This window comes from Carcharodon carcharias, chromosome 3, assembly GCF_017639515.1.
Source record: "Carcharodon carcharias isolate sCarCar2 chromosome 3, sCarCar2.pri, whole genome shotgun sequence".
Taxonomy (NCBI): domain Eukaryota; kingdom Metazoa; phylum Chordata; class Chondrichthyes; order Lamniformes; family Lamnidae; genus Carcharodon; species Carcharodon carcharias.
In genome coordinates this window covers 81,925,787-82,069,965 of record NC_054469.1, presented here as the reverse complement: position 1 = coordinate 82,069,965, position 144,179 = coordinate 81,925,787, and the positions used below count along the sequence as shown (strand labels likewise).

Genomic DNA, 144,179 nt, shown 5'->3' with positions numbered 1-144,179 from the left:
TGCTGCTTCACCTGAAAGGAGTGTTTGGGCCCCTGGACGGTGAGAAGGGAGGAGGTAAAGAGGCAGGTGTTGCACCTTCTGCGATTGCATGGCAAGGTGCCATAGGAGGGGTATGAGATGTTGGGGGTGATGGAGGAGTGGACCAGGGTGTCCCGGAGGGAATGGTCCCTATGGAATGCTGACAGGAGGTGGCGGGGGGTGAGGGTGTGAAGGGAAGATGCGCTTGGTGGTGTCATCATGCTAGATTTGGCGGAAATGCCGGAGGATGATCCTTTGAATGTGGACACGGTTGAGGGCCCTGTCAACCACTGTGGGTGGGAAACCTCAGTTAAGGAACAAGGAAGACATGTCAGAAGCATCATTTTGGACAGTGGCATCATCAGAACAGATGCGACAGAAGCGAAGGAACTGAGAGAATGGGATTGAGTCCTTAAAGGAAGCAGGGTGTGAGGAGCTGTAGTCGAGGTAGCTGTGGGAGTCGGTGGACTTGTAATTCTCTTGTGGTCCTCTGGGAGTCAGGCCCACCACCTCCAGGATGAGTACAGAGCAGATGGCTGGGCGGAAGGCCTGCTTCTGTGCTCCAGCACTGTGTCAAGGATTTTTTAAAAAAAGCAATAAAGCAAAAAACCCTCCATCCCTCACTGTCTCACCCCACCAACACACTCCCCATGCCCTATCCTTGCCAACCCATCTCACCTTATGCCCCTCCACCCACCCCCATGTTCCTTCATACCTTCCATGCCAACCTATGCCCCTCTACCTACCCCATGGTCTTTTATAGCCCCTATGCCAACTTATGCAACCTATGTCCCCACTGATCACCATTTGTCCATACACCTACCATGCTAATTCACCCAATATCCACCATAGGCAAATCTCAGCACCATGCTATGATTAAAGTTCTAAGTGTCTATTGCAGAATTAATTAAAAAAAAAACACTCATTCATAAAAACCCATTCACTACATTTACATTCCTTCAACTGCATCCTAATAAAAACAAACATTTCATTCTAGTGTTTAGTCCCTTATAAAAACAAACATTGGAATTCATAGTCCCACTTCAAAGACTCTATAACCACCTGGAGCTGTCAAGCAAACTGAAATGGAAGGCACCCTACTGTGCTAATGGAAAATTATTCATTCGATCAGCCAGCACCAATCCACTATAGGTAACCCTCAGTCTTATGTCAACAGACAGAGTGAAATAGCAAGCTATAATATTTTTAAACACTCCAGACATTTATTTCAAAGACAGTGTGCTTGCACACGAACAGGAGAGAGAGCACATCCTGAGTGGGGCACAGCCAGAGTGGGTATTGTCAATTTGGTGCAAAACGGGAATAGAACTGGTAAGTCTTTCTCTTTAATTTCTGTTTAAATTTTGTAAGTTCAGTAGTCTAGTTAAAAGCTTGGTAAGGTAGCTGACTCAGCTGACTCAGTTAACTGTCAATCACCTGGAGCCTGATTAGGGCATGAATAGGTGGGGCACAGCCAGAGTGGGTTTTGGCAATTTGGTGCAAAGCGGGAATTCGGTGCATAGGGGAAGAGGTGCTCTTTGCATTTTTTCCTTGCTCTCTATCTTCTTAAATCTTCAGAGCATGCTGCAGCAGAAGAGGCTACAAGGGAAAGGAATCACTGGTAAGTAGTGGGTAAGGTATTAACTACTTTAATCACTTATAGTTTAAGGTCTTTTTGTGGTTTACAGTTTGCTTATTCTATAGTAACGAGGATCAGGAAAGAATGGCCCTAGAATAATTGACTTAAAAGGTTTAATTTAAAGGGATAAGTCATGGCAGGAGCGTTCAAAGCCGTGGTGTGCTCCTCACGTTCCATGTGGGAAGCCGGGGACATTTCCAGTGCCCGGGACCAGCATGTGTACAGGAAGTGTGTCCAGCTGCAGCTCCTGGAAGCTCGGTTTTCAGAGCTGGAACGGCATCTGGGGACACTGTGGTGCATCCACGAGTCTGACAGCACAGTGAATAGCACATTTAGAGAGGTGGTCACACCGAAGATGAAGGGACTTGAGGAAGGAAGAGAATGGGTGACCACCAGGCAGCCCAAGAGAAACAGGCAGGTCGTTCAGGAGTCCCCTGGGTTCCTGCTCGCAAATCAGTATTCCATTTTAGAGGCTGATGAGGGTGCTGGTTCCTCCAGGGAGTGTGGACAGAGCCAAGCTTCTGGCACCACAAGCAGCCTGTCTGTACAGGAGGGGAGGAAGGGAGGAAGAGCAATAGTAACAGAGGATTCTATAGTCAGGGGAACAGATAGGCGCTACTGTGGCCGTCAACGTAACTCCAGGATGGTATGTTGCCTCACTGTGCCAGGGACCGGGATGTCACTGAACAGCAGCAGGGCATCCTGAAGGAGGAGAGTGATAAGGCAGAGGTCATAGTACATGTTGGCACCTATGACATAGGTAGAAAGAGGGATAAGGTCTTGCATCAAGAATTCAGGGAGTTAGGCAGTAGACTAAAAAGCAAGACCTCTCGGGTTGTAATCTCTGGATTACTCCCAGTGCCAGGTGCTAGCGAACTCAGAAATAGGAGAATAGTGCAGATGAATATGTGGCTCAAGAGTTGGTGCACGAGGGAGAGTTTTAGATTCCTGGATCACTGGGACTGTTTCTGGGGAAGGTGGGACCTGTACAAACGGGTCGGTCTACATCTGAACCAGAGCGGAACTAACATCCTTGCGGGCGGGTTTGTTCGTTGGGAGGAGTTTAAACTAATTTGGCAGAGGGAGGGGACACAGAATGTTAGCAGAATAGGAACACAACATAATACAGTCAAGCAATCAAGTCAGAAGGAGTACAGCTGCATTAAGCTTCAAGGGAGTATGCCAGGAGTATTACAGGTAAAACGGATGAGTTAAGGGTGAAGATTGACACATGGAATTATGATATAGTAGCAATTGCTGAGATGTGGTTGAGGGAAAGGCAGGATTGGCAGCTCAACATTCCAGGATATAGAATCTTCAGGTGAGACAGGGGAGGGGGGAAAAGAGGAGGGGGCATTGCATTATTAGTTAAGGAGTCAGTTACTGCAGTTAGGAGAGATGATATCTTGGAGGGGGCATCAAGTGAAGCTTTGTGGGTAGAGCTTAGGAATAAAAAAGGGGCAGCCACATTGTTAGGTGTTTATTATAGACCCCCAGAGAGTCAGCGGGAAATTGAGGAGCAAATATGTGCACAATTTGTGGAGGTGTGTAAAAACAATAACAATAGGGTAATTCTATTAGGTGATTTCAACTTTCCCAACATTAATTGGGATAGACATAGTGTTAAGGGCTTGGATGGAGTAGTTTTCTTGAAATGTGTACAGGAGAACTTTTTAGGTCAATAGAGGGTCCAACAAGGGACGGTGCAGTGCTGAACCTAATTCTGGGGAATGAAGCCGGACAGGTGGTTGAGGTGGTGGTGGTGGATCATTTTAGTGATAGCGACCACAACATGGTACAGTTTAAGTTTGTTATGGACAAAGAAGTCAACAAGTTGCAAAAAAAATGTTTTGGATTGGGGGAGAGCGGATTTTAGTAGAATAAGGCAGGATCTGGCCAAGGTAGACTGGGAACACCTACTTGTGGGGAAATCTACAGAGGAACAGTGGGGGGTGTTCAAAAAGGAAATGGGGAGGGTACAGGCTCAACATGTTCCCTCTAGGGTGATAGGAAGGAGTAACAAGCCCAGAGAACTATGGATGACCAGAGATATTCAGGTTACGATGAGAAGGAAAAGAAAGGCTTTTAGTAGGTACAAGGGAAGCAAATCAGCAGAGGCATTATTGGAGTTCAGAAAGTGCAGGGTGGAGCTTAAGAAAGCAATTAGGAGAGCAAACAGGGGATATGAGAAAGCTCTGGCTGGTAAAAGTAGGGAAAATCCCAAGATATTCTGTAAGTATATCAATGGGAATAACCAGGGAAAGAGTATGGCCCATTTAGGAACCAAGGGGGCAATCTATGAGTGGAGCCAGAGGACATTGCTAGAGAGTTGAATGAATACTTCACATCCGTCTTCACCCAAGAGAATGAAGATGAAGGTATTGAACTCGGGGAGAGAGGCTGCGAGATTCTTAAGCAAATTGATATAGGGAGTGAGAAGATATTGGAGGTGTTGGCACACTTAAAAGTGGACAAATCTCCAGGTCCCAATGATTTGTGTCCCAGACTGCTGAGGGAGGCAAGGGAGCAGATAGCAGGGGCTCTGACCCAAATTTTAGTTCCTCTCTGGCCACGGGGGAGGTGCCAGAGGACTGGAGAACAGCTAATGTGGTTCCGCTGTTTAGGAAGGGTTGTATAGATAAGTCAGGGAACTACAAGCCAGTGAATCTCACGCCAGTGGTAGGGAAACTATTGGAGAAAGCTCTGAAGGGGAGTATCTATCTCCACTTGGAGAGGCAAGGTTTGATCAGGGATAGTCAGCATGGCTTTGTCAGAGGGAGGTCATGCCTAACAAATTTGATTGAATTTTTTGAGGAGGTGACCAGGTGTGTAGATGAGGGTAGTGTAGTTGATGTAGTTTATATGGATTTCAGCAAAGCCTTTGACAAGGTCCCACATGGGAGACTCATAAAGAAGGCAATGCACATGGGTTACAGGGTAATTTGATAAGGTGGATGCAAAATTGGCTTAGTTGTAGGAGGCAGAGAGTGATGACAGAAGGATGCTTTGGTGACTGGAAGCCTGTGTCCAGTGGCATACCACAGGGACCTGTGCTCGGTCCTCTATTATTTGTCATTTATATAAACGACATAGATGACTATGTGGGGGGTAGGATTAGTAAGTTTGCGGAAGACACAAAGATTGGCCGGGTGGTTAACAGTGAGGTTGAGTGTCTTGGGCTACAGGAAGATATAGACGGGATGGTCAAATGGGCAGATATGTGGCAGATGGAACTTAACCCTGAAAAGTGTGAGGTGATACACTTTGGAAGGAGTAATTTGACAAGGAAGTATTCAATGAATGGCATGACACTAGGAAGTTCTGAGGAACATTGGCCTGGGTGTCCACAGATCTCTGAAGGCAGAGAGGCATGTTAGTGGGGTGGTGAAAAACGCATATGGGACACTTGCCTTTGTCAACCAAGGCATAGATTACAAAAGTAGGGAAGTCATGTTGGAGTGTATAGAACCTTAGTGAGGCCACAGCTGGAGTACTGTGTGCAGTTCTGGTCACCACATTATAGGAAGGATGTGATTGCACTGGAGGGGGTGCAGAGGGGATTCACCAGGATGTTGCCTGGGATGAAACATTTAAATTATGAAGAAAGGTTGGATAGACTTGGGTTGTTTTCGTTGGAGCAGAGAAGACTGAGGAGCGACCTGATCGAGGTGTACAAGTTTATGAGGGGCATAGACAGGGTGAATAGGGAGCAGCTGTTCCCCTTAGATGAAGGGTCAGTCAGAAGGGGGCATACGTTCAAGGTGAGGGGCGGGAGGTTTAGGGGGGATGTGAGGAAAAACTTTTTTACCCAGAGGGTGGTAACGGTCTGGAATGTGCTGCCTGGGAGGGTGGTGGAGGCGGGTTGCCTCACATCCTTTAAAAAGTGCCTAGATAAGCACTTGGCATGCCCTAACATTCAAGGCTATGGGCCAAGTGCTGGTAAATGGGATTAGGTAGGTAGGTCAGGTGTTTCTCACATGTCGGTGCAGACTCGATAGGCCGAAGGGCCTCTTCTGCACTATGATTCTGTGATTTAAATGCCTTGACAGCTTGACAGTGGCCTTTGACAGTTCATTTTGAAACTTTTGACAGTTCCAGTGAGATTGACAGTTAAAGATTATGCACTTTTTTGTTCATGCCAACTTCTCACAATCCCTTATCTTACCTCTCCCAAGGAGTACATGAATCCTCAAAGGGCGCCTGTCCTCTTCCAAATGTGACCCAGGATTATATCCAAAGTGGTACTCTACCTCTGCAAAAGGCTATTCCACCTCTCCAAAGGACCCCTTGTAACTGTGGAGGCTTTCTATCACAAAAATTGCAAAAATCCAAGCCTAAGACTCTGTAACTGTATGACGTAATGTAGTTCTTCCATATATGGACTCTGAATTTCCAGACCTTAATCCTTTGCTAGAGTAGCAAATGTCAATGTTTATTTATGAAAAACTTATGTGAAGGGCCAAGGCTTCCTCATGATCAACTGCCTGATGTTATTTGTGCTTGGAATCGTTCTTGCATTCAATGGCATGTGATGGAGAAAAATTGTGCAATATTTCACCAAGCATATTTGTCATGAGCCTGCACTCATCTCACACCTGAGATGGCTTTGTATAATTGAGCAAGAAAGTTATAGGAAGGAAGATTTTCTCGGACATGGTTAAAGGGTAGAGTGAAGATAGTGGTCTGGAACATTTTCTTTGCTATCTGGATGACCACACTGGGCAAGACTGAACATGGTGTTTCATCTAATATGCCTTTAATCCTCCATCTCCACTGTGAACCACTAGATGTAAACTTTGTCTCAAAACAATAGGCATTTACTATATTTATTGCAGCACCTTACAACAGTGCTAACACATAGGAAAACCATACTCAAGTAGACTAAGTATCAAATAAATCGCTTCCTGCAGGTGAAAACATAGAGAGATGACTTTTCTGTATTACAATGGAAAACAGATGCTTGCTGATCAGAAGCCAATAGGTGATGACAGGAGCTGGATATTAGCAGCTGTTTCCTATTTTGTACAGTTTGTAACATACTTGAAAGTCTGATTAAAAAAAACATATCTTTCATTTTAAAGCTGTGATTTTAACTTGGGACAGCAGTCATGCACCCAGGGTTGAGGCAGACAGCAAACCATCCCAATGCTGGCCACAGGAATCCACCACTGGTGAGCTAAAGGAATGATTCCCAGCACTCAGCTAAATTGTTGGATGGATATTCAGGAGTGCATTATGGTCAGAGGAAAAGGGAAAGGAGTGCAGGACAGGAAAAGCAACATGAGCACTCCTGTGAGCCACATAAGTAAATTTAAAAAAAGGAAAAACATGAAACTTTTTGGGCCTCTTCTAGCCCCTTTTTCTTCTTTCTGAATAGGATGGCTTGGTGAGGAAACCACAATGGTTTTTCCAAAAAGCCTGCTGGTTAAATTAGCAATGAGGCCCAATGGCATTGTCAAAGCCTAATATGTACACTTAGGGAAAGATTCTGCCATCACCCGCAGGTATTTGTCTCACCTGCTCTGAAGAGTAGGTTAAGATTGTGACCGTACAGGAAGACAGTGGGACCTTGGTGGATAAGTCCCATGGGCAATTTTAAATGCTTGCCCGCCGCTCAGTTTCTGCCAGGCAGCTGACGTTAAAATCATCCCTTAAATTTCTATTTGCGTTCCAAAGGCAAGTTATATTGAATGTGATTCATCCAGAACTAGGGGTCACTTTAAAAATAAGGGGTCATCTATTTAAGACAGAGATGAGGAGAAATCTTTTCTCTCAGAGGGTCGTGAGTCTTTGGAATTCTCTTCCTCAAAAGGTGGTGGAGGCAGAGTCTTTAAATATTTTTAAGGCAGAGCCAGGTAGAATCTTGATAAACAAGGGGGCGAAAGGTGAAGGCAAAATACTGCGGATGCTGGAAATCTGAAACAAAAACAAAAAATGCTGGAAAAACTCAGCAGGTCTGACAGCAGAGAAAGACAGAGTTAACGTTTTGAGTCCATATGTTTTTGTTTGTGTGGGTGAAAGGTGATTTGGGTTAGGCAGAAGGTTACAATCAGATCAGCCATGCTCTCATTGAATGGCCGAGCAGGCTCAAGGGGGCAAGCAGCCCACTCCTGCTCCTATTTATTGGGTTGGCATTTGCACCTTTTGAAACTGTGCCATCAAAACCTTAAGATTCTACTGCAATAAAAAAAATTCGATCAGATGGCTGAAGAAAATTCTGATGTGGATTCTGAGAAGATAAACCATTGTCCAGGTTTTACTGCAACATACGAACTGAAACATTTCAACTACATACCTGCGTCTGTATTCGCTGTTGTGTTGTTTATGATCCTTTCGCACCACATTTTCTTTCAGTGTATTGAAATTGGCCCTTCTGGTTTGTTGTGCTCACAATACTCAACTTGCTCCTGGCAGCTTCGTTGCTTCCCACTTCAGGGTATCCATTCCCAAGACATTACATAAGCTGTAGAACCAGAAGGTGGGATGGGATTTTTTGGAGGCGGCAGGGTTTCCAATGCCAGAGCCAAAATCGGAGCGCTGGTGGGACCTGGGGCCACATTTACCGGCAGCAGCTACTAAGTACCCTCTGCCTGGGCTGCTGTCCTATTAAGGACCCCGTCCTCAAATGCCACCAGCCTAACCAGAGGGCCAGCAGCTCAGCAGTGCATCTGCCAAACTGTGGCCATGCTGGGGCTGTGTCTGGAGGAAGAGGGCATTTTGATGGATGTGTGCCCTCAAAGTAAGGTAAATGGTGTCGAGGGATGCTAGGGCCAGTCCCTAAAGTGCTATGTTATTACATAAATCAAGGTTGGAGGAAATACAATGTTCCATAAGCTATTATGATGACAGGGTTAACTCATTAAATTCATAGCAGCTGGTGGAAATGTGAGTCTATTGGAGCTTTATAGAGATCTGAAAATTTTATAAAAAAATGTGTAAAATTATAGCCTTATATTTGGTTGAAAAGAGAATTTGTGTTTGAAGTCTGACAGCTACTACTAAGACAGAAAAGGTGCACAAAACTCAGGTAGAATTTGACATTTTCAGTTGGTTGGAAAGCATTACATGCAAGCTGCAGTTGTACTACCTAACTGTTGGCAACTTCCCCACTTTCCGAATCAATTGTTCATGTGTTCAGAATTAAATAAAGTAATCAAATTTAAAAAGTGCTAAGTTCAATAATAAGATAGCCCCAAGCGGAACAGTCCCAGATTTGCACTAAGTGTGGTAGTAGGCAATATAAAGGATGTTTTATCAGCTTTTCATACCGTATCATCCCACCCCGTCTTATTAATTATGCATTCCTGGGAAACACGTCGTTTCGATGGCGGGCGCGCTCTTATTCACCCCCCCAAGCCATCACCTTGCCTCTTCCACATGCCGGGCGCCATATTTATAGTGCAGCCTTGCACACACCTTTCAATGCTTCAAGACCAGGACTGCTGCAAGGAAGATATGGTCCCAAACTGCAAGAAGACTGCAGCACCCCCCTGCGTCTCTCGAACGCCTTTTGGACAAAGTGGAAGCCCACCGCGATATCCTCTACCCACTACTCTGGCTGCAGGAGGGGCAGCAACATCACTAATCCAGCACGGGAGGCGGTGACAGCGGTGGTCAGTGCCAATGCCCTGCAAAAGCGGACAGCCACCCAGTGCCGAAAAAGGATGAATGATCTCCTCCATTCCGCCAGGTTAAGCCACTCTTCTCATCACTCTCAACTCACACATTTACCAGCCCATCACACATCCACAGGGCCCTCATTCCCTGCCAGTTCAAGAGACATCACCATTCACTCTCACACACACACAACTTCATTGCCCTCATCTCATCCATGGGACCACTCACCACCAAAATATATCAAGCATCCTTATCACCTGGCCTGGCAGGCATCCTGCTTACACTCTCTCCATCTCTATTCATGCAGGACAAGCTGGCACACACAGGTCACAGACGGGTGGAGGAATGCCCGAAATCAAGGTCCTCATGGACTTTGAAAACAGAGCCATCCAGCTGGCCGTCGGGGATCTGGACTTGTCCCGTGCTGACGGGGAGGTCAGTGGTGCTCTACCAAATGGTTGTCTAGCAGTGCAACATCCATCAGACAACCATGCTGTGAGTGATGCGTCCTGTTTCACAGGCCACTGCCATATACTAATTATCTCCCTTTGCTTTCGCTGACACATCTGCCAAACAGTCAATGGAGTCCATGACCCAGGGCCTCCAATCAAGCCCCGAAGAAACCTCTAAAGAGGAATCTGAAGGCACCCTCCCTGAAGTCCCATCACAGCTCCCACCCACACCCTCCACCAGTGCAGAGATAAAACCTCAGTGGGATCTAGCTTTAGAGTAGCCTCGGGATCAGAATCTGGTGAGCATGTTGCACTGTCTGATCCACAGCAGGTGGCAGCAGGGACTTCCCAAGTCTCCAGCATGCGGATGACTGATGGAGGCCAGAAATCCGCTGAGTCCGAGTCAGATGACGAGCCTCTGGACTCAGTCATGTCTCAGTTGCTGGAGCTGCAAAGGCAAGCTCGGGAACATCAGGAAGGGATGTCCACCACTCCCCAGATTGCAAGGCACGATGGAGGATTCTGTCTGCCTTCAGGATGAAGTAATAGTGGCAGCATGCAAATGCACCAAGGTTAACACTGATAGCATGGTGGCCACCATGGAGACCTTGGTCCAGGACATTGGCCCTGCACTGCTGCACAGGCATTATACATTCCTTTCTTGTGCAAAAACACAACAGGAAAATCAGCCAAACCACGGCTAACAAAAGAAATTATTCGATCCAAAGTTGAGTCATATAAAGCTTCTAGAAAAAGCAGCAAGCCTGAGGGTTGTGAGAAGCTTAAAATTCAGCCAAGGAGGACTAAGAGATTGATTAAGTGGGGAAATATAGAAAAGAGAGTAAACATGCAGGAAACATAAAAGCAGACTGTAAGAACTTCAATAACGTAAAAAGAAAAAGGTTAGTGAAGACAAATGTAGGCTCCTTACAGTCCAATATGGGAGAATTTATAACAGAGAACAGGGAAATGGCAGAGCAATTAAACAATTTCTTTATTTCTGTCTTCATGAAGGAAGATGCAAATAATTTCCCAGAAATGCTAAGGAACCAAGAGTCTAATGAGAAGGAGGAATTGAAGGAAATTAATACTACTAAAGCAATAATGCTGGAGAAACTAATGGGACTGAAAGCCAATAAATCAGCAGGGCCTGATAATCTACATACCAGGGTGCTAAAGGAGGTGGCCATGGAAATAGTGGATGTGTTAGTTGTCATCTTCCAAAATTCTATAGATTCTGGAACAGCCCCAGCAGATTGGAGAATGGCAAATATAACCCCACTATTTAAAAAAGGAGGGAGAGAGAAAACAGGGAATTACAGACCGGTTAGCTTAACATCAGTAGTAGGGAAAATGCTGGTGTCTATTATAAAGGATGTGATAACAGATGCTAATAAAATATCAACAGAATTAGACAAAGTCAGTATGGATTTATGAAAGGGAAATCATGCAAAGAAGATGTTCTTTGAGAACATAACTAGCAGAATCGATAAGGGAGAACCAGTGGATGTGGTGTATTTGGATTTTCAGAAAACTTCTGATAAAGTCCCACATAAGAGGTTAGTGTGCAAAATTAAAGCACATGGGATTGGGTGTAATATATTGGCACGGATTGAGAATTGGTTAGCAGATGGGAAACAAAGAGTAGCAATAAATGGGTCTTTTTCGGAATGGCAGGCTGTGACAAATGAGGTACCACAGAGGTCAGTGCTTGGGCCGCAGCTATTCACAATATATATCAATGATTTGGATGAGGGAACCAAATGTAATATTCCCAAGTTTGCTGACAATACAAAACTTGGTGGGAATGTAAAAGGCGAGGAGGGTATTAAGAGGCTTCAAGGTGATTTATACAGGTTGAGTGAGTGGGCAAACATGGCAGATGCAGCATAACGTGGATAAATGTGAAATTATCCATCTCGGTAGGAAAAACAGAATGGCAGAGTGTTTTTTAATTGATGATAGATTGGGAAATCTTGATGTAAAAAGAGACCTGATTATCCCTGTACACCAGTCACTGAAAGCAAGTATGTGGTGCAGCAAGCAGTTACGAAGGCAAATGGTCTGTTGGCCTTCATTGCAAGAGGACTTGAGTACAGGAGCAGGATTTCTTACTGCAGCGGTACAGGGTCTTGGTGAGACCACATCTGGAGTATTGTGTGCAGTTTTGATCTCCTTACCAAAGAAAGGATAAACTTGCCGTAGAGGGAGAGCAGTGAAGGTTCACCAGATTCCTGGGGTGGCAGGATTGTTGTATGAGGAGAGATTGGGTAAATTGGGGCCTGTGTTCACTGGCGTTTAGAAGAATGAGAGAGGATTGCATTGAAACATACAAAATGCTGACTGGGCTGGACAGGCTGGATGCAGGGATGATCTTTCTTCTGCCTGGGGGCTCTAGGACAAGGGCTCACAGTTTCAGGATACGGGGTAGGCCATTTAGGACTGAGATAAGGAGAAAGCTCTTCACTGAGAGGGTGGTGAACCTATGGAATTCTCTGCCACAGTGAAGGCCAAGTCAGTGAGCATTTTCAAAAGGAAATAGATAGATTTCTGGACTCTAAAGACATCAAACGGTAAGGGAAGAGAGCGAGAGTATGGCGTTGAAATAGAGGATTGGCCATGATCATATTGAATGGCAGACTAGACTCGAAGGACCAAATGACCTACTCCTGCTCCTATTTTCTATGGGGAAAATTATCTCCCCCACCCCGGCTAGTGGGGTTGTGTGGGGGCGGGCGCAAACCAGATTGTTGCTCCAATCAGGTCTGCGCTGCCATTTTACATGGGCGGGCCAATTAAGGCCCGCCTAGCGTGACGTGCGCCCAGAAACACTGTGCGTTCCCTGTGCTGGCGGGGGGATTCCCTGAGCCGGGGCCTGTGCTCTTTCGTGTATGCACGCGAAACAGTGCAGAAATCTCCCTGAGGGACCTCTGCGCCTCAGGAGATTAGTTTAAAGTTTAAAAATTTAAATAAAGAAAAGAAAGTATTTTAAGACATGTCCTCTCATGTGACAGTGTCACATGAGCCGGGACATGACAAGGAACATTAAGAAAAATATTTATTTAATTTATAAACCCTTCGTGAAACCTCATCCCAGCCGTGGATGAGGTTCCATGAAAAATGCGAAGGCCGCCTGGGCTCTTTGCCTGCCACCAACCTTAAGGTTGGACGGGCAGCTCAGTTTATTACTTTAATTGATATTTAAATCGCCTTTGACAGCTAGATGAGCGTGCAGCTGACCCAGCTGTGTGCTCGCCGAACTGAAAATCTAAATGACACACGGTGGCATCGGGATACACGACCAATGTCACCCCACATCATTTTATGCCTCGGTGAGTGGGCCTTGTCCCCGCTCTCCAAGCTGAAAATTCCAGCCTATGTTTCTATGACACCATAGTTGGCCTCAACAGTGTGTAAGTGAGAGGCATGCAGGGCAGCTTGATCTCACTCCAGCTACCTCTGATCCTTAAGGAGTCAGCCAGGGGTCTCCGGGCACCTATAAGGAGAAGGATCAGCAGGTGCACAGCCTGGGGCCATCCACCTGGCGACTCCGGGAGTGTCCGGCCCATCCAAATCCCCTCTTCCTATGACCCCAGCAGCTCCAGCTCCACTGGCCAAAGAGGGTGCCGCTGCCATACATCAAAACCCCGAAAGCAGGCTGGGGCCGTCCACATTTCAGTCCTCCAGAGGACGCCCATCAAGTTCATCATAGACAGGGCATAGCAGTCAGCAGGCTGCCTCCACCTCTGCTGTGGATGTTAGGATTGCACCAAGACATAATGGCAGGGTTGGGAATGTTAAGAAGATGTAAGTACAAGTACAAGATGTAAGTCTTTCAAGTACAAACCCATTTCCATCTGTTTCAGATGAAGTTATGTTGTTTCATAGTTTGCCATTGTGAGATTTGAACTCTTGATAATCTTTTTAAATGAAACCAATTAAACTAAATCAACAAAATTGGGATAAATCAGGCACAGCCCCTAATTCAGGTCAGCTGTAAAACCAAGGACAAAATTTAAAGGAACCTTACAAACTTTAAATCAAAATGTGATTAAAGGGGTCAACAAAACACCCCAGTCCCCGCGGTGCCCACCGAGCACGGAATAAATAAAGAGAAACTAGTAGATGTAATGTAATTCTTTCAAGTACAAATACATTTCCATCTGTTCCTATTCAGAAGAAGTTACATTGTTTCATAGTTTGCCATTGTGAGATTTGAACTCTTGATCGTGGGGTTACAAACCCAGTACCATAACCACTTGGCTATTGATTTCCTAGAAGATGTAACTCTTTTGAGTACAAACATATTTCCATCTGTTTTAGATGAAGTTACGTTGTTTCATAGTTTGCCATTGTGAGATTTGAACTCTTGATCTTGCGGTTACAAACCCAGTACCATAACCACTTGGCTATTTAGGCCAAGCATTAAGAAGATGTAACTCTTTCGAGTACAAACCCGTTTCCATCTGTTTCAGATGAAGTTACATTGTTTCATAGTTTGCCATTGTGAGATTTGAACTCTTGATAATCTTTTAAATGAAAACCAAATCAACAAAATTGGGATAAATCAGGCACAGCCCCTAATTCAGGTCAGCTGTAAAACCAAGGACAAAGTTTAAAGGAACCTTACAAACTTTAAATCAAAATGTGATTAAAGGGGTCAACAAAACACCCCAGTCCCTGCGGTGCCCACCGAGCACGGAAGGCCTCGAGAGTGTCAGCAGACACCGCGTGCTCCCTCTCCAGGGACATCCGGCAGCGAACGTAGCTGCGGAAGAGGGACAAACAATCGGGCGGGACTCCCCCGTCAATCGCCCGCTGCCTGGACCTGCTAGAAGTTACATTGTTTCATAGTTTGCCATTGTGAGATTTGAACTCTTGATCGTGGGGTTACAAACCCAGTACCATAACCACTTGGCTATTGATTTCCTAGAAGATGTAACTCTTTCGAGTACAAACATATTTCCATCTGTTTCAGATGAAGTTACATTGTTTTATAGTTTGCCATTGTGAGATTTGAACTCTTGATACTCTTTTGAGTAAACCTGTTTCCATTTGTTTCAGATGAAGTTACATTGTTTGCCATTGTGAGATTTGAACTCCTGATCTTGGGGTTACAAGCCCAGTACCATAACCACTTGGCTATTTAGGCCAATAAGGGGATGTAACTCTTTCAAGTACAAACACGTTTCTATCTGTTCCTATTCAGATGAAGTTACATTGTTTCATAGTTTGCCATTGTGAGAATTGAACTCTTGATCTTAGAGTTACAAACCCAGTACCATAACCACTTGGCTATTTAGGCCAAGCATTAAGAAGATGTAACTCTTTCAAGTACAAACCCATTTCCATCTGTTTCAGATGAAGTCACATTGTTTCATAGTTTGCCATTGTGAGATTTGAACTCTTGATCTTGGGGTTATAAACCCAGTACCATAACCACTTGGCTATTTAGGCCAAAAGTTAAGACGATGTAACTCTTTCGAGTACAAACCTGTTTCCATCTGTTTTTCAGATGAAGTTACATTATTTCATAGTTTGCCATTGTGAGATTTGAACTCTTGATAATCTTTTAAATGAAAGCCAAATCAACAAAATTGGGATAATGCGGTTACAAACCCAGTACCATAACCACTTGGCTATTTAGGCCAAGCATTAAGAAAATGTAACTCTTTCGAGTACAAACATGTTTCCATCTGTTCCTATTCAGATGAAGTTACATTGTTCACCATTGTGAGATTTGAGCTCTTGATAACTTTTGAGTACAAACACGTTTCCATCTGTTCCTATTCAGATGAAGTTACATTGTTTCATAGTTTGCCATTGTGAGATTTGAACTCTTGATAATCTTTTAAATGAAAACCAAATCAACAAAATTGGGATAAATCAGGCACAGCCCCTAATTCAGGTCAGCTGTAAAACCAAGAACAAAGTTTAAAGGAAACTTACAAACTTTAAATCAAAATGTGATTAAAGGGGTCAACAAAACACCCCAGTCCCCACGGTGCCCACCGAGCACGGAAGGCCTCGAGAGTGCCAGCAGACACCGCGTGCTCCTTCTCCAGGGACATCCGGCAGCGAACGTAGCCATGGAAGAGGGACAAACAATCGGGCGGGACTCCCCCGTCGATCGCCCGCTGCCTGGACCTGTTAATGGCCAACTTGGCCAGGCCCAGGAGCAGTTTCACGAGGAGGTCCTCCTCCTTCCCGACCCCCTTCCGCACCGGGTGCCCATAGATCAGGAGCGTGGGGCTGAAGTGCAAACAAAACTTCAATAAAAGGTTTTTCAAATAACTAAAAAGGGAGTGCAGCCTACAACACCCTATGTATACATGGTCCACGGACTCCACAAGACCGCAAAAAGGGCACGTGTCCTGAGAGTCCGTGAACCTATGCATCCTCTTATTATAAGGGACTGCTGCATGCAACACCCTCCAACCCAGGTCCCCGATAGAAAGGGGGAGGACACCTCCGTAGAGGGCCTCCCATCGGGGGCCTCCACCGCCGGACGGCAACAAGGCACGCCAGGGCGTGTCCGGTCGACGGACAAGGGCGAGAAAATGGAAGGTGTGCAGCAGCAGTCCGTACAAAAAGCCCCTCTTTGCCGTGCCAAAAGGCACAGAGAGCATGTCCCCGAGGCGGCTCATATTGCGGGGCACCAGCACCCGAGGGAGGGTTCGGGGCTTGGGGCCAATGTGGAATTCTGTCCGAACAGGGGAACGCTCAGACGGAAGACCACCGCGCACCTGGGCCGCATCAAGACCCAAAATAACGTCGGGTCCGAGCACGACCGTTCTCAGGTCTTGGATGGCATCGGCTGCGACCTGGACACTCACAGACGCGCGTCGCACCAACTCCTGCGGGAGCATCCAGCCCAGTCCTCCGCCACCCAGCACGTCCCCGATCCTGGTCACCCCTGCGGCCACAGCCCTCCTCTCCGCCAACCACTGAAAAGGACGGGGGGGCGGATTCCTGAGCAGCGGCTCTCTGACGATAGCCGCTACTCCTGACGGGGGAGAGCTGCGTCGCGAGGCGACCACTTTCCAGACTTTGATCAGGTCCTGGTAAAAGACGGGCAACGCCTGCAAGGAGCCACCGAGGCCCAGCTGTTCTATAAACAGGAGCTGCACGTCATAATTCAGGCCGTGCACCTGACGGAAGAAATACGTCATCAGGGCACACCATCTAGGAGGAGGCTCGACGTAGAGGTATCGCTGCAGGGTCTGAAGGCGGAAAGTCGCCACCTGTGTGCGTAGGCACACTAGCGCCTGACCACCCTCCCTAAGCGGGAGACTCAGAACCTCGGCAGCGACCCAGTGCAATCTTTTGTCCCAGAAGAAGTCGACTAACAATCTCTGGATTCTTGTGACAAAGCCCGGGGGAGGGGTCAAAGTGACCAGCCGATACCACAACATGGCGGCGATCAGCTGGTTTATGACCAGAACTCGACCTCGGTAAGATAGCACTCGGAGCAGTCCTGTCCAGCGCCGCAGGCGAGCGGTGACTTTCGTCTCCAGTTCCTGCCAGTTTGCCGGCCAGGATTCCTCAGCGGGACAGAGATGGACCCCCAGGTAGAGGAGGCTGGTCCTGCTCCAGGTGAAAGGCCTGAGCTCCTCGGGTAGGGGATCCATCTGCCACTGACCGACCAGGAGTCCAGAACATTTACCCCAGTTGATCCTGGCAGAAGAAGCGGCAGAGTAGACCTCCTGGCACTCGCGCATCCTCCGCAGGTCAGCCGGATCACTAAACATAAGGAGCACGTCATCGGCGTAAGCCGAAAGGACCACCCCGATGCCCGGCCCGTACAGAACCAATCCCGACAACCTCCTCCGCAAGATGCGCAGGAAAGGCTCCACGCAAATAGAATACAACTGGCCAGACAGGGGGCAGCCCTTACGTACCCCTCTCCCAAAGCGAAGGGGCGCCGTCAGGGACCCGTTAACCTTCACTAGACACTCCGCGGCGGTGTACAGAAGTCGGATCCGGGCGACAAAATGCGTCCCGAACCCGAAAGCTCGCAGAGTTCCGAGTAAGTATTCGTGATCCACCCTGTCGAACGCCTTCTCCTGATCGAGAGACAGGAAGGCGCTCGACAGACCAGCCCTCTGGGAATGGTGGATGATGTCGCGGACCAGATGGATGTTATCATAAATGGTTCGGTCCGGGACGGTGTAGGACTGGTCAGGGTGGATCATGTGGTCCAGCACGGTGCCGAGCCGAGAAGACATGGCTCGGGCGAAGATTTTGTAGTCCGTGCTGAGGAGGGAGACTGGGCGCCAGTTTTTAAGAAGGCGGAGATCCCCTTTCTTCGGCAGCAGGGCAATCACGGCCCTGCGCCACGAAAGGGGCATCTCCCCGGTAGCAATGCTCTCCCCCAGGACCCCCGCGAAGTCGCCCCCCAAGACGTCCCAGAACACCCTGAAGAACTCCACGGTCAGCCCGTCTAGTCCCGGGGTTTTGCCCCTAGAAAGACCGTCGAGTGCGCCGCTCAGCTCCCCCAGACTTATAGGGGAGTCGAGCTTTCCGGCGCACTCCGGCCGACCTGCGGCAGGTCCTCCCACAAAACTCTGCAAGCTTCCTCACTGGACGGATCCGGAGAGAAAAGGGCAGTGTAGTAATCTCGGGCAATGGCCCTGATGCCCTCCGGATCCGAGACAAGGGATCCGTCGTCGGCCAGCAGCGTAAAGAGCTGCTTACGGACCCCGTGCCTTTTTTCCAGTGAGTAGAAGAAGGGAGAGCCACGGTCAATCTCCTTAAGGAAACAGATCCGCGACCTCACGAACGCGCCCCGAGACCCGACCAGTTAAAAATGGTTCGGTCCGCGACGGTGTAGGATTGGTCAGGGTAAGACATAATAAGGGGATGTAACTCTTTCGAGTACAAACACGTTTCTATCTGTTCCTATTCAGATGAAGTTACATTGTTTCATAGTTTGCCATTGTGAGAATTGAACTCTTGATCTTAGAGTTACAAACCCAGTACCATAACCACTTGGCTATTTAGGCCAAGCATTAAGAAGATGTAACTCTTTCAAGTACAAACCCATTTCCATCTGTTTCAGATGAAGTCACATTGTTTCATAGTTTGCCATTGTGAGATTTGAACTCTTGATCTTGGGGTTATAAACCCAGTACCATAACCACTTGCTATTTAGGCCAAGCATTAAGAAGATGTTGCACAGCCTGGGCACAGGTGTTAATCACTTATACATACTGTTTACTATTGTGAATAAACTCCCATGTATGTTTCCCTGCCTGTGGCTCCTTGTTCTGATGAGCCGTGTTCATGTCACTCAGATGTGAAACCTTGGTTCCTGCACAAGATAAAGGGCAGGTGTCTCAAGTCCAGGGCCTCTTCCCTGTGCTTTGTGCAGCCTTCAGACCAAAGTGATGGTCCAACCTCACACTCCCTGGACACATTACTGATGCCTGCACCTTGACAGTGCCATTGCTGCCAGAATGTCGTTGGCCGGCATCACAGAGTTCCGTCATTCTCTCTGTGTGCTCTCAGCACCTTTAAGCTGTGGCCGCACCCCCATCTCTTCAGCATCTGTGACCAGTGATGCTGTGCTCCTGAAGGACTCAGGTGCTGAAGGTGGACATGTGCATTTGAAGTTTCATGGCTGCGTCTCTATGATATGACCCTGATCACAGATTGAAGATTTATGGAGTGTCCTCACTGCATGTTGTCATCATCCTCCTGCAATCAAGCGAGTATTAGGGTCTCCGCTGCATCTCCATGACAGGGGCATTCTCACAGAAGATATTTGCGCTACCATAAGCCAGGCTGGAGTCAAACACTCACAAATGCAATGTGAGGATCTATAGGGTCTCCTCACTGCATGTCATCATCATCCTCCACAAATCTAGCAGCTATGAGGATCTCTTGAGTGCACCCGCCTCACCTGGCCAATGCAATGGCCTCATTGCCATCATCATCACTTTCGATGTCCTCCTTATTGAAGGAGCTCCTCCATCTCCTCCTCAGCCAGCTCCTCTCCCTGTTGCAGTGCCAGGTTGTAAGCTCACAGCAGGTGACGACGATGCGTGACACCCTCTAAGGACTGTATTGCAGGGCTCCACCAGACTGGTCCAGGCACTGGAACCTCATTTTCAGCATCCTGATGGTCTGCTCCACCAAGCTGCGAGTTGCAGCATGAGCCTCATTATATTGTCTTCTGCTGCAGTCTGAGCCTGCTGCATGGGTGTCATCAGTCACATCCTCTGCGGGTAGCCCTTGTCCCCAAGGAGCCACCCTGCAGCATCTGTGGACCCTGGAAGATGTCAGGGATCTGTGACTGACTGAGAATATAGAAGTCATGGACACTCCCTGGGAACCATGTGCAGGCCTGCAGGATGCATTTGTGGTGGTCGGACATCAGCTGAATATTCAGCGAATGGAAGCCCTTGCAGTTGATATAGTTGACCACTTGTGGCGATGGAGATCTGAGTGCCACGTGAGTGCAGTCGATGGTGCCCTGCACATGTGGGAAACCTGAGATCTGGGCAAATCCAATTGCTCTTGCATCCTGGCTGACTTGGTCCTGGGCGAAATGCACAAAGTTGTGTTCCCCCGCGAAGATGGCACTCATGACCTCGTGGATGCATTTGTGAGTGGAGGCTTGCGATATCCCACAGAGGTCACCTGTGGAGCTCTGAAAGGAACCACTGGCGTAGAAATTGAGTGCCACAGTAACTTTCATGGCCATGGGCAGTGGATGCCTTCCATGACCCCAGGACACCAAAGTAGCTGGCAGATGTGACCAATCAGTTCCCTGGACATGTGCAGCCTTCGGCAACACCGGTTCTTGGTCATCTGAAAGAACAAAAGGCAGAATCTATAGACCCTGGGTCAGCTAGGCAGCGACCAGCAATGCTCGCCGTGGCTCTTCAATGGCATGTGCAGGACCCCCTGCCGCCCCTTCTTCCTGAGGGTGCTGCTCCTCCCTCTGCAGAGCCAGATGCCTCTGTTGCTCTCTACTCCTTCATCTCTGCTCTCTGTATGTCATGAGGCATACATCTAGTTCACCAGGTTCCATGGTCCTGATGTACTCCTCCTGCAGGATTAAAGAGAAAGACAAGTGGGTTAATATGGGTGTTCTAAGTACCACTCTTGGTTAAGTCTGAAGGTCCCTTAATGCATCCCGGAGAGTGCTAGCCACCACTTGGATGGCCAGAGTTTAGTGCGCTGCATGGCTGCCTGAAACCCCGCCCACCTCCATCCCACTCCACCTGACCGATTGACAGCAGCTTTGCCCATAGGACAACATGCTGGGCTCTCAGCTCAGGTGCAGGCATTCTCCTAACCCACACTGCAAGACTTCACTGTTAGCTTGAACCATGGGAGAGACTAGTCCAAATCTGAATGGAGATATTGCAAGGGGCTGTGTGCCCCTTCACCAGTGACTGCTCCATGGCCAGCTTTAGCAAGTAGCTTGTACAACGTGTGCAGTCGTCCAAATATTCTGCATTCCACTAAAATGCTCAGTAGTTTACAGTCTGTGCCTGAGGGTGTAAAACCCCGCAGGCTTTCATGGCAATTTCCTGCCTCTGTGGTGCTTGAGTGGGCAGTTAATCTAGAGGCCCAACTCCAATCATATTAACGTGGCTGTGTCTGCACTTTCTCAGCTGTGGAGCAATAGTCACTTTATACAAGGTAGCCATTTCCCTCCATCCCGTCCCGCAAGTGCTTGTGCCCTACCATCAACTGCAGTGCAACCCTTGCCCCCCCCCACCACTTTGCCACAACCACAGTGCAGCAATTGCACCCCCCATGTTGCCTCAACCACAGTGCACCCCTTGCCCCACTGCCCCACGTTGCCTCAACTGCAGTACAATCTTGCCCCCACCACCGCATCCACCAACTCTCCTCAGCCACAGTGCATCCCTTGCCCCCCCACCCCCATGTCGCCTCAACCGCAGTGCACCCCATGCCCCCCCACCCCCACGTCGCCTCAACCGCAGTGCACCCCATGCCCCCCCACCCCCACGTCGCCTCAACCACAGTGCACCCCATGCCCCCCACCCCCACGTCGCCTCAACCTCAGGGCAGCCCTTGCCCCGGAACTGCACTCTCAGACAGCTGCGAAAAAGCGATTTGCCTGTGCCTCCCCTGAATGCGTAGTGCCTCAACCTTAATGTCTAACAGGCGTGCTTGGCCAGCACAACATTATGGTGCATTTGCCTCTGAGTTCCCCTCGGTGTGCAGCCCACCAAGTGCACAACTTATATGTGCTGTTGTGAAACATGTTGGCGTGACTCGGATGCTCCTGGGTAGGGGGGATGATTTGCATCATGAAATCAATTTTTGGCCTTCTTATCATATTTTCTGCTCACAGGATCAAACATGCCTGATGCCTTTTAAATAGAGTTATAATAAATGTTAAGCAGACACTGACAGAACAACATTTCTACCCCATGGACTGTCTGCAAAATCCACATTTGATGATCCAGAGCCACAGCAAAAACAGACTCCAAGGTGGTACCATGAAAAATGTGAAATAATGAGGGCTTTCATAATTGGAGAACTGTCTTCATGCAAAATAGGCCAAAATGGTATAAATAATATATTTTAAGTGTTGCAATCAAATATACCAATACACCAATTTTATCTCGAGGTAAAAAAAAATTTTACCACTCAAATGATTGTCTAATTTTCTTCAAATGATCAACAAACTTGATGATTAAGGTACATTTCCTTACAATTAGCACTGACTAATCTATTAGTTCAGTTAACTCTCAAAAGTTTGCAAAATGGAATACCTTGTATTCATATTGGCGCAGTTCAGATTGCTTTGTGAGATTAGGTCTGAGTAGATTGATAGATATTAGATACAGTAGTGTTCAAATGTACTCAATGCATCAAGCAGTCTTTAATACATAAAATTCACTGAGTCAAGTCAATGACACCAGTGAGAAAGCAAGAGCTACTATTATGGCTCCCTCATTTTAAGAAGTGGACCTCATCAATGATCATGTTGCAAGCCTCCCAGCACATGTTTTAGAAAGATGCTCGATGAATCAAGAGCTGCAGTACTTGGATACCAGAGATCAGGCGTCCCACCCTAGCAAGTTGTGGCAATATGTTTGTTGGCATTAGAAATAAATACCATGAAAGTTGTTGGATTACTGTTATAAATCCAACTGGATTACTGATGTTCTTCAGGGAAGGGGCCCTGCATTCACCTATCCTGGTATGCCTGGATATAAATTTAAACCAAACTATGTGGGTGCCACTTATTACTCTCTGAAATGACCTAACAGACCACTTAATAAAACTGAGAAATGGTCAGGCCTATGAGCAGCAACAACTCAGGCATTGGGTCCGAACAAGACTCAGGCAGCATTAGCCCAGTTGACCCAGCAAAATTTTCTTCTGTAGCATCTGGGAATGGAGGTCCAAGTTGGGAGAACTTCTTATAGACCATTTCAACAACAGCTTGACGTATTGTACGGTTCTTGCAGTTTTCAATTGTTTGCATTATTTCTCCAAAAATCTCCCACTAAAAATTACAGCAGGGGATCACAAAAATCCCTGTGGAAATTCAGGGCAGTTTTAAAAAAAAAAAAATTCTTTCTCCATTCAGTCAGGGCTCTTGTCACCGGGCTTAATATCAATCCCTCCACCATTAACACTTGTTACTTCAGCGTACACTCTGTGGACTACCCAGTGCAGAAATTCAACACGTTTACTTCCCCACTCCATGTTCTCTATCACTGAGCAGAACAAAAATACTTATAATTATTTGTCCAAGTCATATATAATCCTGACCTGGACATATATTTATTTTCTATTATTGTCACCAGATCAAAATGCTGGAATTGTTTTCATACACCCTTGTGGAAGCACCTGCACCACAGGAACTACAACGGGATAAGAAATAAACATGGCCTTGTGAATGTTCCTTGCATTCTGAGAAGAAATCATTTAAAAAATACAAAACAGGGAATGTGAAGTGGGATCAATTTGCATTCATTTACGTAAGCGTGTGGAGTCCGGTGCACGCACAAAGTGCAGTCTGAAAAATGTGGAAATGTTTTTTGTTCACATGGAATTGGGAGTTAAGCACCAAAAACACAGAGGTTTCCCTCCCTGATTCCCATTGCTGGCAAAAGGCTATGTGCTAACACTCTCCCATGGAGTTTTATTATTATCATCAGATACCATCATATAGACAGTAAGAACCATGACCGCAATTATATATGCATAACATGATGCTAAGCAGGTAAATTATATGGCACAGGGAAAACCTGTCTTACTTGTATTAAAAAGAAGTTAGTGAAACACACTTATGAAAGCATCTTAGTCACTTGAATTTCCCTTGGGGAACATGTTTCATTACTGTGTTAAAAAAAATTGATGTATAATAATCTTATAAAATCTTGAGAAATTTATTGAATATTGTAGAAATAGCTTTCTCTCTGGCTCTTGTGATGAAAGTTCCCTTGGTAGACAAACACAAAATGGCTTAGGCTGTTATCTCTGCCAAGGATCTGTCTCTAGGGCAGGTGCCGAAACAAGGCATTCCTAGACCTGATTGTGGGGTTGGGTGGGGGGGAGGGGTGGGGGGGGGGGGTTGGCATTGGACGGGGTGGTGGTTGTGGTTCTTATGCCCATATGTAAACCAACTGTCTGAATAAAGGTTACACTTGATGGAGTGGGTACTGACAAGATGCTTCCCCTTGCCGGAGAGACGAGAGAGAACTAGGGGACACAGTTTTAAAATAAAGAATATCCCATTTAAGACCGAGGTGAGGAGAATTTTTTTCTCTCAGAGGATCATTAGCCTGTGGAATTCTCATTCCCAGAGAGCGGTGAAGGCAGGGTCATTGGATATTTTTAAGGCTGAGTTAGATTCTTGATTGACAAGGGAGTCAAGGGTCAGAGGAGACAGACAGGAGAGTAGCGGTCACAAATCGATCAGCCGTTATCTTATCAAATGGCATAGCAGGTTTAAAGGGGTGAATAGCCTACTCCTGCTCCTAATTCATATGTGCATATGTCTGCGATAAGCCACAAAATAACTTCATGGACTTCCAATGGAGATAGGACTTCCCTTGAATATCTGCCCCTTTTTAATGGACAATTGAATAAGTGATTGACATAATGGCCTGAAAAATAAGATATGTAAATATGCTCTCTCGAGAGAAAAATTACTTTGAACAGAAAGAGCATCTCAAGATGGAGCAGTGCTGGCCCCGGCTTAACACCTTGATTAGCTCAAGAAGACTTCAGACAGAGGAGATCTTTTCAACATGATCCATGCTGGCTTCAGCTTAACACTCTGGCTAGCACAAGGAGATTGAGAGGGAAAGAAACCACCTCCTCCAGCTATGGAGATCAGCACTCACTTGGCATCCTCTTCCAGGGCCGGTAAACCATTCTCACCAATCTGGGACCAGTAAACTATTCTGAGGAGACTGATGCCATCAGCCACAAAGCACAACACCCTACTGCTTCCCCCATCTGTTCATCCAATCCTGGACCAATAAATCACTCTGACTTGTTCAGGGTTTTTTCTGCCTATTTAGATTATGTACTGTGTTTAAACTGTTGCTTCTCAATAAACTCCTTTAAAATCACTTATATACCCACCCACCTTTTGGGTAATTTGTGACTCTAGGACCAGAATCTTACAATAGCTCACTCAGTTATCTGGAGAAGGGAAGAAACAGTACCTGGAACAGAATTCCTTCCAACTGTGCTTGACTTCCTTATTAACCAAAGAGTGGAATTTAGAATAGCCATGGAAATGTAAAGTACTTGTATCTCACACTCACAATTCAGCAGCATAGATGGAGAAGGCTGTTACGTGAGGGGAGGAGGGAAACAGTATAAATAGGGAACATTTTTTTGTACTTTTTTCTTAGCAGTGAAATAATGGTAAATTTTTCAGCCGCAGGTCTTGGCCTACAGCTGAAGATGATCACAAATGAAAGATTCCTGTTGCAGCTTGAGAAGGTTGCACATCTTTCCATGTTGGAGAACATTGAGGTAAAGGGCAGGACCTAGTGCCATGACTCTGAAGAGTCTTGTTTCCCCTAATTAATAGATCATATTTAACTATTATCTAGTCCCAAATATATAGTGCAGACATTTGTGAGAATCCTATTCCACTACTGTTTAGCCATAAAAACCCACCTGGTTTAATGCCCTTCAAGGGAGGAAATCTGCCATCCTTACCTTGTCTGGCCTATACAGCAATGCGGCTGACTCTTAACTGCCCTCTGAAATGGTGCATCAAGCCATTCGGTCGTATCAAACAGGTACAGAAGCATAAAAACAAAAACAAAAAACTGCGGATGCTGGAAATCCAAAACAAAAACAGAATTACCTGAAAAAACTCAGCAGGTCTGGCAGCATCGGCGGAGAAGAAAAGAGTTGACGTTTCGAATTCTCATGACCCTTCGACAGAAGCATTGTGGATGTAGCTACACCACATTGACTGCAGCGATTCAAGAAGGTGGGTCACTTTAACCTTCTCATGAGCAATTAAGGATGGGCAATTGTTGGCCTTACTTGCAACCCTCACATCTCAAGAATGAATAATAAAAAATTCCATCACTCTTTTTGACATATTAACATTTCAGAGATACGCCACACGGAGCATGAGAAGCAGATCTCACTATGCTACATTTATTGCAAAGACATGCAGATCCACATTACCTACAATTAACACAGTCTGATATTTCATGATTAGCTGAAGGCACCAGCAGTCATTTTGCTACAGATGAATAAAGTACAATCTCTATTTCCCACAGTATGTTGAACACAAGATATGCCCACATCTTACTCACACAGGCTAAAACAACAGATTCAATCCCACTCGGTCTTATTCAATTTGAAAGACTTCCAGATATAGTTAAAATGAAAAAGGGCCATCACAAGGTGATTAAAGCAGAGCAGTAGCCAACTAGTCTTAGACAGATTTTTCCTGATCTAGAAACCAGCTGCTTTGTGTGGGTTCTACTTGAAATACACAGCATTAATGTGCTTGATTTTATTGAGCAAAGAGTTTGGGATAGCTTTTATACCATTTCATTTCATGCGATTTGACTGATAACAATGGTTATTGGTAACATTAAATTATAATTCTATTCATACAGTCATAGAGTCATAGAAGTCCACAGCACAGAAAAAGGCCATTTGGCCCATCAAATCTGCGCCGTTCAAACAAGTATCTAACTATTCTAATCCCATTTTCCAGCACTAGGCCCATAGCCTTGTATGCCATGGCATCGCAAGTGCACGTCCAAATACTTCTTAAATATTATGAGGGTTTCTGCCTTTACCACCCTATTAAGCAGTGAGTTCTAGATTCCCATTACCCTCTGGGTGAAAAAATTCTTCCTCACATCCCCTCTAAATCTCCTGCCCCTTACCTTAAATCTATGCCCCCTGTTATTGATCCCTCCACCAAGGGGAAAAGTCCCTTCCTGTCTACCCCTCCTATGCCCCTCATAATTTTATACACCTCAATCATGTCCTCCCTCAATCTCCTCTGCTCCAGGAAAAATAACCCCAGTCTATCCAATCTCTTCTCATAACTAAAACTCTCCAGCCCAGGCAATATTCTGGTAAATCTCCTCTACACTCTCTCCAGTGCAAACACATCCTTCCTATAATGCAGATTCTAGGACTGCATGCAATATTCTAGCTGTGGCCTAACCAGCGTTTTATACAGTTCCAGCATAACCTCCCTGCTCTTATATTCCATGCCTCAGCCAATAAAGGCAAGTATCCCATATGCCTTCTTCACCCCCTTATCTACCTGCCCTGCTACCTTAAGGGACCAGTGGAGAGGAACACCAAGGTCCCTCTGATCCTCAGTACTTCCCAGGGTCCTACCATTCATCGTGTATTCCCGTACCTTGTTTGTCCTGCCCAAGCACACCACCTCACATTTATCCAGATTAAATTCCATTTGCCACTGATCAGCCCATCTGACCAGCCCATCTATATCCTCCTGTAATCTAAGGCTATCCTCCTCACTATTTACCACCTCACCAATTTTTGCGTCATCCGCGGACTTAGTGATCAACCCTCCTACATTCAACTCTAAATCATTTAAATATTCCACAAACAGCAAGGGACCCAACAGGCATCCAGTCACAAAAACAACCCTCAACCATCACCCTCAGCTTCCTGCCACTCAGCCAATTCTGGATCCAAGTTGCCAAATTGCCTTGGATCCCATGGGCTCTTACCTTCATTAACGGTCTCCCATGCAGGACTTTATCAAAAGCCTTGCTGAAGTCCAAGTAGACTATGTCTAATGCATTGCCCTCATCTACACACTTGGTCACCGCTTCGAAAAATTCAATCAAATAGTCAGACATGACAACCCCTTAACAAAACCATGCCGACTGTCCTTGAATAATCCCTGCCTCTCAAGGTGTAGATTAATATGGTTCCTCAGAATTGCTTCCAATAGTTTCCCCACCACTGAGGTTAGGTTAACTGGCCTGTAGTTGCCTGGTTTATCCTTTCCTCCCTTCTTGAACAATGGTACAACATTGGCTGTCCTCTAGTCCTCTGGCACTTCTCCTGTGGCCAGAGAGGTTTGAAAATTATTGCCAGCACCCCTGCTATCTCCCCCTTGCCTCACTCAACAGCCTGGGAAACATTTCTTCCGGGCCTGGAGAATGATCTACTTTTAAGTCTGCCAGACCACTTAGAACCTCCTCCCTTTCTATACTAATTTCGTTAATTATATCACAGTCCTTCTGCCTGATTACCATACACACATCATCCCACTCACTTGTGAACACTGTCACAAAGTATTCATGTAGAACTTTACATCTTCCGGCTCCACACCCAACTTAGCACTATGGTCCTAAATGGGCCCTCCTCTTTCCCTGGTTATCCTCTTACTCTTAATGTACTTGTAAAATGACTTTGTATTTTCCTTTATTTTACCTGCCAATGTTTTTTTAATGCCCTCTTTTTGCTCTCCTAATTTCCTTTTTAGGTTCCCCCTACAAATTCTATACTCCTCTAGGGCTTCCGCTGTTTTGAGCCCTTGGTATTTGCCATAAGCCTCTCTTTTTTTCTTTATCCAATCCTGTATATCCCTCAACATCCAGGGTTCCCTGGATTTGTTGGTCCCACCCTTTGTCTTTACTGGAATATGTTGGCCCTGTACTCTCCCTATTTCCTTCTTGAATGAGTCCCGCTGCTCTGATACAGATTTACCTAAAGGTAGCTGCTCCTAGTCCATTCTGGCCAAATCATATCTGATTTTATTAAAATCAGCCTTCCCCCAATTTAGAACTCTGATTTCTGGCCCATCCTTGTCTTTTTCCATGACAACCTTAAATCTAACCGAGTTATGATCACTATCTGCAAAATGCTCCCCCACTGATACCTCTACCACTTGTCCTGCTTCATTCCCTAAAATTAAGTTCAGCACCGCCCCCTCTCTTGTAGGACCTTCTATGTACCACCTTAAAAAGCTCTCCTGGATGCACTTTAAGAATTCCGTTCCCTCTAAACATATCACACTATGACTAACCCAGTTAATGTTGGGGAAGTTGAAATCCCCTACTATTAGTACCCTATTATTTTTATACTTCTCTGAGATTTGCCTACATATCTGCTCTTCTGTTTCTCTCTGACAGTTTTAGTACACTCCAGCAATGTGATTACTCCTTTTTTGTTTTTCACTTCTACCCATTTGATTTCATTTGAGGAGCCTTCTAAGATGTCATCCTTCCTTATACTGTAATTGATTCCTTAATCAATATAGTGACATCCCCTCCTCTTTTACCTCCTTCCCTGTCTTGCCTGAAGACCCTATACCCTGGAATATTGAGCTGCCAATCCTGCCCCTCTCTCAACCATGTCTCTGTGACAGCAATGACATCATATTTCCATGTGTTAATTTGTGCCCTCAACTCATTTGCCTTATTTGTTAGACTTCTTGCATTAAAATAAATACCATCCAACCTTGCCAAACTCCCTTGTGCCTTAACTGGCCTATAATTTCTATGCCTTCCAGGCTCACTTGCTCTCTCTTCTAATTTTAGCTGTACATTTCCCTCTGCTGAACCTCCTCTCAGGATCCCATCCCCCTGCCAAGTTAGTTTAAACCCTCCCCAACAGCAATAGCAAACCTTCCCTCAAGGACATTGGTCCCATTCCGGTTCAGGTACAACCTGTCTGCCTTGTACAGGTCCCACCATCCCCAGAAACTGTCCCAATGTCCCAGAAATCTAAAGCCCTCCCTTCTGCACCGTCTCTCCAGCCACACATTCATCTGGACTAACCTCCTATTTCTGTACTCAAAAGCACCTGGCATCACAAGTTATCCAGAGATAACTACCTTTGAGATCTTGTTTTTTAATCTGTTTCCTAGCTCCCTAAATTCTGCTTGCAGGATCTCATCCCTCTTTCTATCTATGTCATTGATTCCAATAAGTATCACGATCTCTGTCTGTTTGGTCTCCCCTTTTAGAATGCCCTGCAGCTGTTCAGTGACATCCTTGACCCTGACACCAGGGAGGCAACATACCATCCAGGAGTCACGTCTATGGCTGCAGAAACACCTGTCTGTTCCCCTTACTATCGAGTCTCCCAACACCAATGCTCTTCCCCCCTTTTCCTTCTCCCATGTGCAGCTGAGCCACTCACGGTGCCATGAGCGTGGCTGCACTCCCCAAAGGAACTGTCACTCTCACCGTTTTCCAATATAGAAAAACGGTTCTCAAGCAAGATGCACCCTGGGGATTTCCTGACTACCTGCCTGACATCCTTCTTCTGACTGATGGTCACCCATTCCCTCTCTGTCCGCACTTCCGTAAGCTGTGGGGTGTCCACGCCTAAAAACGTGCTATCCACAAATCTCTCAGCCTTGCGGATGCACCTCAGCGCCTCCAGCTGCTGCTCAAGCTCCGAAACTCAGGGCTCAAGTAGCTGCAGCTGGTGGCACTTCCTGTACACGTGGTCAGTCAGAGCGCAAGGAGCGTCTGGGACTTCCCACATGTTGCAGGCGGTCCATAACACAGGACTAAGCTGCCCTGCCATGCCTCTAGTTGGAAAAAAACCTTTACTTTAAGTTAGATACAGTAAAATAACATTAAATTATTTATGTGCTATTCATACTGCTCTATATTCTACCAACATAAGCAACTGTTGCGGGTTTTTATTGTATTTAAAATTACCTTTTAATTAGTTTCTTCTATCTTTTATTGATATTTGACTTTTTTTAAAAACAACATTGTAATGATGACATGATTTGGGAACTAGTTAGGAAGAATTATGTAGCTTGGCATGTGAAGCTTGACAGTCTTCAGCTAATTCTATTCATTACACAAGAAACTGCTGAAGGCACTGGATACTGGAAAAGCTATGGGCGCTGATAACATTCCAGCTATAATAATAAAGACCTGTGCTCCAAAATTAGCCGAGCTCTGAGCCAAGCTATTCCAGTACAGTTACGACACTGGCATTTACCCGGCAATGTGAAAAATTGCCCAGGTATGTCCAAAAACAGGACAAATCCAACATGGCCAATTACCACCCCATTAGTCTACTCTCAATCATCAGTAAAGTGATGGAATGTGTCATTGACAATGAGGTCAAGCAGCACTTAGGAAAAACCTGCTCACTGATGCTCAGCCTTGATCCAAACATGGACAAAAGCGCTGAACTCGAGAGGTGAGGTGAGAGTGACTGCCCTTGACTTGAAGGCAGCATTTGACCGAGTGTAGCATCAAGGAGCCCTAGCAAAACTGAGTCAATGGGAGTCAGGGGAAAATTGTCCACTGTTTGGAATCATACCTAGCACAAACAATGGTGGTTGTTGGAGATCAATCATCTTCACATTTCTTCAGGAGTTCCTCAGGGTAGTGTCCTAGGCCCAAACATCTTCAGGTACTTCAGCAATGACCTTCCTTCCATCCTAAGGTCAGAAGTGGGGATGTTTGTTGAGACCTACATGTGAGCCCCCCTAAAAGTGATGTGATGCTGTCTGTAAAGCCTGATGCTGATGACTGCGAGTGCTGCCCGAAGCAAGGTAGGCAAATAAACCTTGAAGCCCCGAGCGAAGTGCAACCCGCCAGGTGCACATTGCTTATGTGCTGTTGTGAAACATGTCAGCGTGTTTTCCCACTGACAGGGGCAGACGATCCAGCGGTGGAGGTATGAATCCAGCGGGCTGATCTTATAATGATCTGCTGATGTATACCAATGAGGTTCCTGACGTCTGATGGTGGGAAGTACTGCCTGCCATCGGCAGGCTGAGTGTACAATCGCAAACTGGTTTCACACCATTGTGAAACCGATCATGCCATATTGCCCGCTCGCGCCACTGAACATGCCTGGCTCCAGCAGGCACAGAAAATCCCAGTCCTGGTCTTATTCTGCCGGGGTAAGCAGGAAATGAAGTTGGTGGCCCTTGTTTTGGACAATAGGATACTGAAGGCTCCAGCAAGGAATTATCTACAATAGCTAGCTAGCTGAACAGGTAGTAAAAATCAGTTTGAAAAGTATGGGATATTTAAAGATTTGAGAAGAATGGATGAGATAGCAGAGATATGCCAACCAACTGAAACTCTCATTTTGAACTGAAATGTTCTTTTTAATTCAGTTCCAATGAAGGGTACATACCCAAAATGCCAGAATATATATTTTCTCCTTTAGGATGTTGACCGCACTTTATGTAAGTTCATACATATTTTATTTTTATTTCAGACTTCCATCACTCGCAGTTTTTGATTTTTACTTCTCTTATTTTTTGAAAAGTAGGAGCCAGGACTTTCCAGTCCTGCCCATGGTGGGATCCATCGCAGGCAGGATGGAAAATTTGGCGGACCAGAAAATGCCGGCCAGGGTAGCAGTTGCAATGTCTGCAATTTGGCAAAAATTATAGAACAAATCTCAGACACAGAAGATGCAAAGTTCAATAAGGCCGAAAAGCAGGAATGAGGATCACAATACATGATTAACTTGTGCCTGTTGCTTCTAATGCAGGGAGCACACTGGCTTTGTGTTGCCTGCTCATTTGTATGATTGCTGCTTTCAGCCAGCACTAAGCATACTGTTAAGTTCTACATGCCTGATCAGGGACGCAAAACACTGGGAGACCAACACAAGTTGTTTGCCTGCACTACTTAAAGCCAGTCTGCACCTCTTAAAGGGTAGGTGCATTTTAATTGGAGAATGTACTGGAAGATATTCTAGAAGTGAACTTGAGCTGGACCACAAGAATGACGCAACGTGGCAGACAACAGACTCCAAGATTCTCTTACACAGAACTGGAGGCCATGTTGCAGGTGGCGAAAAGAGGAAAGATGTCTTTTATCCACATGCGAAAGCAGTGGAACAGTTTGCTGTCAAAGTATAGCCCTGAGGACCAGGGTGCAGTTCTTCAAAAAGTTCGATGACCCCATATGAGTGGGCAAGGTTGGCTAATGTACATTCATATGCCACATCCAACCAGCTGCACCAGAAACCTCAGACATTGTTCAATTCACTGCACCCACTTCACTCACTTACCATTAATCGCTATCAATCACGACTCATTTTCATAGTCTCACTCACCCTCACACATTTAGTACTGCTGCAAACCTCATGCCCACATCCCACAAATTACACACATTGTTGGCTATTCAACCATAATAGCCACATCACCCAAACAGACAGCATCACACTCACTAATGCACTCTACTTTATTTACTTGGGAGAAAATGCAGAATTAAAATGGCTTCTGCTTTAACAATGTGAAAAGATGGGAAACAGAAGTTTAAACAATCTGACCAATGTCAATAAATCTTATAAATTTTTCCTTCTATACATTTTCATTGCTCATTAAGTCAAAATGGCTTTTCCCATATAATAACTAAAGCTTGCAGTTGTACAGTGGATGAAATTTGTTCCTTTGTGGTTTCTGTACTTAATACCTATGGTTTTCACCAAACCTGTAAAGAATCAAACTGTTTATAATTTAATGCAGCACAAGCGTGATGTTTATAAGGATTTAGAAAAAACTGATTAAAGGGATATGAACATAAGGCACTAGATGAGGGACACACCACTGTGGAACAGCTAAATATGAGAAGAAGCTTTTGTAATCCAAATAATTCTTCAAATTATGACTATTTCTACTTAAAGGGCAGCAGGGGATGTCAGAATTTTTTCTGCACAATGTTATACGAACAACAGATGCTTTGCCATGGCATGCCTTTTTGAAGCAGAGACTATAAAGCCAGTTAAAAGGTTCACAGTCCATATGGAGATACTTGCCCAGGAATAATGCATATTAGAAATTTGAGTGTGCACTGCCAATAATTTTCTGTCCATTAATTTCCAAAGTCAGAAAATAACCTGAATAAAACAAAGAAAAAAGGCGAAGTATTGTATTAGATGCACAATAAATATGTTTATAGATCAGGGAACATGTGTTGAAGAAGATTTGTGACAACAGGAGTAACAGAGTTTGTTAAGTGAGGACATTGACTGGGAAGCTAAAACACATGGGTTAGCAACTAAGAAAGCTACAGAAAAGTTGTAATATGGATGAGTGGAAATTGCTTTCATAGAAATAAATTAGATAAGTGCCTTGACTATTGCAGCATAGGCAATGTGGAATGACATCCAGGCTAGTAAAAAAAAGAATTAAAAGATTTCCGAGTTCCGGTCTCAGTACCTGGGGGGTACTCCAAAGGCGCGCTGGGGTCACCCCCAGAGATGCCCATTAAGGATTGCAAAGGTCAAACTTCCATTGGGCAACTGAAGCTACTATTTAAATTGCAAACTTCAGATAGTTCCCACTGTCTTACTATAATAGTTACCCAGAAAAGTTTAGAAGAATTGAAACCACTACTAACTTCTGGGTAACTATAGTACTGACCACCCCCACAACCCTGACCCCTACGGGACTCCCCGCTCTCCACTACTCCTGAATACCCATCACCACTCCTACTAATTTCCGCCCCCCACTGGCTACCCCCCCAATCCCTCAGGGACTCCCCTGAATACCAAAACCAACCTCCCGCAGGCAGCCTGACTGCCCTCCTCACCCCCTGACTACCCTGTCCCTACTACTCCCCTGACTACTCCTCTCCTGCCCGACTGCCCTCCCCACACCCCGACTACACCTGCCCAACTACCCCTCTCCCCCTGATTATCCTCCCCATGCCCTGACTACCCCCTCCCAACTATCTGCTCCCCTGACTGCCCTCCCCACCCCTCAACTGCCCCCCAACCTTTCTCCCCACTCCCCAAATATCACTCCAACTAGCCCCGACTACCACACACAGGACACCTGACTGCTCCCCCCAACCCCCCTGATTATGCCCACTGGACTACATCCCGTGACTACCCCCTTTCCCAACTAACCCCCTGACTATCCACCTTCCCTTGACTACACCACCCTCTGACTGCCCATCTCCAGACTGCCCCTCCTTCCCCCGGCTAGCCTTCCCACAATCCCCGCTGACCACCCACATCCCCCACTGACCACCCTCCTCACCACCTGAGCCCCCACCCACTGACCACCCCCCCACATTGACAATGCCCACTCCCCCCTGACCAGCCCCCTGCCCATTGACCACACCCCCACGTTTTGCACTCCTGCCACTGACCACACCCCCACTGACTACCCCATCTACCCTGTCCCCAGTGATCACCCCCCACTGTCCAATCCTCTGATCCTCTGACCACCTGACCCACCCTACCCACTTCCCCCAATTCCACCCACTTACCTGACAAACCTACCTTCTCCCTGGCTTCTTAAGTGGCTGGCCTTTAAACTTACCTGCTTTATGGCAGCTATTGCTGTAAAAAAGAGCTAGTGTCTTCTTTACCCCCGAATCAGCTACCCTCAAGGCCTTCTGCCTTAGGAACCTGCTACACGGCACTGTCCTCAACCGGCCCAAGTTGAAAGTTTGGATGTAAAAGGAACGGCTCCATCCAGGTAGGTAACTTGGAGCGGAGTGGCAATCCGATGCTGATTACCACTCCATGGAAAATTTGGGCCAAAGGAGGATAAGGTAGACAGGGAAATATATTTAGCAAATTAGAGAGGGCTATAAACAGGCTAGGCATTAATAATGAGGGATTCCAATTTTTTAAAATTATTTGTTCATGGGATTGTGGGCATCACTGGCTAGGCTAGCATTTATTGCCCATCCCTAATTGTCCTAGTTCAGAGGGGCATTTAAGAGGCAACCAAATTGCTGTGGGTCTGGAGTCACATGTAGGCCAGACCAGGTAAGGACAGCAGATTTCCTTCCCTAAAGGACATTAGTGAACCAGACCGGTTTTTACGACAATCGGCAATGGTTTCATGGTCATCATCAGACTTTTAATTCCAGATGTTTTATTGAATTCAAATTTCATCATTGGCTGTGGTGGGATTCGAACCTGGGTCCCCAGAGCATTACCCTGGGTCTCTGGAATACTAGTCCAGTAGCAATACTGCTATACCACCAGCCGCCTATGGTGACTAGGAAAACATGAGGAAAAAATGGGTGGGATGATTTTCTTGATCTTTGCCCCCACTGCAGAAGGCCCATTCCCCACATGCAATAGCCAAGAAAAGGGGACCTGTTGCTGCCTGACCTGTGAGTACTTCTGGTTTTTCTGTTTCTATTTCAGATTTCAGCATTTGCAGTATTTTGCTTTTCATACAAACATACAAATATATGAAATAGTAGCAGGAGTAGGCCATTCGGCCCCTTGAGCCTGCTTCACCATTCAATAAGATCATGGCTAATCTGATCTGGGTCTCCATCCCCTTTAATGCACACCCAGGATTTCCAGGCATAGAGATGCCTCATGATGTTGGTAAACGGGGCCAAGCAGTGAATTAAGGTGGCCCTGAAGGTGAATTAGCTTTTCCTTTTAATTTTTAGATGAATTCTCAGACCATTGGTTCCTTCCGGATGCTGTTCACATGAGACCATGGCAGAAAACATTTTCACTCACTAAGGTGTGCATTTTATGCATGAAATTCAGTAATCCTCGAGAGCAACTCCAGATTTTCAAAAATTACTCAATTTTCTTTTTGGCTTTCATAAAAATAGAAGTACTTGAAATAAAAAGTTTTTGCTGGTCCCTTCCACTTTCCAGCCTGCTTGTCAGGCAATGACTTGCCATGGGATTGACCAGACCAAGTTAATGGTCCCTCACCGCACCCCCCCATCCCCACTCTCCAAATTGGCATAGCTCAGCCTAAGCATGTTGACACATAATGCCTAACTTGGGGAGAATAAGGTGAATTTGTCAAAGGGAGCAGGAGAAGGAATGGAGTCACATCTTCAAAAATAACTAATGAATTACAACTTAATGGCTTATAATTATCCCACCTACACATCAAAACTAGCTTGTCCTTTCATTAAGATGTTTGTTTAGTCATGTGAGACTTCAATTGTTCAAACACATCTGCAAAGTTCTCAATTTATGTGTTTTCATACTGAATTAGGGCCCTAAAGCTTCATGTCCTGTGACATACACAAAGCAATGTTCAAAGAACTTTTTTGCTTTTTAATTATTGTGTTGAGCTTTTTCTCGGGTCAGTATTGCAATGGGAACACCATATTATCCAGACTAGAGGACTAAGGCTTGTAATATATCTGATGGGCATAGTGCTGTAGGGTGTGATCAGCCAAAGGAAATAGTCACAGCCCCATCACCTGAAATAGTAAAGACACATCTTGTGACTATTTTAATTTAAAAGTTTTCATTTTCAGGACTACAATTTCAGCAGATCATACCTGATTTAGCTAGCAGTACCCATATAAATGTTGGCAGAATACTGATATTATTCTGTGATGCTGACACAACTAAAGTAGAAGCAGAAGTTGAAAGAATAAAGGGGCTGAGAGTCTGCACACAAACTGTGTACAATGATCATATGAAATATCAAATAGGTGATCTAGGCAAATGGTTCCATGGGCAGGATGAACCATCATGGCCTTCAGCTTGATTGATTGACAGCTCCTTAGATAGACACCTTTAGGACAGGATTGGGTTTATACTCCACACAAGCCTCCTCTTCTCACTCTATCCCTTTATTCCCTCCTTCTTCATGCATATATAACCCCCACCCCACTTAAATACACCAATGTCATCTGCTCAAGCCAGTCCATATGGAAATGAGTTCTACCTTCTCATCTCACCACTTCATAGGGAAAGAAATTTGTTCCAACTTCTTTCTTTATTTGATCCATTAGTTGGTATTTTATATTTATACCCTCTTATTCTGCATTCACCCTTGAATAAGTTTTCCCACATACAACAGGATAAACATCCTTATCATTTAAAGACCTTTTTGAGATCTAGTCTTAGTCTTCCCTTTTCCAGGGAAAAGAACCCCAGCCTCCTTTAAAAGTAACTAGTTCACTTGATATGTAAAAAGGCAAAGTTCTTCATATTAACATAGCTGGAATAAAAACATTTTATATTAAAATATAAATAATACAATTTATTGTCCCCATTTTAATCATGACCCAACCTTATCTGAATATGAAATATTTACTTACGTGTGTCTGTTCTCAGTAAATGTATCCTTACTGATTTAAAGTACACAGGAAACCTCAGCAGTCATACTATGTTAAACATAGGGCACCAGGGCTGGGATAATATTGTGATAATCCCTAAAAGGAAAGCACAGGCACAAGCTATATTTGACAGTCAGGCCATTGCTGATGAGGTTAGGGAGATTAATGTGGATGGGGTGGGATTTTTAAGAAGAAGGGAAATGTGCACATTCACCTGGACATCCCCGAAAGAAGAGGATTGTGGCTGGGAGGTCACGAAGGGAAAATGGAAGTTGATGCTGGGGGTGGGGGGGTGGGGGGGGTGGGTGTGGGGTGGTGGTGGTCGAGAGTGAAAGGGGAAAGGAAATGGGTGATTGGGGAAGGGGAAAGGACAGGGGAGCAAAGAAAAACTGTATTAGCACCATGCTGGCTAAATTGAAAGTGAAACAAGAGTCGTGGTGGGCGAGATCAGGTGCTGCATGGGAGCGTGATCAGTGGGTGGTGATGCAGGTCAGCTCAGATGGACAACGGAAAGAGGACATCAGCAGGCAGCATTGAAAATGCTCAGGACAGTGAGATGTATGTGATCAGCGTGTGTGGGACAGTGCTTGCACAAGGCTCCGAAAGGCCTTGCCCCACACACACTTCTCCCTCCAGAATCACTCATGGGCTGGCTGTGTGCAGCTGAACTGCCAGTTGCCAGGGGAGCGGACGGGTGGGGGATGGGATGCAATGGGAGGACTCGCGATGCCTGTTAATGAAGTTGAAAGACATTATTACACATTATTCAGTGAATGTATTTCCAGATTGGAAAGTGCCAAAATGTGTTCACCCATACAACCAACTGTGATCAGAATTTCTTAACCTTTGAACGTCTTAGACTTCTAGGTGCTACCCTGACATTTGCAGCAAGGATGGAGACAGCCTGTGTAATGAGTGGCCCTGTCGCCTCTGATGTCTTCGGTGTGGGTCCTCAGGAGAGCCAAGGCCTTGGGAGACCCAGCTTATTTTGGCTGTCGTCTTGTTGACCAGCAGCCCCCTCTGCAGTGACAGAGGACGAAGTTGAGGGGGTCACAGGCAAAGGGGACTCAGAGGGAGCAGACAGTCTCTGACGTTCCTAAGTAGATGGCCCAGGGGTGTCCAGCTACAGCTCCTCTCCCTTCAAATGCCTGAGGTCCCAGGCCTGACTCCTTGAGGGGAAGGAGCATCTAGAGGGACGTCGAGATGCCCTGTTTCCCTCTCATGTCACCACTGCAGAAACTCACCCATGGCTCCTGTGATGGAATGCAGGTCTGCACACATCTCCGCATTCTGCTGGACCAGGATCTCCAAAGCACTGCCATCCTCCCCATGGAGACTTCAATACGCGCACATGTGGACACCACTTCATCAGAGAGCAGGCGGACACACTCTTCCGACTTACGAGCCACTCTGTTGAGGGCTTCCAACAGCTCTGTGTGATGTTCCCCCACCTTCTGCTGACTCTCCACAGTGAGTTGGAAAGCCAAGTCCAGAGGCTCGTCATCTGACTTTGATCTCATAGATGTCACTTCCCCAGCAGCCCGCTGAGTGCCGGGGAGCTTAGCTGAACCTGCCTCCTACAGTTGCAGACATGTGTCCATGCAGTGACCATCAGATTGTGAACCCGAGCCTGCTCTAGATCTAGGTCCCATTGAGGTGTGTGTCTCTGCGCTGGTGCAGGGTGTGGGTAAGTGCTATGATGGGTCTTCCAGGCTGCTTATTTCCAGCTCTTCAATGGAGGAGGTTTCTTCTTGGCTGGAGGTGAGGATGTGGATGGAACTGAGGGACTGGCTATCTGAGGGTGTCGGTCGCTTAGCAGAGCTCCCTGTGAACTGAAGCAGAGATAATTAGTGCATGACAGCAGAGTCAAAAGCAGGAGAGAGAGCACTCACAGCTGCATTGAGAGAGGGATGACTTGGTGCAGGATCCTCATGTGGGTGTTCGCCGCCAACCTCACCGTCACCACAAGCACGGTCCACGTCCTCACCAATCAGCGTGATGGCACACTCCTCAAAGTGAGTGAGGGGCCTAATGTGGGCCCCTCCACCCCTGGTCTGGGATCTCTCCCTGCTGATGTGAGCAGGCTTCTCCTGCATGAAAACAGACACAGTGAGCAGGACACATGGCACTGTGCGAAATGTTTGTGTGGTGAGCAGAGACATAGATAGGAGCGAGCTCTAGAAGATATGAGCCTGATGGAGATGTGAGGGTGTGTGTGAGAGTTAGTGGTGTCGTCCCTTGAGGTGTGAGATCCCTGTGGATGTGTGATGGGTTTGTGAATGTGTGAGTTGAGAGTAATGAGAAGAGGGAATTACCCTGGTGGAACGGATGGGACCATTCATCCTGTTGCAGCACTGGGTGGCTGTCCTCCTTTGCAGGGCATTGGCACTGACCACCACTGCCACCACCTCCATTAATGGATTAGTGATGCTGCTGCCCTTCCTGCAACCAGAGCGGGGGTAGAGGACATCATAGCTTGCCTCATTGTGCCCAAAAGGTACTCAAGGGGTGCTTCATTAAACTGGGGGCGGGGGTGGGTGGGTGGTGGCTGCAGTCTTCTTGCCTTTCTTAGCCATCCTGTCTATTTTGCAGCAGTTGTGGGCTGGAAGCACTGAGATGTGTGCATGTGGCTGCACTTTCAATATGGCGCCCGGCCTGATGAAGCAGCAAGGTGATGGCGTGGCTGGCAAGTGAGAGCCCGCCCACCATGGAAATAGCGTGCTTCCCGGGAATGCATAATGAATGTGGTGGGATTGGAAGGATATGGTGTGGGAAGCTTAATTTCTCCCTCCTGCAACCGCACTTTCTGCAAATCTTGGCCGATTCCACCCCATGCCAATTTTTAGATTTAAAAAAATAACAATTGTCTTTAAACCATAAAAATGTACTTTCAGGGATCCTTCATGAAAGTCTGCATGGCTTTTCATCTAATTCAGAAAATGGTAAAATAAATATACTGATGCAGCAAAAGGTTATCTCCATAAATGATCCAATGTGAATGTAGAGTGTGAAGGAAGAGCAAAATATGGCCATCAGTCTTATCAGCCCACCGCATCCAGACATATTACAAGTGTGTGCAGCACCAGCCCACCTGATAACTGTAAAATCTCAGTTAAAGGTGCTAAATACAAGCAAGGTGTTGTTGTTGGGAGAGGCAAAACAAAATTTGCAGCTAAATACTCTGGAAAATTCCTCTCCAATTCCCTAGATTAATCAAGCAAGGCTGAAAAGGGTTATGGTGACTGTTATGATCCCAAGCCTTAAACCAAAATAACTAACTTTACTGAATTACCCCCATATGCAGAAATGACCAACAAGATTCCATTTTCTGTAGCTTTTACTTTAACACAAATCAGAAATCACATAAATTAAACATGAATTATGGGGAAAACTACAGTTGGCACAGCTATAAATCACACATGGAATGGCAAATGCAAAAAAGACTATTTTACGAGGTTACAAGCCTCTATACACTCGCCACACAGATGTGGCACCACGTGCAATCTCACGGTCTTTCCAAATCTGGAAAATAAGATCTCTCACTTTTCTCACTTATTGAATTTGGTCCTTGAATCACCTGTATTAGTAGCTCAACTCCATTCGAATCCCTCAGAGACAGTCATCACCCAAACGCACACTCCTCGTTAGTTAGGTTCACAACAGTCTTGATGGCACAGATTCCCCAGAGACTCCTTTAATAAACCCCATTAAATAGTCTGGCCAGCTGTGGCAAACCACCCCGCACCATGCCCCAGTTCTCCAAGGCTCGCCATCGCCACCCCCATTCATTCGGTGAAGTACCCCTTATTTCTATTCCCCCAGAGTTGGTCACCCCATTTACTGTACTGTTTCTGGGTCAAAGGTTGTCACAGTGACCTAACTTCCCCATTATCTTAGCTAACTAGCAATTTACCTTCCATCCAGAAGTACCTTCTTCTGTCAAGAACATGTTAAGTTCCCTTTTAAAAGGTTTGTATGTGTGTTGTGTGCTCTGCCCAAAGACAGGTCCTTGGCTCATTGTCTTCTAATGCTTCATCCTGAGTTGTTTCCTTGGAAGTTTTTTTCTCCCCCAGTGAAAGTTTGCCATTTCCTTCCACTCTCAGGTGTAAGGTGAGGAGGCAGGTTCCAATTCAATCTCAGCCTGAAGGTAAACTGAACCCATACTATTGGCATTATTCTGAGCCATGTGCTAAACTTCGAGCCAACTGAGCTAACCAGCCCCAATCCCCACCCAACCACCGCCCCCCCCCCACCCCCACTCCCACCCCTTAACAGACAGTAGAAAATCAATACCTAGAGCATATTTTTATCTCTATTTCAGAAGGAGTTAAATCTCTGTGGTGGAGAAGAAGTATTCCAACATCTAATCGTATTCTTCGTCAAGGGATTTTATTAGGCATTTCCTCATCCAGGTTAATTTCAAATAACTGATCCAACACCTTAATCATTTCAAAACCTCAATGATATGCCCTCTAAGCATTTGTTTCTCAAAGCTAAAAAGCCCAAACTCTTCCAGCTTGTACTGCTACCTAAAGCTAGGTATCAATTGATCACCCCACTCTGCAATTCTCCATATACAAGCCATATTCAGGAGCTAAAAATGGACACAGTCCTCCTAGTGCGGGTGTATCAAAGCTTTGTATAATCTAAATATAGTATTTTTAGTTCTATACTAGATGGTCCTCACAATAGAACCTATTTGTGTACTATTTGCACACTTTGAATGTTATTAACTATTGTCAGCCATGGTTCCACATCCAGAGTACCGTGTACAGTTTTGGTTTCCTTACTTAAAAGGATATAATTTCATTAGAAACAGTTCAAAGAAGGTTCACGCAACTGATTCCTGGGATGTGGAAAGGTTGAGCAGGTCTGGCTGTACCCATTGGAGTTTAGAAGAATGAGATGATCTGACTGAAACATATAGGGCTGAATGTTACACTGATCGGCAGGCTCGGCCGACTTGATCAAGTGTGAAATCACGTGAGACGATGCGGGTGAGTGTCCCAACATCATCCTGCGCTTGTGTGATATTTCAGCCAGTGGGCAGGCGCGGGTGTCAGAGCCACCTCAATTAAAAAGCCACCTCAGGCCATTAAAAAGCCAAAAAGGCATTGAAAAATGGCTTATGACGCCTCTCCACCACCCAAGATCAGAGGCAGAGCAGTGTTATAATAGGAGTCACATGGCAGTGATAGAGAGGACCATAGGTCTTCTGAAGATGCACTTCTGTTGCCTGGACTATTCAGGGGAGCACCACTATATCCCACCAATGCAGGTGTCACTGATAGTGGTTGCATGCTGCGCTCTCCACAATCTGACACTGGTAAGGGGGGGACCCACTGGAGGAAGAGGATCTTGAAGCAGCTCCACAGGCCACAGAGGATGAATCCAGCAGTGAGTCAGAAATAGGAGCACAGTGAGGAGAACGCTGAGGGTGTGGAGGCAGACCTCTGTATTCTTCAGGGAGGCAGGGACACCAGGGGCTGGTGATCCAATGCTCCTTCAGCAAGGCTGCCAAGGATCTGCTTCCACCTCATGCCAGGGCTGCTGCCTCCATCCCAATGTCTGAAAGGACCCTTTCATTTGAACCCAAAGTCCACTCAGTGCCTGTGCAATAAAGTTTAGAGCCACACATAACATACTGGCGTACCCTGCACCAAAAATAAAAGGTGAAGCATACTCAGGCCATCACAACAAAAGCAAATTTAATTTTATTGTCACATTGAAATCTCACTGACATGACCATTACTGATATTGATGTCCACACCAGGAGACATATAAACCAAACATAACTGAACAGATGATCACCTGTGACCAGACCCTCTTGTGCTCATGGTGCCTTAAACTTATGTTTCCGAGTGCTGCATCTTGGTGCCACCCGCTACCCCACCACCCCCCCTCCCCACACCCCCCACCACCTCCCCTCACTGGCATTGGCATTAGAGGCAGTCTGCTGACTCTGCTGTCTTGTTGGCCTTGATGACCTTGGTGGTCGTTCTCTGGCTAGTGGGGCCTGTGCCGGCCCCGCCTGGGAGGGAGCGGCCAGTGCCACGGCTGGCATCTCCCCAGTCATCACAGCCTCATCAGCTGCGATGGTCACTGGCGGAGGGGGGGCAGGAGCTGCTGCCATTATGCAGAGTGCCCTAAGAGGAGGCCACAGAGAAGACAAGCAACGTGCGCCAACGTGAGGTTGCTCTGGACTGCTCGCTATTGATAGACAGGCACCTAGCTGGGACACCGAGGTCATTGCCTGTGTGAGGGCTTGCAGGTCCGAGTGCAATCCTAGGAACCCCTGATTCTGTCCCTGGAGCTGCCCCTCCATGAGAGTAACCACCCTCTCATTGAAGGAGGCAGTGCGCTTGGCCATGAGGATCAATGCAGTGCTTATGCTCCGCATGGACTCCTCCACAACAGAGGCCATGGCATGCAGACCTTCATGGACCTCCACCAGATCCTCCCACACATCCCACTGGACATCCAGCATCTGCTGCCTAATGGATGACTCCAGAGGTGCCCTGGGTACTCTCTGCCTCCACCCGCACCTCATGCGAGTATGAAGTGCCCTCACCAATGTGCACTGACAATGTGGCCGACGGTCTAACGCCCACCGAGGTGCTGGTATCTGCACTGGTGCCTGGACGCAGGTGCAGATGAAGCCCAGCGGTCCTCTGGTGTCAGGGTTGGCCCTTTTGGATTCTGAGAATGGGTGCATGCTGGCAAATCTAAGGGAGAACGAGGGCATATCATTAGTTAAAGTCATCACTCTGTCACTGTGCATGCCAGGCATCCTGGTGACACAATGGAGATCTGCATCATGGTGCCCTTGTCTTTCAATGATCAATGGGGGCTCCAGGTTTGAGCCTTCCATCAATGAAGAGACTACACTAGAATCGTTGCACAAGCTGTCTGATGCTCTTCTGATACTCCTGCCTGTCCATGGCCGGTTGCATGGGAAGCGTGCTGGCTCTCCGGCTCCAGTGCATCCTGCTCGAACCTGGTCAGTGGCAGCAGATTGGGTGGGCCTCCACCTGTCCATGACCTTTCCAATTGGTTATGGCTTATCTTCTCCTGAAAGGACAGAGGAGCGTTGATTAGTCAACTCTCTACCTGCAGTGCCATTGCAGCCTGGCCAACCCCATCAGAGGAGCACCTTGCAGGGCACATCCGACTAGTGACCCTCGAGCCACAAGGCAAGCAGTCCAAGCTACCAGGGCTCACCCCCTTGGAAAACTCTGGCATCATTGACTGTTGGCACTCAGGCTCTCATACCCCTGAGCTCCACAGGGGAATAGCCGGCCCTTAACTCTTCAACACACTGGTACTCGCTCTTCCTCAGCACAGCAGGTCATTGAACCTCTTGCGGCACTGCACTCATCTGCGCCACACCACAACATGGCTGCTGACCTGGGCTGACATCTCCTCCCAGGCTTTCTTCGTCAAGTGTAGTGGCCTCCTCCTTTCATCCCTTGGTACAAGGGTGTCTCTCCTGTCAGCCACCTCGCCCAGGAGGACCACGAGGCACTCGTCCAAAAAGCAGGGGGGCCAAGTGCCCACCCAACCTGCCATCCTGCCTGGCATTCTCCAGCCGCTGCTGAGGCCCTAAGTACCATCTCCATAACGCAGGCTGTATTCTTCTTCACCGGCAGCATTCAAGGAGCTGCCTGTGCCATTTTTAAACTGGCCACCGGATTCGGCTGCCGACAGGCCCCCACCCAGTCCTTCCATTGGGAAGCTGCATTTCACACTGGAGAGGCCTTAATTAGCCAGCCAGCATGAAATTGTGGTTGTGGGCCGATCGTGGTTGGGGGCCTGTTTCCCGGCCGCTCCTTGTTCTGCCAATCTCGCCCGCCTGCTGAGCTGGAAATTCAGCCCATAAGATCCTGAAGGCACTTGATGGTGTGGATGCTGAGAGAATGTTTTTAATTGTGGGAGAGTTGAGAACTACGGGACACAGTTTGAAAATTAAGGGTCATCCATTTAAGACTGATATAAGGAGAAATGTTTTCTCTCAGAGGGTCATTAGTCTATGGAATTCTCTAGCCCAGAAAGCAGCGGAGGCTGGGTCATTGAATATATTCAAGACCGAGTTAGATAGATTTTTGATCAACAAGAGATTCAAAGGTAATGGGGGCCAGACAAGAAAGTGGAGTTGAGGCCACAATTAGATCAGCCATAATCTTATCGAATGGTGGAGCAGGCTTGAGGGGCCTACTCCTGCTCCTAATTCTTGTGTTCAGTAGGGACAGCTGGGGCTCAGTTGGTAGCACCTTGTTTCTAAATATGTTCCGGGTTCAAATTCCACTCCAGGATTTGAGCACAAAAATCAAGGATGACACTGCAGCACAGCACCAAGGGAGCGCTGCACTATTGGAGATACCGTCGTTTGGATGAGACATTCAACCGAATCTCTAACTGCCAGCTTGGGCGGATGTCAAAGATCCCACGGCACTATTTTGAAGAAAAGCAGGGGAGTTATCCCCAGCTTCCTAGCCAATATTTATCCCTCAATTAACATTACAAAAGAGCAGATTATCTGGTCACTATTACATTGCTGTTTGAGGAAGTTGCTGCATGCTGCGTTCCCTACATTTCAATATTTACTGCACTTCATTGGCTTTAAAATGGTTTGAAGTGTCTGGTGGTTGTGAAAAATGCTATGTAAAGGCAAGTCTTTCTTCCTTCCATTGTTCCCAGTTCTGTCTCTTGATCTTTTACCTTTAATAGGTTTCTTTGCAAACAAGTGTAGAGTTTTCGAGCTCCAAATGCTTGACATTGTACTTGCACAAATTGAAAGATATCTGTCCATTCCCAGGCCCATTCCAAAACTTGCACAGATCAGCCTCAATTGCTTCCTTTCTTTTGAATGTTTGAACTCTGTATAAACCTTTGCATCATCTGTGAATTTACGAATGTTTCCATACAAACATCCTTGCTGAGAACAGGGTCCAAATCTATTTCAGACTGAAGGGAGAGCTGCCTTTCACTTGTAACAATCTTTGGAAAGATTTATGATATCAAATAATGAAATTCAGCCCATCATATCCATACTAGTCAAGAAGCTATCCAGTCTAATTCCATATTGCAGCTCTTGGACCATAGCTCTGTAGGTTACGGAGCCTTAAGTGCAAATCAAAGTGTTTTTTTCAAGTGTGATCAGGGTTTCAGCCACTATCGCCCTCTCAGGCAGTGTGATCCAAACCCCTACTACCCTCTGGGTAATAAGATTACTCCTCAACTGTCTTCTAATCTTTCTACCAATTACTTTAAATCTATGATCTCTGGTTATTGAGCCCTCTATTAATGGAAAGAGGTCCTCTTTATCCAATTTATCTTGCCTCCTCATAATTTTATACACCTCAATTAAATCTCCCATCGGTCTCCTCTGTTCCCAGGAAAACAAACAGTCTATCCAAACTTTCCTCATTGCTAAAATTCTCCATTTATAGCAACATCCTTGTAAATCTCTTTTGTACCCTCTCTAGTGTGATCCCATCCTTCTTGTAATGCAATGACCAGAATTGTACGCAGTACTCTTTCTTAAATGAATTTGGGTGAGCTCAACTGAATTCCTAGTGAGCACAACACAAGCCTGTACATAATTCAGCAGGCATCTTCTAAATTGACTGTTTCAATCTGAGAAGTCAAAGCGAAGCTGCATGAGAAATGAAAAAAGCTATTCCGTTTTGTAAGGGCTGCTCTTCTAAGAGGTTGAGCAGGGGAGAGACAATGATCAGGAAGGCTGATCTCCCATAACTCTAGCCTTTTGGCTAATATCAAGTGGTAAGTTCCGAGTTATAACCCTCAACTTTTTTCATTGGATCTTGCTGCTGGATTCGGAGTAACGAGGACATTGCTGAAGAAAGCTGAAAAGAGAGCAAGTGCCGTAACCTGTGTGGGGAGGTCGGCCATCTCTACAAGACATTCCCCAAACGCACAGCTAGTTATGCTCAAGTAGTCAAAGGAAGAACTACAAACAAGGCAGCCTCAAGGGAGGTTCATGCCTAACAAGAACAAGGCTCTCGATGCACAAGACAGTGAGAAAGAGGTCAAGGCTCATGTGGAAAAGGCGCAAGACTCAACAGAAATTGAGCAAACACCTCAGACACCCCGAGAGAAAGAAGAGTCAAAGACGAGGAAAAGGAGTTAAAGGCCCTCAGCCAAGAGACAGTGGAGGTAGTGAAGAGCCCAGAGAACACCAGCTGCGTGTCGACAACAGCAGGAATGTGACAAATCACTCAAGACACAGGAAAGTGAGAGCAGCGAGGCACCCCAACTCTCGAAACCGGGAGATGCAATACAACCAATGTACCCCAACTCCGGGAAACCAGGAGCAGCAATATCCTTGACAATGAACAGAGTGGAACAACAGCACCAAATGTGGATAATCCAGGCCTCCCTGAGTGTGTAACCCTACCGATGTCACCCAGTCAATACAATGTTCCCAAGGCAGAGCAGAACTGTTATCCCAGCCCTACTCATGTGAAACAGTTTGCAAACACTACGGATGTGCGGGTGCACACCCTGGGACTTGGACTTGGACTTGAATAGACTTTTGAACGCTGGTACTAGTTATCTAAAATCTTAAAACGGGTGTACGACTAGCTTCTATTAATATGCAAAGCATTAAAGCTACTTTGCAATGTGTTTCCACCTTGGGCTACCTGGCCAACGTGAAAGCTGACCTGCTATTCCAGCAGCAGTGTGGAAAACCACGCCTCAGCAGCGACAGACGGTGGTAGAGCTGGTGGTCCCATGGGCCATCGATCTGGAAACGATTGCCGTTCTTCTAGCCTGGGTATTCTGCTGTGGGGAGGCAACCTCACTATCACCGAAGTTAAGGAGGTGGTGGGCAGTCGCCTCCTCATAGCAGACGTAATGTACAAAAAATCTCCCCTGAGGCAAATTAATGTGTGTGCTCAGGCTCAAAACAGCAAGCAGCTGGCCGTCCTTCACCTGATCCCACTGCTACTGATGGCTTCCAGGCCAGTCATTCTGGGCGGTGACTTCAACTGCATCATCGATGCAGCTAGATGATCCAGCAGCAAACTGGATGCCTTGTCCAGGTTCCTGATGGAAAGGGTAAAAATGCCAAGCTGCACGACATTTTCAGCAGCCCTGCACATGGAGTGCAGCGCAGTTACACTTGGTCGGGGTCAGATGGATCCATTCATTCCAGGATAGACTTCCCGTTTGTGTCCCGAGCATTCACAGTCAGATCCACCTACATCAAGCTGGTGTTCCTCACTGACCACTGCCTCCTTCTGGCTGACTGTCACTTGCAGGAAAACCAGACAATTGGCAGGGAAACATGGAAGCTGAAAGTGAAACTGCTGACCCCAGAAAACATTGGGGAACTCAAGAGGGTTTCCAAAGGTTGGAGTACCATGAAACCCCTCTTGACACACTGGTGGGAAGAGATCAAGGAGAACACCAAGAGATTTTTCATCCTCAAAAATGTTCTGAAGGCGAGAGAGAGAGAGACTGGATGGGGACTGGGGCGGGGGTGGGCAGAATGTCCCAACTCCAGAAAAGCATGCAGAATCTGCTCCTGCTGCAGTTGAAGGGGATCAATGTCAAGAAGGGTCTTCAAGAAGTGAAGAGCCAGCAAGCCTTGCACTTTGCCTCAGAGGTCTCCAAGATCATCTTCTGGCCCAGAATTCATTCCATGGAGCAGAATGAGACGTGCTTGCGTTCCTTTTTTCAAAAGCTACTCAGAGAGATCTCCGTGATCAGCAGCCTGCAGGAAGAAGATGGCTGAGTAAAGTCATCACAATCTGACATTTGGAGGATCAGTAAGTCCTTTTATGTCGGAATGTATGACATGAAGCCCACAGACAGCACAGCCACCCAGTCCTTTCTATCCTCTATCATGGAGGTCATAGACCTCGAGAAAGTCTGGACAAACTGCTCACTCTGGACGAGCTGACAAAGGCCGTCCAGTCCTTTGAGAAGAATAGGACTCCCGGAAGTGATGGCTTATCAGCTAAATTGCATTTGGCTCTGTGGGACTGGATAGACCCAGACATGCTGGAAATGTATGAGAGTAAGCTTCTGGCCGGGAGCATGTCAGAATCCTCGAGGAAAGGCGTCATCACCCTCATCTACAAGCAGGAGGGGGAAAGGGAGGACATTAGAAAGTTGTGACCCATTTCACTGTTGAATTTGCTATAAACTTCAGTCTAAGGTCATTGCCAATCAGGTCAAGTCTGCTCTGGAACTAGTGATCCACCTGACCATACCTGCGCTATACCAGGCAGGAAGATCTCTGATAGTCTCGCGCTACTCAGGGATACAATTGCCTATGTAAGGGATAGGGGTGAGGGCACCTGCCTCATCAGCCTGGACCAGCAGAAGGCCTTTGACAGAATATCACATGATAGATGTGCTCTCCAAAATTGGGTTTGGGGTCGGAATCTGTACATTGGATCTTACTGCTCTACACAAACATCTGTAGCGCAGTTTCAATCAATGGGTGGGAATCTGAAAGCTTTCCAATTAAATCTGGAGTCAGGCAGAGCTGCCCTCTCTCCCCTGTCCTGCTTGTGTGTTGCATAGAACCATTTGCCAAGTCCATCAGGAAGAATTTGAGCACATGAGAAGTGACGATCCCTGGGAGCAGAGGCAATGAGGTCAAAGCCTCCCTGCACATGGGCAACGTCACCATCTTCTGCTCAAATCCACTGTCTGCATGCCTCTGCTGCCAGGGATCATCTCTCCTCTTATGCTTGAATTCTTCCTGATGGACTTGGCAAAAAGTTCCATGTCAGTGAGCAGAGTGATGAGCGTTTGCAACCAGTTTAAACTAGCCTCTGGTGCCAAGATAAGTCATAGCAAGCATGAGGCCATGTTCTTTGGAAACTGGACTGACTGATACTTGCTCTCCTTCACTGTCAGGTCAGGCAGGAAAAAAAGACTAAAAAAGAAAAAAAGGTGCTGGAGATGTGGTTCAGAGAGTCTGGGGCGTGAGCCAAAAACTGGGAGAAGCATATAATCGAGGTAAGACAGAAACTGGGCATGTGGGACCAACAGTCCCTCTCCATTTTGGGTAAGAACCTGGTCATGAGGTATGAAGCTCTCTCGGTGTTGCTGTACATGATGCAGATTTACCCCTTTCCCTGATCCTGCGCTACAGTGGTCACTCGAGCCATCTTTTATTTCATCTGGAGGTCAAAGATGGATCGTTCAGAGACACCATGCACAAAGCTCTGGATAGAGGAGGGAAAAATGTACCCAACATCACCTGCACCCTGATGATCACCTTTGTGTGCAGCTGCATCAAGCAGTGGGTAGACCCTTGGTATACAAAAAATGTGACACGCTTAGGTTCTACTTGTCCCTGGTGTTGCAAAGGATGGGTCTGGCCACGCTGCCACTCCAAGTAGTTGCACCAAGTACCAGCTGTCTCTCATGGAAAAATTTGAGCAGAGAAACACCTTTGGCCACAAGTCCATCAGGCAGTAGTCTGCACGTTATGTCCTCGAGTTTCTGCGGGAAAAGGACATGGTGGATCCTGTTGAATGGTTCTCTGAGCAGACAGTCAATGTCATTTGGCAGAATGCCTTCTCATCAAAACTTTCAAACAAACACTAAGACCTAGCCTGGCTGGTGGTGAGAAGCCCCTCTCCATCAGATTCTTCATGCACGCCCAAAGTCTCTGTGCCACAGCTCGCTGCGCTCGAAGCGGCTGCAGTGGGGATGAGATGATCGCACCCCTCTTTCTAGAATCTGCTTGTGCAAAGCAGGTCTGGAGAAAGATTCAGTGTTTTTTTTATCAAGGTTCATCCCAAGCAGCTCTGTGACACAGGTCTCTGTGCTCCGAGGGCTATTCCAAGAGATGCACATCGAGACATACATCAACTGCAGCTGGAGGATCATCAATTCAGTGAAAGGCGCTCTTTAGTCTGCCCGAAACTTGCTGGTCTTCCAGTGCAAAGAGTTGTCCCCAACCGAGTGTTGCAGATTAACACATTCCAAAGTCCAGGGCTCCATGCTGAGCCTGTAGCTTGGTGCAACCACCACAAAGGCGCAATGGGGAAAGACCAGAGTGTAAGGCTTTTCAGCCATAGTAGACTGAGGGACCATTAACTGTGTAGGACCCCTTGGGACATAAACCTGTTCTCGAATGTACGTAGTTGATACAGTTGTGTTAACACACCTCAAAGTGCAACATACTCTGTGGAATAAGTTGATTGTTTAATGCACTTTCTGTTATGACACTTTAAAATGTGTTTTGTAAAGTTCTTCTAGATATTTATTTTTGAATAAAGCATATTTTTGCAAATTAAAAAAAAGAATGAGGTTGAGCTACATCTATGTTGCCATAGATCATAAGACCATAAGACCATAAGACATAGGAGCAGAAATTAGGCCATTCGGCCCATCGAGTCTGCTCTGCCATTCAATCATGGCTGATAAGTTTCTCAAACCTGTTCTCCTGCCTTCTTCCTGTAACCTTTGATCCCCTTACCAATCAAGAACCTATCCATCTCGGTCTTAAATACACTCAATGACCTGGCCTCCACAGCCTTCTGTGGCAAAGTTTCTCCTCATCTCTGTTCTAAAAGGTCTTCCCTTTACTCTGAGGCTGTGTCCTCGGGTTCTAGACTCTCCTACTAATGGAAACATCTTCCCCACGTCCACTCTATCCAGGCCTTTCAGTATTCTGTAAGATCAGAGACAGCAGCCAAGGTTTTCCATGCCTGCTGGTGTCGGGCGTGTTTACTGGCATGAGCGGACAATATGGCACGGTCAGTTTCACGACATGTGAAACCAGTTTGCAATCGTCCGCTCAGCCTGCCGATGTCAAGCTGCACTTCCTGCCATCAGACATCGGGAGCCACATTGTAATACATCAGCATATCATTATAAGGCCAGCCCGCTGGAATCATCCCCACCCCCTTGCTGAATAGTCTACCCACATTGATGGAAAAACACACCAGCATATAAAAGGTATGCTTTTGGCAGGCTGCAATTTGAGGGGAACTCGGAGGTGAGTGCACAGTTAAGTTGTGGAACACTCGCCCAAATCGCCTCCTGGGCTTCAAGGTTGACACGCATTGTGGTGGGGGTGGCAAGGTCTGCCCTGCGGTAGAGGTGACTTGGCGGGGGGAGGCCAAGGGCTGCCCTGCGGTCAAGGTATGTTGTGGGGGGGGGGGAGCTAGGGCTACCCTGTGGTTGAAGGTGGCGCACAAGCAATCGGGGTGGGGGGGGGGGGGGGTTGGGTGGGGGGTGGTGGGGAGGTTAGGTAGGCAAGGAAAGCAGCCACACATTACGGAAACCTTATATAAAGTGACCTGGCCTCTGTAGCTGAGAGAGTCCAGGCGCAGCCACATTGAAATGATTGGAGTCGGGCTTCTAGCTTATCTGCCCACTTAAGCAGCCCAGAGGCATCAAAGTGCCACCAGGTGCTCCACAGCTTTTCATCCCTTGGACACAGGCTGCAGCCTAATGAGCATTTTAGTGGTCTACAGGGCAGTTGAACAACTGGGCATGTTGTACAATCTCCTTGCTAAAGCTGGCCATGGAGCAGTCACTGGTGGAGGCTCTTGCAGCCCCTTGCAATGTCACCATCCAAATTTGGACCAGTCTTAGTGACTTATCCTGATGGAACGGAGGAGGTCATTCATCCTGTTGTGGCATTGGGTGGCTATCCTTTTCTGCAGGGTGTTGGTACTGACCACTGCTGCCACCACCTCCAAGCCTGTTTGGTCACATCACTGCCCCTCCTGCAGCCAGAGCGGGTGCTGAGAACATCACAGCGGACCTCCACGGCATCCAAAAGGTGTTTCAGTGATGCATCATTAAACCCGGGGGCTGCAGTCTTTTTGCCTTTCGTGGACATCTTCCCTGCAGTAGTACTGGGCTGGAAGCACTGAGATGTATGTGTGCATCTGGACTATAAATAAGGCATCTGGCATGGTGAAGCAGCGAGGTGATGGTGTGGCGGCCGAATGAGAGCCCGCCTGCCATAGGAACATCGTTTTACCCGCCTGCCACCTCACTTAGTGCAAACCCAGTGTCTCACATACTGTAACTGGTAGGCTCACTTAAAGCTGCCATAGAATCGGACGGTGTGGAACTGAAAAGATTAAAACGGTTACTCCTATGAGAAGGGGTTGAAGATGTGCTTTAAAGGAAGAAGCTTTGTTCTTAACACCTGTTTTAAATTATTTGCAGCCTGGAAGACTAAAATGGAAAATTCTTCATTCCCCAGTACTGTCATCTCTCATTTTGGTACATTGATTCATCACATCCACCAAATAAAACTGTGTGTATCCATGTCGATGATGACTGCGCTGGCATTCTGTACATCAGCATTTCACGGAAGTAATTGAGCACAGATTGAGCCCAAAACCAGTAAGATTGGGCGTGGTAATGAATACAGCAAGAGCGAAAATGGGGTGCAAACTTGATTTCAACTGAGTTGCTTTTGTATTTTAAGAATGGAATACATCAGAGAAGGGCACTTTTTAAAACAAAGCTAACGGTTTTCGCCTTTAATGAACGGCATCCCGAACCGACCGCTGTCCATAAAAGACTCCACACTCGGCGGTACAGCCTGCGGTGCAGGGGAGGCGCTAGGACCGAGCGCTCTGTCCTGTCAGGGTGCAACAGTGCAGTCACTAAGAAGGACTTGTTTGCATCTGTTGCTCAGCTCAGGGAGGATCCGAGCAGCAGTGACAGGCGGTGTGCGGGCAAGTGGCGAACACACAAACCAAATCCCCGGCTGTCAGCGTGTTTCTATTAGCACAAGCATCTTTTTAGTAAACATAAGCAAAGCTCAGCGCCTCAGAGCATCATTAAAAAGCTGAGAGTTAACTAAATCCCTGTGACTGAGGATGAGATGTACTTGGGGAGATGCCCTTGGCTGAGACGTTGCTGGTTGTTTGCAGATTGCACTATGTGGAGGAGACGCTGTGGATGCGGGTTGCAGCTTACTCCGCTCTACCTGCTCCTCTTGCTGCTGCTGCTGCTGAGCGCCCAGCAACCCAGGCGGACAGAGCCGGGCACCGGCGGCCACACACCGGGGGAAAGCCGGCAGGACAGGCAGTCCCCACCTCAACATTCAGCCCTGGAACTCATCCCCTTCGACTCCTTCAGCGAGGATCAGTTCATCGTGGCGACAGACCGAGCCGCCCGCTCCCGCCCCAGGAGGAGGGTTTACCGGCTGCTCAGAGCAGCTCGAAGGACCGAGGACCCAGGGGACGGCGGCAGGCCGGTTCTGCTGAACCCAGAGCCGGCTGGGAGGCAGCTGGAGCGCCTGGGAGTGGAGAAGCGCGGCTTCAATGAGATTGTCAGCGAGAGGATCTCCCTACACCGGAGACTACCTGAGGTACGCCATCCTTTGTAAGTACAGGAGCACCGGAGCTGCTGCTTCTTCCCCCAGAGTCCTCACTGCCACCCTCCCCTCTCACTGCCACCCTCCCCTCTCACTGCCACCCTCCCCTCTCACTGCCACCCTCCCCTCGCACTGCCACCCTCCCCTCTCACTGCCACCATCCCCTTGCACTGCCACCCTCCCCTTGCACTGCCACCCTCCCCTTGCACTGCCACCCTCCCCTCGCACTGCCACCCTCCCCTCGCACTGCCACCCTCCCCTCACACTGCCACCCTCCCCTCTCACTGCCACCCTCCCCTCTCACTGCCACCCTCCCCTCACACTGCCACCCTCCCCTCACACTGCCACCCTCCCCTCTCACTGCCACCCTCCCCTCTCACTGCCACCCTCCCCTTGCACTGCCACCCTCCCCTTGCACTGCCACCCTCCCCTCTCACTGCCACCCTCCCCTCTCACTGCCACACTCCCCTCGCACTGCCACCCTCCCCTCTCACTGCCACCCTCCCCTCTCACTGCCACCCTCCCCTCTCACTGCCACCCTCCCCTCACACTGCCACCCTCCCCTCTCACTGCCACCCTCCCCTCTCACTGCCACCCTCCCCTCTCACTGCCACCCTCCCCTCTCACTGCCACCCTCCCCTCTCACTGCCACCCTCCCCTTGCACTGCCACCCTCCCCTTGCACTGCCACCCTCCCCTCTCACTGCCACCCTCCCCTTGCACTGCCACCCTCCCCTTGCGCTGCCACCCTCCCCTCTCACTGCCACCTTCCCCTCTCACTGCCACCTTCCCCTCTCACTGCCACCCTCCCCTCGCACTGCCACCCTCCCCTCGCACTGCCACCCTCCCCTCGCACTGCCACCCTCCCCTCTCACTGCCACCCTCCCCTCACACTGCCACCCTCCCCCCACACTGCCACCCTCCCCTTGCTCTGTCACCCTCCCCTTGCTCTGTCACCCTCCCCTCTCACTGCCACCCTCCCCCCTCACTGCCACCCTCCCCTCTCACTGCCACCCTCCCCTCTCACTGCCACCCTCCCCTCTCACTGCCACCCTCCCCTCTCACTGCCACCCTCCCCCCACACTGTCACCCTCCCCTCTCACTGCCACCCTCCCCTCTCACTGCCACCCTCCCCTCTCACTGCCACCCTCCCCTCTCACTGCCACCCTCCCCTCTCACTGCCACCCTCCCCTCTCACTGCCACCCTGCCGTCGCGCTGCCTCTCTCCCCTCTCACTGCCATCCTCCCCTCTCACTGCCATTCTCCCCTCACACTGCCATCCGCTCCTCACACTGTAGCTTTGCTTATTCAGATACGTTCTCATTTACCTTCACATTGATCAATGTGGAGAAAATCGAAACAGCCAACACCCCTACACACATACCCCTACACACATACCCCTACACACATACCCCTACACACATACCCCTACACACATACCCCTACACACACACCCCTACACACACACCCCTACACACACACCCCTACACACACACCCCTACACACCCCTACACACACAAACACACCCCTACACACACACACACCCCCCTACACACACACACACCCCCCTACACACACATACACCCCTACACACACACACACCTACACACACACACCCCTACACCCCCCTACACACACAAACACACCCCTACACACACACACACACCCCTACACACACACACACCCCCCTACACACACATACACCCCTACACACACACACACCTACACACACACACCCCTACACCCCCCTACACACACACACACCCCTACACTCCCACCTACACACACACACACACACACACACCCTACACACACACACACACACACACACACACACACACACACACCCTACACACACACAACCCCCCCACACACACACACACAACCCCCCCATACACACACACACACACACACACACACACAATACATATATACAGACACATAGATGCGGATGTCCATACAGATGTGCGGAGGATACTCAGTGTATGATCTGCTCTGACATATCATACACAGACTTGAGCAGCGTACAAACCACCCAATAAAAATAAGTCACAGGTTGTGTTGGGAAACTCTTCTCTGTAAGTAATCCAGCTATTATATTCGGCAAAAAACATGCATTCAAAGCACTTTGTCTGTAATGTTAAGGCAGGATTTAGGTAAAAGGTTGTGTTTTTGCTGCAACTTAGGATACTTTCTTAAATGTCGTAGTCATGGAGCTGCAAAATGTAGAACTAAGGACAAATGGAACTAAGTCAAATACACCAGAATTGTCTCAGTTTTCAAGGTAAGAAGCAGGAAAATCAATCAAAATTTCAGTTCACAATCACTAACCAATGACTTCTGCTGGGCGTACCTGATCAAGGGGTGAAGGAAATATTGGACTCAGTTAAGTTGGCTCCTTGGAAAAAGAATCCCACAGTAGAACAGGCCCTGGCAATAAATGTCTAGATTTCCACATGAAGGATGGCCACTATGAAGATGCTGCCAGATCTCATAAAGCCATCTCTTGCATGAGCCGCTATGTTCAGAAGTGGATGGATTCAGATAAGTCTGAAGGGGAAATATAGAAACTCAATTAAAAATAGCTTGGAGCAAAATATTGATGGGTTACCTGGCACAATTAAAGTCAAAATTGCACTTGAGTGTCTCCACTTCATCACATAAATTATTTCATTTTTTTAAACAGCTTCTATCATAGTAATAAAGATTTTCAGGAACCCTTAATGAAAAATAAAATGAACAGCATTTGGGGAATATTGACTGAAAATCCCTTTTAATGCAATTTATGTGATTATGGATACCAAGATCAAAGTGGTGAGTGTGGGAGAAGAAAGCATGAAAGTGGATCCATTCAAGGCTATAAAATGCATTTTTCTTCTCATTTTTTGCCTTGAAAGGCACAAAAGTGCTATAATAACATATTTGGAATTTTCAACATGATGTGTAATACATCCCAAATTATGCATATTGCAAATAAAAACATGTTTGGCATCTTTCACATTTCTTACTGTTTCATAAGCAAATATTATTTTTGCATACATCTAGCTTTTCAATCCAACGTGACTTATCATCGATTCATCTGTCACATCTTTTACAATTCATATCCTGGTTGAGGCCCAAGTTTTAGAAAGAACTGTATGATTTGTATAAATGTTATTCCTGTTAAAATCATATCTCTTTTAACCACTGTTTGCCTGTGGAAAAATTAAACTGATTTATTCATAACACTGTAGTATAAGCGTGGTCCAATAGCATTGTGTTTTGACCTAGAGGCTGTTAAAATAATGCCAAATGATGTAGGAGGGATTTATCTTTATAGGAATTCCAGAATTTTCTGTGACTGAGGCTAAAAGGGAACATTTATATGAAGTATTAAACATTACAGTGTGGTAAATAGGTACAGTGACATGTCAAGTAGGTAAACGAGGGAATGTCTATTGTGTACTTCTGATTAAAAAAACATAGATGTTCTATGGGAAATGATATTTGTTCCAAATACATTCCCATTTACAAGAAGAAAATAATAGTTGAGCAGCATTTGCTAAGTACTGATGGCAGTTAACTTTGGGAACGATGCTGTAGGCTTGGGAAGGTGGAGTTCTCAGTCCATTTAATGGCTCCATTGTTTTGGGCAGTACCTTAGCAGTTCTCAGGCCAGTCTGAAGTTGTGACCCTCCCCACCTTGTTTGCATGGAAGCACTCCAGGACACATGAGAGCATTCTATGTTAGTTATGTCACCAAAGTGGGCTAACATGCTGGTAAGAAATAAGTTTAACTAAAAATGTCAAAACAATATTCTGCTCAGACTAGTTCCTTCTATAAGGTGGAAGAATACATTGAATTAAAAAAAAATCCTCCAAATTTTCCATTCCCTTTAAACACTTTGAACACCCTTTTGAAGATAACCACCATTTTAGTATGATGAACAGACACACAACTATCTATCATGCTAACACATGACTGAAAAGCTCAACTGTCTGATTACTTTGAATACTAAAGGGTTAATGCTGTGTTGAAAAATCATCATGTTGTTTAGTCACTGTGTCACAAATTCATGTGACTTACATTCAGATAAACCTTAAAAAACTAAAGCGATTATCCATAACCGCAGTCAAAAGGAAATACAATACACTGCTCTCACATGTTTGCGCTGAATTACCAAAGCTGCTCTCCCGCTTTCTTGATCTTCCGAAGCTTGCATAACATTCTCTGTAATATGATTACAGCCTCATAAAATCTCTTAACTTTATGGCCACAGCCACCACAGAATAACGCTGTCAAACTATTCATGTAATTATATTCTGAATTAAATAGAATTTGAAAGTAAATCAGCTTGTAACAATTGTGTGTGTTTCACCAGAAGGCTGACTGGACTCACTGTTAAGCTACTGCTGTCCATTGGAGTGCAGCAATGTAATGGTTTTTAAGGATTTACATTGGATATGAAGAATTACATTGATAACTAGTGGTTGTATAATGGAAAATAAAATGTTTTCATTCATTTTAATTGCTCTTGGTCATCTAAGACATACCTAAACTCAGCGAAGCATAGAATATATATGTAAAATAGTACTTGCACAAGTGGTGGGAATGGTAGCAGCTGTTAATGTTATTTAAATAGTTCACCCAGATTTTCCTGTAGTTTACACCACCGAATGCATTTTAAATTATATTTTTTATCTTCCTTATTGGCTGCAGTGGGAACCTCCTGTCCTGGCTCACAGCCCCCATCCTGATGCCGCTCACCCTGCCCACCCACCTCCATAGCATACCTGGTGCTGCTCACCCCCACCTGTCAGCCCGTCCCCACCCCCCATCCTAACAGCATCACTAGCTCTGGTCCAACATCAGCAGCACTGGGCTGCCCGGCGAAGGGGTGGGGGTTGGTGGGGGATGGGCCAGGGGTGCAGGGAGTGGGTTTAGCAGCATCGGGGTGCAGGGGGATGGAAGGGGAAGGGGTGACAGGAGCGTGAAGACAGCCTTCCTGATCGGAACAGCGTTAATAAATCAGTTTAAAAAAGTAGGTAAGTCCTGAGCAAACAGGCCAAGTTTCCACATTGTCAGGCCCTGGGGGAGGTGGGGGCTCCCAAGGGGCATTTCCAGTGAACCAGGACTTGCAGCAGATCTCGGCTTCACGGAACTTCCGATTCTGTTCCTACCCTGAAAAGCGGCAAATGTGCCAGTGTTCACCATCATTGAGACCTGAGGATCTAGGCCAACGGCTAAGTCAAAGTACCGAGCTGAGCTGAGGCCTATAGACTGCAAATATACTCACAAAAGGAATAATTAATGGTATAAAAGATTAAGGTTAATTATGGTAAAGAAAGATTATTTTTAATTGCAAAAAAGACAAAAAGAGTCAATGGAATTTACAGTTAGGCCTTGTTACAGATTGCCCCAATCCAACTAGGTTTAATTATTCTAAACAAATGCTGCAGATCAGAAACAATCCCTATGTCTATGTGAAGCTACTAATCGCATATGGATGCAAAATGAATATAATCATTGAGTTGTGTGTGTTCATTTGATAGTTGGATAGAGCTGTGTATCTCATTGCTTTGTATGTAGATGCCTGCAGCAGGAGTACAGTCAGAAGCTGCCAACTGCCAGCATCATCATTTGTTTCCACAATGAAGCCTGGTCCACTCTTCTAAGGACAGTGAACAGTGTTATGGATACAGCCCCGAAGAAATTTCTCAAGGAGATCATTTTAGTGGACGACCTAAGTAACCAAGGTATATCTTTAATTAAAAAATACAATAGCTAACAAGTACACAATAGTGAGAGAGAGAGAGAGAGAGAAATCATGAGGGGAACAAAGTGTACATTTATTATTGATAGATAAATAAGGCTAGGGAACAAGTATCCCATTGAAAGTGGGGAGGAGGAGAGAGAATAGATTTGGTTCTGTCAGTATTGCCCTCATCTCTACTTGACAAGAGAGTTGTCCATGTGAGCTCCAATCTAATTCACTACAGTACTAAGCAGTTGCAGAGGCAGCAGATTTGAGGTTGTATTTGTTCTAAATGTTGTCACCTGATTCCCTAGTGCGCATGAATAGATGCCTCTAGGTCTGTGGAGTCATTTCTCCAACCTCCATAAGATTTCAAATTTCATTATTAAAATTATAAAGTCTATTTAATCCTTGAGTACTTTTTATTCCATTGCAATTTATCCTGACATCTGTCATTGGGAAAATGGTGGACTCTATTATTAAGGAAGTCTTATCAATGGACTTAGAAAATCATAGTACAATCTGCAAGGACCAATATGGATTGGAATTTGTGTTTGACAGTGTGAGGGGAGGATGGCTATGTGAGGGAAGGGTGACAGTGAGATGGGAGGATGTAACTAGAAGGGTAGATAAAGGGAAGCCAGTAAATGTAATATACTTATAACAACAAACACTTCATTCAAGTGCATAATCCCTTATAACAACAAGTATTATAATTCATGGTCCCACATCAGAGTCTATAACCACTTGTCAATCAAACTATGAAATGGCACGGACCCTAATGTGATAATGGATGGCAGTGAAATAAGTCATGCAGCACTAACCCAATAATGGAAACCCTGAGGCTTATGTCAACAGACAGTGTGAAATAACAAGCAATCATTTTTTCTAACATGCCATTTTTTTCAAAGATTTTAGTGAGGGCACTTTTAAATGCCTTGACAGCTGCCTTGACAGGTGTTTCTGAGAGGCCCTTTTGACACTTAGACAGATCCTCCAGACAGCTCCCTTTGACTGGTCTGCTTGACACTTTGACAGCTCCCTTTGACAGATGTTTCTGACAGTTTTGACAGCTGATTTTGACAGGTCTGTTGACGGTTCCAATGAGCTTGGCAGTAATGAGTTTATGCACTTTTTGCACACATTTATGCCACTTTTAACAATTCCAAAGGGCATCATACCTACCCCCAAGGGAACCTGACCTCCATGAAAGGGCACCCTACCTTCTCCAAAGGTGTCCCAGAACAGATCCAAATGGGTATATTACCTCTCTAAAGGAGGTACCCTGGCTATCCAAAAGAATCGACCTGCTCTTACAAGGTCTAATATGCACATTTTGGGTTTCATACTTCAAGGCTACCAAAATCTCACTTCAATGGAGGCAACTGATGTTTTAAGTGTCCAGCTTCCTCTGTAAAATGTGCATACATGAAATGCACCCAGCCCCCATTTCTGCCTCTGTGAAAATGGAAAGTATAGCATAAGGGTCTGGTAAATACAGGGTTAATGTGGGACTGAGTACACCACTGCCCACATAGTGATTTAAGAAGGCACATGACCCAGAGCTAGGGGCAGTGTGGTGTTGACCTGAAACATGTTAAGATTTAGGCATGGAGATAGCTTCCTGCCTGTACCCTTTGCTGTATATATGAATATAGATACAAGTTAGTTAATAAAGACTTGCTGTTAACATACACAAGACTATGAGGACTTCCTTAACAGTCACATTCTGTAACCAACACTATTGCAACATGGTGGCAGCTGGGGATCAAAAATTCCTCAACCTCACAAGAATGCTGAAAAACTAAGGAAAAGAAAATCTTCAAAAGATTATGAACTGAAAAAAGTTCTCAACTGAAGCCACAGGCACAGAGAAAATTCACCAAAAAATGTTCCAGACAGAAGAACTTGGAAGCTAAGGGCAGAAGTCTTACCATAGCAGAAGACTCCATAGATTCTCCCTTGGAAGTCCAGCTTCAGCATGCAGAGTCTATAGCTTGTAAGGATGAGCTAAATCTTTTTAACTTCCAGGCTGCAGCCAGTCCTGAGGAGCCCCTTTTATTAATTCAGTCAGAAGCATGGTTTGAATGAAACCCATTGCTAACCCTAGTCCCCGGCTGCGAGCCTCAATGCGTGGCCTCCAGTTTGAAAAGAAAGGAGAAAAAAATTAATAATTAATTTACTCAACTCTCGGTAACCTCGTGACCATCCGAGTTCTTAAACAGCAAGCCTGCGGTTAAGTTAAAATGCCTCACTGCTCACAATGCTATATCACTGAATAAATCAAGTCAGCAGACAGCTGACCCACCCAGCTATTGTTTAACATTCATCTGCCAGTAGCTGCCATTCTGTGAAACCTCCAAGTGCAGGAAGATCGGAAAGAAAAAAAAAGGCAGCTGCAGAGCCATTTTGAGCAAAACAGTTCCTGCATAGCCATTCTTAAAGGAGCAAAGATATTTAAAGCTGTAACTGCTGAAGATCAGGGAGAAAAAAAAACGGTTACTTCACAGCCATTCTTAAAAGGACAACAACATTTAAAGCAGTGGCTGCAGGAGAAGTATTAAATCACTATGGATCAAAAATCCAATTTACCAGATTGGTTTGGACCAACACAAGGGCCAAATCCAAGACGATATTTGGCATCCTTAAGAAGTGACCTTTCACATTATTTAAGCACATCAGGCCCCTCAGTAAAAGACATGAGGAAGACTAAATTAATGTATAGTTTTTACTACTTTGGTGATCTTGATAATCACATTGTCATGATACAAGGCATTAATAAATCCACAACCAACCTGAGGGAACTGTTAACAGCTTTTGATGAATATTTTAATCTTCAAGCTGAGGAAAGTTAAGAGCTTAAAAAGAGGCATAAAAAATGGCCAGGAAAGTGACAAAAGGCAAAAGACAGCACCCGAATAAACCACACTGGGGTGCAGAGAAACACAGAATTTTCCTGAAGCTGCAGTAATATATCTTTATGGGAACTGAGGACGGAGATCCCAAATTATTTCCTTTACGAAGATGTGGGCATGTTTCCATAACTGTACCAGCAGGTAGTAGTGGGCAACAAGGAAAAGCCCTGTGGCAGTTGGATCAAGAAAAAGCAGAAGTACAATCAGGGAATGTTGTCTCAAAGCTGAGCTGGAAGAACTCAACCTGAAGTACAGCCAGGCACAATAGCAGACAAGAAAGGCACTCACAGAGCCCATTGCCTTGAAAGACTCTTTGACAACATTGAAAAGACGTTGAATGCTACTTCAGAAAAAGCAGCGTTGGATCAGTGGTGACAAAGATAAACACTAATACACAGAGTAAGAAGACAAGGCAAGAGTTGAACGAGAAAATAAACAGTTGAAAGAACAACTATTTGTCCTTCAGGATCAGATTCAAAAACAACCCTTTCGGCAACATGATGGAATAAAGAATACCTTGACAGCAGAATGGCAGAACAGCACAACAAACTCAATTAGACTCTAATAAATTATAAGAAAACTCAAGATGAAGTACTTGAGCTTTGCAATAAAAAGGAAAAAAAAAGAAAACCCATTGAAGGACCTTCACATGCTACAATGATCTCTCAGGTCCAAGTTTGTCCCATGGGAACATCACAAAGTGAAACAAAATGAATTTAATGCCACTCTGAATGAGCTGATGAACCAGTTTTCAAAGAAAGCTCAGGAATGTTCACTATTCTGGGAGGAAGCTGAGAGGTACAAGACTGAGACTGCAGCACTGAGGAAGACAGTTGCACATTTGGGAGGAATCTTGGAAAAACACTACATTCCCAAAGAGGGATGCAAAGAGATCAAAATCAAGAACATAGAATGGCAAGAGAGGGTAGAGATTCTTACTAGTAGAAGTGGTAGCAGAGAATGATCAGCACTGAGAAGCCTCTACTTCCAACTACAGCAATGGTACAGCTGGTCAATGCAGCAACCAAATGTGCATGTACTACAGCTTCTAGCCAGCGTGCCACAACCATAAGGGATGATGGAATCTTACCATTGCTGACAAAACGCAGAGCTGAGCATACCACTAACCTTCTTCCCGCCACAGGAATGCTCTTCCTCAGCCTCAGAGGGCTTTGAGATGGCTCACCCAGAGAAAGAAGAAGAAACAGCAGTGCCAAGGAGATGAATACCATGCGTTTATCCTGCAAGAAACTATCGAGAGTAATAGTAACCATGGATCAACGCAACAGCCAAACTGATCAGGCATGTGTCAACATTAAGCAATGGAAGAAAAGAATGAAAGCATACTCAAATGCCAGTCCAACCTCCAAATCAACAACAAGAACCAAAACTGACAGAGACTGCCACTCTTCCGACAGAATGGTGAACGAGATGTGGAAGGGCTATAAGGCTTCAACCGCCTGAATCTCTAACTTCAAGGACTTGAAGTGGGGAGATGAGGTAATGAAGATGTTGTTTATGCTAATATTGTAGTAGCAATAATATTGGAATAGTATTAAGGTTGTAACAATAAGGTAAATGCATAAGACTTGTAACAATGTTATGACTTGAAGTAAACTAATGTAACTCGATATCCCTGGTATAAAGACTTGGGGGAGATGTGTAGTATAAGGGTCTGCTATATACAGGGCTAATGTGGGACTGAGTACAGTACTGCCCACAGAATGATGTAAGAAGGCACCTGATCCAGAGCTGGGGTCAGTCCAGTGTTGGCGTGTTAAGATCCAGGCATGGGCAGGATATTGCACTTGGTGTGTGAGCTCAGCATGGGCGAGCGGGGTGGAAGGGAAGCCAACCGCCACCCACGATCAGGCCCGGATGGCAATTTCATGCTGGCAGGCCAGCTAAGGTTCACCTAGAGTGAAACGAGAGCGGCAGCACTCAGCACTGCCTGTGCGGGCGGACGGGGTGGGAGGAGTGCGAGCCAGGCGAGCACAGCCTTTGCACATACACACAAGTGTGCGCTACATAATCTCCCTGAGGCACAGAGCTGCCACAGGGGGATGAAGATGAATGAAAAAAAATAAATAAAAATGTAATGAAACATGTCCCCTCATGTGACTCTGTCACATGAGCAGGGACAATGTTATTAATGAAAAATTAAAGTTACTATTTTATTTTTATTTGCTTTTGGAAACCTCATCCCGCCCGTGCAAAGGCCGCTTGGCGTTTTCGCCTACTCGCCAACCGTAATGTTGGGCGGGCAGTGAAAAATTTATTTTAATTAACTCTTTAATGGCCTTAATAGGCCCTTTAACTGTTGACGGGCGTGCTGCCAACTCCAAAAATATGTGCGCCCACCCGCCAAGTGAAAAATTTTACCCATGGAGATAGCTCCTTGCCCATATCCATTACTATATATGTATATATAGTTACAAGTAATTAATAAAGACTTGCTGTTAACTTACAGAAGACTATGAGGACTTCCTAATAGACACATTCTGTAACCAACACCATTACAACAGGGAGTGCCATGTTCAGGGGAAGGACTTATGATTTTTGGGCAGCTCCTTTATTTTTGCCACAACAGAGAGGCTCTCCATCATGTTGAAAATGTGAGCCTACATTTGCAGTTCAGTGTGCAGATTTAATCTCCATATCTAAGGAAGAATATCCTTGCCTTGGAGCGAAGGTTCACTAGTCTGGTTGCTGGGACAAGAGGGTTGTTCTATGATGAGGGACTGAGTAAATTGGGTCTATACTCTCAGGAGTTTAGAAGAATCTTAGGTGATATTATTGAAACATACAAAATTCTGAAGGGAATTGACACTGAGAGGCTGTTTCTCTTGGCTTGGGAATCTAGAACAGTCACACGATAAGGGGATTAATCAGTTAGGAGTGAGCTGAGGAGAGATTTCTTCACTCAAAGGGCTGTCATTGTGAATCTTTGGGATTCTCTACCTTTTGTACCCCAGAGGGTTGTTAATGCTCCATCATTGAGTATATTACAGGCTGAAATAGAATCTTTGTCTCTCAGGGAATCAATGAATATGGGGATCGGGCAGGAAAGTGGAGTTAGGGCAGCAGATCAGCCATGATTGTATTGAATGGCAGAACAAGCTCAAGGGGACATATTGTCTACTCCTGCTTCTATTTCTTATGTTCCGATGGATTATGGTGATTAAGGCATTCAGGGTTTTAAAAACGGGAGACTTTTTTATCAGTTGACTGAAGCCCTGTGAGGACATAGTCCTTTGTCGTCACAAATAATCAATGTGAATTCAAGGACCAAGTTTAGCATGTATTTCAAATAGCATAATCTAAAATTACAGATATTTTAAGCACATACTTTAAGGACAAAATAAAAATCTGTTTCTACTCCCTTTCATTTCCCCTCTCCTTTTCTCATTCTATCCTGATAGCTGCTTTATTGTGACTGAAAGTATCCTTTGTTATTCAGCATCTCGTATTTGAATGTGTGGGTAGGTAGAAACAGCCATCTGTCAGCCACAAGATATCAGATTGGAACTCAGGGGATCTTGATTGTTCATCTGTGCTGTGAATTTTCAGTTCATATTATAAACTGGAATCAAAGATAAATTTTACTAAGGTTTTAAAAAAAAGTTAAATTTCAAACTGTTCAATAATGTACAAGTTCAGACATTGCCAGGTATGTGATTATCTGTACAATTATAACACTTGAAATCTGTAACTCTGGCACGCAGCCAGAAATTCAGTAAATCTGGTAAATCAACAAATCCTGGTTTTTTAAAAAAATAATAATAAGTCTCAAATTCTGTAAATCTCTTCAAGATCAATTAGTGAAAATATTCCAAAATTTACATGTCAGCTTGAAGTCTTCTATGTTTTGGTTGCTTCAATCGCAACCATCAATTTTTACACATGTTCAATCATTCTTACACAGCGCCTAGCCACTTTTTTACATTAATTGTTTATGGTGGCATCTCTGTTTGTTGACTGAGACTGGCATATACAGCCCACATTTTACAAATTAAATAACTCATCATAATATCATTATGCACTGTGCTGCCAGCTTTTGGTAGGATCTTAAAAAAGCAATACCTTTCTTTGCAAAAATAATTACACAGTTGCACTGGCCTGGCAACACCCCTTCCCCCTCACATACTAAGGCAGAACAATTATAGGGGCAGAACCTTCCCCCCTCACCCCCCCCCCCCCCCCCCCCCCCCACCCACCAGGGGGGTTGTGCGGGAATGGGAGTGAGTGGGCGGGTTCCTGATCAGCACCCCCAGTCGGGGGTGGGGGGGGGGAGGCTGTGCCGCCATTTTATGCCAGTTAAGGCCCGCCCAGCATGATGTGAGCCAGGATGCGCTATGCGCCTCCTTGTGCTGGTGGGGAGATTCCGAGCCTGGAGTGCGCTCTTTCGCGCATGTGTGAAAGAGCTCACAGATCTCCCTGACGCTAAGTGCCGCATCAGGGAGATCAGCTCAGGTTTGAAAGTTTGATTAAAGATGAGAAAAAATAATATTGACATGTCCACTCATGTGCCATTATCACATTAGCTGGGACGTGTCAACTTCTTTTATTTAGACATTTCAGAAAAATTTTAATACCCTCATGAAACCTCATCCCGCCTGTGGCTAAGGTTTCATGTTTTTTCAGAAGCCCACCTGGGCTCTCGGCCTGCTCACCAACCTTAAGGTTGGACGAGCAGGTCTATTGATTACCTCAATTACTTTATTAATGGCCTTAAGGGGCCGTTGACAGGTCAGTGGGCACGCAACTGACTCAGCTCCACGCGCGCTGACCTGAAAATGTAAATGACATGGGGTGCCCCCCACTCGCTGACCGGAAGATGCAGCCCTAGGTGTCATCCATTAAATTACGCATTAATCCTGTGACCAGTCAATTAGTTCAGTTGGCCATTTAAAATCCTTTAACATTATCTAAAGATTCTTGCCATCTTGGCCAACATTCTTTCTTAACCAACACCACCAAAAACAAATTGGTCATTTATTTGGTGAGGCAGGGTTTGAGGAGAGAGAAACGGAATTAACAGGTGAGGTTCTAACTCGCTCAAAACCAATTCATAGGCATAGAGTTAAAATGGAGCCCAACGTTTCTCTCTCCACAGATACTGCCTGACCAATTGAGTGTTTCCACCATATATTTCAAATATTCATAGTAATTTGCTTTTGGTCATTTATTTCATGGTGTTCTCATGACATTGTTGGCTCGGAATGGCTGCCACATTTGCTACATAGCTGCAGCCACTGCACTCACTTCCCAAATTATGTTCTAAGTATCATAACATAATTCAACATAAAAAGTGCCATATAAGGGCTGCACGTGGAATATTGATTTATTTTATGCTTATTGTCTAATTAAAAAAGGGAAATAAAATAAGGATATTATGGAGCAAAACACTGAATTAATGTTCAGCCAATTTCATAAAAAGTTGTTATTGATAATGCTATATCTATATGGCAAATCACACTGGAGAGTACATGAAAATTAAGCACACATTCTTGACAAAGTGCCAATTTAAACATATATTGCTGTGACCAGTCCTGTTATGTGGAATTCTGTTAGCACTTATTGTATTTTATTTGAACCTATTATGTTACTTTTAATGAGATTAAGCTGTGTTTTACAACTGTATGTTGCATTTATTTTTGAATGGATGATTTTAGTCTCCTGGGCCTCTTCATTGAATTATGAAGCTGCTTGAATCTGTATAATGTGCCATAGCAACAGCAAGCATAGGATTCTTTTGCCCAAATTGTGCCATTTATTGTTCTGTTTTGGAAAATTAAACACTCATGCTAAGAGGCAATATTTTGTTTTTTTTTAAGTTTCTGGACAATGTGCTACCCTTCAATTTATTCTCCCTGTTTCCCTTTTTTGACTTGCTAGGGTTGGCATAATGAGCTACCATATTCTCACCTTCTGTTAGTATCATGTCTCAGCCAACAGATAGGAGGCACACAAGCACAGCACAGGGCTAGCACGCTCTTCAGTTTCCCTTCTTTACTGGAAAGAGGCACCTGACTACTGAAATTGGTCCAGTAGAACTCATAACAAAACAGATTATATATGCTCAGTAGAAGAAATTAGTTTCTGGGAACAAAAATACCTCTCATTTGTTGCTGTCTAACGTTCAGAACACATTCATGATTTCACTGTGTGTTTGTTATTCAGTTGGGTTACTGATTGTGAATGAATCACTCCCATCCCAAGTGAGTATAAACAACTCTCCATTAACTCATTGGAAGTATAAATCCAAGCTTGTGGTGAGCAGTGTTGATGTGCTTTTGTGGATTTATCGGTAACCTTGAGCAAAACTGTGATTCATTTCTCCTTTTCACAGGACATCTGAAGGCAGCCTTGAGTGAGTATATTTCCAAGCTGGATGGTGTGAAGTTGATTCGAAGCAATAAGAGATTGGGGGTGATCGGAGGTCGCACACTTGGTGCAGCACGGGCAACAGGGGATGTCTTGATTTTCATGGACTCACATTGCGAGTGCCACAATGGCTGGCTTGAACCACTATTGGATCGAATAGCCAATGACAGGTATGGTTGGCAAGCTCTCATTTTTAATGTCCAGTGAAAACAGATGTTTAAAGCTGAAGATAATATTTCTTCAATAGGATTTGCTAAATACCCAGTTGTAGTAGGTGAATCATTGTTACATTTAGTTTCTATTTATTGGATATTATAGTAGCAGTTATTTAATATAAGTTAGGGTGGCACTGAGACATAAGTTTCCAGGTAAAATCTAATTTTAGCCAGGACTGTAATGGTGGTACTTTTGGCATCAGTGGCCCTGAGCTGAAAAAAGAAAAACAATTAAATCGCACTTTCACTCCTGACCACTGTCCAAAATACCGGTTGAGCCAAAACTGTAGTCTTCTGAGATACCTCAGGGGATGATTTACCCTTTCACTACATTGGAACTGAAAATCATGCAGGCGATCCCCTCCACCAGTTCTTCAGTCAAGGTGCTGAAGGTGACTACCATTTGACAGCTCCAATACAGACAATGGTCACTTGAGTGAGATAGCACACTACCTGTGCAAACTATTCGCAGCACATGTTATAGTGCCTTCAGCAGAGGAGTGGCAGGGATAAGAATTAGGAAAATTACAACAAAAATAGCAATTTAGAGGCAAAAAACCTGCTTCTATGTTCTTCACACATGCCATGTGTGCATATCGCAAAATTGCACTCGTAGCATGTGATTTTTCCACCCATTACAATTAACGGACAGAAAGTTATGAGCTAGAAGTGCACAGTTTTAAAATGTGTGTTCCTGTTGTGCACATGAAAAGTAGAAGCTGAATTTTTACTTCTAAGAATCATCATTGAATGAAATAGAATATAGCTTGCCTGTGATTGTCAGCTTGAGGGAGTTCTTTCATGAATATACAAACCCCGTTACATCACACAAGTGTTACAAATGCAAGCCCGCCACTAGTGATCGTCTTTAGTATGAGTGAATGAACAATTGGAACTCATCATCATGGTTTGGTTATTCAGCTAAGCCCACAGCCCATTGCTCTAGCTACAGTCCAAGTTTCAAGTTCATGGAAATGCTATGTCCACATTGGTAAACTAACAATTTCCATTCTTGTACACCTGAACTATCAATTCATTATTTTCACAGTTGTAGGAACAGATATTTTTGAATATTTACGATTGTGAAGTGAGCTTTTTGAGTAGAAAGTCCACTTGCTGCATGGATTAATTAATTATTTCATGTGCTCTATTTCCAGTGTTCTCGCTCCTCTAGCTTTCCTTTTTTTTAGTGAATTAATACTAATAACTGACTGTTTGAATGTCTCTGAACACTGCCTGTCCTAGGCAGTGCATCCATCAGATATTAAATATCATGTTCCTCATATACTAGCAGGAGTCACTTCTCAGAGCTGACTAACTCTCAAGAATAAAAATAATAAAATCCAACAAATCTCTGCCAAACATTGTGTACACCATCCATAAAATAATTGGAGGCTTTATGAAATATTACTACAACATTGTTTAGCTTTTAGGACAAAATGCCTAGGTCATATGGATATTTTTCTCCCATACAGACCCCAGACTGCAGTATCCCATTAGTGTAGTTCTGTGAAATTTAACCCAATTGGTGACATTGCACTGAAGGTAGAGTTGACACAGTTAATGTGCATCTGATGCAAAATATGTTTTTACTTCCTAAACCCTGGGGGTGACATTCATTTCAAATCATGGCTTAAACTGTATGTGATCCTCCCTCTGGGTTTACAGTAAAAACTGGTCTGAATCAATTCTTGCACTGGGTGATACTAAACTGAATAAAATTATCTGAACAACCCAATTTATGATTCCAGTCCACAGGAGATTCCTATCAGCCTTTTACATAAGCGGGTACAAATCTCCGGTACACAAACAAAACCGATACAATGAGATGGGGATTTTACCCAAATGCAAGTGGAACATTGCATTTACATAGGGCAGAAAATTATGTTTGGCACCTGACACACCGCAATGTGAAATAAAGGGCGTTGATGTCGGCTAAACGCGCTGACGTCGATGCACACTCTCGAGATAGTTAGGTCGGTGGGCAAGTGCTGGAGCCGGCAGCGTACCCACTGACAATTAAAAGGCCTATTAAGGCCATTAAGTTAACAATTGTGCTGAATTTTTCAATGTCTGTTCAACCTAACGGTTGACAACCAGGCGAAAAGGCCAAGTGGCCTTTACGTTTTTTAGGAAGTCTCATCCACGGATGGGATGGGGTTTCCTAAAGCAAATAAAAATAAAATAAAAATTTAACACTTGAATTAGAAACATGTCCCTGCTCATGTGACAGAGTCCCATTTTTTTTTAAACAGCGCTTCATCTCCCTGAGTCAGCTCCATGCCTCAGGGACATTGAAGCGTTCTTTCTCGTGCGTGCGCGAAGTTCATGCTAGGCCCGCTCGCCCTCCTTCCCCTGTCCACACAGGCAGTGCTGCCGCTTGCGTTCCACGCTGAGCAGGCCTTAATTGACCTGCCTGTGTAAATTCGCAGTGCAGAGCTGAGCACAAGCGGCGGACAGCTTCACAACCACCCCTGCCCACCCCCACCGAGCACCCCCGCCAAGGGCAAAATCCTGCCCATAGAACTAATAGCTGTGATTGTGCTGCAGATCCACCGGAAATGTAAATTTACAGTACATAATATAAACATGACATAAAAATATAATAAATTGCCGAAAGCCAACTCATGCAGAAATACTGCAACCAATTGACTGTAACAAATGATAATCACATGAGAAACGTCCATGGCCTTAAATGCATGAATAAATTCCAGGAGGGTCAAAAAAATCTGTTCCTAACATATTGCCCTCATATCTTGAGGCAAAGCTACAAGAACAAATGACCATTTGTTTACTGTCATTTGGGGTGAAATAGCAACAGTATCTGAACTGAGCATCATCCCTGTATGGATGAACAGCCAGAACATTCATCAGAACTTTTTAATTAACAATGCCTTCCCGATATTATCAAATAAACTCTTTCTCTTTTAAGTAAATTGATAAGTAACGTGCATACCTCATTACTGATCAAGGCCACTAAGTTACTATTTAGTCACTATAATCTTAGTAAACTTTGTTAATGAATGATATGAGCCTGTACACTGCACCACACTGGAATGAAACAAAGAGGTAGAAACACAGAGATAAGGGTTTCAACTGCCCATTTCTCAAGTGAAAAACACTCAGGCAGCAGAGGAAAATTGAATGGACACCTCAGACACTCCACTGGCACACAATGCCTGACTGATCCAATTTTCAAGCAAGCTTTTAAATGATTGTTCAGTACTCCCACCTAAAACAGGCAGGAGGCTATTTGTAGTATCTGGTTGCAATTTTCACAATTGGCCAGAATGTGCATCATGCACCCTAAGCCTGGTTGTACCAGGTATTGAGTGACCTATCCAATGGTCCTCCTCCTTTAAGACCTTCTTTGACCAAGCTCACAGAACTTCAGTCATTGGTGATGTTATTCTTGTTGTGACTAAGCTGGAAGACACAGTGACTTGGGATTGTTAGCATTTGTTTGTCACACCAGTACACATCACCAGGTACCAGGCGACGAGCCATTGAGTAATGGTGAATTTGCATAAAAGGTGGCTTTGTCTTCAGTACAGTAATGTGTTTTATATAATAAATCGAACTTTCAACTGGAAAGATGAGAAAACTACTATTTAAATGAAGATAAATAATTGTATTTCATTGCAATATGTGATCCAAGCTATGTGCTTTACATTCAATATTACTTCAATGAAAGGTATCATACCACACTACAGGAACTACAGTTTTCTACAATAGTGCATTGCAAGATAAGTCCAAATATTTAGCAGAGTAGGGGATTTAAAATAATTATATGGTATTCTAATTGCACACATTGTGCAGACTAATGACTTTTAATGATTTTTACATGACTAGAAACATTTTTTGAACTTAAGCCAAATGGCAGGATAGCATACATCAAAGTGAAAAATATTAACACCACAGTCTATTTAATTACCACATGAGGTTCGAGCCCTGAGCAGCATTGGAAGTCTATTGAATTTGTTACGTTATGCTATCAACAAAAGGAATATCCAACTAAATTCATTAGATCATTGAAGGGAAGGATAATGATAATCATTTGTCCATTGTTGATGATAATGGCAATCTTTGATTCATCTCCAATGAATAGAGATTGTGAGTTCTCATATAACTGTGAAGTCTGACTTTCAAAAGGAATGTATTAGGACATTGGATGAACTCTTAGCCAAAAGACTGATTCTTCCTTTATTTCCTTTGGGCTCACATTTCATCAGTTAGTTGGATACTACTTGCTTCAGGCATTGTCATGTCAATGCAAGTTGTTTTTTGCCACATTCTCCTTTCACAAGCATCATTTTTCCTCTTGAGATGTCACTTTTTTTAATTGTTGTTTTGGCAGATTTTATCTTTTGAATTGACCAACATGAGACTATTTACCAAGCGTCAGCTCATGGTAGGATACCTTCTTGTGTAATGTCAGGCATTCCAACTAAATGACCAGCCTACCTTAGATGCACCTTTACTTTGATTGCAACTATGCCTTCTGAATCCTATCTCACTATCGAATTTTCATGATTGTTTTGAGGCAACTTAGTGGAAATGATTAGTTTTTTGATGAGGTGATTTTAAGTCACCCAGCTATCACAGTCATATAGCAGTGATATTCTAACTATTACCTTGTAGACGCTAAGTTTTGTTGCCTGTTTAAGGCCCCTTTTATTCCATAATCTCACATGGCGCTTTCTAAATGCACTATTGGTTTTAAATAATCTGTAGTTTATTTCATCATCTAAAAGTGCATCACATGGCATGGTGTTTCCTAGGTAGGTGAACCTTAATAGGGTCAAAATTCCAGAACTGTCTCTAGTGGCACTGTGGGTATACCTGCACTACATGGACTACAGCGATTCAAGAAGGCAGCTCACCACCTTCTCAATTAGGAATAGGCACTAAATGACCTTGGTCATGACACTCGCATCTCAAGAATGGGATGCTGACCGTGTGTGTTCTGAGATGGTAACATCTAGTGGCACCCAAGGCGTTCATGGGGCAGGCTGATTTGAAAGAAAATAGTCCATGATGATTTGGAGGTCCTCTTCTGTGCAGGCAATGAAGGTAGTCGTCAACAACAATAACCTTCATCTACATAGCACCTTTAACATTGTAAAATGTCCCAAAGCTCTTTACAGGAGCATTATCATATAAAAGCTTACATAAGGAGGCCTGACTGAGAACCCAGCCAATAAGCTTGTTGAAACAGCTGTGCCCCAGAAATAAATTTGTTTAACTGACAGCCCAGGCTCTCCAATCTCTGCTGTCAATTTCACAATGTTTGTTTACACAAAGCTAAGTGGTTTCAGGGGTTTGTGGTTTTTGCTATTGATACTCTGAAGGGTCTGCATGATTGACACTTTTACTAGCTTGTAGTGAAATGATTTTTTTTTCAACATGGGAGAAAGTTATGAATGAATTACTTTTATAAAAGTTTTTTTTTACACATACTACTGTCACCATAGGATTTTAGAAAGTGCATAGTGGATCAATGGACATGGAAATGACATAGTTTGGCACAGGGGGCATGAGGGGCCATGGGGATGGGTGGAAGGGCAGAGCTTGGCATGAGGTGCCACAGGAGGTGGATGGGGGTCATGAAATGGCATTGATTGGCCCTGACAACATTCCGGTAATTGTATTGAATACGTGCTGTAGAACTTGCTGCGCCCCTAGCGAAGCTGTTCCAGTACAGCTACAACACTGGCATCTACTTGGCAATGTGGAAAATTGCCCAGGTATGTCCTATGCACAAAAAGCAGGACAAATCCAACCCAGCCAATTACTACCCCATCAGTCCACTCTCAATCATCAGTAAAGTGATGGAAGTCATCACCAACAGCTATCAATCGGCACTTGCTTAGCAACCACCTGCACACTGACGCACAGATGGGTTCCGCCAGGGCCACTGAGCTCCTGACCTCATTACAGCCTTTGTTCAATCATGGACAAAAGAGCTGAACTCCCGAGGTGAGGTGAGAGTGACTGCCCTTGACATCAAGGCTGAATTTGACTGAGAGTGGCATTGAGGAGCCCATCAAAACTGGAGTCAATGGGGATCAGTTAGAGACATACCTAGCACGAAGGAAGATGGTTTTGGTTTTGGTTGTTGGAGGTCAATCATCTCAGCTCCAGGACATCACTGCAGGAGTTCTTCAGGGCAGTAACCTCAACCCAGCCATCTTCACCTGCTTCATCAATGACCTTCCTTCCATCATAAGGTCAGAAGTGGAGATGTTCGCTGAGGATTGCACAACGTTCAGCACCATTCGTGACTCAGACGCTGAAACAGTCCATGTCCAAATGCACCAAGACCTGGACAATATCCAGGCTTGGGCTGACAAGTGGCAAGTAACACCTGTGCCAGGCAATGACCATCTCCAACAAGAGAAAATCTAACCATTGCCCCTTGACATTTAGTTTCATTACCATTGCTGAGTCCCCTACTATCAATACCCTGAGGTTATCATTGACCAGAAACTGAACTGAACTAGCCATATAAATACTGTGGCTGCAAAAGCACGTCAGAGGCTAGAAATCCTGTTAGGATTTTGGAGGCTAATAACTCACCTCCTGACTCCCCAAAGCCTGTCCACCATCTACAAGGCACAAGTCAGGAATATGATGGAATATTCCCCACTTGGCCGGATGTGTGCAGTTCCAACAACACTCAAGAAGCCTGACACCATCCAGGACAAAGCAGCCTGCTTGATTGACACCACATCCTCAACATTCACTCCTTCCACTACTGTCGAACAATGGCAGTGGTGTGTAACATCTGTAAGATGCATTGCAGGAACCCGCCAAGGATCCTTAGGCAGCACCTTCCAAACCCACAACTACCACCATCTTGGAATTTGAATAGTTTAGGTAGCAATAGAGCCAATTGTAAATGGTCTTTCGAGAGAACAGGTTTGGTGAACCAAAGAGCTTTTTCTTATCCTAGAATCATCCAGGTTTCAATCATGTCTATATCTACTGAATGTCTCAAAGATTTTCTCAGTAACTTATTCTGCTTGACTACTTAGCTGGTTGTGCAGCAAAGGTTCTGTGTTCTACAAACTGGCATTGATCAATCAATCTACAACCCCTACTGGGGAGGCAGCAACAGAGTTGCTCCGCATCAACCGTAAATGATTCAGCTGGTGCTGTTGAGGTATTAGGGTCCAAGATTTAAAATATGACAATGAGCAGCTTAGTATGTAGGTGCCAGAGGCCATAACCTGCAATTGCTATGATGTAATCGCACTTACAACTGGCAATTATGCAGCCAGGAGCAGCACTTTTGTGAGTTATTAAACTTACTTGCTTCCTCCCTACTTAACTTATTCCTCAAAATAACTGCAGAGCTTGTCACCAAGCAGCTTGCTTTCTTGTACAGCCTAAGGGATCAGTTGGTAACTGATGTACACTTGCTCAGGGAATCTACTTAAGGAAAGAGTCTGCTGTCTTCATGCACCACATATACAGTGTACTTATCTTATCCATTCAATGTGGGTATTAGTGGTTAACTGAGATCTCAAATATCAGAAACTAAAACAGAAACAGTTAATTTGCTTTTGCTTGCAGACACTTCTCAAATATGGAGATTAATTTGAGGGACAATGGAGAAGAAAGAAGAGCAGAAAAGAAGGGCTTCCAGGGATGTCAGATGGCATTATATGCAGGCTGCTATATTCTGGCCATCACTTCTAAAGTTCACATCTACCTTACAAACACTGACACTACATTAGGAAGGCAGTGTGATCTATTTCATCTGCAGCTATCTTCTTCCATTGACATAGTATGGTCAATGCTTAAATGCATAGACAGTAGCAGATAACTGCCCTGCTATAATCCATCCTGGCTGATAGTAAATAGATTTGCAAGGATTTGTTGTTTGAAGCCCTTTAACTTTCATTTCCAAGTGGCAGATCCTGTGGTAACCTGCTGCAGCATAGATTCAAAGAAGGATACTGCACAAAAAGAGGCCATTTGGCCCATTCTTCCTGTGCTAGCTCTTTGGCTTAGCTATTAACTAGTGCCACTCTCCTGCTCTTAGCCCATTGCCTTGTAATGTTTTTTTCAATTCAAGAATTTATCCAATCCCCTTTGGAAAGTTATACTGAATCTGCATTAATCACTCTTTCAGGCAGAACATTCCAGATGACAACAGCTCATAGTTTGAGTATTGCTGAAAAAAAACATTTTGTCAAAGCTTTTCATCTTGCACTCATCAGGACTTTTTTATTTTCGAGTCTTTTTTCAGCAATACTCAAGTTCTGTACTACCAAATAACTCATAGGGCAACATTTTCACCCCACTGGGAGGTATGTGTGGGAGTGGGCGCGAGCGGGTGGGTTCCCAATCGGCGCCCCCAGTTGGGGGCGCGCCCCTATTTTACATGGGTGGACCACCCACCCAGCGTGATGTCCGCTAGAAAGCGCTATGTGCCCCCTATGCAGGCGGGGGTTAGGGTATTCCCTGAGCCGGGAGTGCATGCACAGATCTCCCTGAGGCAAAGTGCTGCCTCAGGGAGATCGGCTCAGATTTGAAACTTCAAATAAAGATGAGAGAAAAATGTTGCTGCCATGTCCCCTCATGTGACACTGTCACATGAGTTGGTACATGTCCATAGCTTTTATTTTGAAATATTCTGAGATTTTTTAATCACTCATGAAACCTCATCCCGCTCGTGGATGAAGTTTCATGTTTTTTCAAAAGCCCGCCAGGGCTCCTGGCCTGCTCGCCAACCTTAAGGTTGGACGGGCAGGTCCATTAATGGTTTCAATTAGTTTTCTAATGGCCTTAATAGGCTGTTGACAGGTCGGCAGGTGCGCAGCTGAGTCAGCTGCACCCCCCCACCCAACTACCGACCTGAAAATCAAAATGATGCGGGGTGATATCGGGACGCATGCCAGATGTCACCCCGTGTCATTTTATGCATCGGTGAGCGGGCCTTTCCCCTGCTTGCCAAACAGAAGATTCTGACCATAGTTTCTCCTTATTTATTCTATCATAGTCAGAGCCTATCCCAACAGACAATGGGCAAATGGGCACAGTACACCCAGGACAGGACACCAGTCCATCACAAAGCACACATACATAAGAGGACAATTTACTGTAGTCAATCCACCTAACCAGCACATCTCTGGATGGTGGGAGGAAACCAGAACACCAGGAGCCCACACAGACATGGAAGAACATGCAAACTCCACACAGACACCTGAGATACAGGATTGAACCTGGGTCCCTGGAGCTGTGAGGCAGCAGCCCATCATTCCCTTTTATGTTATCAGCTAATCTATTCTCATTCTCTCTTTTCCCCTCTTATTCCCTTCTTTAGATCTCCTCAGTACCTTTTATATTCTGCTTTGGTTCTCTGGTGTATTATGTACCTTATTTATCATTAGCCTTCCTTTTCTGTCTCATTTTAAGACCCAATGCCAGAAATAGCATCCACGTTTATAGTTTGAGCATTTCTCCACCTGTAATTGTCTGGATTGCAGTCACAAGGTTCAGGTCACAATGTTGGGATACAGCGCTGTGTGTCCCGTCACCAACACACTCACCGAGACGAGTGGTGATAATTGCAGATGGTGATTCTTAGCAGTTGATAGATCCTTTGAGCAGGCTCTGGAAGTGCACATCATAGCTTCAGACAATGTTGAGGGGAGCAATGGGATAGGATCGAGGATGCACTGAAGCTGAAGTTTGCTCTTTATTAGCAATGACTCGTGACCTTGAGTGCTTCATGGTGTCTGAGCATTTTGGAGTTCGCAAGGGCCAGGGCTGGACATGAGGGCACCATGTGTGTCTTAAAGGGGAGGCACTTTAATGTCTGGCTCACAAGTGGTTGAACGTCATCATCCTGAGGTGGTCCAGGTGCACCTGGATAAAAGCAGGCCAGCATCCCTAACTGAGAGTGCCGGATGTTAATGTGTTAGAGAAGAAGGTGTCACAGAGGATTGAGTCTCTGAACAGATTCACACCGGCAGAATATGCCCTGCTGCCGTGGCCCAAATGTCACTTAGCAGTTTCACCATCGACGTTACACAGAATGCGTTGTCCCATTGCTGGAGATGGATCTTCTTGAGAAGCTTTGTCAGATTGAAGGCAGACAGCTAAGAGCCCACTGAGGATAGTGGAACAACTTCTGGCTTTTGTAGGCTGCTACTGTGACTGGGATGCTGGAGAGACTCTTGAAGCACCTTCTGACATCTGATGCCAGGATTTCCTCCTCCAGTTAGCACCTTACCTCAGCAAGAACACATTCTTCCGAGGCTTCATCATCATTCAAAGGATCAGGAAAATATGAGCCTGATATGTAGCTATTCACTCTCATTTTGAAATGTGTGGTTGAAATGACAGGAATAGCAACGTTGGTGTTAATGTTGGCCCATGATGGAGGGCACATGTCCAAAAGGGTACTCACTGCAACCCCTCATCCTCCTGGTGGAACCTGGTGACAATGAGCGCCCCATATGCACGTCTGCCTTGTCTGGCCCATGCTTTGGCCTCTTCCCCTGCAGCCTCGGCTCCCTCATGCTCCAAGCCCTCATCCCCTTCAATATCCTTATTGGAGGAGACATGCAGCTCCTCCATATCACCATCTGGCAAGTCTTCCCCCCTTTGCAGTGCCAGTTTGTGTAGTGCGCAGCAAGCCACAATGTTCTGTGAGACCCTCTGGGGATTGTACTGCAGTGCTCCCATCAGCTTGGTCCAGCCATTGGAATCGCATCATCAAAATCCTTACGGTGTGCTCCACCAATGTTTGGGTAGCAGCATAAGCTTCGTTGTAGCTTCTCTCTGCAGGACTCTGTGGCTGCCGCATAGGCATCATCAGCCATGTCCTTTGCGGGTGCCCTTTGTCACTGAGGAGCCAATCCTGGATCCTGTGTAGTCCCTCGAAGCTGTCCAGGGTCTGTGATCGACTCAAGATGTATGAGTCGTGGACGCTTCCTGGGTATCTGGCGCAAACCCTCATGATCAGTTTCTTATGGTCGCTGACCAGCTGCACATTGAGCAAGTGGCAGCCTTTCCACTTTATGTATTGGAGTGCCTGTTGCCAGGGAGCTTTTATAGACACATGAGCTCAGCCTGCACCTGTGGGAATCCGGAAATAGCAAAGCCCAGTGCTCTGGCGACCTGGTTAGCTTGATCTCTGTCAAAGTTGACATTGTTGTGGGCCTTGGCTAAAAGGGCATCTGTGACCTCATGTATGCATTTGTGTATGGACGCTTGAGAGATTCCGTAGAGATCCCAGTGGAGCCCTGGAAGGAGCCACTGGCGTAAAAGTTCAGTGCATTTGTTACCGTCGGAGCCACTGGCAATGGATGCCCTCCCAGTCCCCGTGACGCCAATTCCTGGAGAATGTGGCAAATGTGAGTCAACAGATCCCTGGACATGCAGAGGTGTCAGCGACACTGTTTTTCACTCACCTGCGGGCAAGACATGTAAGTTCTGTACATCCTCGGTCTTGCGAGCTGCCTAAGCACAATGTTTCTGTGAGCCTCATTCTGTGCGTCTGGAGGGGGCCCTGCTGCCCCTTGGTCTTGAGGGTTTTGCTCCTCCCTTTGGTGAGCAAGGCACCTCTGTCGCAATCTTCTCCTCCTTCTCCCCTGCCTGTATGTGATTATGCAGGTAGCCATAAATCCAGTCTCCATCTTGTTGCTGGTCTCCTACCTGCAGTATCAATGAAAAACAGACAAGAGTCAGCATTAGCCTCCAATGATCCTATTTCTGTCAATGACTCATCAGTGAATGTGGATTCAAGGGCTTTGTTCCACTTTTGACAAATACTCGCCCCTGAAATCCTGGTCATCGCAGGATGAGTTTCAAGGTGCTCTGCCCCCCTCCCATCGCCCTTCCTTACATGACCGACTGCTGCGACATTGCTTTGGACAGGTGCTTGGATGTGCTGCTTTCAGCCCAGGCACTGGGATCCTCCTTCACTGCACTCTAATACTCTTTGGAATAAACATGAGGGAAATTATCTGGTCAGGAAATGAGATTATTTGAGGGGAGCCTGAGGCTCCTCTTCTGTGAACCGTCCAGCGCCATGATTCTAAGACACATCTGAATCTTGTCCAGTCACCCCATTGCTCTGGAGTTCATTATCACTCTGGGGAATTTCCACACTGTGAACAAAGGGTTAATACAAGGAGATCGATTAGTGCCATTTTGCGGGATTAGTCTCACATGAATGTGCATCATAGCTTCACTTTCCTGATTCCTTGCATTGTCATTGAAAGGCTCCTAACATGTCTCAGCTGTTCCTCTCTCCTCATTTGGGAATGCACAGTTCGGTTGGGTGCCCCTTTAATCGGCCCCCAGTGCATGCACCTGTTCTCCAATCCACTCAGAGCCATCACCAGCAGAGTATCTCCTCATTGCTGCGCCATTGCTGCAGGTTGGAAGATGGTGATGCTGAGCTCTCACTGCCAGACCAGCTTGGACCCTCCCGAATTGAGTGTGGAAACCCCTTTCCATTGTCCTGGAGAAGCTTAATGTTCAGGCTTCCCTCCCTCCGAGACCTCTCAATCCTCCCCCTGTATTCCTTGATCCCATTGTGAATGTGGTGGATATCTGTTTGTTAGCCTCTGAACATTTTGAGGTGGATGTGGACCTCACCCCTCACCACCTTGAGGCCATTTGCACAGTTAAACATACCCCCCCCCCCCCCCACCACCCCCGACACCTTCGGATGCCCCTAAAATACCTTTTCCCCATCTATAGACTGTAGATGCCTCCCCAATTGAGTATGCCATCTGCAGCCCAGTATGATGCCAGAAACCCCATGGACCAAGGTGCCTGATGTTGCGATAAAACCCTGCACACAACACACTGGGCACGACTGAGACTGGACAAGATGCCCTCCCCCTCCCTGGACTGGGGCAAGGTCAGTCCTGGCAAGTTCAACAATGTAAACTGAGGCACTTCTTCACTCAGCAATCTTCCCATCTGGCCCCAAGTGGCTTACATCATTCTATAACATATTCTCTCCCCATCCTGGCGCTGAGGACACCATCCCATCGTCCCCTCCATCCCCAGTTATGTGCCTGAATGCAACCTTCTCAACTGTTACCTCCAGTGGAGCCCTTGCACTGCAGCCCCTTCCCATGCCTCAGGCCAGTTTCCCCCTCCCCCATTGAAGCCTTTCTCAGCACATTAAAGGACAGCCCTGCCTTACCGCTGGTCTGGTCGGTAGAGACTTGTCTATGACAACCCCCTGAAAGTGATGTGATGCTGCCTGCGAAGCCTGGCGCTGATTGCCTTGAGCGCTGCGTGATGCAAGCTAGGTGAATGAACCTCAAAGTCTCAAGCGAAGAGCAGGTCGCCAGGTGCTTATATTCTGTTGTGAAACACGTTGTTCTAATTGCACGCCGACGTGCCCTGATGATCCACTGTGGGGGGTGGGGGGGTGGGGGTGGGGGGGGGGGAGGCGGTGATTCCGGCCAGCAGTCCTTATAATGAGATGCAAATGTGTTGAAATGACATTCCTGATCTGTTGCAGTGAGAAACATGGCCCACCATTGAAGACTGCAGTGCACAATCGCAAACTGACTTTATGCTGATGTAAAACTGATTTTTTGGCTTCATGCGATATTTTCGACTCCCGCCCACTATGACGACCGCTGCAGGGAGGGAGCGGAAAATCCCAGCCCCTGACTTTCATGTCAAATAGGGCAGGAAATTTGTTTTCAAAAACATTTCTTACGAATTAATATGGATAATTTTCCATTGATATGCATTAGAGTGAAATTATAAACTTGGAAGACAATTTTGTCTCATTTACCAATGGGTGGAATTATTCCCATCAGCAATGGATTGTTTGGGAGCTTGTTTGTTGCAAGAAATTTTCCTTAATAATTAGGATTGTCCTGGTAGTTGAATTAGGCATGTTCTGATAGCTGTTGCTGGCATTTCAGGAATGGCATATTTATTTCAGAAGACATACTTGGCTGTTGAGATTCTTCCTAAGTTGTCATGGATACCTCAAGAAACAGAAACAATGTTGATTGGATTCCATTCCAGCCTTGTGTCTGAGAGGGTTCTTTGGTGGGAAGGCTCGGCTTTGTCCAACAATAACATTCTTTGTAACCATGGACTTACTACATCTGCACCACTTATTTATGTCACAGCTGGAGGAGGCAAAGACGCAAGACCAGTGTGAAAAGCTATGCTGGTTCCTTGAGCTGATCTAACTATTAATAATATTGGTAACTTGATTCATTTGTTTATATATATATCTTCTCCAATACTCAGAAGGTGGAGAAGAAGAAAATAACTTACAGATCTTACATCATTGACAGTTGCTATAGCAACAGTTTTCTTTTCAACAGAGGTAAATACAGTAAGTAAGTAATTAAAAACTGAATTTCGACATTAAACCACTCAATATGCCATACCATGTCAATATATTTGATATATCAAGGACCATTATAGCTACATTTGTCTTTCAAATACTAATATAATTGTTTTAATTGTGCCTTTAACTTCATTAGTTATTTGAAGTTGTGGCCAAGGCTATCACCACAAATCAACTTATGTCAGCATTTTTCTGAATTTTGAAATTCTGCATTTATCTAAAAGATGCAGAAGTTGTGTTCCAATTTCAGTCATTGCTATAGTATTTTCTGAGGGATGAGAATTTTATTCAGAATGAGCTAAGAAGCTTGCAAAATAGTACAATGGAAACAAATTATTTTGGGAGGGAAATCAGGAACAAGATGTATAGGCAATCTAGGGTGGTTGTAACAGAATTGTAATAATAGGAGACTTTAATTATCTGAAAGTAGATTGGAATGAGCTAAATATTGTGGACAAAATGTGGTAGACTTCTTTGAACACATCCAAAACCGTTTCCTAATCAGGATGTTGTATGTGCAACAAAGAAACATGCAGCGCTAGGTCTGGTTCTGGCTAACAAAGTAGGATATGTAAGAAATCTGTTAATTTTATGTTGAAAATTGATGGAGAAAAAGAGAAGATAAAGCTCATCTGGTGGGATGAGCTCATTTCTGTGAGATGAGAGAACCCAGCTAATTTGGGCAGCGAATATGTCAGCATATTGGGCAGCATCTTGCGTAGGGATCTGGCTGTATGGCAACACAAGTCAAGTTGTAGGCTTGACAAGGCTGTGATCTGGGGCTCAATTTTCAAATCAATTCGGGAACCTGAAGCTAGATAACGTCTGGGTCCCGAATGCACACCAAGTCTGCATCACTCGTGCAATGCTATCTTCAAATTTTAATGCCCTACTTGGGCAGGGGCTGAGCTCAGCACACAATTAGTGGTAGAGCACTGCGAGGAGGTGGCAGCTGCCTGCTAGAGGAGCATCAAGGGGAAATAGCAGCCATGGCAGGGCCTGCTGCTGGCATTGCCTCACACAAGAGGGGATGCAAGAATTTGGAGGGCCAGAAGCCTGACCACTCAGAGAATTGGCCCAGTGGCCACCCAAACAGTACTGCGCCCAAGCTCACAATGAAACCTGGTTGGCAAAAATGTTTCTGGTTTAAAAATATTTCAGCTCCCTGCTTCCCTAATGTATCTTTAAAGGTGAAGTTCAAGTGGAAAACTCCATATAACAAATAAAGAGAGGTTTAGGTTTAACACCTAAAGATATAGAATATAAAACTGAAGAAGCAACATTGCATTTTTACAAAATGTTGGTTAGGCCACAGAAATGTTACTGCATTCAGTTCTGGGCACTTTATTGTAGGAAGAGCATTGGATCCATGAAGAAATTAAAGTTAAGATTTATTAGAATGGTAGCAAAAGTGAGAGGTCATAGCTATGAGGAGCAAAATTGATTTTTTTTTAAATTACTGGAATACGGATAATTAAACAGGGGAAGCTAATGGAGGTTTTATAAATTAAAGGTTTTGCCAGAGTGGATAGTAATAGATTGTTGACAAATTGATAAAAATGGTGTAGAATCCAGATTATCACTGGAACAATAAACCAGGAAGTTAGAAGATTTAGAGAGTTATTTGAGCATGGAATGATTTATCATAAATGGCTATTGAAGCAAAGACTATAACATTGTTTTTAAAAAATTGGGTAAATGTTTCACAGTGAAGAATAGGCAATGTGTGTAAAAAGGACAGAGAAATAGCCTCTTTTACTACAGTAAATTCCATGATTCTTTAAGATTGAGCCATGTGCATGCAGTTGTTCCATCAGTAGACAACTGTTTTTGTACTAAAACTACAACTTTAAGACCTGAGTATATACCATACAATATATTCTGTTGACTTTCATAGTATCTGTGAATATGTAAACTTGAATTTTTTGGGTGATTTGAGAACAAACCAACATTTAAATTTAGAGCTCCAGGTGTGAATTGTTGAAGTCCTGATGTTATCATATTCCATAATATTTTGAGATCAGCACAAAGCTTCATAACATTAAATTAATGCATAGGAAATCTGGCGGCCTGCTGACCTTCATTCCCAAATTCCCAATGTGTGTCACCATATAAAAATAAGTTTATCACTAAAGTTTTAATGTTTCCTACATTATTCTCCTAATTATCTCTAATTAACCCATTCTACTCATGGGTGTTAAAATGCTCAACAAATTAACATTACAGATAAATTGCAGAATAAAGAATATACAATTTTGAAGAGCAGAAATGTGTTTTCAAGCAGCCATGCAACAATAATATACTCAAAAAGGAAAATAAACCTCACATTCAGTACAAAAATATTAATGTTAGTTTTTTTTTAGTCTAAAGACAACAAATAAAGAATATACACCACGTGGACTGCAGCGGTTCAAGAAGGTAGTTCACCACATCTCAAGGGCAACTAGAGATGGGCAATTAATGCTGGCCCAGCCAGCAGGGCCAACATCTCATGAATGAAAAAAAAACTGTTCTTACTGTTTGAAAACAGGCACCCAAAGGGAAAACCAAAGGGAAAAACTCCTTTTGTCACTCATTTGTAATGTTCTTATTTTACCATCTCATGTTCAACTGCAAAAGATTGAACAGTTGAAAACAGTTTGATTGACTGCCAGCTAAGTTTTGTATTCTACCTTATTGGCTTTATCTTTTAAATTTTAATTTAAATTTGTAGTGTTTTTTTTATTAGAGGTGTTCTGAGACAGAGACTGTTCGAGCGTAATGCCCTATCCCTTCAGGCCAGACCATCCAGAGCCTTAGACATCTGTTACATCATTATTAGTTACTAGTTCCTCTCAAACTCACAATCCATTCTTCAAGCCCCAGCTCCACTGTGGCTGTTAAATAGTTTAGCCCTTTGGAAGATTGGACATTTTTAATTGGGTAAGGATGACCTTTTGTGCTTCTCAGGGCAATTAAAAATAATACCTATATCTAATTAGTCAGCCATGATTGAGAATGTCTAAAGGATGCCTTGAGGTGTTTTAATTTATTAACTGCCCTCAACCACTCAGAGTAGCAAAGGCTGAATGGATAATTTAGGACAGATTGATTTCCATATCCTTAACTCTCTTGTATAGTGTTAAGGCCGAGCTTACTTAATTTAGTACTCAACCAGAGGATTAAAGTTTCTGTTATTGCTATTTAATTAGAGTCTCTGCTAGTGTTTCAGCTACTTGATTTTTCTGATCCTTTGCAGCATCCTAAGCAGTTGTGTGCACTCAAACAAGAGCGAAGAGTTCTTCAATGGCGTCAAGGGCGTAATTTGTTGATGCTTCATCATGCGCTTTTCATGAAGGCATTCTCAATGAGACTGACTAATTAGATCACTGATTGACTAATTATACTGGCGAGTACTTTATCTTTATAAGTTTGCATTTGTGAATGCTTCTTGCTGAAGTGAAATGCAAGCAGAAGAGCAGTGCTAGTAAATCTATGGAGGAGTAGTTAAGGTCAGATCTTATACAATCAAATCCCATTGAAAAGAAAGCGAAGATAAGTTTCATAACCCTTTACTTTCCATTCCAGAACTCGTGTTGTTTCTCCCATAATTGATGTCATTGACTGGAAGACATTTCAATATTATCACTCAGTTGATCCACAGCGAGGAGTTTTCAACTGGAAACTGGACTTTCATTGGGAACCAATACCAGAATATGAGCAGAAATGGCGAAAGTCTCCCACCAGCCCGATACAGTAGGTGATAGGACAAATGTCTACTTAACTGCCTGTTTGATTATATTTAAAATCCAAAAGGAAAAAATTATGCAGAAGGAAGTATTTAGTTACTATCATTCAAGCCTAATGCAGCTGAAAAGCAAAGCAGACAGAAGTATAAATATTAAGTGCTGTAAATTAATGGGAAATAATTTTTCTATTTTAGTTAATTAAATTATGGAGCTTTTTGAGTGGCTTAATGGGACAATACACAAATCTGGTTTGGTACTGAGCTACAAAGACCTGGAAGGTCCATAGTTTGATCTCAATTTAGCGAGGAACTTGTTGACTTCAGCAGCGACAGCAGCATGATGCTGTTGCTGGCTTCATATTGCCTTCATTAAGTGGAGCACCAGTGGGGTTCCTGCTCTCATTTTCAATCAATTATTATTACTGCAAAGTGGATTTGTATGGATGCCAAATGAGGAGAGGATCAGGCTTGGCTATGATACCTCCCATAGTTGAATATCATAGGATTACTGTGGCTACAGGGCAAAGTACTACTATAGGCATCAATGTACCTATCTCCCGGCAAGTGTGAGCATCTACAGAAAAGTAGTGAAGAAAATTGGAAAACAAATTTTAAAAATGGTTCCATTTTGGATTCATAGTTTCATTCGGGTCATTGAATTTCAGACTTTTCAAAGCTCTAAAATGAATTAATCTTGAAGGGCATTTTTTTTTTAATTTATTGTCTTGTCTGAATATAAACACATAAGCAGCTTTCCTATATGCTGTTTAATTAAAACATTTTATTTGTGAGGGAATCTGTTCAGGTTCCAACTACCATTCCGGATGCTGCACTGTGGAATGAGACTGAAGCCTGATTTGCTCATGATGACTCTATTGATATTTGTTTGGATTGTGTTCTATGAGCAGCAATGCAGGCAGGTTGTTAAACTATGCAGCATAAAGTTTCTTTAAAACTACTCAGGATGAAACTCTTCATTAATTTCTTAGCAAAAACTTTGCTTCATATGACATTGGTAAATATCTAATAATTCACAATAGGAATTGTCACTCTTTCTTTCTCTGAACTTTCCTCTATTATTTATTCTCAGCTCGAAATATAATACACTACCTTTTCTTGTATCTTCACCACTTTGAAATCAAGACTTGTCATGGCATCTCCTAATGCTAATGTTCTTTAGGGAAGAAAATCTGTCGTCCTTGCCTGGTCTGGCCTACATGTGACTCCAGACCTACAGTAATGTGGTTGACTCTTAAATGCCCTCTGAAATGGCCCAGCAAGCCACTCAATTGTAACAAACCGCTACAAAGACACAAAAAGGTAATGAAACTGGATGGACCACCTGGCATCAACCTAGGCAACGGAAATGACAACGGCAATCGCAGCTGACCCTGCAAAGTCCTCCTTACTAATATCTGGGGGCTAGTGCCACAATTGGGAGAGCTATCTCACAGACTAGTCAAGCAACAGCCTGACATAGTCATCCTCATGGAATCATACCTTACAGATAATGCCCCACACACCACTGTCATGTCCTGTCCCATCGGCATGACAGACCCAGCAGAGGTGGTGGCACAGTGGTATACAGTCAGGAGGGAGTTGCCCCAGGAGTCCTCAACATCGACTCCGGACCCCATGAAGTCTCTCGGCATCAGGTCAAACATGGGCAAGGAAACCTCCTGCTGATTACCACGTACCACCCTCCCTCAGCTGATGAATCAGTACTCCTCCATGTTCAACATCATTTGGAGGAAGCACTGAGGGTGGCAAGGGTGTAGAATGTTCTCTGGGTGTGGGACTTCAATGTCAATCACCAAGAGTGGCACAGTAGCACAACTACTGACCGAGCTGGCTGGGTCCTAAATGACATAGCTGCTAGACTGTGTCAGCAGCAGGTGTTGAGGGAACCAACAAGAGGGAAAAACATACTTGACCTCATCCTCACCAACGTGCATGCCGCAGATGCATCTGTCCATGACAGTATCGGTAGGAGTGACCACCGCACAGTCATTGTGGAGACCAAGTCCCGTCTTCACATTGAGGCTACCTTTCATTGTGTTGTGTGGCACTACCACTGTGCTAAATGGGATAGATTTCGAACAGATCTAGCAACTGAAGACTGGGCAACCATGAGGCACTGTGTGGCAGCAGCAGTAGAATTGTACTCGAACACAATCTGTAACCTCATAGCCCAGCATATCCCCCACTCTACCATTACGATCAAGCCAGGGAATCAACCCTAGTTCAATGAAGAGTGCAGGAGAGCATGTCAGGAGCAGCACCAGGCATACCTAAAAACGAGGTGTTAACCTGGTGAAGCTATAACACAGGACTATTTGCATGCCAAATAGCATAAGCAGCAAGTGATAGACAGAGCTTAGTGATCCCACAACCAACGGATCAGATCTGAGCTCTGCAGTCCTGCCACATCCAGTCGTGAACGATGGTAGACAATTAAACATCTCACTGGAGGAGGAGGCTCCACAAATATCCCTATCCTCGATGATGGGGGAGCCCAGCACAGGAGTGCAAAAGATAATGCTGAAGCATTTGCAACAAGCTTCAGCCAGAAGTGCCGGGTGGATGATACATCTCAGCCTTCTCCGGAAGTCCCCAGCATTAAAGATGCCAGTCTTCAGCCAATTCGATTCACTCGACATGATATCAAGAAATGACTGAAGGCTCTGGATACTGCAAAGGGCCCTGAAAACCTTCTGGCAATAGCACTAAAGACTTGTGCTCCAGAACTTGCCATGTCCCTAGCCAAGCTGTTCCGGTACAGCTACAACACTGTCATCAAGGAGTCCTAGCAAAACTGGAGTCAATGGGAATCAGGGGGAAAACTCTCCACTGGTTGGAGACATACCGAGCACAAAGGAAGATGGATGCGGTTGTTGGAGGTCAGTCATCTCGGCTCCAGAACATCACTGCAGGAGTTCCTCAGGGTAGTGTCCTAGGCCCAACCATCTTCAGCTGCTTCAACAATGACCTTCCTTCCATTATAAGGTTAGAAGTGGGGATGTTCGCTGATGATTGCACACTGTTCAGCACCATTCATGACTCCTCAGACACTGAAGCAATTCATGTGGAAATGCAGCAAGACCTGGACAATATCCAGGCTTGGGCTGACAAGTGACAAGCAACATTCATGCCACACAAGTGTCAGGCAATGACCATCTCCAACAAGAGAGAATCCAACTATCACCCCTTGATGTTCAATGGCATTACCATCACTGAATCCCCCACTATCAAAATCCTGGAAGCTACCATTGACCAGAAACTGAACTGGACTAGCCATATAAATACTGTGACTACAAGAGCAGGTCAGAGGTTAGCAATCATGTGACGAGTAACTCACTTCCTGACTCTCCAAAGCCTGTCCACCATCTACAAGGCACAAGTCAGGAATGTGATGGAATACTCCCCACTTGCCTGGATGAGTGCAGCTCCTACAACACTGAAGGAGCTGGACACCATCCAGGACAAAGCAGTCCACTTGATTAGCACCATATCCACAAACATTCACTCCCTCCACCACCAATGCACAGTAACAGCAGTGTGTACCATTACAAGATGCACTGCAGGAATTCACCAAGGCTCCTTAGACAGCACCTTCCAAACCCACGACCGCTACCACCTAGAAGGACAAGGGCAGCAGATAGATGGGAACACCACCATGTGCAAGTTCCCCTCCAGTCACTCATCATCCTGACTTGGAAGTATATCGCCATTCCTTGACTGTCGCTAGGTCAAAATTCTGGAACTCCCTTCCTAACAGCACTGTGGGTGTACCTACACCACATGGACTGCAGCAGTTCAACAAGGCAGCTCACCACCACCTTCTCAAGGGCAACTAGGGATGGAGAATAAATGCTGGCCCAGCCAGCAAAGCCCATGTCCCGTGAATGAATGAAAAAAATGCATCTCCATGGCATCTCTTCCAGGATCTCATAGCTGTAGAACTCATTACTTTCCTTAATTTTCTCTTCCTGCAACAATCCTTAGTGCAGAATTATGCACCTCGCAGACGGGCGTACGCCCGACTTGATTGGGCGTAAAATAGCGCGAGAGGATGTCGGGTGAGCATCCCAAAATCATCCCACACACACGCAATCTTCAGGTCAGTGGGTGTGCACTGGTGTCAGACCACTTAAGGGCTTTCAAAAGGCAATTGATCCATATTTTCTGTTGCCATTGCGATTTTGCGCTTGTTGCAAGGGCAGGCGGGCAGCCCACAGTTTGCAAAACCTCACCCAAGAGCGGGATAAAGAGGGTCAGCAGCATTGCCAGTGTCAGTAGTGAGGAGTTTAGGAGATAGTTTGCTGCTGGTTGCTTATTTGAACTTGACAGCTTCATCTCTGTTCTTAGCTTCATTTTTAGCACTTCTAGGCTTCATTTCAAGACTCATCGGTGTCTCCAAGGCCCCCGCAGGATTTTGACCATGTGGAACCTTCCAGGTTTCAGACAGCTTTCTGTTACCTGGTAATGGGGATTATGTTCTTTGTTGGAGGCACCTCCTCTAAGGAGGAAGAGAGTGGAAGAAGGGAGAGGAGGCCACGTGTCCCAATGCAACTTCCAGTGGAGCGACCTGTGGAGGGAGAAGCTCAGGCACAAGGGGTACAGGGCCAACAGGAAGTCCAAGGCGGAAGGGGCTGTAGAAGATGCCACTATTCTGCTGCCAAGATTTACAGGCGGTGATGCAGGTACCTCAGTATGTCTGAGGTGCAATGCCGAAGGAGGCTTTGCCTCTCAAGGGAGACCGTGCCCTCCATGTCAGATGATAGGCCCTGAGATCAGCTCTAAATGTGTGAGTGGACACCCCATGCCAATGGCTCTGAAGGTCACAGTGGCCCTCAACTTCTATGCCTCCGGCTCTTTCCAGGGGTCAGTGGGGGATCTGTGTGGAGTATCCCAATCAGCTGTCCGCATTTGCATCAAACTATTCAGGCAGGTCATGACAGTTATTCATTTCCGTACATAAGTGAACCAGAGGGTTTGCGGCGATTGCTGGTTTCCCCGGCATGCAGGGTGCAATCAACTGCACATGTGGCCATCAAGGTACCAGTGGGTCAGCCGGGTGCCTTCGTCAACAGGAAGGGCTTCTACTCGATGAACATCCAGATAGTGTGTGACCACAGAACGCAGATTCTGCAAGTCTGTGTAAGGTACCCTGGTAGCTCCTGTGATGCTTATATCCTGAGACATTCCCAGGTGTTGAGGATATTCAGTGCTCGAGCTTGACTGGATGGATGGCTGCTATGAGACAAAGTCTATCTGCTGAAAATGTGGCTAATGACGCCTCTCCTCCACCCAAGAACAGAGGCAGAACAGCATTATAAATAGGAGTCATGTCTCCACGAGTGCGGTGGTAGAGAGGACCATAGGTCTTCTGAAGATCCGCTTTTGAGGCCTGGACCATTCAGGGGGTGCTCTACAATACTCCCCAGAGCGGGTGTCACTGATAGTGGTTGAATGCTGCGCTTTCCACAATCTGGCACAAGCAAGGGGGGGACCCACTGGAGGAAGAGGATCTAGGCCACAGAGGATGTATCCAGTATTGAGTCAGAAAGAGGAGCACGGTGAGGAGAATGCTGAGGGCATGGAGGCAGACCTCTGTATCCACTGTATCCTTCAGGCAGGCAGGGACACCAGGGACACCTTGATCTAACGCTCCTTCAGCTAGACTGCCAAAGATCTGCTTCCATCTCATGCCAGGGGTGCCGCCTCCATCCCGGGTATCCAAAATGACCCCTTTCATTTGAACCCAAAGTCCACTCAGTGCCTGTGCAATAAAGTTTAGAGCCACTCATGTCCAGCATTACATACTGGCATACCCTGCACTAAAAAAATAAAAAGGTTAAGCATACTCAGGTCATTAAGAAAAAAAACAATATTTATGTCATTTTCACAATCCAACCAAATTAACATAAACTTCTCTGGTCTTCATTCCCAGACCAGTAAATATAAACAAAACATTACAGAACAGACGATCCCCTGTGACCAGTCCCTCTTGTGCTAATGGTGCCTTAAACTTATGCTTCCGAGTGCTGCATCTTGGTGCCCCCCTACCATCTCCCCTCGCTGGCATTGGCACTGGAGGCAGCCTGCTGACTCTGCTGTCTTGTTGGCCTTGATGACCTTGGCGGTCATCCTCTGGCCAGTGGGGCCAGTGCTGGCCCCACCTGGGAGTGAGTGGCCAGTGCCAGGGCTGGCATCAGCCCAGTCATTGCAGCCTCATCAGATGTCATGGTCACTCACAAGAGGGGAGCTGCTGCCATCATCCAGATGATGACAACCATCTCTGATGCCCACCTGCTCCACACTACTGTCAACATTTATCCTCATCCTTTTTTTAAATTCATTCATGAGATGTGGACAGCGGTGGCTGGGCCAGCATTTATTGCCCATTCCATCCTGCACTTGAGAAGATGATGATGAGCTGCCTTCTTGAACCACTGAAGTCCATGTGGTGTAGGTACACCCACATTGCTGTTAGGAAGGCAATCGCAGGATTTTGACCCAGCCACAGTGAAGGAACGGCGATATATTTTCAAGTCAGGGTGGTGAGTGGCTTGGAGGGGAAATTCCAGGTGGTTGTGTTACCATGTGTCCACTGCCTTTGTCCTTCTGGATAGTGGTGATCATGGGTTTAGAAGGTGCGGTCTAAGGAGCCTTGGTGAATTCCTGCAGCCCATCTTGTAGATGGTACACACTGCTGCTACTGCGCGCTGGTGTTGGAGGGAGTGAATATTTGTGGATGGGGTGCCAATCAAGTGGGCTACTTGTCCTGGATGGTGTCAAGCTTCTTGAGTGTTGTTGGAGTTGCACTCATCCAGGCAAGTGGAGAGCATTTCACCACACTCCTGACTTGTGCCTTGGTTGGACTGGCTTTGGAGAGTCAGGAGGTGAGTTACTCACCCCAGGATTCCTAGCATCTGACCTGCTCTTGTAGCCACAGTATTTATATGGCTTGTCCATTTTAGTTTCTGGTCCATGGTAACCCCTACAATGTAGATAGTGAGGAATTCAGCAATGGTAATGCCATAGAATGTCAAGGAGCGATGGTTAGACTCTCTCGAGTTAGAGATGGTCATTGCCTGGCACTTGTGTGTGTTATGTTTTAACTATGGGTTGCTTTGCTCGCGTACCAGTTGCGCACTTACATGTTGGCAGGTGAGTCGATTACAATATACGGCAGACGCAGAGCCCAATATGAAATAAAGCACATACTATTTATTTACACAGGCAACAGAGAATTAACATGATGTGTGTTTCTCCAGCTAGACCCTACTCTAGACTAAAATTAACATAGTAGCCTGTGCTACACAGCTATTGGGTCTTGCAGTCACGTTGTGAATCTGCTCATAGTCTGTTAAATTGTATTACACCTCAGATACCACAGTGTGGCATGAGTATTACTTGCCACTTGTTAGCCCAAGCCTGGATATTGTCCACATCTTGCTGCATTTGGACATGGACTGCTTCATGATCTGAGGAGTTGTGAATGGTGCTGAACATTGTGCAATAATCAATGAACATCTCCACTTCTGGCACAATTCACCACCATCAATAATGCCAGTCTTCATCCAGCCAACCTGATTCACTTCACGTGATATCAAGAAATGGTTGAGTATAGAAAAGGCTCTGGGCCCTGACAACATCATGGCTGCAGTGCTGAAGATGCAGTCCTAGCCAAGCTGTTGCAGTACAGCTACAAAACTGGCATCCATCTGATAAAATGGAAAATTGCCCAATTATGTCCTGTCTACAAAAAGCAGGACAAATCCAATTATCAAGGGCCAATCACCATTCCATCAGTCTACCTTCGATTATCAGCAAAGTGTTGAAAGGTGTTGTTGACAGTGCTGTTAAGTGGAATTTTCTCACCAATAACCTGCTCACTGATGCTCTGTTTTACTTCTGCCAGGACCACTCAGCTCGAGACTTCGTTGCAGCCTTGGTCCAAGCAAGGACAAAAGAGCTGAAGTCCAAACGTGAGGTGAGAGTGACTGTCCTTGACGTCAAGACAGCATAACCTGCCCTCCATCATAAGGTCAGAAGTGGAGATGTTCACTGATGATTGCACAATGTTCAGCCCCATTCGTAACTCCTCAGATACTGAAGCAGGCCATGCCTGCATGCACGCAGGGAAAGTACCCAGGGTTGGACCGATAAGTGGCAAGAAAATTTGCACCACACTAGCGCCAGGCAATGACCAGCTCCAAGAACACGTACGTTAACCACCTCCTTTTGACATTCAATGACATTGCCATCACTGAATATTGTGGCTAGAAGAGCAAGTCAGAAGCTGGGCAGCCCATCTGTAAGTGAATAACTCACCTCCTGACTCCCCAAAGCCTGTCCACCATCTACAAGGCACAAGTCAGGAGTGTGATGGAATACTTTCCACTTGCCTGGATGAGTGCAGCTTCAACAACACTCAGAAGGTTTGGCACCATCCAGGACAAAGCAACCTGCTTGATTGGCACCCCGACCACCATCTTAGAAAGCATTCATACTCTACATCCCTACCGTACGGTGTTTGCAATGCATACCATCTACAAGATGCACTACAGCAACTTGTCAAGCCTCCTTCGACAGCAACTTCCAAACCCATGACCTCTACCACCTAGAAAGACAAGGGCAGCATATACACAGGAACATCACCAGCTGGAAGTTCCCTTCCAAGTAGCATACCACCCTAACTTGGAAATATATCGCAGTTCCTTCACTGTCGCTGGGTCAAAATCCTGGAACTTGCTCCCTAACAGCACCGTGGGTGTATCTACACCACATGATCTTCAATGGCTCATGAATGCAGAAGGTACCTTCTCAATGGCAATTAGGGATAGGCAGTAAATGCTGGACATGCCTGCAATGCCAAATCCCATGAATGAATCTTTTAAAAAGCCTGGAGACAGTGGATTCCAATGTTATTTTTGGTGGTGGGCAGAGGGAAAAGGGATCAAGAATCAGGAATAAAAATCAAAAAATGCGAAAATATTCAGCAAACCTGGCAGCATCTTTGGAGAGAATAATATAGTTAACATTTCAGGTCGATGATCTTTCATCAGAAGTGGGAAAAGTTAGAAATGTAATTTCCTTTGAGCAAGTGAAAGGGGGAAGTTGGGAACAAGAATGCAAGGGAAAGTCTGTGATAGCGTGCAGGACAGTAGAGATTAATTGTCAAAAAGGTTCCATGGTCAAAGAAAGTGGTGATGGGACAATAGAAAAAGAAAAGATGTGTCTGCATGAGGTGTGAAAGTCTAAACAAAAAGTTAAGGAAATAGGAGAGAAAAAAAATCTAGGCATCAAAGAAACACAAAACAAAATGCATGTCGCGGTTATGATATGAAACTGTTCTACTCAATGTCCAGAGGGCTTTAAGTGCCCGGGTTAAGATAAGATGCTGTTCCTCAAGCTTGCATTAAACATCACTGGAACATTGTAGCAGGCCAATGACAGAAAGGTTGAAGTGGAAGCAAGGGGAAGAATTAAAAGGACAGGCAACTGGAAGATCAGGGTCACGCTTGTGGACTGAATGCAGGTGTTCCACAAAGTGGTCACCCAGTCCACGCTTTGTCTCCTCAAAGTAGAAGAGGCCATATCATGAGCAATGTATACAGTATTAAATTGAAAGAAGTACAAGTAAATTGCTGTTACACTTATCTGGAATCTATCAAATGTTTATTCCATACATGAGGAAGCATAATCCTTGCAGCACTAGTAAGTGTACCAAAATTAAACATTTCATGGACGGCTAAACAAGTTATCTCTGTCTCTGTCCAGCTCCTACTGAATTCACAAAGCTAACTAACCTTTACCTTTCCTCTAATTTGCAATTTCCCATTGTTAGTAAGGATAACTTATGTGGAAAGTATAAAAATGTTTACTGGTGCAATAAGGATACTATTCTAAAACTGGGACCAAGGCACATTGAATGGACAGAGTAAAAGGAGAGTTGCTCTGAATGTGGTTATGTTGTACCTGGTTTAATGCTGAAACTGGATGATGAATAGTCAAATAGGCAACATTGACCTCCTAAAGGTTGATAATACTCCCCTGAAAAATGTAGAAGAACGTTGTCACTGGCCATTTCTTTAATTCGTTACTTTAATTAAGCATGATTCTTCTCTGTGGCTGTTCTTTCAGGAGTCCAGCTGTATCTGGAGGAGTGCTTGGGATCAATCGACACTATTTCCAAAATATCGGTGCATATGATCCTGCAATGCTGATGTGGGGTACAGAAAATGTGGAACTGTCTCTTAGGGTAAGGTTCTAATCAGTATGCCAGAACGCACAAATCTGATTGATATCTGATGTATTAGTCTTGAGCACACTGTACTACAACATAGCACCGGATTTCTGAAAGCTTTGAAATGCTGATTTCCTTGTTTTCCTGTAATATTTCTGAAATATTTTCAATAATATCGGTATTTACATGTGATAGTATGATGACTTGCCTGCTTTGCAACAATGAAACTCTGAGGGATTGACTACAACATAAAGTTAGGTAGCGATATTGCTAGGATAGTTATCTGACATATTTGATACCAAATTATTGATCTTAACCAGAGCATCTCCAGCTATCAATTCTCTTCTCAATTCCACACCACTACCCCTGGAGCCCTTCAACGATCTCTCCTTGGTTGCTCCCCCTACACCACACCTTCCCACATGCTGTCTGACAATGACAACACCCAAAGACAAGAACCAGCAATTGTAACTCCCTGCCAAAGAGTTAGTTGGGCGGAAGCTAAAATTTGCAATTGGGGTGGAAAGCTTACCCACTTTTCTCTCAGCACGATTTTAAATTGCAGGCAGCACGGACACAGGTCACAAGTCACATGATCCTCTCTAAGTAGGCTAAATGGGTTCAGATTACATCATATTAACCTGAGACCTGAGCATGGGAATGGTCACTAACAGTACAAACCTGCTGGGTGCTGGTTCAAGATGCCAGAACAGGTCCAGTATGATAGACTTTTAGTTGAAAAATGAACTTCATGGGCCAGGAGGAGCAAGTGTACTCCCTTGCTCGGGCTTCTCCTTGTCCAGTTCGGGATCAAATTAGACCCCTCCCCATCACCACATACCTGACTGCCAGGGACTGCTCTTGTAGATGCCTGGCAGTGGCTCCCTGCCTTCAAACTCCTCCTCCTGACTGCCTGCCAGCCAGTAAGGCTCAGTTGGGAGTCAGCGCCTCAATGTGTAAATGAAAGCCAAAGAGATTTTAGCTTTTGAGTTTACACAAGAATCTGTCCCTTGCTCTGCCTACATGCCCCCTCCTCTGCCCCGCATAAACCAATCGTGAACTCAGTTCAGATCAAGGCTAAGGAATCAGCCTCTGTATTGCTGAAAAAAGAGACATGTCTAAGCTTTTCATCATGTGATCATCAGGACACTAGCAAGAACGCCAATATAAGGGGAAAACAACAATTTATGCATTATGTGAAGCTGATTGGTTGGCAAGTGGCATTGCCATGGAGAATGCACCAGTAATGGTGACTGACAGGTAACTGCCAAGCATTGCTGAAATTTAAACCAAGTAGCTTCACCCTGATTGGTCAAGGCATTGCCCTGAAGAATAAGTCAGCGAATGGCTGTCACTTATTTTGTTTAGCTGAAACAGGCACAATGTGTGTACTTGCTCTTTCTGTCTGCAAAGAACAGAGCTCTGTGTATTAACAAATGTAGCTTCCAGTACACGCAACTTCACCACACTGAGCACGACTGATAATCTTAAATTGGTTGTCAGCGTAATTCTTAGCACGCTGAGGATTATTTAGCAAATGTTGTCCAATCACGAAATCAACTCTAATGTTGGACACTGTGTTTTGAGTTTTGCAAGCATGGGCTGGTTGGGTGCGGTTTGTACCCTGCCCTTTGTGAACAGTGGCTGAGAAATGCTGTTTGTTACAATCCGCCAATCTTTGGGACGTACGGCCTACCCAGCATCACACTGGCACTGAAATTCATATACCACATTACTCATTTGTGTGATAAGCAGAACGTCTACTTGGCTTGACGCAGCATCCTGTTAGTAGCAAATACCACTCATGTTGCTGTTGCATGAAGTAAAACAGAAACAGCCAGCTTCACCTATTGCTCAAATCTTTGAGATAACTTGCCCAATCTGTGATAGACTGGGCACTTTTCAGGGCCGCAAGTGACGGCCTTAGGCCTGTTCATGGGTTTGCATGATATACAGCACAAAATAATCTGACCAGGGTAGCCATTATCCTGCAGAATGCATTTGATGTGCTCTATTTCAGCATCAAGCTTGCATGGTGAGCAAATGGCTGGGGCTCTATTTACAAGTTTGCCAATAAGACCAATCTTTGCATATGAAATTGTAAGAATCTCAACCCATATATTGACCAGTGAAGCTAGGCTTGCAGTAGACTGTCAGTCTGTCAGTCACCATCACTGATGCATTCTCCATGGCAACACCACTTGCTAACCAATCAGCATTCTCTTCACACATAGCGTAGCTTGTTGTTTTTCCCTTATATTGGTATTTTTGCGAAGTGTCTTGATGAGTCCCATACCAAAAGAATAAAAAGAATTGAACAAGTCCGATTTCAATAATTAAATCACTTGAAATAATATTGAAATAAATATTGGATCAGCTGCCATAAGACTAATTCAGCCAAACAAAACACCATTAGATCAGTGTAGGCTTGCACATTGCAACATGACAAATTACAGTGCATATTGCCGAATCAAAATCAGCCCAACTGAGCTTTCACAGTCAAATTACACTTTTTTAGCTGAATTTAGCTGAATTTTTGTCTTTAAGGAAATTATTGCTAGTTTAATTCCATAATTTAATTGCCCTTGGTAATGAAGCAATAAAGCTTAGATATATCTCTTTTCTCAGCAATACGGAAGCTGATTCCTTAGCTTTGATTTTAACTCAGTTAAGGATTGGTTTATGTGATGCTGAGGAGGGGGCAGGGCAAGGGACAGGTCCCATATTAAACTCGAGCTAAAATCTCTCTGACTTTTATTTACATATTGAGGCTCTGACTCCCAACTGAGCCTTACTGCCTGGCAGGCGGTAAAGAATATTCTGGCAGATTTCTCAATTAGTATGTCAGGGAAGGGGAGTCCATTTCAAATATGAACTTGAGCGCAGGATGAAGCCCATCAAGACAAGTAAGGAAATTGTTACATGTAGCTGCGGTTTTAAATATGGCAAACATATCATCCACATATCGGAAGTATGTGAGCGATAGGAGTTTAGGTGTAATTCCATCAAAGACCAGATTCCCTTGGAACCCAACATAGATGTTTGTGAGAGCTGGGCCCAAAGAGGATCTCATGGCAACACCATCTAATTTGACCATACACTGTGCCATTAAAATGGAACTCAAGCTGCACGAGTTGCCGAGTTCATCAATTCATTGAATATTCTATTGGCCCTCCAGTTTTGAATAAGACGTATTTTCTTATAGGTAAACATTGCAAAACCCAAAGTCATTGCCTTTAGGGCTCCATTGCAAACTTTATTGCCACTGATTCCATATCTTCCCATACTAAACTGGCAAGCTAAGATCGCACCAGGCCTCATTTCCATTTTCAGGTTAAACTTTGTCCAATCCTGACGGCCTGGCAGGCAGGCAGAGCAGGAGTTCAGATGGCAGGAAGCCGTTGCCAGGTAGGAATGTTGCAGATTGAAACAGAATGTTCACAACATTGGAATTATTTTCCACCTCAAGCTGATTTTCCGATCCTATGTATTCTTCATCACCAAGAACTTTGACCTCTGTAACATTGCCTCTCCCTCAGCCTATCTGCTGCTAAAGCACTCACCCATGCTTTCTTTACCTCCAGACTTGACTATTCCAATTCTCTACTGGATGACTCTAATCCTACATTTTCTGTAAACTTCAGCTCATCCAAAACTCTGCTGAGCATATTCTGCTCCATTCAAGTCCCACTATTACTCCCATTCCTGTCCTTTTGTTCAAATAAACACCTTTAAAGGCCTTCAGAAATTTTCCCAAGTTAACAGTGTTATATAAATTCACATTGTTATTGGAAAGAGCTTTCCCTTCAAAAGATAGTTAAAATCCTGTTTGTGTGCAATACTTATACATACTTCTACATCAAAATTATGGTTTATATTTCACCAGATTTGAATTGTTTGTCATTGTATTCCACTTGCACGAAATGTAAGGCTAGCTGTTATTCATGAGGTAAATGAAAGAGCTAATTACTTTCCTATGTGTTGAATCAAGTCAGATTGCTAACCTTTTACCTTTTGACAACATTAACACAGGTTTACTGCCATCAGCTTTAATTAATATTACTTAAACTCCAAGAATTAAATAAGTCTGATTTCGATAATTAAATCACCTGATCATTGGAAACCTGTCATCATATATCACAAGGTAACACGGCAGCTAGGCTTTATTGCTTTATTACCAAGAGCAATTAAATTATAGAATTAAACTAGCAATAATTTCCTTAAAGAGAAAAAATTAGCTAAATTCAGCTAAAAGAAATGTAATTTGACTGTGAAAGCTCAGTTGGGCTGATTTTGCTACAGCAATATGCACTGTAATTTATCATGTTGCAATGTGCAAGCCTACACTGATCTAATGGTGTTTTGTTTGGCCGAATTAGTCTTATGGCAGCTGATCCAATATTTATTTCAATATTCTTTCAAGTGATTTAATTATTGAAATCAGACTTATTTATTTCTTTTTATTCTTTTGATTTCTGAAGCAATATCCAAAAGTCTATGGGTAAATTTTTTATATGAAAAATAAATCTTCCTAGGTTTGTACAACTACTTTGCTTTAGTTTATAATAATTATTCTACATACTTACACAAAATATTTTACAACATAAAGGTCCCTGTTTTGAAAAGTACAAAGGAGATAAATTGGATAGACCTCAAATTTGGGGGATCACGGTGTGTGATTAGCCCATGCCAGTGGAGATGATGCATGTACGCAGCAGGCAAACTTAATGCTTCCAGCTCTTTCCATGATTGGGACTTGCAGTCCAGCACTGATTGTGCTGCTGAGTGGCTGCTCACCTCAGCAGGGAACCTAAGTTTATGCGAGGCTAGCCTGCACTACTTAAAGCTGGACTGCACCCCTTTAAGGTGATATGCATTTTGGCTATAGCAAGGGCTGGAAATAGCTTGGCAATACTGGATGAGTTTCAGGAAGGACACATAATGACACAATAAGAAAGAGAGCATGGCCCCTAGGTTTTCTGATGCTGCACTGGAGTCGCTAGTGCAGGAAGTAGACTGGCAGAGAGAAGTTCTCTTCCCTGAATGGGCCAGAAGGCACTCTGGACAACTGCTCAGAGTGAGCAGGTGGCCATGACAGTAAATGCCAACAGTCTGGCATTGAGGACCTGAATGCAGTGTCTACCAATTGCACCAATACCTCACATGTTGCACCATTCATCACACACCATTCACTCACCTCACATTCATATGCCTCATCTCATCCTCTCACACCTTAGCAATGCAGGAAGCTGCACGCTAAGATATCACTTCCATAGTACACCACCCAAATACATTGCTCATCCTCACTGTCTATCTTTGCAGGATAAGGTGGCCATAATAGATGGCAGCAGTGGCAAACTGACAGGGCCTGGGAATTGCTGCATATGCTGACCCTCTCGGAGGAGACAGTGCTGCGGATTATTAGAATGGCCATGACTTCAGTCATGGCCAGCAGTGCCTTTGAAACCATTCAGTGTGACTATATGTTCCTGCCTTACGCATCTTCACTTCATAGCAAATTTCAGGTTGAGGGTGATGTACAAGCTGCCTTTAGTGTAACCTTGGGCTGGATTTAATGGAGGTGAGGGTCTCCCGCCCTCTGGCTGGAGGGCCATGGGAACTCCTTGTTGTATCCTTTGGGGAAGGCCTGCTGAATTAAGTGCCACTCAAGCACTTAACTGGACAGCAGGGGCCTTTGCTGAGATCATAGACCCTGAGGCTTGAAATCCCACCCACTGAGAGCTATCAACCAATCAGAGGCAGGCATCTCTATTGAATGGCACTGGGGAGCCAGTGGCTGCTGCTGGTATGACACCTCAAGTAGCTGCAGTGACAGAGGAAGGTCCTGCATCTGTGCAGAAGCCCCTCAGCATGCCAGGACCCACCAGGCCTCAGGCAGCCAAAGGACAACCACCAAGGTCCTCCCCAACCATAGGCCAGCAAGGTCAGCAGCTTGTCTCCATCTTGGCTGCAGGTGCAAGGGGAGTACCTCGGGAGGATCATCCATAAGAGAATTAGGAAGAGCACCTAGCTATACTTGGTGTTCACAGGTAATTACAATACTATTACAAGGCTATTAAGTCTTATTTCTGTCGTTCATCTCAATAAACTTTTCACTCTCCATTGCTGCTTCTCATTCTAATTTTTCTCGGCCTGTGAGGTCTTGTGCTCTGCACCTGGCGTAGTGTGATGGAGTGCAAAATGAAGGTAAGGTGGGGTGGGGTGGGGTGGGGTCACAGCAGGACTGATTAAAGGAAAGGGCAAAAGGGTCACAGAAACAGCTCTGAATTAGGGTGTCCTGAGCCTCTCTTGTGCATACCTCATTGACCTTGCCTGTGGTCCAAGGGGTCCCTCATCATCCATCGCCTGCTCAACTGGCTCCTCCATGTCCTCATCATCAGAGGAAGTATCACGTTCCACAATATCCTCATTGTTCAACACCTCCCCCACCTCTGCAGTGCCAGGTTTTGCAGTGCACAGCAGACCACCCTGATAGGTGAGACCCTCACTGGGGCACACTGAAGGGCTTCATTTAATCGATCTAGGTACCTGAATCACATCTTCAGAAGCCCAGTGGTCTGCTCAATGGTTGACTCATGGCAGGTGTTGTATCTCTATCTATGCATGGGTTCCTCACATCTTTAATGGTAGGCCTTGGTCTCCCAGTATCCATCCCTGAAGGAATGAGGGGCAAGAAAAGCTTGGCACCTGGAACTGCTGAAGCAGTTAAGAGTTGTGGCTGCTTCTCAAGACACACCTGAAGGATTTGCTTTTGGTGGTCACAGACCGGTTGAACATTGAGCAAGTGGAAGCCATCCCTGTTGATAAAGGCTGCTTGCTGGTCTGTGGGAGCCTTGATGGCCACATGCATACAGTTGATGAGAACCTTACACCTGGGAAAATCCAGTCTCGGCCCCAAACTCAATTGACCTCTCCATCTAACTGTCTGGGTTATTGAGGTAGCACACATAGTCAGCAGCCCTCTTAAACATGTCATTGGCCACTTCCTTGATAACAATCTTAGGCTGCAGACTGGGAGATCCCACACATGTCCTCGGTGGATCTCTGGAAAGGGCCAGAGGCGTAAAAGTTGAGAACCATAGTGATCTTCAGAGCCACTAGCGTTGCCCATCCCCATGGGTCTCAGCTCATCCTGCAGCATGATGCAGAGATCAAAGTTTCTAGTCAATGGTAACCCCCAGGATGTTGATAGTGTGGGATTCAGTGATGGTAATGCCATTGAACATAAAGGGGCAATGATTGGATTCTCCCTCATTGGAGATGATCATTGCCTGACACTTGTGTGATGTGAATGTCACTTGCCACTTGTCAGCCCAAGCCTGGATATTGTCCAGGTCTTGCTGCATTTGGACATGGACTGTTTCAATAACTGAGGAGTCGTGACTGGTGCTTGTGCAATCATCAGCGAACATCCCCACTTCTGACTTTACGATGGAAGAAAAGTCATTGATGAAGCAGGTAAAGATAGTTGGGTCAAGGACACTACCCTGAGGGACTCCTGCAGTGATGTCCTGGAGCTGAGATGACTGACCTCCAACAACCACAACCAACTTCCTGTGTGCTAGGCATGACTCCAAGCGGTGGAGTGTTTTCCCCCTGATTCCCATTGACTCCAGTTTTGCTGGGGCTCCCTGATGCCACATTCTGTCAAATGCTGCCTTAATGTCAAGGGCAGTGACTCTCATCTCACCTCGGGAGTTCAGCTCTTTTGTCCATGTTTGAACCAAGGCTGTAATGAGGTCAGGAGCTGAGTGGCCCTGGTGGAATCTAAACTGGGCGTCAGTGAGCAGATTATTGCTAAGCAAGTGCCAGTTGATAGCACTGTTGAAGATCCCTTCCATTACTTCACTGATGATGGAGAGTAGACTGATGGGCGGTAATTGGCTGGATTGAATTTGTCCTGCTTTTTGTGTACAGGACATACCTGGGCAATTTTCCGCATAGCCAAGTAGATGCCAATGTTGTAGCTGTACTGGAACAGCTTGGCTAGGGGCGCAGCAAGTTCTGGAGCACAAGTCTTCAGTACTATTGCCGGAATATTGTAAGGGCTCATAGCCTTTGCACTATCCAGTGCCTTCAGCCATTTCTTGATATCACATGGAGTGAATCGAGTTGTCTGAAGACTGGCGTCTGTGATGTTGGGGACCTCTGAAGGAGGCCGAGATGGATCAACCACTCGGCACTTCTGGCTGAAGATTGTAGCAAAAGCTTCAGCCTTATCTTTTGCACTGCTGTGCTCAGCTCCTCTATCAATGAGGGTGGGAATATTTGTGGAGCCTCCTCCTCCAGTGAGTTGTTTAATTATCCACCACCATTCACGACTGGATGTGGCAGGACTGCAGAGCTTAGATCTGATCCGTTGGTTGTGGGATCTCTTAGCTCTGTCTATCACTTGCTGCTTATGCTGTTTGGCATGCATGTAACCCTGTTTTATAGCTTCACCAGGTTGACACCTCATTTTTAGGTATCGTTAGTGCTAATCCTGGCATGTCCTCCTGCACTCTTCACTGAACCAGGGTTGATTCCCTGGCTTGATGATAATGATAGAGTGTGGGATATGTCGGGCCATGAGTTTACAGATTGTGTTCGAGCACAATTCTGTTGCTGCTGATGGTGCACAGCGCCTCATAGATGCCCAGTCTTGAGTTGCTAGATCTGTTCGGAATCTATCCCATTTAGCACAGTGGTAGTGCCACACAACAAAATGGAGGATATCCTCAATGTGAAGGCAGGACTTCATCTCCACAATGACTGTACGGTGGACACTCCTACCAGTAGTGTCATGGACAGATGCATCTGCAGCAGGCAGGTTGGTGAGGATGAAGTCAAGTCTGCTTTTACTTCTTGTTGGTTCCCTCATCACCTGCCGCTGACCCATTCTAGCAACTATGTCATTTAGGACTCAGCCAGCTCAGTCAGTAGTGGTGCTGCTGAGCCACTTTTGGTGATGGACATTCAAGTCCCCCAACCAGAGTACATTCTGTGCCCTTGCCACCCTCAGTGTTCCCTCCAAGCAGTGTTCAACATGGAGGAGCGCTGATTCATCAGCTGAGGGAGGGCGGTATGTGGCAATCAGCAGGTTTCCTTGTCCATGTACGATCTGTTGCCATGAGACTTCATGTGGTCCGGAGTCGATGTTGAGGACTCCCAGGGCAACTCCCTGCCAACTGTATACCACTGTGCCATCATCTCTGCTGGGTGTCTCCTGCCGGTGGGACAGGACATACCCAGAGATGATGCTGGTGGTGTCTGGGACATTATCTATAAGATATGATTCCGTGAGGATGACTATGTCAGGCTGTTGCTTGACTAGTTGTGAGACAGCTCTCCCAATTTTGGCACTAGCCCCCAGATGTTAGTAAGCAGGACTTTGTAGGGTTGACAGGGCTGAGATTGCCATTGTCGTTTCTGGTGCCTAGGTCAAAGCTGGTTGGTCCGTCCGGTTTCATGGTGGCGAAATTAAGGAAGTTAATTTCAGCAGATGAAAAGTAGTGAAGAAATTTAAGGGACTAAAATCTGACAAATCCCCAGGGCCTGATGGCCTACACCCTGGTGTTCTAAAAGAGATAGCTGCAGAGATAGTGAATGTGTTGTCTATGGTTTTCCAAAATTCCTTAGATTTGGGAATGGTCCCATTAGATTGGAAGTTGGCAAATGTTACACCACTTTTTCAGAAAGGAGGGAGAGAGAGAATAGGGAACTCAGGCCAGTTAGCCTGACATCAGTTGTTGGGAAGATGCTAGAATCTATTATTAAGGAAGTCTTAACAATGCACTTGGAAAGGCATAGAATGATTAGAACAAGTCAACATGGTTTTACTAAAGGGAAATCATGTTTGACCATTTTATTAGAGTTTTTTGAGGATGTAACTTGTAGGGAAGGTAAAGGGGAACCAGTAGATGTAGTATATCTGGATTTCAAAAGGCATTCAGTAAGGTGCCATACAAAAAGATAACAGGCTACATACGGGCTCATGGCGTTGGGGGTAACATATCAGCATGGGTAGAGGATTGGCTAATGGATAGAAAGCAGAGAGTGGGAATAAATGGGGCTTTTTCAAACTGGCAGGCAGTGAATAGTGGAGTACCGCAAGGACCTGTGTCAGGGCCTTAGCTATTTACAATCTATATCAATGACTTTGATGAAGAGACAGAGAGTAATGTATCTAAGTTTGCTGATGATACAAAACTAGGTGGAAAGAAAAGCTGTGGGCAGGCCCAAAGAGGTTGCAAAGAGATATCGACAGGTTAAGTGAGTGGACAACAAGATGTCAAATGGAGTATAATGTAGGGAATTGTGAAGCTATCCATTGCTCGTAAGAAGAGAAAAGCTGAAGCAATTTCTAAGTGTTGATGTTCAAAGAGATTTGGATGTGCTCAATGCATGTAGGCCTTTATTGCAAGAGGATTGGAGTTCAAGAATACAAGAATCTTACTACAGTTGTATAGAGTTTTGGTGAGACCAAATGTGGAGTACTGTGTACAGCTTTGGTCTCTGCATTTTGGAAAGGATATACTTGCACTGGAGCTGGTACAGAAAAGATTGGTCCCTGGGATAAGGGGGTTGTCCTATGAAGAAAGGCTGAGTAAATTGGGTTTATATTCTCTGGGGTTTAGAAGAATGAAAGGCGATCTCATGAAACCTTCAAAATTCTGAAGGAGCTTGATCGGGTGGACGCTGAGAGATTGTTTCCGCTTGTTGGGGAATCTAAAACACGGGGCCAGAGTCTCAAGATAAAGGGTAGATTATTTAGGACTCAAGACAAGGAGAAATTACTTCACCCAAAGGATGAAGCTTTGGAATTCCCTACTCCAAATAGTTGTGGACGCTCCATCATTGAATACATTTAAAGCTGGGATAGTTGGATTTTTGGTCTCTCAGAATTAAGGGATACGGGAAGTGACTGGGAAAATGGAGTTTAAATCCAAGATCAGCCATGATTGTATTGAATGGCAGAGCAGGCTCAATGGGCCATATGGTCTGCTCCTATTTCTTGTGTTCTTATGTACATCTCTCCTGATTTTTATTTTAATTGCTTTCAGTAGAAGTAAAATTGTGAGAAATGTAAAATGGGCAGTTTGCTATCATTAGTTTTACGATATCGCGTAAAGTCAAAATCCATCCCCTTATATTCACTAATGCTATTGTAGCCAGAAAAGCATTCTGAAATAATTGGGCCCGTAAGAAGTTTTTATAGAGAATTTTAATGTTTTGTAGGGTTTTGAGAGGGTCAATTGGGAAAGACTATTTCCTCTAGTTGAAGGATCATTGGGGTTCTCAATATAAAACTGTCACAAAGAGAATGTGGAGGAAGATGAGGAAAAATTTCTTTACTCAGATGGTTGTTGAAGCACGAGGTATATTGCCACTGGGAGTGTTTGAGGCAGAGACCAAGAAAAGTTGAATAAATATTTGATGTAAAGGAACATACTGGGATTTGGGGAGAGTATGAGAGAACAAGATTAGTTTTGAATTGCTCTGGGAAAGAGCTGGTGCTGATAAAATTGGCCTCTTCGCTTTTTTTCTTTTATTCTTTCATGGAGTGTGGGCATCGCTGGCTGGGCCAGCAGTTATTACCCATCCCTAATTGCCCTTGAGACGGCGGTGATGAGCTGCCTTCTTGAACCACTGTAATCCATTTGGTATAGGTACACCCACAATGCTTTAGAGAAGGAATGTGTGCTGTAAACATTCAGCACAACCCTATTAACCCATGTAGCACATAATAGGAGTTAATTTCAAGGGTTTGACCTCATATTATCGAATTAACAGTAAATGCCCTGAATTAATTTGAACATTTAATATAAGATTATAAAGGAGAAAATTATGAATGTGACAAGTAGAGTAAGGTAGCTTAGGTTAAAATATAAATTCAGCTCAACTCTTCATTTTTCCCCTATCTATTGCATGTGTTCAGTTGTGTCTTCATCAAAGGTTTCAGACATTAAATTTAACAGCAAAATTGTATGAACTTTTCCCCATCTCCTCCTACTCCTTTCTCCCATGCCAGAGAACCAAATTTACTTTGCTCAAATCAATAGCCAGTGAGGAGGGTATCCTACCTTTCCCTCCCCCCCTTTCCCTTTTTCTCTTCTCCATTTAGGAGCATAGCTGCACTGGCAGTACCAGTCTCTTAGTACTTTGCCCGTATAGGTGAGCAAGTTATTTGATCATAGAAGTCATCACAGACAAGCCCAATTGGGTGCTTAGCACATATTTTTACACAACTTTCCACCAGGAGTCAGTAAGTCTTACTCAAGGGTAGAAACCATCATTGATATTTTCCCTTTCTTACTCCAGAAATAGTGGTACACACTTCAACACACCAAATGTGAATGTAAAATTTAACATGGACCAGCAATTGGGCCTGAGAATGTCTGACCTGTATGACTGGCAGTGAATTTAGCCTTAAGCATAAAGGGTTCAGAGTATTGCATTGGCTTTAATGTACACTAGTGATGACAGAAAAATAACACTAGCAAGTTAGACTGATTCCTTAACTAATGTGCACATTGTGAGTTGAAAGTGGCTGAATTCGGGTCCTGACAGTCCACAGTCAAGCTTTTCAAAGGTGCTAAAATAGAACTGAATATTTGGCGGAATCCCCCTTTTAGTGGATTTTGTTGATGCTTTATCTAAGATCGTTAACAGAAGTATGACAGGTGAGTTAGCGTCACATTCGATACAATTTCTGGTCTCTTTCATGATTCATTTCTAAGCAGAGGCTGATTGAGCTGAACTACATTTAATTACAGTGCAATCTCCCAAGCTGCATCTTGCCTGCATATATCTAATTATGACATTGCCATGATCCCACACGATTTTGCCTAAGGTGTTTTCATCTTTTACTCAGTTCGCTCTTCTGTATTCCAGATGATTCCATTCCTCAGTAGCCAAATGGATTGAATTTCAGGTCCTTAGAATGAAAAAGCATGCATGTAACCTTCCAATGCCTTTTAGTTATTGCTGGCACCAGTGTTATATTACTGACCAAATATTTCCTGTGGTAAGGTGACTGGGAGAAAACAGTTTGATATTGCGATGTCAAATGGTGCCGTACATACTCAACAAAGAAGTTGTTTTCCTGAAAGTTCTCTCATTCCCACTTAACTAGGACCATTCTGTTTATTACAGAAAATGACAAACCTCCCTTTCTCGCACTGGATCTGTTCATTCGTGTCATAGGAATGCAGTCAGCATTAAATTCCTGATAAGTAAATGATTTTTGTTTGCCTTGTGATATACTTTCTCAACCTAGTGATTGCGTATTCTTCACAATGCAGCTGGAGTATTGTGTTTCTCTTACTTCACTGTTAAGTAGAAGATTAAGCAGGAAGTTTCTTTTCGCATATGTATTTTAGGAACTGCAGAGGCATTTTTCATTTTTGTGCACACATGATGCATGAAAGCATAAATATGTTTAGAAATGATAGGGTGGATTTTCTAAGTCCTCATTTGGCATAAGAGAATACTGTAAATTATGAGCATACATTATTGTGGGACATAGTGGAAGTTGTTTCAGAAAACTTTGCAGTTACACTATATCGTTGCATGTTAGAAAACAGCAAGTAGGCATTTGTACAAACAAACACCTTTTTCATATTAGTACACATAGATACATAAATAAATGTATAGAAAATAGCTACTTTGGGCCCAATGGTATTGCTGAAACAAATTGAGTATTTCATAGCATTTGACATTGCTTGTACATATCCTATCACAGAGGTACTCGCCCAACACCATCATGGTAACACCTTGGCAGCAACAGTCAGAAGGGACAAAAATAGAGCTCTATTTTTTAGAAAAGGGAAGACTGAGAGGAGACTTTATACCTAGACTTGGATTTCCAAAAGGACTTTGATAAGGTGCCACATCAAAAAGGTGTCACATCACACAAGATAAAAGAACATGGTGTAGGGAGTAACATATTAGCATGAATAAAGGATTGGTTAGTTAACAGGAAGCAGAGTGTACAGATAAATAGGTCTTTTTTGGGTTGTAAGCTGTGACTAGTGGAGTGCCACAGAGATCAGTGCTGGGGCCTCAATTATTTACAATCTAGGTCAGAATTTTATGTTGAATAAGTGGACGTGTGCCCGGCCCAAAATCACATGAAATCACACAAAAAGACATCAGGCGCGCATGCTGACATCTTCATGCTCCCGCGCAACATTACGGTCAGAGGATGCGCGCAGGAGTCAGAAGCACACCCGCCGATAATTAAGCAGGCAATTAAGCCCATTAAAGAAGCAATTATTAGAGATTTTACGTGGCCTGTGCACTTTTACAGTTGGCGGGCAGGTCAATCGGCCAGGTGGCCTTCATGTTTTCACTTTATACTCAATCCAGGATGGGATAAAATGTCCAGGATGAAATAAAGTAAAAGAAGATGTTTGAGGGTTGAGGTGTTATGAGTACTGCTGTCAGTTGCTTGAATTTGCATTACAGAGAGAGTTTGCAGCAATTTTTTATGCAAACTTCATTGGAACAATTCTGTGGCTCCCTAAGGCAGCTCCACAGCAGTTGTCAGCCTTCAGGGAACTCATTGCCCATTTGCACCCTCACTTCTCTCAGCACCTGCCCTCTTCCTGTTCCCATCTGGCAGTGCAGAGTCTCTCAGTGCACGTTTCATGCTGGCTGCCTGTTAATTGCCAGCCAGTGTGAAATTGCGTTCAGGGTCTGATCGCGGCCAGACATAGAAATTGTGGCCGCTTCTGGACCTGCCAATCAAGCACCTGACAAGCACAAAATTCAGGCCCTAGAGTTGGATGCAGGGCTAAATGTATGGTAGCCAAATTTGCCAATGACACCAGAAGAGTTAGGAATATAAGTTGTCAAGAGGAGTTAGAGAGTCTGAAAAGGGACATAGACAAGTTAAATGAGTGAGCAAAAATTAAGCAGATAGAGTATAATGTGGGAAATGTGAACTTGTCCACATTGGCAGGGAGAATAGAAAAGTAGCATATGATTTAAATAGAGAGAGATTGCTGAACCTGGTGGTACAGAGGGACCTGGCTGTCATGGTACATGAATCACAAAAAGTTAGTAAGCAGGTACCGCAAGTGATTAGAAAGGCAAGTGGAATGTCGGCTTTTATTGCAAGGGGAATGGAATATAAAAGTAAAGGAGTTTTACTGCAGTTGTACAGGACCTTGATGAGACAGCAGATAGAATACTGTGTAAAATTTTGGTCTCCTTATTTGAAAAAAAGATATAATTGCTTTAGAAGCAGTACAGAGAAGGCTCACTCAACTCATTCCTGAGATGAAGGGCTTATACTATGAAGAAAGGTTGAACATATTGGGCCTACACCCATTGGAGTTTAGAAGAATGAGAGGTGAACTTATTGAAACATATAAGATCCTGAGGAAACTTGACAGAGTAGATATGCGGAGGATGTTTCCACTTGTGGGGGAGTCTAGAACTAGAGGACACTCAGTTTAAGAATAAGAGGTCTCCCTTTTAAGACATAGATGAGACAATTTTTCTCTCAGAAGGTCGTTAGTATGTGGAATTCTCTCCTTCAGAGAGTAGTGGAGGCTGGGACATTGAATTTATTCAAGGCAGAGTTCGACTTTTGATAGACAAGGGAGTCAAAGGTTATGGGGGAAAGCGGAATTGAGGCCACACGCAGATCAGCCATGATCTTATTGAATGGCAGAGCAAGCTCGAAGGGCCAAATGGCCATCTTCTGCTCCATTATCTATGTTCCTAAAAGGCACTTTAAAATTGCAGAGAGGTTCAATGGAGTAGTGTAGGTAAGAAGTTCCCACTTGTGAGAGAGTCCAAAAACCAGAGGCCATAAATATAAGATAGTCCATGATAAATCCAGTAAGGAATTTAGGAGTTACCTCCTTTTTCAGAACGGTGGAAGTGGAACTCATTACCACATGGAGTGGTTGAGACGAACACCAAAGTTACATAAAAGGTCACATTCTGAGATTAAGCCAGTCTGTTCACAATCTTGCTGTCACATTTGATCCCAAGATGAGCTTCCAAGCTCATATTTGTGCAATCACTAACATTGTCTATTTCTACCCCTGTAACATTGATTTGTCCCTGTCTCAGCTCAACTGCTGCTGAAATCCTCATTCATGCCTTTGTTACCTCTAGACTCAACTATTCAAACGTATTCCTGGCCTCCCATATTCTACCCTCTGAGATCATCCAAAACTTTACTGCCTGTGTTTCAACTTGCAGCAAGTCCTGTTGTCCTACCACCCCCTGGCTCGCTGACCTACATTGGTGTCCAGTCAAGCAATGTCTAGATTTTAAAATTTTTATCCTTGTTTTCAAACCTCTCCATGGGTTCAGCCCTCCCTATCTCTGTAATCCCTCCCAGCCCCACAAAACTCCGACATATCTGCACTACTCTAATTCTGGCTTCTTGTGCATCCCAAATTTTAATTGCTACGTCATTGGTGGCCATAGTTGTCTAGACCCCAAGCTCTGGAATTCCCACCTTACATCTCTCTACCTCACTTTCCTCCTTTAACACAATCTTTTAAACCTCCTTCTTTGCCTAAGCTTTTGGTCATCTGATGTGGCTTTTGTCATACTTTGTTTTATAATGCTTCTATGAAGCATTTTGGGGTATTTCATTATGTTAAAGACACTATAGAAATATAAGTTGTTGTTGTTACTGTATCATGTGATATGGTACCAAACTGACAACATCCAGGGAATGTGGGTTTCTGTTCTGTGCGAACTTAGTTGTTCCAAATGAGCTGTTGCCGAATGTCCTAGAATTAAACTTAGTGCTGCTGGGGACTAACACCGATTGTGGTCATAGAGTATTCTAGCTGATCTTTACAAGCAGAAGTTCTGGCATGATGAGGTGCCTGCCTGCTCTTGGTAAAAACAAAGGACCCAAATTTCCGGATAAAGGAACAAGACAATAACAGTGAAATTTGTCTTGGGCAGTAGTGCAAATAGGTAATAGCAAATCAGCAACCTGATGCAGAAGAAAAAGTGGCAGAGTGTAAAACGTGCTGCCAATTCGCTAATGCCCATTTTGTGCCAAGACAAAGACAAATTACATCCTAGAGTGTAGTCAGATAAGCGTAATAGGCAATATTAGAGCTCAAGCACAGCAGCAGCAAGCAAGTGCTGCAGAGTTTATTGGATGAGGGCATGCATTAACCTATAAAGGACAAGACCTTGCTCTCTTTGCCTGACATAGAGCTAATCTTGGTCAATGAGTGTCAGAACGCAGTACCAGTAGGTATAACAAGAGCATAGCTTCTATGTACCGGATATTGAATTCAATAAAAATCTGGATTAAAATTCCAATGATGACCATGAAACCATTGTCGTGAAAACCCATCTGGTTCACTAATATCCTTTTGAGAAGGAAATCTGCCATCTTTACCTGGTCTGGCCTACACGTGACTCCAGATCCACAACAATGAGGTTGACTTTTTAATATCCTCCGAAATGGCCTAGCAAGCCACTCAGTTGTATCAAAACTGCAAAAAACAAATCAATAAGTAATGAAACTAGGTGGACCACCTGGCATCGAACTAGGCACCAGAAACGACAACAAAAAATTCAGCCCTTTCGACTCTGCACAGTCCTCCTTACTAACATCTGGGGGCTTGTGCCAAAATAGGGAAAGCTGTCTCACAAACTAGTCGAGCAACAGCCTGACATAATCATACTTACAGAATCATACCTTACAGATAATGTCCCAGACACCCTGGGTACGTCCTGTCCCACCAGCAGGACAGACCCAGCAGAGGTGGTGGTACTGTGGGCTACAGTCATGAGGGAGTTGCCCTGGGAGTCCTCAACATCAACTCTTGAGGTCTCACGGTACCAGGCCAAACAGGCAAGGAAACCTCCTGCTATTACTGCGTACCGTCCCCCCTCAGCTAATGAATCAGTGCTCCTCCATGTTGAACACCACTTGGAGGAAGCACTGATGGTGGCAAGGGCGCACAATGTACTCTAAGTTGGGGATTTCAATGTTCATCACCAAGAGTGGCTCGGTAGCACCACTACAGGCTGAGCTGGACGAGTCCTAAAGCCCATAGCTGCTAGACTGGGTCTGTGGCAGTGGTGAGGGAACCAAGAAGAGGGAAAGACATATTAGGCCTCATCCTCACCAACCTGCCAGCCACAGATGCATCTGTCCATGACAGTATCGGTAGGAGTGACCATCACACAGTCATTGTGGAGACGAAGCCCCGTCTTCACATTGAGGATACTCTCCATTGTGTTTTGTGGCACTACCACTGTACTAAATGGGATAGATTTCAAACAGATCTAGCAACTCAAGACTGGGCAGCCCAGAGGCGCTGTGGGCCATTAGCAGCAGCGAATTGTACTCAAACACAATCTATAACCTCAGGCCCGGCATATCCACCACTCTCCCATTACCACCAAGCCAGGGGATCAGCCCTGGTTCAATGAAGAGTGCAAGAGGATATGCCAGAAGCAGCACCAGGCATACCTAAAAATGAGGTGTCAACCTGGTAAAGCTATAACACAGGACTACTTGCATTGCCAAACAGCATAAGCAGCAAGTGATAGACAGAGCTAAGCGATCCCACAACCAATGGATCAGATCTAAGTTCTGCAGTCCTGCTATGTCCAGTCATGAATGGTGGAGAACAATTAAACAACTCACTGGAGGAGGAGGCGCAACAAATATCCCAATCCTCAATGATGTGGGAGGCCAGCACGTCATTGCAAAAGATAAGGCTAAAGACTTTGCAATAGGAGGACTCCAGCATCATAGATGCCAGTCTTCAGCCAATTCGATTCACTCCATGATATCAAGAAACAGCTGAAGGCACTGGATACTGCAAAGGCTATGGGACCTGACAATATTCCGGCAATAGTACTGAAGACTTGTGTTCCAGGACTTGCCACACCCCTAGCCAAGCTGTTCCAGTAATGCTACAACACTGGCATCTATCTGGCAATGTGGAAAATTGCCCAAGTATGTCCTGTACACAAAAAGCAGGAAATCCAAACTGGCCAAATACTGCCCATCAGTCTACTCTCGACCATCAATAACATGTTGGAAGGGGTCATCAACGGTGCTATCAAGCATCACTTGCTTAGCAAAACCTGCTCACTGATACTCAGCTTACGTTCTGGCAGGGTCACTCAGCTCCTGACCTCGTTCCAGCCTTGGTTAAAACATGGACAAAAGCTCAAGAGGTGAGTTGAGAGTGACTGCCCTTGATAGCAAGGCAGCATTTGACTGAGTGTGGCATCAAGGAGCCCAAGCAAAACTTGTGCCAATGGGAATCGGGAAAAACACTGGTTGGAGTCATACCTAACACAAAGGAAGATGGTTGTGGTTGTTGGAGGTCAACCATTTCAGCTCCAGGATGTCACTGCAGGAGTTGCTCAGGGTAGTGTCTTTGGTCCAACCATCTTCAGCTGCTTCATCAATGACCTTCCTTCCATCATAAGGTCAGAAGTGGGGATGTTCACTGATGATTGCACAATGTTCAGCACTATTCGCAACTCCTCAGATACTAAACCAGTCCATGTCCAAAGACACCGAGACCTGGACAATATCCAAGCTTGGGCTACGAGTGGCAAGTAACATTCACGCCACACAAGTGCCAGGCAATGACTGTCTCTAACAAGAGAAAATCTAGCCATCACCCCTTGACATTCAATGGCATTACCATCGCTGGATCCCCCACTATCAACATCCTGGGAGTTACCATTGACAGAAACTGAACTGGCCTAGCTATATAAATACTGAGGCTACAAGAGCAGGTCAGAGGCTAGGAATCCTGCCAGGAGTAACTCACCTCCTGACTCCCCAAAGCCTGTCCACCATCTGCAAGGCACAGGTCAGGAGTGTGATGGAATACTCTCCACTTGTCTCCAACAACACTCAAGAAGCTCAACACCATCCAGGACAATGCAGCTGCTTGATTGGCACCCGGTCCACAATATTCAGTCCCTCCACCACCGATGCACAGTGACAGTAGTGTGTACCATCTACAAGCTGCACTGCAAAAACTCATCAAGGCTCCTTTGGCAACACCTTCCAAACCCATGGCTATTACTATCTAGAAGGGCAAGGGCAGCGGACACATGGGAACACCACCACCTGGAAGTTCCCCTCTAAGCCACTCACCATCCTGACTTGGAAATATATATCCGTTCCTTCACAGTTCCTGGGTCAAAATCCTGGAATTCCCTCCCTAACAGCACCTACACTACAGGGACCGCAGCGGTTCAGGAAGGCAGCTCACCACCACCTTCTCAAGGGCAATTAGGGATGGGCAATAAACGCTGGCCTAGCCACCACTGCCCACATCCCATGAATGAATAAAAAAAGACAAATTATACAAGGTAAACTATGTCTCTTAAAGGACCAGTAAATTTGCTTTTATTTTGCACTAAGTGGCTTCGAGACCAAAAGGCTCTGCTGAGCACTTTGAAACACATTTTGTAGTTTTCTTTTGATCAGGAATATTAATAATGCTGAACCGTTGCAATCTTAATGGAATGTATGCTGCTCTAACCATATCTTGAACCTATTCAATTACAGTACTTTGAAATATGATGTCGTCATTAGCAGCAAAATGGGATAAGCTCCAAATAAAATTGCCAATTTTTTGTGATCCAATAGTATCATGTTTATTTTGGATGATACTCCTTCTTCCAGGTCTGGCTCTGTGGTGGCTCAGTGGAGGTTCTGCCCTGCTCTAGAGTTGGTCATGTCTACAGGAAACCTCCCCTATATTCCCTGCCAGATGAAGAGACTGTGGTGAGAAACAAAGTCCGTGTTGCAGAGGTTTGGCTGGATTCCTTCAAAGAGATTTTCTACAAGCGAGACAGGACTGCATATTTGCTCAGCAAGGTCAGCGAGTGACTTTTGTGTTGCTCAATTTTTTAAAAACAGGTGAATTAATATTTCCTTGAGGCACGCCCACTTGGAACTAGAGGTTGTTCCACACAGCACCCAGATTTCCGGCCTTGCTCTACAGGCAGCTTTGACAGGGCTCTTTAATTTTCTCAAAGAAAAAGATATATTAAGTAAAATAAAGTCACATTTTAACCACATATAAAAGTATATTTTAATGAGTAATAACTCCTTTCCTAAAAGAATGAACCAAAATTCAGTGCTGAAACTATGAAATAAAGTCTTCAGTACCAGACAATCGAAATGATTCAGGCATTGATTTTAAACTAAAAGGCTGATGAATACTGAGTGGTCCCTCAAAAATTAATAAATATTTAATGTGGAAATCGCTTTGACTAATATTATGTGCGTGTATCAAATTTTTCTTTCTGTTATTTTAAACGAATTATTAGCCCATTCATTTTTAAACAGTGTGACCTCAGCTGACTAGGCCGTAAGCTTTTGAACTCCCTCCTTAAACTCCACTTTTCCAACCCCCTCTCCTCTGTTTAGACCCTCTTTAAAACATACCTCTTTAACCAAACTCTTGACATCTAGGCCAGGATATTTAGGTCGGCGAGCGGGTGGGGGGTAGGGGGGTGTGGGAGGGCCTGCTCGCCAATACATAAAATGATGGGGAATGACGTCGGGCAGAACTCCTGACATCATCCCACCCCATTTAAATTTTCAGGTCAGCAGGGGCGCAGCTGATTGTGCGCCCGCTGACCTGTCAATGGCCAATTGAGGCCATTTAAAAACTAATTCAAGTAATTAATGGACCTGTCCACCTGGCTGGCAGGCAAGCCGGGAGCTCTGGCGGGCTTCAGAAAAAGCATGAAACCTCATCTACGGGTGGGATGAGGTTTCATGAGGGTTTTTTAAAATTTAATAAAAGTTTGATTAAAAGTGATGGACAGTGTCACATGAGGGGACATGTCAGGGAAATTTTATTTTTGTGCATTTTCCATTTTTAAATTTGGTGCTGATCTCCCTGAGGCATGCGCAAAAGAACACACTCTCGGCTGAGGGAATCCTTTCCCGCCTGCACAGGGGGAGCACATAGCGCTTCCTGGCGGACGTCATGCTAGGTGGGCCTTAATTGGCCCACCCATGTAAAATGGAGGCGGGCCCCCGATCGGGGGTGCCGATTGGAGGCACGCCTGCACGCGCCCGCTCCTGTATTTCCCCCCCAAAGGGGGGAAATTCTTCCCCTAATATCTCCTTCTTTTGTTTGCATGCATTCTTTAATTATGTCTCCATGAAGCACCTTGGGATTTTTTGTTCTGTTAAAGAGACAATATAAATACACGTTTTTGTTCAATGATTTCTGACTTCAGTCAAAAGTAGATTCTTGCTTTTTGATTCTCATGAACATATAATATCTGAAGTTGGACTTTTTTTTACAGAAGAGGCTATCCCATCTCAAAGGCTGAAAAATAATATGATTAAACCTTTAGCAGGTTTTAATTTGTTTATTGTGTTTCCAATCAATTGTGCCTGGTGTTGGGGGTATTCAATATTCAAAATTACTAATGTTATTGTAAGAGTGTTCAAGTACCCATTTTTGAAATAAATTCAGAGAACGTCATGTGGAATTCGTATACGGTAAACTTTGGGTACAATTTTCCCGCCTGTGGATGAGGTTCCATGAAAAATGCAAAGGCTGCCTGGGCTTAAGGTTGGAAGGGCAGCTCCATTAATTATTTTAATTGTTAGTTAAATGGCCTTAATAGACCTTTGACAGTTTGGTGGGCACACAGCCAGATCGGCTGCGCGCCCGCTGAACTGAAAATCTAAGTGACACGCGGTGATGTCAGGACGCACGCCCGACGTCACCCAGCGTCATTTTATGTCCTGCTCGCCCAAGCCGAAGATCCTCCCCTTTGATTCATTTTGCGCACAAGCTTTTCTGCAATTGAATTGTTAATTCTGGATTGTGGGTAAATTTATTTTATAAAAGACATTTGGTAGCTGCCAATATGTAGTATCTGGGAAATGTAAGAGATGTAATAGATTGCTTATATTCAGATATACCTGGATAACAATATCCCTGCTTTAGCTCCAGGAATGTATGTGTTTTGATTTTATGCTCATCTGACCCAGCTCTAATGGCCAGGATTTTACATTCGGTGTGCGGGGTTGGGCCTGACATGCCGGAACGTAAAATGACATGCGATGACATTGGGCGTGGTCCCGACGTCATCGCGCAGTCTCGCGATGTTTCATTCAGCCGGCGTGTACCGGAGTTGGCTGTGCACTAGTCAATAATTAAGAAGTCTGTTAAGGCCATTAACAAAGTAATTAATTTCAAGCTAATGCTGCCCCATCCAGCATTGGGAATGGGGGGCTTGCTGAGAGCTGTCCTTACTGCCGACCCCTTTGCCCCAAAACTACTGCCCTGCGACATCCTCCACACCCGCCATCACTCACCTGTGGCAACAGTGAAATCCTAGGCCTAGGGCGGCTGTTATTCCAGCAGCAGCCACCACTTCACCGATGGTGTTGCCATTCAGTAGAGCTGCCAGATCTAATTGGCTGGCAGCTCTCTGAGGGCGGAACTTCAGCCACAACCCTCGTCCCCTCCCCCCAGGTCCTTGACCCTGCGGAAGGCCCATTGCTGGCCAGTGGCACATAATTTGGCTGCCCCTCACTCAAAAAAGCGATGCGGGGCTCAACCTCGCCAGCTCTCTAGCCAGCAGGAGAGACCCCCCCTCATCTCCATTAAATCCAACGCCTGTATGGCCACAGCTGCGAACAATTATTTTTTGAATTGAGCAAAGCTTTTTGTAAGTGCATACAGATCTGGATTATATTTTAGAACTGTAAAGGCTGATAGCTCTTAGATATAAAATGAAAAAACAAAGTTGATACTCCCTCTTCTTAATAAATTTAACTGCCATTTAACGACTGCTTTGGCACAAAGTGCAGGATCTGAGCTCCTGTGCCCATAACCTGCACATATTGACAGATGAAAACAGTATTCTGCACAGGCATATTAAATTTCATATTTAGAACATGATAGCGTAAACTTTACTGAAGACATCACGGGTGGGGTTTTTAACCTTGTTAGGCGGGTGCAGGAGCAGGCGCGAAACCAACTGCCACCCACGATCGGGCCCCGACCACGACCACGACTTCACACGGGTTGGCCAATTAATAGCCAGCCAGCGTGAAAGGCACGCTGCAACATTCAGTGCTGTCACCCCGGGGGCAGGAGGAGCGCAAGTGCTGAAGTGTGCGCATGCCTGCGGGTGCGCTCAGTGAAAGCTCCCTGAAGGTACAGAGCTGCTTCAGAGAGCTGAAGATTTTTAACATTAAAAAGAAAGTCTTCACATGAGCAGGGGCAGGTTAAAAATGAGTTTTAAAATTTTTAATTGTTTTTTTTATTTAATGTCTGAAACCTCATCCCACCCGTGGATGAGGTTTCGTTAAAAATGCAAAGGCCGCCTGGCCTATTCGTCTGCCCACCAACCAAACGGTTGGACGGGCAATGAAAAATTCAATTTAATTAATTGATTAAGGGCATTAATAGGCCTCTTAATTGTCGGCAGGCAAGCTGCTGCCTCCCGCGTGCGCCCGCCGAGCGAAATATCGTGTGAGTATGCGATGACGTCGGGACGCTCACCCCAAGTCATCACGCGCTATTTCACTCGAGGTGCGTGCCCACCTGCAGGACGAAAAATTCTGCTCCATATATATCTTCAGAGGGATATATCATGATCACAATCCAATACATCAACAATTATTCTGCTTCTAGTTGAAAGTTGCTCAGCATTCATTTAACCACAAATGCAAATTAGAAACTATTTCCCATACCCTGCTATTGCCTTCTGACTCTTAATAATCTGTACAAATGAAAATGATATTTCAGAAAATTTTAGTTTGGCTGATTCCCAAGTTTCTCTATCTGTTGCAAATCAACCTTTTTAAAACCTTCATCCTTAGTTTAAAAGAACAGCAACGTCATGAAAAGAAATGTTTAGCAAAGCTTTTTATTCAGGCAGAAAAACAGGGGCAAAGGCAAAGGAAGTGTCCAGACGAGCTGTGCTCCATTTTCTCCATAAACCATAAGGTACAAAGTGCATAGCCGTGCATCTTACCACAACTTGCACCTTTTCTGCGTTGTGCTTTTAAATAAACAAAATCAGATTGTGAAGACCTTTTCATGTAGTCTAAAAAGTCTAAATGAGAAAGTGACTTTGTCGTCCAGTTTAATATTATCTGATTATAATGTAGGAAAATAGGAATTTCTAGACACAGAAAGACCAAGGTCCATGTAGTTTGCCTTCTTGTGATCCTAGTAGTTGCATGATACAACAATATGAAACTCTTGACTAATCATGGCAATGAAACTCTATCAATTTGTCTATAACAGGCCAAATCACTTGATGCAATTCAGCTAAATTCAGATATCTATTTCTGCCTGTTTTGGTAGACTGAGGTGCCTGACTGTATGGAGCGACTGCAGCTGCGGAAGAGACTAAGCTGTAAGAATTTTCATTGGTTTTTGACTAACATCTACCCAGAGCTCTACGTGCCTGAGGACAAATCTGGATACGCAGGGGCAGCAAGACAAAGGTTTTTGGTATTTTACCGAACTTTCTATTTGCTATTCTTAGTCTCTAAATGATGAGTTTCAATTGAATAAAACTTTTTTTTTAGTTCCTTTGCCAGTTATAAACAGAATTTTTTAGTATATGACGGACAGTTTTAACAATAATAATACAAACAAGATACTGCAATACTGTAAACCTGAAATAAAAATACTTGTTGCATACAAATAAAAATGCTTTCATTTGCAGTTTATTTTAATAAGCTTCATCAGACTTTGTTTATTTTCTTTCAGAGGCATATTGAATGTCATATCCATGGAAGAAAAGTGATTGTTTTTTAAATTTCATGTGCCATTATTCTATTAGAAAATATATTAAACCTATTGAGCATTTAATTAATTGTTTTCTCTAAATTTGCTCAACTCTTATACCCATTTTAAACATAGGACAAAATGTACTAAGCAGCAGCTATGAAACAAGAATACTGGTTATAAATGTCCTCATTCTATATATTTTATTTTTGCTTCCAGCTCCATAACATTGGCACAGGCTATTGTGCAGGTTACGAGACCAAATGGAGCACAGGTGGATATCCTGTTGCACTTGCTCCATGCAGTGGCAATGGGAATCAGGTAATGTCTAAAATACATAATGCTCAATGTACGTTTCACTGTTAAATATAAAAGTTGATATTGCTTTGCATGAGCATATAATAAATCTCTTGCTATCATAGCTTAAAATATTGGGTCAAATTGTCCAATCTACTATTACATTGAGTACCAGGTACCAAAATCAAGTAGAGGTTGGCTTAGCTGCTTCAACCATTGAACTGAGTTGAACAGCTACAGTATTGAGTTTTGTAATGTAAGGAAATAAATTAGTAGTGGCAAGTCATCCAAATGATTGGCAGAATTGTGCCCGTGGCAGGGGTGCTCGGCAGCAGCGACAGAGGCAGTTGGGAAGCCGACCGCGCCCGCAATCTGCACCGGACCGCGATTTCAGGCTGGCAGGCCAATTAAGGCCCACCCAGCGTGAAATGCAAGCAGCAGTGCTGAGAGCTGCCTGTGTGGGGGGAGGCAGGAGGGCAAGCGGGCCAAGCGCGAACTTTGCACATGCACGGGAGTGAGTGCTTCATAATATCCCTGAGGCACAGTGCTGCCTCAGGGAGATGAAGAGATGTAAAGAAAAATAATAAAAAAAATAAAAATGTAATGAAACTGTGACTCTGTCATATGAGCAGGGACACATTATTAATGAAAAATTTAAGTTCTTATTTTATTTTTATTTGCTTATGGAAACCTCATCCCGCACATGGATGAAGTTTCCAAAAAAATGTAAAGGCCACTTGGCCTTTTCGCCTGCCCACCAACTGTTAGAATGGGCAGGCAGCGAAAATTTGAATTGAACTGTTTACTTATTGGCCTTAACAGGCCTTTTAATTGTCGGCAGATGCACTGCTGGCTCCAGCGCCGTTCATCAACCAAACTATCACATGACTGCACTTTGACGTTGGCACGTTCAGCCAACACCAACGCATGTCATTTCACGCTCGAGTGAGTCGGGTGTGTGCCCGCCCGCCAAGCGAAAATTTCTGCCCAATGAGTTTCAATTGGGTAAACCAGTCAGTTATTTTTTTTAGTTCCTTGTCAGTTATAAGCAGAAAGTTGAACCTTGTGCATTTTGTTCTATGTTTAAAACAGGACAACTAAGACTTGCAATCTATAGAGAGGAAACAATGAATTATTCACTACCTTTAATTGAATAATTGTTTGAATAGTAGCCTTGCTTTAGTGCAATTAACACAAACCTGATTTATCCCACAGTCAGTTGTACACAGCCATAATAAATCTCCACTCATTGCAGTTATGTTAACAAACCTGTTATTCTTTCTCACGCAGCATTTTGAATATAATAGTGTAAGAGAAATCCGATTTGGTGCCATTGTTCAATTTTGCATTGATGTCAGAAACGAACAGGTCATATTGCAGAATTGTCACAGAGGGAAGAAGATGGAATCAGAACAGCAATGGGATGTGCAGAAGGTTTGTCAGCCTCCAACAATTTACTTGGCATACACGTATACTCTACTTAATTCAAATTATAGAATCAAAGAATGATGGAGCACAGAAGGAGGCCATGCAGTCATTATACTTGTGCCGGCTCTTTGCTAGAGCTGTCCAATTAGCCCATTGCTTGTCCCCATAGCTGTGTATTTTTTTCCTTTAACCTATGTATCCAATTCTCCTTTGAATGTTACTATTGAATATTACTGGTCAGGTAGGTAGATAAGTGGCAAAAGAATTTCAGTCTGAAGTGCGAGGTAATGCATTTGGGGAGGGCAAACAAGGCAAGGTAATATAAAATAAATCGTGGGGTTCTGAGGTGTGGAGGAACAGAGGGACCTCAGAGTGCATGTCCACAGATCCCTGTAGGTAGCAGGTCAGGTAGATGAGGTGGTCAAAAAGGCATAAGGGATGCCTTCCTTTATTGGCCAAGGCCTAGAGTATAAAAGCAGGGAGGTTATGCCAAATCTGAATAAAGCAGTTATACAATTCAGATTGAATTCCATTTGCCATTTTTCTGCCTACCTGACCAGTAATATTCAATAGTAACACTCAAAGGAGAATTGGATAAATACTTGAAGGGGTAAAAAAAATTACACAGTTGTGGGGAAAAGCAAAGGGCTTGGATGCCTCTACCAAAGGTCTGTATAATTAACACAAACTTGACTTATTCTACAGTTAGACCGCAGCTGGAGTACTGCATACAGTTCTGGCCATCACATTACAGGAAGGATGTAATCGCACTAGAGAGATTACAGAGGAGTTTTAAAGGATGTTGCCAGGAATTGAGAATTTCAGCTAAGAGGAAAGATAGGATAGGCTGAGGCTGTTTTCTTTGGAACAGAGAGGGCTGAGGCAGAATTTAACTGAGCTGTATAAAATTATGAGGGCCCTAGATAGACTGGATAGGAAGGAACTATTTCCATTAACAGAGAGGGCAATAAACAGAGGGTATAGATTAAATTAATTGGTAGAAAGGATAAGGGGGAGATGAGGAGTAGCTTTTTCACCCAGAGGGTGATGTGGGTAGGGGCAAGAAAAGGTTGTTGCATTTAAGAAACACTTGGATTCACCTGATGTGCTGTAGCCTCTACCTTTACTGTGACATTGGCAGCATCCTTTCAGTACCTCAGTCGTGCTCTTTTCCTCAACAAGACCATCTCCTTTTTGGCCCCAATCAGTTCCACTCTACTGTTCACTACCTTTCTACTGTTCATACATTTATGAAATACTTTTAGGATGTTTCTTATGTTAGTTGCTAATCTGTTTTTTGGAATTTTCCCCCATTATTCCCTTTTACAGATCTCCTGTGTATCTTCTATATTAAGTTTGGTTCTCCACTCTATTACAAACCTTACATTTATTATAAGCCTCTTTTATCTGTAACATTTTAATCTCTTTATCTTTAAGCACCTAGGAAGCTCTGCTTAGTTAATTTTACTGTTATTCCTTTAGATCTAATTAATTACTGATTAATTATATATTTACTGTTGGTTTTGGTTTAAAGCAGTTAGCATCTCCTTCTCCCTCCACAGCAAATTCCCACATCCACAAAATTCCCGTGCCAGTCTATTTAGCAGATGCGCTAATTCACATTTTAGCACTAAACTCCTAATTCACTGTTATGTTGCTTCATTCAAATTAATAAATAATTAAATTTTAGCACAAAAACAGATTTGAGTTACTACAGCAAACTATTTTATGACACATATGTGTATTTGTGTTTAAATTACAGGTTTAAAGCTTAATTATTTTGTTTTTAAAATACAAGGGATATTAAATTAGACTTCATTGCATACTGAATGTGTAGATGTGAAAACAATATTGAATCTATATTGCTGGTACATATAGAAAATAGTGCACTGGTCATGGAACATTTTTGAGTTCATTCAACACACAAATGAAAGTTTTTTTTACAGTCAGGTAGGCTGTGGCGCGGTGGGGATTGGGGAGTGGTGGGTCAGTGTGAAGGGCAGGAGGGACACCCTCACCAGGCTGCAGATACGTCTGCCATGTTTTACCTGACAGCTTGCCCATGTGGCATGGCCCCAACCTACTGCTGGTGGGATGAGGCCCTTTAGTCACCCTTCACACTCCCAGACTTAAATGAGGGGAGTGGGAAGCTGATGGGCTGTCCACTCCAAGTCTTCCCACTCCATTGTACATAGGAGGTGGGGAGTCTGCAGAAGGATTTAGACAGGTTAGGAGAATGGGCAAAGAAGTGGCAGATGGAATACAATGTGGGGACATGTGAAGTTCTGCACTTTGGTAGGAAGAATAGAGGCATTGACTATTTTCTAACTGGGGAGAGAATTCAGAAATCTGGAGTGCAAAGGGACTTGGGTCCAGGATTCTCTTAAGATTAACTTGCAGGTTGAGTCGGTAGTTAGGAAGGCAAATGCAATATTGGCATTTATTTCGAAAGGACTAGAATATAAAAGCAGTGATGTGCTGCTGAGGCTTTATAAGGCTCTGATCAGACCACATTTAGAATATTGTGAGCAATTTTGGGCCCCGTATCTCAGGAAGGATGTGCTGGCCCTGGAGAGGGTCCAGAGGAGGTTCACGAGAATGATCCCAGGAATGAAAAGCTTAACATATGAGGAATGTTTGAGGACTCTGGGTCTATACTCAATGGAGTTTAGAAGGATAAGGGGGGATCTGATTGAAACTTACAGAATACTGAAAGGCCTGGATAGAGTGGACGTGGGGAAGATGTTTCCATTAGTAGGAGAGACTAGGACGCAAGGGCACAGCCTCAGAGTAAAAGGAAGACCTTTTAGAACAGAGATAAGGAGAAACTTCTTTAGCCAGAGAGTGGTGAATCTATGGAATTCATTGCCACAAAAGGCTGTAGAGGCCAGGTCATTGAGTGTATTTAAGACCGAGATAGATAGTTTCTTGATTGGTAAGGGGATCAAAGGTTACGGGGAGAAGGCGGGAGAATGGGGTTGAGAAACTTATCAGCCATGATTGAATGGCAGAGCAGACTCGATGGGCTGAATGGCCTAATTTCTTCTCCTATGTCTTATGGTCACCCCTTCTTCCCAGCCCAGTCCCAGCGGAGGGCATTAAATTCCACCCAGTGGGTGCAACATTGAATTTACCAGTAGGAAGGAGCAAATGGCTACAGGATGGAAGCAAAATGTGGGAAAGCTTTCCCCTGATCCTTAGTCTCATCTCTGGAGGTCATTATGGATGCAGGCAGGGCCAGAGGAATGCAGGGTCTCAATGGAAAGTGTAGATTGCTGCAAGCACACTTTTTAAGCGAAGCATGTCTAGATGAGTCTGTCATGGGCTTCTCTGACAGCCAGATGTGTGGCTGCAGGCATCAATAGCACATCTCTTCTTACTCCTCCTCCTCTGAGGATGCTGTGTGTTCTCCACCTGTCTCTTGTGCCAGCTCCAGTACTCACTGAAGTGCCATGTTGTGAAGGGCACAGTAGACCACAACAGTCTGGATACCTGTGCTGGGGAAGATTGAAGGGCACCTCCAGATCTGTCAAAGCGCCAGAATCTCATCTTGAGCAAGACAATGGCTTGCTCTGTTGTTCCAAAGAGGAGTTATATTGGACTCGAAACATTAACTCTGTTTTTCTCTCTCCACAGATCTGCCAGACCTGCTGAGTTTTTCCAGCATTCTCTATTTTTATTTCACATCTCCATCATATGCAGTATTTTGCTTTTATTTTGCTCTATTGTTGCCTGCTGCTGACATGGCTCCTGTTATACCTCTCCTGTGGCTCACTGCTGGGTTTCCTCACTGGGATCAGCAGCCAGGTCTTCAGTGATAGCTATCATCTCTCATTAGCCAATCACTGAAGCCACTTGCTAGAAGGAATACTTGTGGTCTATGAGCTCCCTGAGACCTGGTGAATGCTAATCTTGTGATGGCCACAGGCCAGCTGAACATTAAGGGAGTAGAAGCTTTTCTGATTAGTGAAGACTGCTGGTTGATCTGATGATGCCTTGATTGCCAAATGAGTGCAAACAATCACCCCACATCTGCGACTGGAGCAAAACCCTCTGGGTTTGTCTTGCCTTACCTGTGTCAAAGTGGATACAGTTTGTAGCCTTGGCAAACAAGGCTTTGGTGACCTGGGGTAATGCAGTTGTGTGCAGCAGATTGTGAGATTCTGCAGATATCAGCAGAAGATCCATGTAAGGAGCCGGGTGCAAAGAAATCAAGGGCTGTGGTGGCCTTAAAAGCCATGGACAATGCGTGGGCACTTGGTCATCTTGGGCAAAGGTCTCTTCCAGAATGTTGCAGAAGTCTGTGACCACTTTCGTGAGAGTCTGGTCCTTTGGAGGCACTGCTATTTGGACTTTTATCTTTATTTCAGGCGATGAGAAGATGCATAAATCGAATAGCTAAAGCACAAACTATCCAACATCACCAGCATGTTATCCCCTAAAATAGTGGACGTTATAGTTAAGATCTGCTGTTATTAAAGTCATTGTTAATGCTAGAGTGCCCAGAAGATGAGGTTACTGTTTTGGGACAGAGGTGGGTAGAGGCATAAGAACATAAGAAATAGGAGCAGGAGTAGGCCATTCGGCCCCTCAAACCTGCCCTGCCATTCAATAAGATCATGGCTGATCTGCCCCAGGCCTTAACTCCTCTTTCGTGCCAGCTCCTCATAACCCTCAACTCCCCAATATTTCAAAAATCTACCTTCTTTAAATACTTTCATTGATCTAGCCTCCACAACTCTCTGAGGTAGAGAATTCCAGACATTCACTACCCTCTGAGAGAAGAAATTCCTTCGCATCTCAGTTTAAAATGAGTGTCCCCTTATCCTGTAACTATGTCCCTTGGTTCGAGATTCCCCCACTAGTGGAAACAAGTGGAAAGCAGAGTGACACTTAGGAAGGAAGTCCTTTGTCAACACACAAGCTGGTGCACAAGTATATGCCCTTAGTATTGGCCTGCTTTTCTTCTGTTTCCAAGTACCCTGGGATCTGTGCATCAGGGAGTCATTGTTGAGTGAAATTAACCTGATAGCAACAGTATTGAGGCTGTAATCTGCAAGCCTGTGTTTAGCCACAGTGAAAGCTACTGCCACTGCACAAGCTGCTGCACGTGCTACTGGCTGGTGCTCATGCAAAGCAGCCAACCTATTGGAAAATCATAGGTGCTTTGGTCATGATTTTTCATCCATAGACATTAATGAGCAGTAATCTGCCAGCAATGGACCTACAGTTATCCAATAAACCATTGTCAGCATAAGAGGCCTCACCAAGTGATACAGAGGATTGAAACATTTTGCCCATATTTTCTTTGAAAGTAACTCTGGCTAAAAGTAACAAAAAATACTTAAGAAAGCCAAAGGCCCAACAAAGTAATTTATCTTAAATTTGCTCCACTGAAAGCAAATGTCCTGAAAGACAATGGTTTGGGTTTAGTGCAGCCTGTTGTGGCCGGGAGCATGGGGACTGGGACCAGTTAAATGTGGAAGAGGCCCCACGTCAGTCTCCCAGTGCTGGGAGGGCGGGCGGAAGGGGCTGACAGATTCCTGGCCACCGACAGCAGGATGTCAATTAAGATCATTAGAAATTGACACCCATTATTCCTAAACCCACTGCAATTTAGTGGTGGCTCTGGGATTAAATGGAGACCACACAGCTTTCCCTGCACCTCCCGAAGACTGCCCAGCGAATGTTGTCAGGCTTGCTGGTGACTTCCCAGAGGCAGGGGTAGCAGTCCCTTGTTATCAGACACTCAGTCCCTGATCAAGGGATCCAGCATTTGGATGGGGAAGGGGGAGGGAGGGGTGCTCTAAAAGCTAACCGCTGCCCTTGTCTCCCAAACCCCCTGCAACCCCCCCCCAACCCCCACCCCAACTGCCACTCCACGATCCTCATCATTCACATTTGGCGTGGGGTCCCTCAGTGATCCTGGGCCTCTGGTGGTGGGTGGGGGGTGGGGGGTGGGGGGGGGAGGGTGGGGGGGGGGGGGGGGTGGGGGGGGGGAGTGGGGGGGGGTGGGGGGGGGAGGGGGGGGTGGGGGGGGGAGGGGGAGGGTGGGGGGGGGTGCATTGTCGGCAGTTGCCATCACTCCTGACAATTCCGCCAGATGGGGTCCTGAATCCCAAGGAAGGCCCAGCACTGGCCACTTTAGTGCCTGAAGGGCACATAATACCATCGGGCCTCCCCGTGAAACTGACGGGGTTCCATGCCAGTTCTCCAACTGGTGGGAGCGACCCCGCTCGAGCTGATTAGGTCCACCCAATGGCCGCAAGGGGAAAAAAATATCAGCCAATTAAATTAAGTTACGTTGATTAAAAGAGGCTATTTGCAATTTATAGCTCCTTTAGAGAAATAAAAGGACATATTGTAAGACATAATATTAAAAGAAAAGAACTGATCTGATTTGTGAGATTCCTAACAACTATGTACCAGGAACATTCTTGTGCTAAAAAAAAGTCCAAGTCGATAAGGCCTGCTTTTTCTTTTTTTAAGAGTGGAGAAATTATCCATGTCTTGACTGGCAAGTGCATTGAGGCAATAAAGAATGGAACAAGTAAAGACTTATTTCTGAGACCGTGCAACAAATACACCAGCCAGCAGTTGTGGCGATTTGAGGAAGTGATAGCCATGAACAAAAGATGAACTGTTGACTCCAATACCTACTGTGTGACAGCTGCAGCTCATATGCCCCTGTCTGGTCAGGTGTGGTTGATCATATAGGGATGTACAGAAATCAGACTGCTGACAACAATGTGTGCCTTGTACTTCTGTTGTACTGAAGGAAATTCTCATTATAGAATGGAAACAAACTGCATATATTTTCAAGGCCACCTTTGAACAAGTCAGGGAAAGAGTAACAATGTGGGCTACATATGTGGCACAACTGAATACTCTAAACTCCAGTTGTAACAAAGATTACTGTGGAAGAAGCTAAACTGGCAATATCCAATGACCAACCTACTGTGTGCTTGCAAGATTTTAAGTTTTTGTATCAATTACCATTTTTGTTCGGCAATGCATTGTGTACTTTAATACTGGATCAAAAAATAAATCTATACTACATTCTTGCCAAGTTGTCCCATTTTTCCCACTGTGTTAAATATTGCAATGGATGATATTTTTCCTTAAGAAACAGTAAATCAAAATAGCATCCAGTCAATGAATGCCACAACCTACATAAACCTGTTATCTTACTTGTACAAACTTGATATCAAGTACAGATGGCATTGGAGGAAACCTATGTGAAAAGACAGTTGATATGAGTTATTTGATTGAACAGTTGAAAAAGATACATTAGGATAGCAACTGCAGAATGCCAGCTTGCATGTGCCAACTGGTACAGGGATCAATCTTTGTGCTGAAACAGGTAGGCTGTTGTAAGGTGGCCAAGTTGTGCTATTAATGATAGAGTTGACCTGCAAACACTCCTTGGGTGGAAACATTAAGTTTATTTACAATATGCTCAGCAGCAACTATACACGTGCTTTCAACTCAAACTCTATCTCTACACCGACTGCTGTGATAGCCTGTGCTACTCTCCTATTGGTTACTATAGATCATGTGATCTTGCCTAACAAGTGTTATTCTTAAAGATGCATTATATTAAATAAAGATTGAAATGGGACCTTGCTTAAGTTATTGTTTAATGTTTTAAAATTATATTTAATATTTTTGTCAGTGAGCAATGTTGTAGGAGACCAGTAAAATTATAAAGTTTGATTAAGATATACAATAGGCATATGCTTGTGCAAAGAGATAGTTTAGCCATTACCCATTATAAAGTGCACCATACTACTAACCAGACTTGTGGAATGAAATAATCAGCCTTCATTTTTCACAAATGCAAGATATTTATCTCATTTCATCTGTTTTTCTATCATATTCATTAGGAAATAATCCTACTAGAAGCAGCTAGTACTTTAACAAGCTGCACGTGGTGTCCCATGTTTTATGTGTAACAGCCTGTCTGATCATGTGTTTGACTAGAATGTTTCCTTCCAGAGTCATGAACTAAGAATCTCAATGCCACCCTCTCCATTTACCATTAAATTTAATTAACACCAGTTGTAATTTATCTCAAAACTGTTAACGTGCTTCATCGTCACTGTGATCTGAGCATTATTTTTTAATCTAAAATCTTGTGTAGGGATTTTACCAATTCCATATAATGTACTTTATTTGGTATTTTGACGGAAACAGACTAAAAGTACTCTGGCTGTTGAATCCCTTTTGGTTGTTCAGTAACTTTACCATTTTTACTGTATCCTTCTGTACATGTTTATACTGGCAGAGTGCAGACTGAAGGGAATATATGTGGTAAGCGGAAAGAAGTGGCCCATTTCCTGCTTTACTTGGAGCTTTTTATTTTTTTTCCACTATCAAATCCCTGAGATAGCTGAACTAACATTTCTTACGCTTCATGAGTCAATATAATGCTACACTTGGAAATACATCAGATATCGTGCTCAGACAAATCAAATTCAACGAACAAGAAAATAAAAGTCACTGAGATCTGCAAACATTTCAGATGTTTTGAGCGTCTGCAAAAGTTTTGCAAATTTTACTGTTACTTAAGGCAATGATAATTAATATCTATAATTACAAATTAGTTCCATTATTATCCTCATAATGAGCTTTGTATTTAATTATTTTAAAGCCGTTCCTTTTTTCTGTAAATCAATGTTTAATATCAGAGTCATGAGCATTAATAATCAACAATCCTTCAACAATTGGTATCAGACAATGTACAAGTTAGGTTGCAGCAGCTAGAGTTATACTAGAGCAATCAGTTAGTGTAAAATACAATGTTTGTAAGCAGGCAACAGCTGCTAAAGCTATTTTAAACCTTAATGAATCTATTCCTTCATCTTTCAAATTTGAAGCTTAAGTAATAGTAAAAGAAGTTCACCCTAAGAACTAAAAATGCACCACTAGGTGAAGACTGAGCCATTGCCCTTTGCAGTTTCATTTTTTATTGCTGGAACAAAACAATTATTTTATTTTAGAATTTATTTGTTCTCTTTTAAACTTAACGGGCAGAATTTTCTGCCTGTCAGGAGGGCAGGCCCAACCCAATCTCCGGCAGGCGCAGGACCGATCCCCGTCAGCGAAGCAGGCCGCACCGCCATTTTACATGGGTGGGCAAATTAAGGCCCGCCCAGTGTGACCTCCGGTGGGAAGCGCTATGCACTCCCTGTGTGGGTGGGGGCGATTCCCTAAAAGCGAGAGTGCGCTCTTTCATGCATGCGCACCAAAAGAGCGCACATCTCCCTGAGGTTAAGTGCAGCCTCAGGGAGATCGCCTAGACTTTGAAAAATATTAAAAGTAGAAAAAAAAATCCCTTACATGTCCCCCTCATGTGACAATGTCACATGAGTTGGGACATGTTCAAAATTTACAGAATAACTTTATTAAATTTTAAAAACCCTACACGAAACCTCGTCCCACCGGTGGATGAGGTTTCATGTTTTCTCTATTTGTCACCGGGACTCCTGGCCTGCCCGCCAACCTTAAGGTTGGACGGGCAGGTCCTTTAGTTCTTTAAATGATCATGTCAGAGGCCTCAATTGGCCATTGACAGGTCGGCAGACCCGCAGCTGATTTTGCTGTGCCCCGCCTTCCTGAAAATTTAAATGGGGCGGGATGAGGTTGGGGGTTCCGCCCGATGTCATCCCACGTCATTTTACATGTCTGTGAGCGGGCCCCGCCCCCTGCTCACCAACGGCAAAATTCTGCCCAACATCTTTGTTTTGGTGCAGGTGTTTAACATCTTCCCATTTAATAGTTTTAGAAACTTCCACTATTTTCAAAGGGATTTCACGGCTGTTTTAGCCAACAGTAGGGAAAATCGGTCCTATTAGATGCCTTTGTCTGTGGGCGGGATTGTCCCAGATGTCCACAAAGTGCAGTAGCTAGCGGGAAAAAGAATGTTTTACCCACCGACCGCAAGAGTGGGTTTTCACTCCGTATTGTCCCATTTCTGACGTGTTCTGCCTCACTAATAATGCAAATTTGGGGGCAGCATGTTTCCCTCATTTGGCAGCCATGACATTACAGCAACTTCTGATCCGTTAGACAGTGCGAGCTCTGTGCATGGGCGCCCTTTAAATATGGTGCCCAGATTACTGAAGGCCTGAGGCGATAGTGGGACAGGTCAATCAGAGGATGCCCGGCCAGTGATCCGACATCTTTCCCGGGAATTTTTTAAAAATTCATTCATGAGATGTGGGCTTCACTGGCTGAGCCAGCATTTATTGCCATCCCTAATTGTCCTTGAGGAAGGTGGTGGTGAGCTGCCTTCTTGAACCGCTGCAGTCCATGTGGTGTAGGTACACCCACAGTGCTGTTAGGAAGGGAGTTCCAGGATTTTGACCCAACAACACCATCCATAAGGACAAAGGCAGCAGATAGGTGGAAACACCACCACCTGGAGGCTCCCCTCTGTGTCACTCATCATCGTGACTTGGAAATATATCGCCATTCCATCACTGTCACTGGGTCAAAATCCTGGAACTCCCTAACAGCACTGTGGGTGTACCTACACCACAGAAACTTCAGCAGTTTAAGGAGGCAGCTCACCACCACCTTCTCAAGGGCAATTAGGCTGCCTCCACCTCCGTTGTGGATGTTGAGGGAGCACCAAGACGTAGCGGCAGGGTTAGGAAAGTTAAGCAGATGTAACTCTTTTGAGTCAAAACAATTAAACTAAATTAACAAAATTAGGGACAAAGTAAAAGCAACCCCCTAAAGGGAAACTGTGAAAATTAAACACAAAATGCAAAGGAAACTTACCAACAGCAAAGGAAAATGTGATTAAGAGGGTCAGTAAAACACCCCAGCCCCCGCAATGCCCACTGAGCACGGAAGGCATCAACAGTGCCAGTGGATGCCACATGCTCCCGCTACAGGGATACCCGGCCGCAAACATAGCCGTGGAAGAGGGGCAGACAGTCGGGTCAGACAACCCCCTTGATTGCCCGCTGCCTGGACCTGTTAATGGCTAACTTGGCCAGGCTGAGGAGCAGGTTCACAAGGAGGTCCTCCTCCCTCCCAGCCCCCCCTCCGCACCGGGTACCCATAGATCAGGAGCATGGGGCTGAAGTGCAAACAAAACATCAGTAAAATGTTTTTTAAATAACTGAAAAAGGAGTGCAACGTACAACAGCCTATATAGACATGATCCATGGACTCCACAAGGCTACAAAAAATGCAGGGATCTTGGGAGTCTGTGAACCGACACACCCTATGGTTATATGGGACTGCTGCATGCAACACCCTCCACCCCAGGCCCCCGATGGAAAGTGGGAGGACACCCCCCATAGACGAAGCCCCACTGGGGATCTCTGCTGCCAGACGGTAACAAGGCACTCCAGGGCGTGTCCAGGCGGTGGGCGCGGTCAAGGAATTGAAAGGTCTGCAGCAGCGGCCCGTACGGGAAACCCCTCTGTGCCTTGCTAAAGGACATGGAGGGCATTTCCCTAAGACGGCTCATGTTGCAAGACACCGGCTCCCGAGGGAGAGTTCGGGGCTTGGAGCCATTGTGGAATTCCATCCGAACAGGGGTACGCTTGGACGGAAGACCACTGCGCACCTGCATCACCTCGAGACCCAGATGACATCAAGGCCGAGCACAACTGTCCTGAGGTCCTGAATGGCATTGGCCATGAGCCGGACATCCACAGACAGGCGATGCGCCAACTCCTGTCATATTATCCAGCCCACTCCTCCGCCACCCAGCACGTCCCCGATCCTGGTCACCCTGGCAGCCACAGCCCTCCTCTCTGCCAGCCACTGAAAAGGACGGAGGGCAGATTCTTGAGCAGTGGCTCTCTGATGATAGCCGCTACTCCTGACGGGGGAGAGCTGCGTTGCAAGGTGACCAAGTTCCAGATTTTGATCAGGTCCTGGTAAAAGGCGGGCAACACCTGTAAGGAGCCATGAAGGCCCCTCTGGTCTACAAACAGTAACTGCAAGTCATAATTCAGGCCGTGCACCTGGCAGAACAAATACGTCGCCAGGGCACATCATCTCAGAGGGGGCTCGATGTAAAGGTATCGCTGCAGGTTCTGAAGGCAGAAAGTAACCACCTGGGTGCATAGGCACATCAGTGCCTGACTGTCCTCACTAAACAGGAGACTCAGAATCTCAGCAGCGGCCCAGTGCAGCTTTTTGTCCCAGAAGAAGTTGACGAGCATTCTCTGGATTTTTGTGACAAATTCCAGGGGAGGTGTCAAAGTGACCAGCCGGTACCACAACATGGCGGCAATCAACTGGTTTATGACCAAGGCTCGACTCCGGTAAGACAGCACTCAGAGCAGTCCCGTCCAGTGCCACAGCCGAGGGGTGACTTTGTCCTCAGCTCCTGCCAGTTCGCCGGCCAGGATTCCTCAGCAGGGTAGAGATGGACCCCCAGGTAGAAGAGGCTGGTCCTGCTCCAGCTGAAAGGCCTGAGCTCCTCAGGTCGGGGTTCTACCTGCCATGGGCTGACCAGGAGTCCAGAACGCTTGCCCCAGCTGATCCTGGCAGCGGACGTGGCAGAGTAAACCTCCTAGCATTCACGCATCCTCCACGTTGGTGAATATGAGGAACACATCATCGGTATAAGCTGAGAGGGCCACCCTGATGCCCGGCCCATGCAGAACCAATCCTGACAACCTCCTCCACAAGAGGTGCAGGAAAGGCTCCACGCAGATAGAACACAATTGACCAGACAGGGGGCAGCCCTGCACACTCCTCTCCCAAAATGAAGGGGCGCCATCAGGGACCCATTAACCTTAACTAGACACTATATGGCAGCATAAAGAAGCTGGATCCAGGTGACGAAATGTGTCCCAAACCCAAATGCTCGCAGAGCCCCGAATAAATATTCATGATCCACCCTGTCGAATGCATTCTCCTGGTCAAGAGACAGGAAGGCGCTCGACAGACAGGTCCTCTGGGAAAAATGGATGACGTCCCGAACCAGATAGATATTATCGAAGATGGTGTGGCCCAGGACCATGTAGGACTGGTCAGGGTGGATCATGTGGTCCAGCACAGTGCCAAGATGAGAAGACATTCCCCTAGCAAAGATCTTGTAACCTGTGCTGAGGAGGGAGACCGGGCGCCAGTTCTTAAGGTGGTGAACACCGCCCTATGCCACGCCACAAGAGGGGCATCTCCTCGGTTGCAATACTCTCCCCCAAGACTCCCATGTAGCCGTTCCCCAGGACATCCCAGAATGCCCTGAAGAATTCCACAGTCAGCCCATCCAGCTCCAGGGTCTTGCCCCTGAAAAATCTGTCAAAGGTGCTGGTCAGCTCCCCCAGATTTTTGGGGAGTCAAGTTTCCCAGCGCCCTCCGGGCTGACCTGCAGCAGGTCCTCCCACAAATCTCTGTGAGCATCCTCACTGGATGGATCCGGAGAGAACAGGGCAGCATAATAGTCTCGGGTAATGGCCCTGATGCCCTCCGAATCCAAGACAAGGGATCCATCGTCAGCCAGCAGCATAAAGAGCTGCTGATGGACCCTGTGCCTTTTTTCCAGCTGGTAGAAGAAAGGGGGAGCTGCAGTCCAGGTCTTTGAGGAACCGGATCCACGACCTCACATACACGCCACAGGCCCCAACGAGTTGCAGGTCCCGCAGTGCGCCCTTCTTCTCTTCGTACGCCAGCCGCAAGGCCGGGTCTGCGTCAGCCTTGCCCACGTCCCAACTTAGCCTCAAGGAGGGGAAGCTTCCCCACTTCCTTCTCCAGCCGGCCCAGAAACGACGAAACGAGTCCGGGAACCACTCGTCCTCTAGCAGCAGGTTGTTAAAGTGCCAGTATGCAGACCCCGTCCAAGCACAGAATGGAATGAGTTCTGCCCACACCAGAGGGTGGTCCATGCACAGCACCTGCCGCACAGATGCCGACGGAACGCAGGACGCAAAAACCTTAGAAATGTAAAGGCGGTCGAGCCTGGACACTTCCAACTCCAGGTGACACAAAGGTGAAAACGCTGGAGTCAGGATGGAGATGTCTCCAGATGTCCAACAAATCAAAGGACCTGACCAGGTCCTGCAACTTACTCACACCAATCATGTGGTGCTGGGCACCGTGACTGTCCCTGGCCCCGAGGGTACAATTGAAATCCCCCAACGAGGACGATGCACTCGCCCGCCTCGATGGAGCCAAGTTGACTGGATACTTCCTCAAAGAAGCTCACTTGCTGCTGCGCGCCCAGGGGACCGTACACATTCACAAAGTGAAGCACTGCCCCCCCCAAGCACACAGTCAGGTGCAGCAACCGGCCTGGCGCCGGCTCCTTAACCCCCAAGAGCTCCGGCTGAAAATGTGGGGCTAACAAAATAGCACATCGCATACTTCCCATCCCTGACATGTTAGCAATTTAAATGGTGATGGGGCCACAGGAGATGCAGGGGCTGAAGAGCCCGCTGCCCCCGCATAGGTGACCCGAGTGGGCTCCGCCACCAGCAAAGATGTCGTCACCACCATCAGGGGGTGCTATACCCACCCCGATACCGGTAAAATATACACAACAAATAGAGCGAAGAGTAGCGGGTGGGTGTTGGGGGGGTGGGTGGGAGGTGGGGAGACAGAGAGGACAAAGGTGGGGGGGTTTCTTGAAGTGGGGAGATTCCAATGTTCTGCTGCAGGGGGAGACGAAGCCTTCACCTGGACAGCTAGCACTGCCCAGGGACTGTTCAAGACCGATGGTAAATATCTAGATGCAGCTGGCTCTGGGCAGTGCTAGCTAATCCAGCTGAGGCAAGGAAGGGGTGAGTAGGGCACAGGTCTTCTTCCCCTCAAAGTTCAATCTCTTACAACCCCCACTGCTTGGATGTTCTATTCCTCCCCTGCAGACAACCAGACAGACAATAGGCAGTTCTTTTCTCCACCAGACACACACACCTCTTGCAGCAAAAGTCTTCCCCCTCTGGCTGGAGTCAGGTCTTCCCCCCTCTGGTTCTCCCAAAACTCCCACTCCCAGGCTCTTCAGGCCTTGCTAGGCCTTACAAAGCCCCACCCTGCAGTAGCAGTATGTAATGGCAGCAGCAGCTTTGTTGGCAGCAGTCATCTTGCTCCCATTGATGTCTAGAAGCCACAGGAAATCCCACAGCAGCAGCAACAGCCACAGGAAATCCCACAGCAGTGGGAACAGCCACAGGAAATCCCACAGCAGCAGGAACAGCCACAGGAAACCCCACAGGAATGGGAATAGCCATTGGAAATCCCACAGCAGCAGGAACAACCACAGGAAATCCCACAGCAGCAGGAACAGCCACTCGAAATCCCACAGCAGCAGGAACAGCCACAGGAAATTCCACAGCAGCAGGAACATCCAATGGAAATGACCACAGCAGCAACAGCCACAGGAAATCCCACAGCAGCAGGAACAGCCACTCGAAATCCCACAGCAGCAGGAACAACCACACGAAATCCCACAGCAGCAGTAATGGCCACAGAAAGTCCCACAGCAGCAGCAACAGCCACAGGAAATGCCACAGCAGTAGGAAAAACCACAGGAAATCCCATAGCAACAGGAACAGCCACAGGAAATCCCACAACAACAGGAACAGCCACAGGAAATCCCACGGCAACAGGAACAGCCACAGGAAATCCCACAGCAGCAGGAACAGCCACAGGAAATCCCACAGCAGCAGGAAAAGCCACAGGAAATCCCATAGCAACAGGAACAGCCACAGGAAATCCCATAGCAACAGGAACAGCCACAGGAAATCCCACAGCAACGGGAACAGCCACAGCCAGCACCAAGCTCAACCACAGCAACAGCTCAGCAGTAACAAGCTGCAGCTGAGACCAGTCAGGAAGCAGAGCCTGGTCACGGGTGTTAATCACTTGAACACACTGTTCACTCTTGTCAATAAACTCCTAAGAATGTCTCCCTACCTATGGCTCCTTGTTCTGATGAGCAGTATTCATGTTACTCAGTTGCAAAACCTTGGTTCCTGCACAATATAAAAGCAGGTGTCTCAGTCCAGGGCTTCTTCCCTGTGCTTTGTGCAGTCTTCAGACCAAAGTGATGATCCAGCCTCATACTCCCCGGACACATTACTGATGCCTGCACCTCGATGGTGCCATTGCTGCTAGAATGTCGTGGACAGGCACCACAGAGTTCCATCATTTTCTCTGTGTGCTCTCAGCACCTTTGAGGTGGGGCTGGCCCCACCCGCCCCATCTGTGACCAGTGATGCTTGTGCTCCTGAAGGGTTCAGGTGCTGAAGGCTGTCGAAGGATCAAGTGCATTTAAAGTTTCATGGCTGCGTCTCCATGATATGACCTGATCACAGAGCACAAGCGAGTTGCCCTCAGCCAGACAGGAGTCAGACATTCATAAATACAATGTGATCTATGGAGTGTCCTCACTATATGTCATCATCATCCTCCTGGAATCTAACGACTATTAGGGCCTCTGCTCTGAGGGTTTGTGCGCTGCCATCAGCCACACAGGAATTAAATATTCACAGATACAAGGTGAGGATGTCAGGACTGTCCTCACTATATCTCGTCATCATCCTCCATGATGCAGCTATGAGGACCTCCCGAGCGTGCCTGCTTCGTCTGGCCAGCGTGATGGCCTCATCGTCAGCATCCTTGCTTTCAAGGACCTCATCATCATCATCCCCAATGACGTCCCCCTCATGAAGGATACATGCAGCTCCTCCATCTCCCCTTCAACCAGGTCGTCCCCCCATTGCAGCACCAATTCAAGCATGCAGCAAGTGACGATGATACGAGGCTCTCTCTGGGGATAGTATTGCAGTGCTCCTCTGGATCTGTTGAGGGACCAGAACCTCATTTTCAAAATGCCTATCGTTTACTCCACCAAAGTCCAGGTCACAGCATGAGCCTTGTTGTACCATCACTGCTGCCGTCTGAGGCTGCCGCAGAGCCACATCCTCTGCAGGTAGCCCTTGTCCCTGATGAGCCAACCCTGCAGCCTGTCTGGACCCTGTCAGGGATCCGAGATTTGTTAAGGATGTAGGAGCTCTGGGAATTGTGCGCAGACCTGCAAGATGTTTGTGGAGGTTGCACACCAGCTAAACATTCAGCAAGTGGAAGACCTTGAGGTTGACATAGCTGGCTGCTTGTTGCCACCATGATCTAAGTGTCACGTGAGTGCAGTCAATGACACCCTGCACCTGTGGAAAATCCAAGATCTGCGCAAATCCCAGAACTCTTGCTTCCTGGCTTTCCTGACCCCAGGCAAAATGCACAAAGTTCTGTGTCTTCACAAAGATGGTGTCCATGATCTCCTGGATACACCTGTGTGTGGAGGTTTGTGAGATTCCACACAGGTCTGGGTGTTGGGATCCTTGCTGTTTGTGTTATATATTAACAATGTGGATGTGAACGTGGGGGGCACAATTGGGAAATTTGCAGATGACACAAAGATTGGCCGAGTAGTGGATAGTGTAGAGGATAGCCATAATCTCCAAAACGATATAGATGGGTTGGTGGAGTGGGTGGTAAAGTGTCAGAAAGATTTTATTATAGGGAAGTGTGTGGTTATACATTTAGGGAGGTC

At 45.2% G+C, this 144,179-nt stretch overlaps 1 protein-coding gene across 3 annotated transcripts; it reads left to right on the top strand.

Annotated features, from left to right (window-relative positions):
• Positions 1-54,772: 54,772 nt before the first annotated feature.
• LOC121276245 (polypeptide N-acetylgalactosaminyltransferase 15-like) lies at positions 54,773-133,716 on the top strand. Of its 3 annotated transcripts, XM_041184441.1 has the most exons (11): positions 54,773-55,563; positions 57,755-57,852; positions 61,138-61,304; positions 70,571-70,775; positions 88,747-88,914; positions 99,059-99,176; positions 119,827-120,021; positions 124,499-124,648; positions 125,147-125,248; positions 126,515-126,658; positions 133,142-133,716. In XM_041184441.1, the coding sequence occupies exons 1-11, from the start codon at positions 55,075-55,077 to the stop codon at positions 133,289-133,291; spliced, it is 1,986 nt and encodes a 661-aa protein (XP_041040375.1). In that variant the 5' UTR covers positions 54,773-55,074; the 3' UTR covers positions 133,292-133,716. The 3 variants fall into 3 exon arrangements, with proteins under 3 accessions (XP_041040375.1, XP_041040377.1, XP_041040376.1); XM_041184443.1 differs by lacking the exon at positions 119,827-120,021; XM_041184442.1 differs by lacking the exon at positions 57,755-57,852 and having other exon boundaries at positions 54,773-55,577.
• Positions 133,717-144,179: the final 10,463 nt, after the last annotated feature.

What these genes read in the sequence shown, in the direction of transcription:
- LOC121276245 (XM_041184441.1), top strand. Translation starts at nt 55,075, where the DNA reads ATGTACTTGGGGAGATGCCCTTGGCTGAGACGTTGCTGGTTGTTTGCA. An exon ending in TACACCGGAGACTACCTGAG is followed by an intron (nt 55,564 to 57,754) that starts GTACGCCATCCT and finishes GCTGCAACTTAG; the next exon opens with GATACTTTCTTAAATGTCGT. An exon ending in CTGCATATTTGCTCAGCAAG is followed by an intron (nt 120,022 to 124,498) that starts GTCAGCGAGTGA and finishes CTGTTTTGGTAG; the next exon opens with ACTGAGGTGCCTGACTGTAT.